At 40.0% G+C, this 144,179-nt stretch overlaps 6 protein-coding genes across 14 annotated transcripts in view; 4 read left to right on the top strand and 2 right to left on the bottom strand.

The window, feature by feature from the left end:
- LOC135464419 (uncharacterized) overlaps positions 1-3,075 on the top strand; it is an 11,740-nt gene extending 8,665 nt beyond the window's left edge. The window contains exons 6-8 of the mRNA XM_064741845.1: positions 247-368; positions 790-995; positions 1,810-3,075. Of these exons, the coding sequence (XP_064597915.1) occupies positions 247-368; positions 790-995; positions 1,810-2,015 (534 nt within the window). The 3' untranslated portion in view covers positions 2,016-3,075. The remainder of the gene's footprint in view (positions 1-246; positions 369-789; positions 996-1,809) is intronic.
- Positions 3,076-8,256: 5,181 nt separating this feature from the next.
- LOC135464762 (uncharacterized) lies at positions 8,257-27,529 on the top strand. Of its 3 annotated transcripts, none has more exons than XM_064742303.1 (9): positions 8,257-8,371; positions 10,520-10,572; positions 14,857-14,959; positions 15,915-16,026; positions 16,609-16,756; positions 18,600-18,750; positions 19,194-19,454; positions 24,049-24,224; positions 24,563-27,529. In XM_064742303.1, the coding sequence occupies exons 1-9, from the start codon at positions 8,311-8,313 to the stop codon at positions 24,767-24,769; spliced, it is 1,272 nt and encodes a 423-aa protein (XP_064598373.1). In that variant the 5' UTR covers positions 8,257-8,310; the 3' UTR covers positions 24,770-27,529. The 3 variants fall into 3 exon arrangements, with proteins under 3 accessions (XP_064598373.1, XP_064598375.1, XP_064598374.1); XM_064742305.1 differs by lacking the exon at positions 8,257-8,371 and adding an exon at positions 9,743-9,813; XM_064742304.1 differs by lacking the exon at positions 8,257-8,371 and adding an exon at positions 9,751-9,849.
- A 3,044-nt stretch (positions 27,530-30,573) lies between these two features.
- On the top strand, positions 30,574-49,368 carry LOC135464744 (uncharacterized). 2 transcript variants are annotated; one of them, XM_064742273.1, is made up of 8 exons: positions 30,574-30,685; positions 36,498-36,603; positions 39,589-39,700; positions 41,156-41,303; positions 42,628-42,778; positions 43,217-43,477; positions 46,601-46,776; positions 47,444-49,368. In XM_064742273.1, exons 1-8 carry the CDS (start codon positions 30,650-30,652, stop codon positions 47,957-47,959), a joined length of 1,506 nt encoding a protein of 501 aa, XP_064598343.1. In that variant the 5' UTR covers positions 30,574-30,649; the 3' UTR covers positions 47,960-49,368. The 2 variants fall into 2 exon arrangements, with proteins under 2 accessions (XP_064598343.1, XP_064598344.1); XM_064742274.1 differs by having other exon boundaries at positions 30,601-30,702.
- Positions 49,369-53,395: 4,027 nt separating this feature from the next.
- LOC135464418 (uncharacterized) lies at positions 53,396-59,828 on the top strand. Its single transcript, XM_064741844.1, has 8 exons — positions 53,396-53,416; positions 55,253-55,379; positions 55,596-55,707; positions 56,666-56,813; positions 57,723-57,873; positions 58,612-58,872; positions 59,207-59,382; positions 59,739-59,828. The coding sequence occupies exons 1-8, from the start codon at positions 53,396-53,398 to the stop codon at positions 59,826-59,828; spliced, it is 1,086 nt and encodes a 361-aa protein (XP_064597914.1).
- A 4,230-nt stretch (positions 59,829-64,058) lies between these two features.
- Positions 64,059-112,932, bottom strand: LOC135464575 (innexin unc-9-like). Of its 4 annotated transcripts, XM_064742006.1 has the most exons (6): positions 112,842-112,932; positions 111,604-111,806; positions 84,327-84,489; positions 81,659-81,777; positions 80,934-81,054; positions 64,059-68,283 (listed from the first exon to the last, which is right to left on the bottom strand). In XM_064742006.1, the coding sequence occupies exon 6, from the start codon at positions 68,280-68,282 to the stop codon at positions 67,083-67,085; it is 1,200 nt and encodes a 399-aa protein (XP_064598076.1). In that variant the 5' UTR covers position 68,283; positions 80,934-81,054; positions 81,659-81,777; positions 84,327-84,489; positions 111,604-111,806; positions 112,842-112,932; the 3' UTR covers positions 64,059-67,082. The 4 variants fall into 4 exon arrangements, with proteins under 4 accessions (XP_064598076.1, XP_064598075.1, XP_064598077.1 ...); XM_064742005.1 differs by lacking the exon at positions 84,327-84,489; XM_064742007.1 differs by lacking the exons at positions 84,327-84,489; positions 111,604-111,806; positions 112,842-112,932 and adding an exon at positions 90,793-90,925.
- Positions 112,933-120,681: 7,749 nt separating this feature from the next.
- Positions 120,682-143,152, bottom strand: LOC135464348 (innexin unc-9-like). Of its 3 annotated transcripts, none has more exons than XM_064741773.1 (2): positions 143,047-143,152; positions 120,682-124,732 (listed from the first exon to the last, which is right to left on the bottom strand). In XM_064741773.1, coding segments are annotated over exons 1-2 (1,233 nt in total). In that variant the 5' UTR covers positions 143,049-143,152; the 3' UTR covers positions 120,682-123,501. The 3 variants fall into 3 exon arrangements, with proteins under 3 accessions (XP_064597843.1, XP_064597842.1, XP_064597845.1); XM_064741772.1 differs by lacking the exon at positions 143,047-143,152 and adding an exon at positions 132,774-133,740; XM_064741775.1 differs by lacking the exon at positions 143,047-143,152 and adding an exon at positions 125,086-126,368.
- Positions 143,153-144,179: the final 1,027 nt, after the last annotated feature.

The following is a 144,179-nucleotide window of genomic DNA, read 5'->3' as shown; positions in this document are numbered from 1 at the left end:
TAGGACAATAGTACGGTAATGGTGACGTACAAGACATCGTAGAGCAAATGTACGATAATAAATGTCGTACGCCGCTTTGTGAAACTAGACCCTGGCCCCTTCTTGTCATGATAAAACCTCAAGCATATAAATATACGTCTAGTCATGGCCGAAAAGATGTTTTAGGCAATGTTTAACCCCAAGTAGCAAAAACACAAATTATTGGTAGTTATACATTTTTGTTAATTGATTATTCTGTCGTCACAGGGTCGTGTGGCTCAGTACAATCACGCTCAGGACTACGAGAGGAAATTTATCTTTACCTATGATGAGCCTAACAGGCGGATTGTCGTCTTCGAGGAGGATCTCGTGGTCATTCCCGGGAAAAAGTAAGGACCGGAAACCACTTTGTAGACAACAGGTTAAATAAGGTTGAAAGTAATGCCTTGGCTTCCCGTTAAAATAAAAACGAAGCGGCTTTGGATCATTATGCAAATATCTCTGATGAGAATGAAGGAATTAAAATTCTCTCTTGGTTAAGTCTCATAAAAGAAGAATTGTTAAATACAACTTAAAAGCCCAAGCATACATATACATGCTTGGTTTTTGCAACTCAAAGGTCTGTCGGTGTTTCCCAAGATTCTGTCAGGTTTCTTACCATTATACGGCGTAAAGGATCAATGATATAAATAAATCAAAGGTCTGTAAGGCTTGAACATGTCGGTATTTATAAATAAACTAGAGTAAAAAAAACTAGAGAAACGAATTAATTATCATATAACCACTGCAGAAATCACTTGACATTCGTAGATTTTACGAGTACCTGATCCTGAACAACGAGAACGTGTTGTACACGATCAACATTAAGACGCGTGAGTGCACGAGATCCACACCGCAGCCATGGCGCTCCTGGGGAATCCCCCAGAACGCCACCTTCGAGGACGAATACACCGTGGGGGGTCCTGGGGAGGAAATCTTCGTGACGGAGTGGTCTGATAGAATTCCCCTGAGGAGAAGTAAGTCCACGCTGACTATTAATTTTTTTGAGTTGACTGATGGCAAAGCATCGTTGAGTAAATATTTTATCAATCTTGACAATTATATTGTATGCAGATGGCTTTTAAATCAACAAAGAACATGGAATGATACAAATTTTCCTTCGTGGATTTGTTCACTACTTGATTTGGTTAATTTAATGCACATGTTCCTCGTCTTTGTCCTTATTCCCACATTCCCTTGTTCTCTGAAAAAAAAAATATGCCACATTAGCCTTTATAGAGAGTGGGAGTAACCTATGAATGAAAATAACAATTAGATTCAGAAGCAAATCTGTTTAATAACTCCAGACCATAATCGCAAAATAAAAAAACTTATGACAACAGTATAAATTTGAAAATGGTGTGTTTCAGTTTTATTATAAAACAAATTTAGAAGTTTTTAGACAATGCTATCGATCTCACCAAATCACCAGTGAAACCGACATAAGTTTTGGAAACACTTTCATCATTGATGTAAAAACTACTATCTCAGCATTTGTTATATATCTCTGCTATGAAAAGAGATTTATTGCTTAAATAAGGAATATAATTGTAGCGAATGAAGACCCCTTGACATTGTAATCATTGGTCAAACTATTGCTTATTTGAAATTTGAATATGTCTTTTTTCAACAGTTCCTTGGTTACCATTATGTTTGTTTTTTTTAGCAATAATCCATGCAACAGCCCTAAAATGACTGTGCACGAGAACAGTTGTATGTTTCCGTTACATCTCACTAAAGCCACCATATTCTATTATATACATAACATGTGTTTTGTTATTCAAATTTCAGGGGAGTTTTGGATTGGTTCTTTCAGCAACAAGAATTGTTATCCAATCAGAACCGTTGTTATTGCCAATGCCAACATTACCGACACGGTTACCACCAACTATTATGACATCATCGAGGGAATTCCCAACCCTAACGACTTCGTGCCACCGCCGGAGTGTAACCAGGCCAAGTTTGTGGAGAATGCTTATATTGCCTTCCATCACTAGCTTCATAGCTTCATAGAATGACGTGCATGGGAATTACTAAACGCCAGATACTTTGAAATTCGTTGTAGCCATCTTGGTAATGTAAATACAAATTAGATGGGAAGGACATGAAGATATAACCCTTTACAGTATGTCAAGCTAAACTGTGATGTATACGTATACGAAGTTATGTTTGTTGTCGTTAGCTTCGCCAGTATCCTGTAAGACATTTAAATATCCACCACTGACAGCGCTTACGTCTTCAACGGAAGGTTTCTTACGTAGTAGCACGCAAATAAGAACAGACATCATCCTATCTAACCTTAACTGTCCTTGAATTAAATTTTATATAGTACATTTCCTTTCGACACAGTTATGCACTCGAAAAATTTTTATGTAATTGATGTATGTATATATGAGATCGGTCAACATATAATAGTTTATATAGATAGTATAGATTATTTTGTAGCATAAATCTATTTAATGATTTCACGGGACAAAACGTTAGTGTCCTTAAAATGAACCTAAAGTAGAGAGAGAAAAGAAACTCCACTCTTTGTAATCTTTTATGTGTATAAAACAATATGTTTGCTTTCACGCTTGCTTATGTAGCACCACAAGATATGTGGATTATCTTTTATTATCTCGCTTTTTCCCCTATTTTCTATTTTTGACCATTACCCTGGTTTATCTACCAATATTCCGTGTGCCAAATTTGTAGATATTCGCTTTTCATTTCAACTAACCCCACGCTTAAATATGCACTTAACGCGGTACGAACAAATTCTACAATACTGCAGGCTATACTCCAAAATCTTTTCTCATGAAATTTATTCGAAAATGAGTATTTATTTATTTATGATGTTATACTAATCATCTCCACTACGATGAACTTTCAACTGCGAGCACAAATTGCTTTTCATGTTCGCTTATATAGCTTTTATTTTCGATCGTAGCATATTCGATAAGAGCGCTCCTCCTTATTGGGGAGCTCTTCTGGGTGGGTGGGTACAAATCGGTTATGTACCAGTCTAGTCCTGGCATGATGGTGCGCTTTGTAAATAAGCTTCGTTTTATTATCTGGCTTTAAAATAACCTATATAGATGTACATGTAGTACTGCAATAGTGTGTGTGTGTGTGTGTGTGTGTGTGTGTGTGTGTGTGTGTGTGTGAATATCATTTAGACTTACTTACAAATTTATCCTACTTGTCTTTGTCGTTTGCTTTATTTACATAATAGAGGTCCCCTATAATGTACTTACCTCCCTTGGTCGGTAGTTCCAGAAGGAGCCCACAAAATGTCGGACAATTAAGGGTATATCTTCAGAATAGTTTTCATGATAAGTCTTTCACTCTGAAACGAAATACAAACACATTAATCTATAAATGAATAACGACTATAAATGAGTTATTGTACAATATCTTTTGGTGCACAAATGAATCCTCCCTAACCACGGCATGTTTTTTTTTTCTCACTTGTTAACCTTTACTCCGATATTCAATTACCCACAGTTACCCTGCATTGGTGGTGGTCACACACAGCTTACGCTTTTATGCAATAAAGCGGAGAAAAATAACGTCAGGTGAATTACTTACTAAACTCTAAATTAAGTTTATAATCGAGTTTTGAAAGAGGTTTACATACATAAAGCATAGCAGTTCAACGATTGATTGCTTAAGAGATGAACTTTTACCATCTGTGATATAGGAAATAACTAATCGTGTGCCATGGAAATTTCACTTTTCTTTCTATCAATACCCTTTAAACAAACTCGGTTGTTCTAGCTTTATAGTCGAATGCGTACCTGTAATACTCAGAAAGCAGCATCTAGTTCTGACGTTGGAAAAACAGACGAGCAATGCAGCTTTAATAGCGAAGAAAATAAAGAATGGTTCTAAACTCACGAAACAGTTGTTTTGTCTACCGATAGGACTCGGCTTGCTTTGCTTACAATATTTTTGTGTGTTTTCTATCGTCTTGAAGAAAATTGTTTTACCCCATGAAGTGAAACAAGTGTGTCAATGATAAATCCAAAATTGATTTACAATATTTCTGTTTCTTCTGTAACGTCATGTTGTCTTTATTACGTCATTGTAATAAGCCGGGAAAGAGAGGTTTGACGATAACAGACTGGCGTCAAAATCCTGCCGTAGAGCGTTTGCCCGTTGTGTTCTCGGAACCCAAGAAGTCATTCATCCCCTCTTCCGCTTTCGGGTGAGGCAGCTGTTATAATCAATCCAAGCGTTTGTCTTAAGAGTACAACACACAACAACGATTTCGAAACAATACATGACCGAAGAAATGTGCTGAGACATTTCATAAATTACAAAGGTGGTTAAGCAGCGAAGCAAAAATGATCTGTTGGCATTTTGAACTTGGTTATGCAGCGAAGCGAAAAAGAACCGCAGACATTTTGAAGGTGCTTAAGCAGCGAAGCAAAGAAGAACCGTTGACATTTTGAAGGTGCTTAAGCATCGAAGTAAAAAAAGAATCGGTGATATACACAAAGTTAGCTTGTTTTAAACTAAATTAGAGACTTTCGAACAGTTTGGAAAATTTGTGTTGCAAATTTAATGAAAACCACAGGGAAAACACAGGGGAAAACAAAGCGCGGAAAGAAACTCAGCCGCCTAAAATACACCAGAATACGCCAAGTTATACCAAAATTGAAAAGTTTTTGTAAAGTTATATTTTTAGATCAATGGCAAACTTTAAAAGTTGTGCACCAATTTCAATGCCTTCCTCAAACTTTATGAACCTGATGTCACTCAACAAGAATATACAATTTTAGCACAATCAGCTTATTACCTGTTGAGAAAAAGATTTTTTACAAAATTTCTAATGTTCAAGTAATGCAAATTTTAAAGTGTTTTCATTTAAATCCAATATGACCGCCAAGTCATGTGACATAGGTCAACACATGTTCGATACATACTTCTTCAGACCAAATGCAAGCACCGTGTACAGTTTCAACAGGTGGTTTTCTGTGTAGCCGGTGCACAGAATTCTGTTTAATACACCCTGTCAGTTTCAACAGGGTATCGCCCTGGGGCTGCTTTCACAAATGAGTGAGTGCTTAGGGTTTAACGTCGTACTCAACAATTTTTCCGTCATATGACGAAGGAGTTCTGAGAGTGCATGTCTGGGTAATGTGCCTCTTTGTTGAAGGGCGGGCTTCCACCGCTCTTTTACCTAGTGCTGCTTCACTGAGACGCCTTACCGAAGGCAAGTAAGCCGCACCGTCTGAGCCATTATACTGATACAGGTCAACCAGTCGTTGCACTGTCCCCTTAATGCTGAGCATCAGGGTCGGTCGCTTTCACAAAGAGATCATAAGCTTAAGTTGATTCTAAAGCACTCGTAGCCTGAACTAATAATCAACACTCTCTTGCACGGAAAAATTGTAAGATATAATTGCGATCAGGGTCGACCAAGTCGTAATTATTTACAATACAAATTAACGTTCAGTACGAACAGGCGTCATAAGTATACTGTTAGATAGTAATTTTGGACTCGGTTTGCAAATACATGCAATGCAATTGCCCCAGAAAGATGTTACGGGTATTTTTTCACTCCTTGTTGTTAACGGAAGAATCATTAGAGGTCACATACCCCTATTAATTTTCCATAAGCGACAATCTTAACGATTTGTGCTGTAAAGTTCTAAGGTCAAGCAAGCCGTTGCCAATAAGCATCGCTGAATGCCTTGTCCATCCTGTGGAAAAGCAGCCATGCCGCTCGCGGCCTTTTCATGACCTGTCTTCTTGTGTCCTCTCGCCCAGAATTTCATACCTTCATCATTAAAACTCATACCTGTCCAAAGTCAGACATTTCCCATCAAGCCTGTATTTGTACACCAATAATGGCAGCTTGGCAACGAAAAACACCTTTACACCCTAAAACACGCAGAATTACATTCGTACTGTATAAGGTACTGGTTCCATATGATGTAGAACTCTTTTGAAAATGAAGGCAAGAAAAGGTATTTGACCATTACATAGTCCATTCACGCAGGCCACTTGTATGTACGAATCAAATCTGTACGATCATGATTGTAACTTAACAAATCGCCCTATAATTCATTTGTGCACGCGACGCAACTTATTTTTAAAATCAAGTGTAAACTAAGTTGTGGGATCTACAATCGATTGTAGTTCCAATGTCTTTGTGCATACAGTCCCAGTGGACCAATCCCTTAATAAACAGAAGGCAGCTCTGACAGCTCAAACTTCCTCGGGCACTATTGTCTGTCTTTTCACTCATTACTGAAGAATCGTTGAAAACATCCCTGGTTCACTACAAAAATATAAGAAAGTCCAATCATCTGTGTGTCCTAGGGACTGAATAACATTTAGGTTTATTGGGAGCACATGTAGATGTATTACAGATGGGATTTCATTTATTTGATTGATTTTACGCCGTATTCAAGAATATTTAATCTACACGACGGCGGCCAGCATTAGGATGAGAGGAAACCGGGCACAGCCCGGAGGAATCCCACGACGATCTGCAGTTTGCTGGACACCTACCCATGGAATATTTAAAACAAATCGACCCAAGGGATACGCATGTAGATTAGATAGGCGATGTACATGATGATAATATAATGAAGAAGTAACCAGCCATTCCATCCAAGAATAAGTCTTTATGGCAAATAAGAGTTAACCTTTCCTCACGGAATATTTAGGCAGGATGTACCTCTGTAAAGGGGGTTAACTCTAATCAGCATTAATATTGTGATGATAAGCTCTGGTCATTCGACATATGTTAACGCACTAGCACACTGTAGTTGTTAACAGACTGGACATAACAGACACTTCGCCGAATATTTTTTCATTTGAGTTTCTTATTTTCAGTTTTGGGGAACATTTACAAATGAAAAAAACTTCGTTTAGGCCAAATAGTCTGCATTTTCTCGCTCCAAAGCGACTGACCAAGTAACTCTTGTAATACATGAGCACGATGTCAGCAAGCTTTGCCCTCAGACCTTCATGGCAAAAAACGGAATGAACTACAGACAATGACAACTTTGTCCACAAGAATGAACAGATTGCACGTTAACCTATAACAAGGCAATCGCACCGACTGCACAATTTATCACAACAACGGTGGTAAGGTGTCCCTGCAGGGTACTTTATCTCGGTATAAGGTTAATAAGACGTTCCAGTGGGAAACAATTTATAACATCATCGTGCTAAGGTGTCCCTGTAGGGTACTTTATCTCCCTATAAGCGTGGTAAGACGTTCCAGTGGGAAACAATGTATAACAATCACCGTGGTAAGGTGTCCTTCAGGGTACTGTATCTCACTAAAAAACATGGTGAGATGATCTGTTGGATATTTTATCTTTGTATAATACACATGGTAAGATGTCCCTGCAGGATACATTATCTCGCCATAAGTATTGGTAAGATCCCCTGTGGAATACATTATCTCGAAATTAGCGTGGAGAGATGTCCATGTAAGCGAAATAAGATGTTCCTATGGGACCACATTATTACGCTGTGAGCGTGATGACATGTTCCTGTGGAACACACTATTACGCTGTGAGCGTGATGACATGTTCCTGTGGGACACATTATTACGCTGTGAAGCGTGATGACGTGTTCAGGCTAGACTGATTTTTTGATATGTTCTGGGAGAAAATTGCAAGCTGCATGTGGTGGTATGGCATTGTATCTCGGAAAAGTTAGGAGGTATATATTTTTGAGGTTGAAGTTGACAATTTACTATATAAATAGGAAAATCAATGCGCTCGTGCATCCGACAGTATTCACCGGGTCCCACTTACACGAAAACTCTCATAACGTTAAGAGCACGTAATGCCTACAGTGCCGGTTGTCAAGGTAGTTACGTGCTCTTAACAGTTAAGAGGGCTTCGTGCAAGTGGGCCTTGGGCCTATGTTCTCCAGTAATATAACGCACCAAACTAGCTTGCGGACTGTCCTCCTGAACAGGAGGAATACTTCGGCTTCAGGACCGATGCGCATGAGTACTTCTGCGAAGTTAACTTCACGGGCTATATAATTTACATGGGCTATATTCGTCCTGCTGTTCGAAAACTATATCCCCTTTTGCTCATGTCAAATGTAATACGGTACACACAGTGTACATAGTAACTCGGGTCTAGCCCGAATATGTGTATTAAGATAACGGTTTTCACTTGATCAAAGTTCGTGTATCCCCATATAAAAGGGCCTGAAGTAAAGGTATAGGCTGGTATGTGCAAGATATAGAATGTGAACAGGACGACCCTTTACACAGTGTGAGCCTCGTGAATGACTGACCATTATAAGTGGAAGTAAAAACCCGGCATGTCAGCTAGCAGTGATGTTCATCGTCGCCAGAGGGCGCCTCGTGTCCATGGCTCACTGGGTAAGGATAGAGAAACGTTTAACTGAAGTTATAGGCCTGTATTCAAGACTAGTCTATAGGAATACACGAATATACGAATATACGAGATGGCTAATGTTTATAGATAGGTCTTAGGCACATATGATGTGAAATGAAACTGACCAGTGTACAGACTAGCTGTATTGTACCATAATGGTAAGAACAGACCGTAAAGATATACTGTTACTAAAAACATGCTACTCCCACTATAATGCAGGCCGCCGTCGTATAAGTGAAATATTCTTAAGTACGGCGTAAAACACTAATCAAATATATAAATAAATAAAAATATCATAACTGCGTATCAGTGTCATCCCGGGACAAACCTTTCAGCTAAAGGATCATAACTTCAGTGTTAAATATTTTTTCAATGCTGAAAACATCGTACATGTAAATAGTAGGCAATGTGGTGACCTGGATTCCTTATACGATTCAAACTACCCAGTGGAGGTCAAATTTCTAAGGGGAGTTCCGCCCTCCCCTCATCTCCCCTCCAAGACTTTCATAATTTTCTAACTTTTAAACATAAGTTGATAAGTTGGTCATAAGTAGTGGCCATTGTAAAAGTTAATCATTAAAGCTAAATTAACGCATACATGAACATATCACAAACCTATGTATAGTAATTAGTGCATCCCTCATTAGAGGCCTTCACTAGCTCGACCCTATTCCAAATACAGAGGCATAACTGTATTTTTCAAAATATTTTCTTTTATTTCGTTTACCAGTGTATAACATTTCATTCAACATTTCTCCTCTCCGCACAGTAGGTATATATAGAAACAAAATCTATTTTGTAAATAATATATTAAACTCACATACAGTTAAAAGGAAAAATCCATATAGCATATCATGGAGTTTGGGGCTATCTTGGGAATTTTCCAAAGCTTTGCAATATAAATAATTCGTACATGTACTTTTTAGACTTGCATACAGTGTAGGGTAAATCATAATCCTATATTGTATAGGATCCTATATCCTATATATTGTATATACCGCTTGCCTAGAACATTTTGAAAGATGGGGAGTTGTTTACAGGTTCGGTATATAGGCCTAAGCCCCACTTGTAAGATGAGGTTCGCGTAAAACACACAGGCTGTATGAATTTAGAACAACACGGAAGAATCTTCCACTGGGCTTTTATCATAATAAACCTGAGGTATATGGGAGTGGACTTTAAAGAAGAAAGCGAAAATAAGCGCTGAACAGGTGATTAGAAAGTAAGTCTGCATATCGTCAAGAGATATAGCCTAGAGGCTAAGGCCCTACATGTAGACTACATTTGCATCGAGTCCTGGCAACAGTTTACATTAGCCGCCGCATGCACTTACACGCATGCGCAAGACGGCCAGGGCGACGAAGCGATTTTGTCATCGCGACGCTGTACGGATTTGTCTTTGTAGCAAAAAAAGATGGACTTTCAGGTGGGCGATGCAAATTTAAAGTTAACCTAAGATTGGGTAAGTTTTTTTAAACATTCAACCTCAGCGATGGTATCTACCCTAAAACTGGAAGGTCTCCACTCAAAATCTTCATTGACGACAGTCATTGCTGCTACAACAACAACGCCATAAATAGAGCAGTCGTTCCAGCCGAGTATGTTGATTTAAAAGATAGCTTAGGTCTACACGTAAACCATATCGCGTCTGGCCAAATTAACCCATAGCTTCCAAGTCCGTGGGAAAACGAGCACGGACTATTATTCCGTTGTGAAACACAGTAATATCATGCATTATATATATGACTTAGGAGAATCGCTCACAGAATAAGTAGCCTACTGGAACATAACTAGTGCAAGTCCAATGGACGGAGGGCAAACAGAGTAACGGCTTGGAACTCAAGTGCTGTCGAGTGTTTCCATTTGTCCATATATAATAGCGGGCTGGCAACCTGCCAATAGGTTTCTGGCCTCTTGCTGTGGTACAGACCGTGTGATGGTTTTGTATGGCGTGGTAGGCACATAAGCTTAGCTCTGGTCTACATGTACAGCAAACGTGTGTATCATCAACAGTGACAGGTATTTGTACACATATTCTGGCTGGTTGGACAGTATTTATACCTGTTTACCCCTAGCACTACACCTGAAATGGTTTGACACTGGAAACATCGTTTTCTTGATTTCTGTTACAGCCGCGAGCAGCTCTAAAATGAATACACCAGATTCGACCGAAGACGAAAGCAAGGTCAGTACCAGCTGTATGTACAACCTCTGATAACACTTGCTGCACGTGGTAAATCAATATGCCTGAAATTTGACCATGACTGAAGGCGGACAAGTTAAGGCACCGTAAATCAGCTGTAATTTCATGTACTACGTGTATGCTGTACTACATGTATGCTGTACTACGTGCATGCTGTACTACATGTATGCTGTACTACGTGCATGCTGTACTACATGTATGTTGGTGAGAAATTATCTGAAATCAAAGATGATTTAGAGTATTATAAAATGTTTATTTGTATGCTTTTTTTTTCTCGCCAGCAAATATCGCCCCTCTGTACATGCTACCCCGGTCCCTACAGCTTAGCGATTTGTTGACAAAACATGTCATGAGATTAAGGGTGATTTACCGTACTCGCAGTCACTGGGGGATTTGTTAACGTGAGGTTGCTGGCGCATAGTAGAGTGATGTCAGTTTATTGAAGAATCTATTTTTCACAATGGACATCTGAGAAGGGGACCAGCAACAACAAAGGCAGCAACCATGTCTTTACAACAGCCATTTATTTGTTATTTATTTATTCTATTTTTATTTATTTATTTATATAAATGGATATTTACCATGTACCCCACTGAGAACATTTCATTTACACAACGACGGTCAGAATTATGGTGAAGTACCAACTACACTGTGTCCAGCTTCCGATGAAGATGGTTTCCATGATGGCAAACTTGTGTAGTTTATGGCATGGAAAATCAGCAGTGCGATTAGCTTTCGTAGTTTTAAGGCACATTGGAGGCAGTGTAATTAAGAGGGAGTTGTAGTAAAGACCAGGTTGATGTTTTCGCTAGTCAGTGAGCCCTTCTAAGATGTTCATTCTGAAAATCTGGTTCCTCATTGAGTAGAAAGTATTCTCTGTACGGAGTAGAAAATACCTATCACGTGACAGCTGACAAAAACCTCGTGACGTAATATGTAGAGCTTCAGCGGCACCAGTGCACGTGTTTTGAATCCAGGCGCGAGAGGCAAAACCCTAATAAAAAAAAATAAAAATAGCAAATCAACAAGTAATAAATGAGTTAGCCAGTTTGCTAGCCGTAATATGTATGTAGGTCACTCACGTGCATATGCGAACGTGCGTGTCTGTTGACATCAAAAAAACGTTCGTGTCAACTACCCAACAGTGCAACAGACATGGTTGATTGCCAGGGCGCTTTTGTAGTTTGTACATGCAATTGTAGGCTATGTAGCAAACGAAGCTTTTCACAGTGGCAAGAATGGAAAGTGTTGACAGCCTCAAATAAATCATTGCCATGATCTGAAGTGGATGTAGTAGTTTGTGTACTTACGCACATTCTGGGCTCACACAAGCCATGTGGGTTAGCACACCCTGATGTTCAGGTCACTTTGTGGAACGATCTCACAAGTCGCCGTATACATGTTATGTATGTATAAATTCTCCCTACATAAGCAAGCTATGAATAAACTGTTGGCCTGTATACCACGTTCGAGTGTGTAAGCTTCGCTTATTCACATGAGAATAATACAACTCCCTCAATACAACGATATAACCATATAGCTGATTCCCAGCCATTTTAATGCCCCGATTTATGGTATAGTAAAATGAGCTGATCTATATATAGGGCACACACTACATGTACCTATATGTGGGACGCCACGAAGACCATGTAGACTACCCTCAACGTGTATAATGTATGTGATGGTCCATGGGTGCTGTTCTGCGGTGGGGCAATATGGTCAACTAATCAGAATAAACAGCAACCTAGAAACTAACACAAAAATGACCTAAAATAGATCTGAAACGTATTTTTTGAAGGGAACTTTAATTTAGTAAATCTGAAAAAACACGAATGATTGATAGTCTATGAAATATTAAAATGGCATTTTTCTTTCTTTATTTATTAATTCATATATGTATTTATTCATACATGTATTTATTTATTTATCTATTTATTTATTAATTTATTTATTTATGTAGTCAGTTATTTTGAAAGTTCTTTTTTTCCACCTTGGCAGGAACATAAACTACCACCACAGATGGGCAGTACATTTATATCTTAATTACAAATTGCAATAATCAGATACCAAGTATAATTATATGAGCAAATGCTCTTAATATAGATATGCACATGAAGGTCGTGGCTAAAAAAAGACAAGGCGTATTGCCATGGCAACGAAAGTTTGCCGTCCGTGACGGTGTTGATTGAGCATACAACGCTATACGTTTTCACGGTGACATCTATAGGGCTAGAATTCGTTCACGAGAACGTCGTTAGGGAACAGATTGGTCAAGAACTGGCAATGTGACTAATTTTATTCTGTTTAGTGGAAATCAATCGGCATGGTAAGTAATAACCTGTATAGTGATATGACGTTTTCGTGGGTCATATTTAGCTATCTGTGGGTACATTCACCCATGCTTATACATGCATCATTATGTGTGTTTTTGTTTTTTTTTTTTGGTTTGTTTGTTTGTTTTTGTTTTTTTGTTGCTCTGTGTGTGTGTGTGTGTGGTGGGGGGGGGGGGGGGTAATTAACTTACAGTTTACTACAGATCGTCCGTTATTTGAGGCTAACTTGCGCTTATATGCGGAACGTAAAAAGACGCCACGGTTAAAACTCGGACCCTATCCTGTAGCTAAAGACAATAGCATATTTTATCAATCAACTGGGAATATGTTATTTTTGTAATACAATCAATACGCCCTACATTACATACACATGTGCAGAGCAAGGCTGTATTGATCGAGTCGTATTAGCAGGGTTTCAAGTCGTACTGGCCGAGCATAAGTCGTATTGGCAGTTTACAAAGTCAAATTGGCTTAGTTGAATGTCTTATTGACTGTGTTTAAAGTCATAATGGCCGAGTGAAAGTCATAACGGGCGTGTTTAAAGTCGCATTGGCCGAGTGAAAACCGAATTAGCCGAGGTCACAAACTACACAGCGGAGAACACTCATGATAAATGAGGACAGCTGCTTTTGGCTGGAAAATGCAGACTTCGGAGTATGTTGTTCAGGACTTTACGAAGCCATATCGACTCTCGGTCTCCGACCTTATGTCAATACAGCAATCCGAGGCAATAAAATATCGCTTTAATTTGTACTCACACCATACATAACAGTACGGATTTACCGTGGATCTCGCCATCCATAGAAATGTAGCCTACATAGCTCTGTACTAAGTTTTGATCGGTCCTGTAGCCTTGTATATGAATCATTTATCCATTACGCTGCACAGTGTTTCTGGTGTATGAGTCTGCAGATCTTAATTGGAACTCATATGCCATAGCTACAACAGTCACGAAAGAAACTTGGCTGAATTTACGTAAAAGAACCAACACCAAGGTTCCGTTGAACGGATATAACTGATTTATTTATTTGATTGGTGTTTCACGCCGTACTCAAGAATATTTCACTTATGCGACGGCGACCAACATTATGGTGAGAGGAAACCGGGCAGGGCCCGGGGAAACACACAATCCTCCGCAGGTTGCTGGAGACCGGATATAATTGAAGTGTCCTCCAAAATAAAATCTTCGGTAGTTTCCGTACTATTTGCCTGAAAGTGACGTTTATGCAAGGCGGAAGGACGTAAAGTAAAGTACCACATGAGGCCGGTTTTTCAAATATACATTTGAAGCCAGGCTTAAATATTTAATGCCAGCCTTGGCCAGATACAAAACTAATGGTTAATACTGGGTTTAGCTGCTAGTACACTTATGAAAAACTAGGCCCGGCTATTATTTATTTATTTATTTATTTATTTGATTGGCGTTTTACGCGTACTCAAGAATATTTCACTTATACGACGGCGGCCAACATTATGGTGGGTGGAAACTCACGACCATCCGCAGGTTGCTGCCAGACCTTCCCACGTACGACTGGAGAGGAAGCCAGAATGAGCTAGACTTGAACTCACAGCGACCGCATTGGTGAAAGGCTCTTGGGTCATTATTTTGCGCTAGGGCGCTAACCAATTGAGCCGAACTATTAGAATGAGGTTAGATATGTTTGAGGATACTGTGTTTGTTATGGTGTTAAGTTCAGCGATGGTGACGTCATGTATTGTTGTGTGACGTAACATCGGGCAAATTTAATAGAAAAGACAGATAATTGAGTTTTTGTACGATTCTCCGCAGCTTGTAAAAGAAGTACTAATCATACCCAGTAAATTGGTTTATATTTAGGAAGGCAATCTTGCCTTTACCTTAATTTACCACTCTGGGTGAATTGTACCACGTTTGCTTTCTAAAGTACAATTACTGTGTTTGTTGTTTGTACAGGAAACTGTGACGTCACAGTCTTGTTTCAGACGACATGACGTCATACTATGGATATGTGGCGTGTTGTTCATGGTTGCGCTCGGGGGCACTATCTTCGGCATCGGTAAGTTGCAATTTTTCACGATGAACCCAGTCTTACAAAAAGGCGGAAGGGGGATATTAAGTTACATTTGCCCTCAGACATTTTCAAATTTTGTACAAACGTAAATGTTAACGTTAAGTGATTTAACTTAGCCCGGGCATTCCCTGGCCAATAAGCATTGGTGAGAATGTTGGCTAACCTTTGACAAAGCAGACAAACTGAAAATCTTGACACTGAGTTGACGGTCAAAATCTGGATCCTTCCTTTGGCAACAGCAGGGAAGGTTGCCTAGTAACGGCAATCGGACGTCACTCAATGCCTCGTCGCAGTGTACCCTTTCTCCGAGAGTTTCAATCTTTCATCTATACAACACAAACCTGCCCGCAGGTTAGACATCTCCCATTATATTCATACCATGCATACATGCACTCTTGGTGACTGTTCACATCAATCTGACGATTCGTGCTGGGTGTTTTTTTTTATACACCTGCGCTTAAATACGGTGCCAGCTTATCATGTCCTCACGACTCTAAGCTTTAGAGCTTGCTCTTTGCTCACGGTTTTTGCCATTTACCGTGAAATATCGGTTCTCTGAATTAGCTTGTTTTGTTTGTAGATTTGGTCTCAAGTTTCCCGTACAACATTTAGTGTGTTATACGACTGTGTGTTATGCAACTGTGTGTTGCGTGACTGTGTGTTATACGACTGCGTGTGATAACTATGGTACGGTGTTATATGTCGCCCGATGTTGGATACGGCGGTCCATGTACACGAAATGTTACTTTAATTTAACGTCTGATATATTCAAGACTTTTTCCATATGAAACAGACTCCATGTTTTTTTAGGTGGGGGTAATGGAAATGCCCGGATCAAACCATCGCCAATTGCTATAGGTGTACAAATTGTGGCTCTTTAATCTCTACAGCTGTTTATGACATTAGATCCTATGTTTTTCACATAATTGATCTTCTGTAGGAGGCTCTAGAGGATGGGACGCTAACTCGGGTTTCTCGCACAACGTCAGCGCGACGTCATCCATTCGGTTTTTACCAGAACCTGATGTCGAGGAGCCCGGAGTGAAAGGAAGGTTGGTTTGACAAAGACATTTAGATTGATATACACTATACAGTATAAAAGACTTCAGCACAGAGGGTAAACAAGGTATGGGCTATTCTCTTAACTTCTCTTCGAGACCTTTTATCTCTTTTATCTGCTTAAATATTTTAAAATTGTGACCTCTTTGCTTCGGGTCGTTCTTATGAGCAAAGCAAAAACAAATGTGCACAGGCATGATTAAGTAAGTTCCTCAATATAATTATTGTTGTGATATTTAAAGTTTTATTTATATATATATATATATATATATATATATATATATATATATATATATATATATATATGTATGTTCCGAGAAATGGGAGCGACTCACAATACACCATATACAGCAGACAAACTCGTTATGATCTTCCGATTTATCGATTAGGAATTCACTGAATATCCGGTTAATCTAACGATTAAGAATTAACTGAATATCGTGTTAATGACCTCGTCTATAATACTTTGGTGAGTTTCGATCTATCCACATATCAGTGTAATAACCGATCAGTCGTTCTGTAATCGATCAGTCGTTCCATGAATCAATCAGTGAGTCCAACCATCACTGTTCCAGGCATGGCACAGACGCCTCAGCACGTTGGTATTACTGGAAGCTGCCACCAGACCAGGTCACGTGGTACAGCCGCTTATTCGTCTGGGTCTGTTACATTTCCCATCAGCTCTTCGTCTGGATCGTCATTTATAATTTACAGCAGGAAAAGGTGAGACGCAGCTTGTCACAGTCCTCAGCTAATTTTCCATTTACTTATATATTAAATGAAAAAGACGACAATAGACCAAATGTAATATGCGTGCCTATGAATTATCCGATACAAATTTTTGAAATCTTACACCTTTATATTTTTGTGATGTTTTGTAACGGAGATATCTCCAAAATAAACAGAAACGTGTTTTGGTTTATTTAATATAGCATAATCTATGAATACTGAAATATCCCTGATTGAAAGTGGATTTATGAAGTCACCAATCACGTTAGTCCAAAACAGCTGTGACAACTTATGCTTATTAATCGTTTGATCTAACTAGATTTAAGTTTATAGTAGCATTTTCTTTTTAACGTTTGATCTGTACCTAAATCTGCGAACCCCGAGCACCCCAGGTCTGATAATCCTCCAACACTGGGACAACTGGATTCAAATTAAGGACTTAACTATCAGCAGATTGGGTCTAAAATTACCCAGTGAGAGTTAGGCCAGTAAACCTATTACTGATGTCTTTGTCTGGTGTGGCATCAAATACATAAATTTATACCTGAAATGAAACTTTGAATGTTGTCCTACAAAACCATATATAACATACAACAAGCACAAAAAAGTTCCCAAAAAAGAAAAAGTTTATTAAAAAAGCAGTGGATCACATCCGGGAGCGTCAGTTGTGGACCTTGGCAGCTTACTTGTTAGCGTTTGGACCTTGGCACCTTACTTGTTAGCGTTTAGACCTTGGCACCTTACTTGTTAGCGTTTGAACCTTGGCACCTTACTTGTTAGCGTTTAGACCTTGGCACCTTAATTGTTAGCGTTTAGACCTTGGCACCTTACTTGTTAGCGTTTAGACCTTGGCAACTTACTTGTTAGCGTTTAGACCTTGGCACCTTACTTGTTAGCGTTTAGACCTTGGCAACTTACTTGTTAGCGTTTAGACCTTGACACCTTACTTGTTAGCGTTTAGACCTTGGCATCTTACTTGTTAGCGTTTAGACCTTGACATCTTACTTGTTAGCGTTTGATAACATAGGTCGGTCAAGTATCGCCCGACGGTTTTAATAGGTGAATGAAGGTAGAGTTATTACAAGAATTCTGTGATCACAAAATATACAGTGTTTACTTTCGGCCGGAATGCAACATCCATGTCTTGATCACTATCTCACACCTAAATTCTTAATTATCCGATAATTTCCCATGCAAAACAAAAAACAGGCAGCTATATGAAACGTGATCTCGTCAATGACCGCTCTGGTCGAATCGATTTCATCCGCTATTTTCCAACTAAAGACTTCACTTAGTCACCCTTGTCTGCTAACACGTTTCCATCCATCGTTTGAACTGGGTGGGAAGGTCTCTCAGCAACCTGTGGATGGTCGTGGGTATCCCCCGGGCTCTGCCCGGTTATCACCAACCATAATGCTGGCCGCCGTCGTATAAGTGAAATATTCTTGAGTAGGGCGTAAAACACAAATCAATAAGAAAAAGAAAAAAAATCGTTTAAACTGGTGTGAAATTATCCTGGGACGCATGTCTTTCTTGGATTCGTGACTTACAACGCCCTGTTTTGTAGAACTAGTCGCATACAGGGCCGTTTACCATGGCTATACTGTGTTTGTTGACTGGTGCAATCTTTACATGTTAATTTTTACCGACCGTAAAATCAGCCAATCGTGATAGTTGGCGATACCTTAAAATCTACACGCCCCGACCCCCATAACCTGGTATTCTTCACCCCAAAATTTGATCGCCAGTCAAAGAGGATTACTTTGGATGTTTTTCCTGAGGTGTGTATCAAATTATAACAACCACTATAAACCATTGGCTTTTTTCTCACTTCCAGGCAAAACAAGGGATGGAATACACACCTTCGCTCAACAAATACAACTATTACTTCTTCGGGATCAATGTGTTTTTCCATCTTCTTCATTTGTTGCAAACACACACGACTTATGACGCCACAGCTCAGGATGTAAGCATCGCCAGCTCGCAGTGTAAGTAAGAGCAGATTCCATTGGTGGAGCCGTTCTTAGAATATAGGCTAAGTGTAAGTAACACCAGATTTCATTGGTCCAATCGCACTGTAGAATATGGGCTAAGTGTAGGTAAGAGCAGATTCCATTGGTCCAATCGTACTGTAGAATAGGGGCTAACAGATTTCCTTGGACTTGTTGTCGTTAGAATATGACTAAGTAGTTATAGTTCAGTTACCAAGTAAATTTGACCTTGAAGTGATATAAAATTCGCGTTTACAAAGTTCACTATACTGGAGATTAAATTTGGCAGTCCTCCGCCTTCACGGTTTGTGATACCTTTTTAACAATAAGCGGTCGTAATTATGTTCATAAAGTAATTTGCAACATGTTTTTTTCTCAACTTAAGTTGCTGGTCTCGGTTGAGCATATCTGTATGTCGTTTCGTTTCCTCATGCTTCCAGGCTCGGTGATTATAATGCTGACGTTCATTATGCTGATGGAGTACAGGCACAGAGGCATGGTTTTCGGTTGGCCGACACTAGCACACAAGGACAAGGTTAGCAACTTTTTGCGCCTCAACTTTCAACCAATCAACATACTGAAGCGTTACCATGGTTACCTATGTTCGTGGGCCTGTGTCTACACGTTTTGGTACCACCCAATGGAAAACACGTGGGGTCACGTGCTGGGATTTGCGCACACCTGGATTGTACTATTACAAGGTAAGCGCAAGAAACACTGCCGTCGCATCAACATAATTCTAACCTAACCTTCTTTCAAGAGAAAATGGTATTTGAAAATATTTTGTATAGTGGGTATTGGGGATCGTCTCTTGGCATGTATCGTCTTTACATTATTACGCTCTAAGAGGGGATGTCCAGGTCGAGTGGTTAACAGTGCTTGCCTTTCAGTCACTGGGACACACGAGGCGGTTCAAAACCGGCCTGGGACAGGGAATCTGCAGATTTCCTCACTCTCACTGCTTGAGGAGCCTTAATGACAATAAGCCGTCGACTACCCTCGTGTGTTCGTTTGTGCAGCCAAGCGTTCGCTAAGGAACACTTGTCTTCAACCAATCTGATGTACAAATCTGCATTTTACACGTGAACAAGTTAGGCAGTATGTTGTCTACGGTCGGTGGTTTATCCCGGACAGGCCGATTTTCTCCACCCATGAAAATGACCGCCATGGAATAAGTAACAAAATTCCGTAACAACGTAAACAACATTCAGATAAATAAACAAATAAATAAATAAAAATACCAAATGTCAAAGTGACTAAAATTAACATTAACGGTTGGTTAGCTGTCCTAAGAGGGTATGTCTAAATTGATTTGATCAACGACTCAGACATTGAGATTGTATTGCCCCCCTCGTGTGAAAACTGTCCATGTTCCAGAAACACTGGTGTGATGGAGCAGTAGAAACGGAGAAAAAAATTCACGAAAGCTGCATACGGGCAAACAACAGACAACAGCAAACTTAGACCTCGCTGATACGTTACAGGAGGCGAACCTGTAGTAGTGTAGTTTTAGGCATCATTTTTTTCCTATAACGATACATTCTCGTTATCAAAGGAGACTTCAACAGATATTTTCCTGACACAAAAAGATCTTAATTGCGCTCTATTTGGAATAGAAACTAGATAAATAATTAATTTAAGTCCTTAGTTGGCATATGCCTGTCAGTGTGAGGACATCGGATCCGTTTATAACAAGATATCCTCAAAAGTCCGTAGTTTTATATAACAGTCGCTTCCTCTGAATAAGACTTAACTGATTCTGGCAAGGGCAAGACTTATGCCCACGTGTCCAATACGCAGTAAGTATTTACCATGAACAAAGTAAAGGAACAAAACTTATTTTACAATCTAAATGTAAAATTTTATTACACATTTAAGCAACATACATGTACATAAATACATAATGTATGTTTAAAAAATGTCTTAATAGTTTTGGGTTCAAAGTATTATTAAATCGTCCATAAAAGTCCATGATATACATGAAGTCCATTATAAGTGGTAAAATACAATGACTTGATGAAAATCGGTGAGATGATAGAAACAGTGCCGAGATACTGTAGTTCAACCCCAGTTATCTCGGAGATCCTCGTTGTCACCGAGATATCCGTCGATGTCAGCTGCACTTTGGGTTCTAAGTGGGATTGTCTCCCTTCTTCGCCGTCTACGCTTAGGTGGCGCTTTTTCCTGGTCTTCAAGGCAATCACTAGACGATGATGAATCGCAGAGTGGAAACAGTTTTGTAGCGGACTTTGATGTCCGGTCCAGAGCTGAGATAACCCGCAGTAATGGGGACTGTGTCGGTCGACGCTCAAACCACTCTAGTTCGGCGAACAGTTCATGAGACACGACTGCAGAAGCCCCTCGATGGTAGCCCAGACGTTGGGCGGGGGACAGGTCGAATTCAATAGTCAAAAAGCTGCAGGCAGCAGAAGATAATCCGTCACAATCAGGTGCAACACCCAGTGAAATCTTCAGCTCAGTTTCCGACACAGACTTACCCAGGAAAGGTGACCTCCCCTTGACGATTTCATAAAAGCAACAGGCTGTCGCCCACAGGTCGGCCATCTTGTTTGCTCGTCTTCCCTTTAGTAGTTCAGGTGACGTGTAGGCAGACGTTAGAGCGTTGTTGTCCCCCGGTCTCTGACATTCGTGAAGGCGCCTAGCGTTCCCAAAATCAGCAAGAATCGGGTATCCCTTTTCGTCAATGAGGATATTGGTCGGCTTGATGTCCAAATGTAAAATACCACGTCGTTCAATAAAATCTACGGCACTGTATATATTAGCGGCAATCCAAACAGCCGTCTTCTCATCGAACCTGTCTCTAAGCTTATCTTTTTCCAGCCACTGGCCGAGGTCACCCAGTTGATAGTGTTTCAAGAACATCAGCCGCTCATCAAACCGCACAAACGAACCACATAACGCTGACACAAACTTTCCTTGACAATCGGCAAGGATGGAGAACTCTCGCTCACTCCTAGCGAGGTCGCAAGTTTTCAGCACATACCTCTGGTCACTGTTATCGTCTTCTACGATGTCAACATATCCAAACCTTCCTCTGGATAAATTCTTTTCAACACTCCACCCTAAGGGAAAGTTGCCGTATCTGGAATCACCGCCCGAATATTCAAATCCAAAGTTTGTTTGCTTCACGGGGGTGTTTAAATCAGCGTTGCCTTCCGGAGTGAGCGATTTAGATGTCACCTCGTCATTGTGTGTACGGAGATTTCCCCTGGTCAGCTGAAAGTTTTTCAGTGCTTTTTGACCATTTACATTTTCGTCCGAAGAGTATGCATCACAGTTTCTCATCAAACTGTTGTTATCTTGGTTTGTTATGGTTGTGTAGCTTTTCAAAATTTCCTCTGAAGTGCTTGAACTAAGGTTTGTCTTCATTTGAGTAACATAACTATTTCCAAGTGTGTTTTGTCCTAGGGTGCACGAGTCAGAGTTTATGGATGATATACTAAGACTTTCCAATTTTCCTTCCATTTCCTGCCTATATGAAGGACATACCTCAATCTGGAGACAAGAGCTTGTTCTTACTTCAGAAAAGTTGAGCTTGCCTGGCGATGAACAGCGTTGGTCAAGCATTGTAGGGGAAACATGTTGCATTCTACTGTTTTCGATTTGTCTTGGACTACCTGAAGGTAAATTCAGGCAAGGAACTTCGTCACCAGATCGCTTATCAGACAACAGATTGGGCGGCTTCTCTAGGCAGTCTTTGGAGGTTCTCTGTTCGCAGTTGAGAGCTGTACAGCTCATTCGTCTGTGGTCACAGTCGGGGCTGATGAAGCTAAGCGCTCCCAAGGGCTTGTCGCTGGTCAGAATCTTTCTCACGGGTACAACTTCACTCCTGTACTCCTCTTGAAATGTTCCACAGAAGAAACAAATCTTAAACAGCCGTCTGGTGATTCTGACCACTTGTTGGCGTAAACGATGTAGTCGACGAAATCGATGGCCCATTATTATGACAAAGTTGTAGTCTTGCAAAAAGGAAGACGTCGTTCGTTTGTCGTTCTTCGACTTATGATGCCAGAAAGGCGTTACCAATAGCGACGTCAGTAACGTAGAGAGGTCAAGGGTATTCGACGTCAGCATCTAGATTGTGACGTCAGAAGTTTGGTGCAACAGAGACTATCATTTCAGCATCAATGACGTAAAGCCTTAAGACGTCACAATAATGTTTGAAGTTTGCGCTACAGAAACAAAGACCTCCCACGGTAAATGTGACGTCATTCACCGTTGTGGGATAAAATAAGCCACCCCAAAGTTGAGAAAGTATAGTGTGATTTCAGCACTGGGTGAAAGATGTTAACTATTGTGGTTGAAGGTTAATATTTTCTACATAAGGTTCATGTACACTTCTTTGCACAAGAAAAACATTTTTGCATAAAGTTTCCACTATGTTCAGATGAAATAACAACAACCCATTGCCATGTACATATGATTATACCGTGGCGTACGTGGTAAACCTAAAGTGGGGGTCACCGTGGGTAACACGCCAACGCGGCGCAATGACCGCGGAGCCTCTCACCAATACGGTCGCTCTGAATTCAAGTTCAACTCATGGTGATTTCCTCTCCGACCCGTACAAATAGGCCCCTATAGTAATAAAGAATGACTATTTGTGTAGGGACAATGTTACAGTTAATACTTGCATGCGACACCGGGAAGATTCTATTTTTTCTTTTCAGGACCCTCGTTGGCCCAGAAATTTAAAATGCTGGCTCGTTGCCAATCTCAGACTCGTTGTCAGTGTGGTCGTGTGCTCGAATCAAGCTCTCGCTGATTTGGTTGCGACTTCATGTCAGGCCGTTTGCCAGGTATCTGACAATTGGGGTCGTGTTAAATGCATAAATATTTGCTTTCAAGTTTAATCTAATTTAGTGCCTTGCTTGAATATACGTACGTGGGAAGGTCTGACAACAACCTGCGGATGGTCGTCGGGTTGCCCCGGGCTCTACCCGGTTTCCTCCACCAATAATACTGGCCGCGGTCAAATAAGTGAAATATTCTTGAGTACGGCGCAAAACATCAATCAAATAAATAAATAAAGAAAGAAATATTTGAATATAACGATGTGAAATATTCTGAATTCTTTCTTTCATTACCTTTCGTGAATGCCAAAGCCAAAGCCTGGAATATTATGTCAAAAGACTACGTTGATTTTAAGGAATGTTAAGAAAACCTCATTTTTGATTCATCATAGAGATTATGGCTACAGTGCCGTCACAACTAACAAGGATGGAGAAAATAAAACTGCTCAGCTAATAATTTCTCATCCTTTCATTGTTGTAGGAAGCCTTATGATGACACAATTCCATCTTAACCGCTATTGGCGGTTGCTATTGGAGACGTGGCTTTGTCTTCACGCAGGCGTAGTGGCCGCTCAAACTGGAGGTCCGGAACAACTGGGGACCAAACTATGGCCGATGTTTGTGTTCGGGACGTTGTTGTTGTACACTGTGACGCATGTACGTTTCTATGTCCGTAATCAACCTTTTAGCGTCATTATTGAGTGTAGTGACGGTGAACCTTTTTTAAAAGACAGGAATATGCCAACTTGTCAACATAGGATGGAAATTCAAATAGGACAGAGGCCGTTCGAACTTTGAATAAAGTCGAAGAGAAATTTCTGAGGCAGTTCTCTTGCAAACCCCATTGACAGTAAAATAAAGATAAATTGTCACCTCCCTCTACAGAAGGAGAATGAAGAGAACTCTAAGATTATCGATGGCATGTGTGATTCATTATGACCTACAGCTTGACTCTTAAGTAAGGTAATGACATATTTACAATACTTTTGTTGCAGATTTTCAGCCTGCCGTTTTGGACAAAGATTCACTTCGCCTTTCGCTTTGCACCGGTGACCGTGCTCCTGGCGATCTGTATCTACATGTACAGCTGGATACCGGATGCCAATGGCCGACCTTGGTGCGCATGCGCGAGCTTATCAATATTCCCGCCATCTACTACGTCGACGTTCTCCTTGCTTGGTGGCTGCTTTACGTGTTTTTGAAGATCGAAGGTTGGATTATGGGACGCCAGGAACAAAAATCCCCACCGATGGGAGTGAAATTCGTTTATCTGCTTGTTTCATTTTCCATGTACGGAATATACACTGGTATTTCCTTAGGCCTACAGTTGTATGACGTCAAAATGATGCTGTTGATATTTACCTTCATCCTAACCGCAGTGCAGACAGTACTCGGAACTGTATCATTCATGTTCTTAAGGCGGGCTTTCGGTGAGCCGCCAGGAGTTGCCTCCCCTCCTAGTTCTACTGTCCGTGTACCCAAAACTGTTGAACCGGTCTCGTGATTTTAAATTGATTTTGGGGGGATTATGTTTTTAACATACATTTACTGTAATCCATAAATTGTGTCTGATGCATTCATTTGAATGCAGTTTCAAAAGAACTATTCAGTTTCAGACGAAAATGTATTATACACCAAGCTAATGAATTTGTTGCTCTGTAAGAAGTGTTAAATTGCTTGATTATAAAATGTCAAGATTTTATGTTTTTAAATGTAATGATCGCACAAAGTACTCACTCATTACAATAATTACATGTAACTCTTCCGGTTAGACTTCAGTAGGGAGGAATTGAAGTTGAACACTTTTCATGCTAACGGTGAAAAAGGTTCTAATCGAAAGATGTCTCGGGAACTCGGCGACAGGTGTCTGGGTACTCAGTGATGGGTGTGTGCGGAACAAGGTGACAGGTGTCTCGGGAACTCGGCGACAGGTGTCTGGGTACTCGGTGACGGGTGTTTCGGAAACTCGGTGACAGGTGTGTCGGGAACTCGGTGGCAGGTGTCTGGGTACTCGGTGACGGGTGTTTCGGGAACTCGGTGACAGGTGTGTCGGGAACTCGGTGACAGGTGTTGTCGGGAACTCGGCCACAGGTGTCTGGGTACTTGGTGATGGGTGTGGGCGGAACAAGGTGACAGGTGTGTCGTGGGAACTCGGTAGGACAGGTGATCGGGAAATTACAAAAGGTGGTCACAAAAGTTGCCGAACATTTTTGACGAGTCACATGGTGCAGCAATATACGTTTTTTTTTTTTTTTTACCTTTAGCAACAAAAGAGTTAGAACTATTGACTTAATGTGGCAAGCACAACGTTTCCATGAAATCTGTATCAATTTCACAGCCGATTTTGTCTGCACCTTACAAAGCTAGATTACAGACAACCGGCGTATGAGGTAATTAAGTTTAATGAAACTGTTTTGACAGCGTCCAGGTTGACTTTGTCTGGCTTAGTATTGTTTTAATGTCATTTATATAAGAAAGCTTGTGAAAACACTGGCTGAGAATTGTAGCCTGTTTATATTTTACGTTTATATTTTATGTGCATGATTAGGCCCTGCATATTGTTTACATGTACCTACATCAAAAGGATTTTGACAGGTGCAAGAATTAAACATAGTTGTTTTTCAACATACCTCAGTAAACTGCCATTGTTCTGTGTTTTGAAAACATTCCATGGTTTCCATATATCGAGTCTACCTCTTCCATCACTTCGTACCATACATTTGGACATACCGTACATCATACATTCGGACAAAGTTACCGTTCATTTCTTACAGTGTACCTCACATTTAACTTCTTGGAAATGCAACCAAGGCTCTATGCCAGAAAGCGGTCGAATTTTAGAACTTTCCTTTCCCGCCCCAAAGTCGCCGTAGTTCCAAAGGCATCAAAGTCCAAACAAGATTGTGGCTCACAATGTGGACGGTTGTATAGTAGAGTTGATTGTTTTCAACACTTCGCACTTCGGTTTTAATTCCAAATCAAGAACGTACATGACTTTGAAAACAAGCGGACGCTGCAATGTTTAATTAGCTACTGCTGTATTTATAAGTCTGTTGGAATTTCTATTAAAAAACCATGGCATATCCGAAATAGCGGTTGTTATTGTAATTAATATTTCACAATGTATTATCATTTTCACAAGGCCTAGTTTTCGCATTACTTTTATCTCGAACAATCTCTGTGACGCATATTTAAGAAAAAATGCATGTACATTTGTGGATATAAGGTATATAAGATCAGTAATTAATGGGTTTATTGTGGGTATGATATGCTGGATTGAATATACGATTTTAGTTTGTATAGTATCCTTTTCAGACCAGTTACGATGTTAACTTCGTTTTTTCCCATTATATCACTGGCTCCAGGATCACAAGGTTGTCTTAGACTTAAGTCAGACTTAATATCAACTTGGCATATTATCCCTGAGTTTATACTCGAACTTAGACGCAGTAAACTCATTTAAAATTAAGACTAAGTTTGAATTAAGTCTAATACAGCTACGTGATCCTGAGACATGACCGCCGTCGTGCGAGTGAAATATACGTCGGTAGGGCGCGAAACACCAATCAAATAAACAAATATTAACGTTAATTTCATTCTGGTGAGGATTCCGTTGTGGAGATGTTTCCATGGTTACAGACGGATATATAATATTTGTCTGACGTGATAGTGTATATGAGACAAACTGGTACTTCCCAGGACAGAAATCATTTTTATTACTTTTATATCCGACAATTGCCATTTGAGTGGTATGCAAATTCACTCTTATATAATGGTTGTGTTTTAAACATTTAAATTTAGCATCATTTTGAGCGTGTCACATAACGGCATTATTATTACTGTCACAAACGTCAATTGCTGTTTGTTTGGTTTAAATGTATATTCCCATGTTGCAATTGTTTATTAAATATTTATGATTAAGAATTATGTTGTGTTGATATTACCTGAATATATGTTGATAAAAAGAGATTAATCGGTGTTGTGTGGCTAAAGATAGAAGAGGCACTACTGTATCATTTGACCTGTCAAATATGGCAATTATTATTCATGACATTTACTGTAACATGAGCAGGGTAGACGAACGATGGTTAAAATTGCCAAGCTGAACGCTTGTAAACTGCCAATGTTTTTAAGGAAAGAGGTGTCGTATTATGTCTGGGGAACGCCGCGAGATAAACAATCGGTAAATTAACGCCTATCATTTTTCATAAGTCACGGGACAGAGTAGGGCTGTTTTTACCTTTAACGACAATACAGTTCGAACTCGAAACTCCGGTATTATACTGTGCTGTTTATACAGATTGAAATTAAGCACCTATAAGGGTCGTTTGGGGGCGGGCTGTGGCCATGTGGTAGGGTGCTTGTCTTCCAATCGCTAGGACACACGAAGTGCGGGTTTAAACCGCGGCTTGGTCAGGGAATTGTTGATTTCCCCGCTCTTACGTTTTATAGGATGATGGTGACTATTCAGGGAGGGATTATTTTAAAAAAAAAAAAGAGCAATCGCAAGAATTCACAGTCACTCTGGAGGGAGCAACTGTAAGGGCAAACCGACAATTATCCACAGTGGGAAACTCCGCGTCGAACTAGCATGCGGACTGTACTGTGGACAGGGTCAGTGTTTTGGCTTTAGATGCGCATGAGTAATTCTGTGAAGATGTCTTCATGGGTTATAGCCTACATACATGCAGACAATTTACATGATTATATTCGCCGGCTGTTCGAAAAATATATCATCTTTTTACTCATGCCAAAATATATAGTACACACGAAGACCTCAGTAGTAACTCGGCCTGGTTCGACTATGTTGTTTACGAACAGGTTTCACTCGATCACATTTCGTACATCGTCATGCAAACGGCTTTCAGTAGTTCTTATCATAAAGCTATATGCCGGTAAGTACAAGGTGTAGAATATGTGCAAAACAATCCCTTAAACAGTGATAACTTTATTTAGACCACGCTTTCTATGTACAAGTAAAAACCCGGCATGTCAGCCCAGTAGTTCCCACGGCTCGTTGGGTAAGGATTGAGGCACTAACGTTATACAAGGATAGCTTACAGGAACATTCGCTTGCGCCAGATGGCTGATGTGTACAGATAAGTCATATGCATAAAGGATGTGCAGTGAAACAAGCCCATGTACAGAGTTGTATAACAGTTTTTTAACAGGCCCATAGATATATGTTAAAAATATGATGACAGCCTGTCAGTGTCACCCCAGGGCAAATTGTTCAGCTAAAAGATCATAACTTTGGTCTAAAACTTTATTTCAAAGCTCTAAATAACATAAATGGTTCGCAACCTGGTGACCTGGATTGGTATGTGGTAGGTAATAAATTACCACGTCGAGGGACGTAACATTTGATATGCATGGTAGTTGCTAACAGTGGTTAGGCGAGTTCTATACTTGGCTCCTATACCTCTTCGCGAATTCTAATCCAGATGTCGATGTGTAGTGGTTCCAACCTCCTCCCCTACTCCCTACTCCCAGATATTCCTAATCTTTTCCCCTTATTAACATTAATTACCATCGCCTTAAAAGCTAATCGTTAAGCTAAATTAACGCATACGTAAACATATTTCAAATCTATTAGTAATTAGTGCAACCCTCACTAGGGGCCTTGGCTAACTCCAGTGTGAGGGGCCTCAGTGGTTCAGTCGGTTAGCGCGCTAGCACAGCCCAATGACCCAGGAGCCTCTCATCAATGCGGTCGCTCTGAGTTTAAGCCCAGCTCATGCTGGCTTCCTCTCCGGCCGTACGTGAAGGAAGGTCCTTCAGCAACCTGGTCGTGGGTTTCCGCCGTTCTCTGCCCGGTTTCCTCCCACCATAATACTGGCCGCCGTCGTATAAGTGAAATATTCTTGAGTACGGCGTAAAACACAAATCAAATCAAATAACTCCATTGTATTTCAGAGGCATGACTGTACGTCTCAAATTGTTTTCTTTCCTTTCGTTTACCAATGCATAAGAAGTGGCAATGCATTCAACCTTTTTCCACATTCTGCAGAACGTATATAGCCTACAGAAAGAAAATAACCTACCCTCACGCTATGTTTGATTTAAAATATTTCTCCATTGCGTTTTGCATATCATTGAGTTAGTAGTTATATTGGTAATTTCCCATATTTTTAAAATGTGTTCGTAATTTAAAGATTCACATACGTGATAAAAAACAATAATGCGTTACGACGTTTGCATATAAGTTTTTGAGAGTCGAAAATTTGTTTACAGCTTCGGAAACCCGCGCTGGTAAAATTAGGACTGCGTAAAGCAGGATGTTATCCTACTGGTCTTACGTTTGAATATAATACTGTATCGATGAATCTTCCACTAGGCATCAGAATAATTAGGATTAAGCGAAAATAAGCTATGAACTAGCGACCTAGAAGGTAAGGCTATATATTGGCCTACAGCATGATATAAAGGCCTATAGGTGTTAGCCCTGTACGTATATCGAGTGCTGTTTACATTTGCCGCCATAGGCCACTTACACGCATGTACAAGAAGGCAAGTGATACCGAAGCTTTTCTATCATCTCGATGAATAAAGGATTTGGATTTTAGCTAGGCAGAGCAGATTTAAAGTTAATGTCGGAAAGGGTAAGTTGTTCGAATAAGCTGGACGTCTTCTGGGTCATTCTTGCTACAACAGCAGGGCCATAAAGATACCAGTCGTCCTAGTTGAGTATGCTGACTTAAACGATAGGTTACATGTAGTCATGTCGCGTCTGGAAAGATAAACTCAGAGCTTCTATGCCCGTTAAAAAAAGAGCACGAACTATTATTCCGCTGTTGAAACGCAGTAGTCCATACAATAGCTGACTGGCAAAATGCTGACAGTTTTGTGCAATAGTGTACAGGGATGAATAATGATATATTACAAGCGTGCTGCTTATGTACGCCTATGTGTATGGTGTAAATGTACACCACACCCGTGTGTATACAGCAGTAAAAGATAATGGTACACATAGATTGGTTGGGTAGATAGTATTAGACGGCTTACCCGTAACACTCTACAGTTGGGGTGGTTTGACATAGGAAACATCATTTGAACTGATTCCTATTAAGGGCAGCTCTAAAATGAATACACCAGAGGCGACCATGGACGAAAGCAAGGTCAGTGCCAGTCGTAGGTAAATCCTATGTTAGTATACATGTCCTGATTCATATTAGATAAATCGACGTGGTTGTATTTTTGATCATGAGTAAAGTTACTCTCCCACTGGCCACGACTGTCTTCCCGACTGCTTCACCTCAAAGTCGGCTTTAAGACACGATACTCTACTCCCTAATGCTGTTTTTTTAATTGTCCTGGTTGTGTCATGACATGTCGGCGTCGTTCTTGTTGAGTTTTATATGGCCGACAAACGTTCACGACACTTTTGAACATGTTAAAAACTGTCGTGAAACTCGGCCACAACTTGACAATCGTGAGTTTGCTTGTCGTAATTTTTATCGTGCAATTATCTGGATTCGGTCGCATAGATCGGCATTTGGTCCCTTGTTTGTGGTCAGTAAGGTCGTGTGATGTGGAGACCCTTTTTTGTCTCCAAAGAGTGTCTGTAATTGATTACCGCTCGCTCAATCCTGGGCCCAGTGCGATGTGGAGGTCATGGGACAAGTCGGGTTCCATGCGCTGGAAGTTCAGGAAGCCTTGTCCTGTCCTCTAGGGCAAGCTCTGCCAACAACTTTTCGTACTGAACATACTGTGGGCGTCTCGGAACCTAGGCTGCCTCCCTAGCCCCCGTTGCTGTTCCACAACGGAGACAGCAGCAGCACTGCAGATAACTAGAACCTTCACATCCATAGAGACACCTTCAAATTCCATGCCAACCTGCTGATGGTAGTGGGTTTCCCCCAGCCTCTCCCGGATTTCCTCCCACCATGTTGCTGGGCGCCGTCGTAGTAGTGAAATATTCTTGAGTACGTCGTAAAACATCAATCAAATAAATGAAAAAATCAAATTCCATGTTGTCCAACTAACCGTTGGTGAGGAACGTAAATGTCTTAAAACAGTCTTGAACATTCGTCTTCAGTCATGGAATTCCGCTTACTGAGTGACCGTAATGAGTTATAGGTCAACTGGATCGAGAACAACAAAGGTGACAACCTTGTAACAACCTTGTCTTTACAACAGACATTTATAGTGTATACTTTATTTATTTATTTATTTATTTATTTATTTATTTATTTATTTATTTATTTATTTATTGATTTATTTATTTATTTATTTATTTGTATTTGTATGAGTGGGCGTCACTTTGTTCCCAAGAATATTTCATTAACAAATGCAGCTTTGGATGAAGAATCCGGGTTTTTGTCCACTTAGAGCCCCAAGATTGCAGACTTTTGTCTGTGGCTATGTCATTACGTCAGGTTCAAGGTAGTTCATGGAATGAAAAAACAGACATATCCGAGGCGTCGGTACTAGGTGACCGCGCAGCATGTATAGCTCATGCTGGCTTCTTCGTATAGTCTAATTAGAGTGTATGTAGTCACCATGAGTTCAGTAAGTCTATTCTCTGTATGGAGTAAAAATGTCAGTCACGTTACAACTGACAAAACCTCCTGGCGTAAAGCTCCGGTCGTACCAGTACACGTGAAGTCACTAGAAGTGGTAGGCTGATCGGCAGCTACTTTAAGATAGGTTTGTCTGCAAGTGCCTGTTGGTTGGCGGTGGTGATCTGGCTGTGTCTGGTAGGTTTGTTTCCCTCGTAACATGACGACGTCGTATGTACGTGAGTGAAACATTCAGGAGGACGGCCGTCCGTCTCAAAACAAATAAATAAATAAATAGCAAATGAGTTATTCAGTTTGTTAGCTGCATGCGCAAATAGGTCGCTCAAGTGAATATCTCAGATATGCCCATGTGCGTGTCTGTTGACATCGAAGTCCTGCAGGTCAACTGCCCCATGGTGCAAAAGACATGGTCGATTCCCAGAGCAAAACATGTGATTCTGGTGAAAATGAAAAGATTTCAAGGCCTTAGAAGATCATAGCTATGATCGAAAACTGGTATAATGATTTACACACGTTTTCTGGAGCCGGGATCACTAGGTAAGCGATCTTAGACTTAAGTCAAAACTTCAATCATAAATTTGATATGTTCCGTTCGTTATTTTAGCTGAAATTGTGCTAAAAAAATACCCCGAATTTATGTTAAGCAATATTTTGACCTTGTTATTTAAAAATAGGAATTTTTGAAGTGATTTGAAATTTTGACTTAAGTTCGCTTCGTGGTCTCGTGACAAGCTCATATAAGCCATACAAATTAACACTGTGGTGTTCAACCCAGTTTATGGGGACGGTCTACTGGTCACTGTATACATACATTTTCTCTAAAGATAAGCAAGGTATGACCAAACGGGGAGATAGGCGTGTATACAGCATTCCAGCGAGAAAGCTTCTCTGTATCCTCATGAAAGGCCCTATATAATGCATTATAGAACCCAATCTCAAATGCATATTGCGTGTCTCTCAATACAACCTATTTTATCACCCCGATATATAATATAGTAACATTAGCTGGTTTACGTGGTGGAGCACTTCGTACATATATCTTTATGTGGGACGCCACAAAGACCATGTGAACCAGCCGCCAACACGCCCGGTCCTATATGTATGAATCTAAATGCATGCCCACCCTGCGGGATCGGCATTGGTTTCCTCTCGGGCTCTCTCCGTTTCCCTGAAACCAATGCTATATGCAAAACGTATAAGTGAGATATCCTGCAGCACGGCGTAATCCATCAATCAAATAAATAAATAAATAAATAAATAAATATGTGTTATTCCACGATCAGTGTTCTGTCGACGGCCAGTAAGTTAAATAACCCAACCTATACAGCAAAGCAGAAACCAACACCAAAAATGATCTTAAATAAATTTGAAGAGCCTTTTTTATGGGAGAAGTCTGAAAGTCTGGAAAATAAAAACGAATGGCTGACAGTCTATCAAAGAATAAAATGCAATTTATTTGGAAGCAACGAATATATACGGAACCGTGGAAGGGACATGCGAAATATAATTTTGACTCCAAAAAAAAGACAATTTAATAAATATTTATAATTAAAAGCAGATTCAAAAAAAACGAACTTTTTTTACTCACCATTGTCACAGTGAAGTTGAAAATATTGTTTTTTGAAGGAGCGCAGAAACATTTTTTTTTCTCCCTAACTATAAAAAATTAGAAATAAAACAATGCATCTTTAAAAAGACAATTTTCTTCATCTTTACTGTGACAATGATGAGCAAAAGAAATCCGCCCGTCCCTTCCACGGTTCCGTATATATAACATCTGAGACGTGTAGAATATTCATGTCTTAATTCCACAGACATAAAGAAATCATATACCGGATATTATATGAGCAATTGAATCGGTTTATGTAGAGGCACAGAAAGGGCCGTGACTAGAGAAGAACATGTGTATAGCCGTGACAACAAAAGTTTATCGTCCGTGACGGTGTTGATTACGCATGCTGTGCTAGGTTTTTCAAGTCGAAGTAGTTGAGAATCCAGTCACTAGAACGACATCGGGGAATAGATTAGGGCAAAGGTTTGCCAATGTGACTAACATAACACTGCTCTCTGAGTTGAAATCAGAATTATAAGTAATATTCTGCAAGCCCAAGTGTGGCTTCCATGAGTTTGTTTTCTCAACGTCCCGTGAGTGTACAATCATTTTAAAAATCAGGCTTTAAAGTAAATTCGTGGGTCATGTTTCTCGGTTGTTCTCGGTTGCGAGCACCTGTTTTTATGTATACATATGGCAAATTTATGTGTGTGAAATTTCTCACGCGCATGTTTCTTTTTGTGTGTTATTTATATTCAGTTTATTTAAGGTTTAACTCCAGGAATGATCTTCATTTGAGGCTAACTTTAAAGTCCTTTGATCGAATTCAAAGTCAAAATGGCTGACATCACAGATTTCAGCGACGAAGTCTCCTCAAATATGAAGGATATCTGTCTTCTGGCAGCAAAATTGAGACTCCGGGAGCCTGTTGTTTAGTAATAGCCGACATATATAGCCTTCAGTTATTAAAAATGTTATAAATCGAGTGTATTCTATGGAAGCCAGATGCTTGCCATGCTTGTCTCTCCCGGTTTTGCCCAAAACCAGTAACAGTGACATCTGAAATCTCGCAGTGTCCTTCAAATGTCGCTGTTTCTGGTTTGGGGCAAAACGGGAGAGACAACATGCCCGCATCCGGTTTCCATAGTTTCCGCTTCACGTCGTCGTATTGACTCTCGGTCGGCGTTTTTCAGGCCAATACGGCAGCCAATACGGCAGGCTATATGTTAGACGAGCCCATTGATTTTTCTTACTATTTATGTGGTGAATTTGTCAACTTCAACCTCAAAAATACATATATCCCAAACTTTGCATGGTACCATGCTATACAACCCACATGCAGCTTACACCTTTCTTTATAACGCATCAAAAAATCAATCTAACAGGACAGCCATTTTTGAGATGTGGTTGCTAGAAATAAATTCATAGCATTTTGTTACCTTGATAACCTGAAAGAGAATGGGTAGTAACACTGCGCAAAAAAAATTTCAGTTCTTTCCAAAGCAGACAAAACTCTGACATATTTTAATTAGGTGCAAAATAGCAGTGCAGACATTTATAGTGTATCAACAACCTGAATGTCTGTGTGGCAGCATTATCCAATTAGTAAACCACCACCAGCACCAGCACCACCACCCCGCTCTTTCGTTCCAAGGAAAATCTTGCACTTAATTGCCCGAATTGCGGTTTTGTAAACAATACATAGATTAATGTAATTGCACATTTACGCACACCGTGAAGTGAGGTCATATCATTTTGTTACCTTGGTAACCTCAAGAGAAGTGGGTAGTAACACTGTGTAAAAAAGTTGTCAGGCTCTTTCCAAAACAGTAGACCGCTTCGTTGGCCAACTGAATATTTATTTATTTATTTGACTGATGTTATACACCGTACTCAAGAATATTCCACTTATTATGGCAGTGGAGGAAAACGGGCAGAGCCCCGGGGCAAACCTAATGACCAACCATAGGTGGCTGCAAGACTTTCCCAATTAAACATGAGTTGGGCTTGAACTTACAGCGGACCGCATTGGTGGGAGGATCATGGGTCATTGCGCTGTGCCTAATGGTTAGAGTCCGCTGTTGGGAAACCTGGAATCAAACCCAGGTCGGGCCATATGATATTAGTTGCTGCCTCGCTTGGAGCTCAGCACTGAGAGGTTAAAGCAAGGAAACAGGTCTGATTAGTCCGACGTCAGTATGTCTGATGTCTGGATGTCATAGGACGGATCTGTCAGCTATGGACATGTATACGACTTTGTACTACATGCGGCACGGTCTTGTGTATACTTGCATTAGGAATAATTTACCACTATAAGCTGCACCGTGTTTCTGGTACGTAAGTCTACAGATCTGAAATCGGAAACATATCCCAAGGCAACAACACTTCCGTTAGAAACTAAACTGGAATTTAAGGTAATGAACCAACATCATGGTTTCCGTTGGAAGGGATATCACTGAGGTGTCCTCTAAAACAAAATTTTGGGTAGGTTCCGTATTCTATTTGCCTGAAAGTAACCGTTTATGCGAGGAGGTATGACCGTCCTTTTCCCGCATCATACAATGTACTCCGCTTTCAATTGGACAGCATCAGTGACGTGGGTGACATGTATCATCCCGTATCCTGCAGCCGACGTCAAGTGTTTTGCTGATTTGGTTATACCCTTTGTTTAGAAAACAATGAGTGATTTACCCGTACTTGTTTTTTTTTTAGGGGAGGGAGGAGGAGAGGGGGGATTGGTGGGTCTTTCTGCGAGATAAATACGTTACATAGTTAGTCAGTGATGACATACGGAGATATATGGCGTCAGTAACCCTCATGTTGGGCTCGGCTGAACTGTATTTGTTGTTTATACAGGAGATTACTGTGACGTCACTGCCATGGTTCAGGCGACATGACGTCATACTATGGATATGTGGAGTGTTGTTTATGGTGGCGCTGGGGGGCGCCATCTTCGGCATCGGTAAGTTGTTGTAGCTCAGTTTACAGTATTCAATGCTATTCATTGCTCCCACAAAAGTAGAAGGAGGGATATTAATTAAAGCCTTCAAGTGTGTTATATTTAAATATAGACCAATCCAAACACACACAACGGATATCATAGCCTTGCATTTAATAGTATTTTGGTGGGTTTTATTGGCTTTGAGATTTTTTCATCTCAGGTAATGTGACTGTGCGACAAAAAATCAGTGGCAGCCAAAGAAAACTTTATATCTTATGCTACACAGGATTATACACTGGTGATAATATTAATGATGGGGTGCCTGATATACCACCCGTCCGTTCAATCGAGAGTTCAAACCCGGCCTTGGACAGGGAATTTGTAGATTCCCGCTCTCATTGTTTGTGAGGCGACTTGAAAACTAATTGTCTTGAAACACAATACCAGAATACGGTGGGCAAAGATTAGGTGCATGTCAAATGTGGGAAAGTTCGTCAGTAATTTTGCAAAGATCGGTTGTTTACGACGAGTACTCACGTACAGGTCATGTAAGTACCGCCGGTTATCTGTCGCGATTTGAATTCTGCTCGATTTCTCCAATTTTTATTCGATAGTCATAAAATTTGATGTGCAGGTTCATTTCGTTGCACATCAGAGTAAGCTTTAAAACAAGCCTGATCCGCCGATATATACTGGATATTTACCGATTTCCTTGTTTTCGATTGGTAATTTGTTTCCGTGCAGTGACTGCTTTAAGTATTAAAAATATTCAATGTGTACAGATTTATATTATGTCTCCTTATAGTCCACGTTTTAAACTAAGCTAGCTCTGGAACCTTGGTGATTCGTCCTGCACTTTTTTTCCCTCATAGCTGCGCTTGAGTAAGGCTCAAGCTTATCGTCTCCTCACGACTAAAAGTTTTAGAGCTAAATACAGCTTGCTTGTGTTCAAGTTTTTCATATATAGAGTGGAATATCAAAGGAATTTGAATTTGATTGTTTTGATATACATAAATGTAGATATTAAACATACATCCCATTTGGTCTCCGTGCCATGATGTGTTTGCAGATGTTAGACATACATTCCATTCGACCTCCGTGCTATGATGTGTTTGCACATATTTGACATACATTCCATTTGGCCTCCATGACATGATGTGTTTTCAGTTTTATTAGACATACTCTCCATTTGGTCTCCATGACATGATGTGTTTGCAGATGTTAGACATACACTCCATTTGGTCTCCATGACATGATATGTTTGCAGATATTAGACATACACTCCATTTGGTCTCCATGACATGATGTGTTTGCAGATGTTAGACATACACTCCATTTGGTCTCCATGACATGATGCGTTTGCAGATGTTAGACATACACTCCATTTGGTTTCCATGACATGATGTGTTTGCAGATGTTAGACATACACTCCATTTGGTCTCCATGACATGATGTGTTTGCAGATGTTAGACATACACTCCATTTGGTCTCCATGACATGATGTGTTTGCAGATGTTAGACATACACTCCATTTGGTCTCCATGACATGATGTGTTTGCACATGTTAGATTGGTCTCCATGACATGATGTGTTTGCAGATGTTAGACATACACTCCATTTGGTCTCCATGGCATGATGCGCTTGCAGATTTTAGACATACACTCCATTTAGTCTCCATGACATGATGTGTTTGCAGATGTTAGACATACACTCAATTTGGTTTCCATGGCATGATGTGTTTGCAGATGTTAGACATACTCTCCATTTAGTCTCCATGACATAATGCGTTTGCAGATGTTAGACATACACTCCATTTGGTCTCCATGAAATGATGTGTTTGTAGATGTTAGACATACACTCCATTTAGTCTCCATGACATGATGTGTTTGCAGATGTTAGACATACACTCCATTTGGTCTCCATGACATGATGTGTTTGCAGATGTTAGACATACACTCCATTTGGTCTCCATGGCATGATGTGTTTGCACATGTTAGATATGCATTCCATTTGGTCTCCATGGCATGATGTGTTTGGAGATGTTAGACATACACTCCATTTGGTCTCCATGGCATGATGTGTTTGCAGATGTTAGACATACATTCCATTCGGTCTCCATGACATGATGAGTAGGCAGTTAGTAGACATACATTCCATTTGGTCTCCATGACATGATGCGTTTGCAGATGTTAGACATACACTCCATTTGGTCTCCATGACATGATGTGTTTTGCATCTCTGCAACAGCCAGTGTGCTGTACGGCTACGAGTTATACCTATACAGCACGGTATACACTACAAGTCATGCGACCTTGGATTAGGTATCTGTGTTCTAACAATGTTACTTTGGTTTAGTTTGTTTCATTAAATGGCTTTTTATTTATTTATTTATTTCATTGGTCTTTTACGCGGTACTCAAGAATATTTCACTTATACGACGGTGGCCAGCATTAAGAAACCTGGCAAAGCCCGGGGGAAACCCACGACCATCCGCAGGTTGCTGGCAGACCTTCCCACATACGACTGGAGAGGAAGCCAGCATGAGCTGGACCAGAACTTACAGCGACCGCATTGTTGAGAGGCTCCTGGGTAATTACCCTACGCTATCGCACTAACCGGCTGAGCCACGTAGGCCCCTGAATGGTTTTATTTATTTGATTTACTCAAGAATATTTCACTCATACGACATTATACGGCATTATGGTGGGAGGAAACCGGGCAGAGCCCGGGAGGAAACCGGGGAAACCCACAGCCATCCACAGGTTGCTGGCAGACCGAATGGTTTTAGAAAGTCATATTCAAGACTTTATCACTTATACAGCATACACCATATTTATGGGTGGGGCTAACCGGGATGCCCAAAGTGAATCATCGCCCTTTGATAAAGGCGTACGCGACAAACTTCTTTACTTAAATCCGTTGCTGAACCAGCGACTCCAAATTCCGCCCTTTAATCGTTACAAACGATTTTAACATGTATGTTTTTGCTACATTGATCTCCTTTAGGAAGCTGTAGAGGATGGGACGCTCAATCGGGCTTCTCACACAACGTCAGTGCGACGTCATCGATCCGGTTTTTACCAGAACCTGATATCGACGAGCCAGGGGTGAAAGGAAGGTCAGTGCGACCAAATAATCCAAACACTAAGAACGAACGAATGATTACGGTTTAAGGTATTACTTAGCAATTTTTCAGTCATAGAACGAAGAGGAATCATTAGGTGTGTGTACATGTCATGTGCCTTCTTTTGGCAGGGCGAGCCACTGAAGTATTATGCTGGTGACACCAGAAATGACACCCCACCCAGCCATATTATACTTATACCGGGCCAACCAGTCCTGTTTCCGTCTAACCTTTCAGTGATGAGCGTCAAGCGAGTTAACCATTTGGTACGACCCCACCTGGGTTTGATCCCGGGTCTCCCGACTACGAGGCGGAGACATTAAGAATAACATACTGTGATTTCTAGCGGCAGGGCGAGTCCATGCTGAAAAAGAGCCATGCCAAATACCCCAGACGCGCTACCCAGTCAAATTACACTTACACCTGGCCAACTATTGTCTGTTTCTTTTAGAAAGTCGCCTGTTTTCAGCTGCCTGTAAAATAAGTCACCAAAATTGCCTTTAGTCAGTGACACGTAACAACATAACTTTATGTAACAGCATAAACGCTGATATTTTTGAGGTTCACATCATTGTCATGGAAAATGAAAGTAGAACACTTTTTCTAATTTATAATGTTGAAGTCCAAAAGCCCCGTCTCGACGGCAAGAACCCATTGCCTCAAGTGACGGCATAATTATTAAAAAAAAACCAGTGGTATGCTGGATACTGGGCGGAGTTCGGCATGTTTTGACGGAGAACGACACCAGTTTCCTTATCTGCTAGCGATCCTACTGTAAACCCTGTTTCTGCCGCTGCCATATTTGAAATTGTTTACAGGGCACTAATGTAATATAGTCTTAATCTATGAATATAATTTTATCTGTTGTAGTATATTATCTCAGGGCAGTTTAACGCTGGATGTTAGGAAATTTTGTTATAAAAAAGCAATGTAGTCTATTCGTTGAGAGTGTCGTGTAGGATGTGTTACCGGGTGGAGTTAACGCATGTTGGTGCACCTATTCCCCAGCATGCCTCTGGTTTTTTTAATAATTATGACGTCATCCGAAGAAATTAGTTCTTGGTGTTGAAACTAAGTTTATGGAGTTTAACATTATGAATTAGAAAAAAGTGTTCTTATTTGATTTTCTTTGCAAGAATATGAACTTCCCACGTATCCATTTGTAGAGCTGGTGTCGTTACTTGTCACTAACTAAAAGAAGTTTTGGTAGCGAGTATGACTGAAACAGACTATGGTCCTGTTTCCTTGCTTTAAACTCTCAGTTCTGAGCGCCAAACAAGGCAGCATCAAGTACCGTTTTTAAAGTCTTTGGTATGACTCGACCTTGGTGTGGTCCCGGGTTTACCACCTGATAATGATTTCATCAATAAAATTTTCATAATACTCGGTCTGTCGATCCATCCGTCTAACAACCGACCAGTCGTTATATTCTCTCCTTTACTGTTCCAGGCATGGTGCAGACGCGTCATCGCGATGGTATTACTGGAAGCTGCCACCAGATCAGGTCACGTGGTACAGCCGCTTATTCGTCTGGGTCTGTTACATTTCCCATCAACTCTTCGTCTGGATCGTCATCTATAATTTACAGCAGGAAAAGGTGAGACGCAGCTTGTCACAGTCCTCAGCTAATTTTCCATTTGCTTTTATGTTCATTTATTATGTTAAAAGAAAACACTAAACACAATGATACATCACTACCACTAAATGTTTATGTGTACTGATAACGTATCCCACCCCAAGTTATAAAATCTTACACCTTTTTATTTTTGTGATGTGTAAAATTAAAATATCTTAGTTCAAAGTAAGTGAAAACGTGTCCCGGTTTCCCTAATATGGGGCACCCAAGTACCAGGTAAGAATTCCAGATTAGAAGTGGCTCAGTGGAAACTACGTCATACAGAAACAGTTGTTTTCACCTCTCCTTCGATATAACTAATTGCAAGGTTATACGTAATCGTTTCTTTTTAACTTCTTATCTTACAGCATTGCTTCTAGCTCTGCAACGCTCAAACGCACCGGCTTTGACAACTCCACTCAAATTACCGATAGTCATTGACCGATGAACTGTTTAGGCTGAATTGACAGTCGCCTAATGGTGTCAACACTACCGAATAGGAGGGCAATAAACATATGGCTTATCGCTATCTTTGTCTCGAGTCCATCGCCGGCAATATCCCCGAAAAGCACACATTTATACTTCAAATGAGGTTTTCAATTATGGCCCTCAGACGACAGCACTCTACACGCAGAAAGATAGTGCAGTCACAAAAGGCAGTGAAAAATAAAATTAGAAATCGCAGGTGATTACATCTGGATTTCTTATTTGTGGACTGTAGTCACTTACTTTTTAACATTTGATGCTATAGGTCGGTCCTTAAAAGTAACGATTTTCATTGGTTAAAGTTGGTAGAGCTAATGCCTGATTGCAAAATAATCAATTTTGTGTATGTTTTAGGCCGCAATTAATCGTCCATATATTGACCACTAACTCACCCATCCTATAGTAAACGATACAAAACACACGCACGCGCACACACACGTCTGAAACGTCGGCTTATGAATGAGCACTCTGGATGATTCTGTTTTACACCCAATTTTGTACCTAAGCACCACTTAGCCCACCCATGCTTACTCACAAATTTCCATCCATCTTTCAAACTGGTCCATTAAGCTAACCGTCCTTGGATCAGTTGCTCACGACTGAGTAACGGCAACTTTTGATCGACCTTAAAATCAGCCAGTCATGATGGTTTGCGATATGTTTTAAACTTCAAGCCTCGAACGCTCATAGGCTTGTAATCCTCAGCTCGAAATTTGGTCTCCAGTCAGAGCCTGACATTTTAGTTTGGTTTTTTTTTTAGCATTTTTTCATCAGAATAGAACAACCATGCACTATCAGTCGGCTTTTTAACTTCTTCCAGGCCAAACGAGGAATGGACTACACACCTTCGCTCAACAAATACAACTATTATTTCTTCGGCATCAATGTGTTTTTCCATCTTCTTCATTTGTTGCAAACACACACCACTTATGACTCCACAGCTCAGGATGTAAGCATCGCCAGCTCGCAGTGTAAGTAAGAGCAGATCCCATTGGCGCAGCCGTTCTTAGAATATGGGCTAAGTGAATGTAATACCAGATTCCATTAGTCCAGCGGTGGTTAGAATATGAGTAAGTAGTAAGTTCAATAGTCAAGCCAGTTTTACATAGAAGTGATATAAAATTCATGGTCTCTAAGGTCACTACATTTCACTGTTTGTGGAGCCTTGTTAACAATGAGATGTCGACATGTTAACATGTCAGGTGTAGGAAAATTCATCAGTAATTTGCCAAAGGTCGGTGGTTTACCCCAGGCTCCCTTATCCCTTTTCCCTTAAATAAATATTTACTTGACTATTTATTTGACTTGCCTTTTGACTTTATTTCTCACTTACATGACGGCGGTCAGGTTTGCTTCTGAAGGAAATTGTGTTTTTATTTCTCATTTGTCGTTTCACTTACGTTTTATAGGCTCGGTGATTATAATGTTGACGTTTATTATGCTGATGGAGTACAGAAACAGAGGCATGGTATTCGGTTGGCCGACGCTTGCACACAAGGACAAGGTTAGCAACTTTTTGCGCCTCAACTACGGACCCATCAACATACTGAAGCGATACCATGGTTACCTATGCGCCTGGGCCTGTGTCTACACGTTTTGGTACCATCCAATGGAAAACACGTGGGGTCACGTGCTGGGGTTTGCACACACCTGGATTTTACTCTTACAAGGTAAGCAAAAGAAGTACTGCCCTCACACCAACACAACTCCAACCTGGCTCAAGAATAAACCAGAGATTGGTTGCACGCTCAGCAAGGATCTTCATCGCTTAATCCAATGGCTAAAGACGGGGACACACTAGATGGATTTTTCTATACATGACCAGGCCTATTTCTTAAAATTCTAAAATCCGAAAAATGTGTCCGAGCTGGCAACGGCGTATTTCGCAGACGATTTTGTCCGCTCCGAAATTCGCAGACACATCAAAAAAAGGTACGCTGGCGATTCCACTTTGTCTGTGAAGTTTGTCCGCTCCAGCAAATTTCGGCGACGAAGACGACCGAGGTGACCAACCAAACAGCACTGAGCTATGTAGATATTTGCCATTTTATCGCATGATTTCTTATTTATTTATTTGATTTGTGTTTTGCACCGTACTCAAGAATATTTTGGCTATACGACGACAGTCATCTTTATGGTGGGGGAACAAACAATCATCCGCAGGCTGCTGACAGACGTATCCACGTTCAAGAGGACTCACAGCGACGGGATTAGTAAGAGTCTTCTGGGTTGCTGGGCCCAGCTGGAACGCCAACTACCTCGGCGTAAGCACAAGCAAGAGACAACAGGAGTCCTAGATCTCTGTCCTGCGGTATTTGAGGCGAGCGTGGAATGCTGTTCCTTGAGGAGTCATCCTTTTCCCTAAAGAGATCGTCATCAAAGGAGACCTCAAGAGATACTTTCTGGAAACAAGATACTTTATTGCACTTTCTGTTCGGTAAAGACAGTAGATAAATCACCATTTGTGTGCATCATATACTTGCCAATGTGGAGACAAGCGTTAATGGTAAGAAATCGTCAAAAGTCCGAAGTCGCTTTCTCTGAATAAGGTTGAACTGGGTCTGGCAAGGAAATAAGACTTATCTGTCCCCGTGTCCAGTACGCGGTAAGCATTTAACATAATCAATGTACGGGAACAAAGCTTATGTTACAGTCCAAATAAACATAATTTAAACAACATACATAAATATCAAATAACAGTTTTAAAAATGTCTTAAAATAGTCAGGTTGATATATTACTAAATCGTACATAATAATACAGCAGATACAGCTGGTAAAATATAATGACTTGATGAAAATCGGTGAGATGACAGATATAGTGCTGATAGAGATACTACAGCTCAACCCCAGTTATCCAAGAAATCCTCGGTGTCACCGAGATATCCATCAATGTAACCAGATCTTTGGGCCATAAGTGGGGTTATCTCCCTTCTTCGTCAACTCCTCTGCTGTCTGTGTCAAGGTGGCGCTTTTTCCTGGCCGTCAAGACAATCGCTAGACGATGATGTATCACAGAGTAGGAAGAGTTTCGTAGCGGACATTGATGTGCGGTCCAGGGCTGAGATAACCCGCAGTAATGGAGACTGGGTGGGGCGACACTCAAACCACTCTAGTTGGGCGAACAATTCATGAGACACGACTGTGGAAGCACCTCGATAGTAGCCAAGGCTTTGTGCATGGGATAGATCAAATTCACTGGCCAGAAAGCTTCAGGCAGCAGAAGACAAGCCATCATAATCAAAAACGACACCCAGAGAAATCTTCAGCTCATTTTCCGACACAGTCCTACCCAGGAAAGGTGACCTCCCCTTGACGATTTTATAAAACCAGTAGGCTGTCGCACACAGGTCGGCCATCTTGTTTGCTCATCTTCCCTTTAGTAGTTCAGGTGACGTGTAGGCAGACGTTAGAACGTTGTTGTCACCCGGTCTCTGACATTCGTGAAGGCGCCTAGCGTTCCCAAAAGTCAGCAAGAATTGGATACAGCTTGTCGTCAGTGAGGATGTTGTTCGGTTTGATGTCCAAATGTAGGATACCACGTCGTTCAATAAAGTCTACGGCACTGTAGTTATTAGCGGCAATCCAAACAGCCGTCTTCTCATCAAACATGTCTCTCAGCTTATCTGGGGCCTCCGTGGCTCAGTTAGTTTTCGCACTAGGAGTCTCTCATCAGAGCGGTCGCTGTGAGTTCAAGTCCGTCTCATGCTGGCTTGCACCCCGGCCGTACGTGGGAAGGTCAAGAAACCTGCGGGTGATCGTGGGTTTCCCCCGGGCTCTGCCCGGTTTCCACCCACCATAATGTGGCCGCGTCGTAAAATTGAAATATTCTTGAGTACGGCGTGAAACACCAATCAAAAAAATAAATAAATCTAAACTTAGGACTAATGAAGCTAAGCGCTTCCAAGGGCTTCAACAGAAGAAACAAATCTTAAACAACCGCGTGGTGATTCAGACCACTTGTTGGCTTAAATGATGTAGCCGACGGAATCGCTGACCTATAGCAAGGTTTTTGCCTCGCAAATAGTAATATTGCTTGGTGATCAATTGACCAGTTTTTTGTGTGGTTTGTGTGTTTGTCTGTGTGTGTGTGTTTTGTTGTTTGGATTTTTTTGTTTACCCTAACCACCCATATTAGTTTACAACCAAAATTGACGACATAAGTTACAAGCATTTTTACAATGACGTCAAAATAAGCCTTGCTGTAAGGCACGCAAAACTTTTACAACAGAGGGTTTTAAATTATTTATACCTCCCAAAGTGGCTTTTTACCTTGCTTGAGGTGTGATTCGAACTGGTAACACGAACAGTGTACATCGTTATTTGACTGCGGCTTCAAGTCCGGTCGTTTGTTCTGTACCTGGCAAGTTTCGTCCAACCGTTATTCTGACCGACGTAAAATGAGATTAAAATGTCAATCAAAAAAATAATTCTGTTTTTCAAGTTCACTCTAAAATAATGATGCATTTCTTTAATATAACGGCTGCTTTGAAACGACTGTGATTTTCATTTCGACTGGTCACTTAATTCCTTAACCGATCTGGTATCGCTTTATGGCAGTGAAATAATCAAAGTTAGTCTCACCTATACGAAATGTCCTGAATTTTTTTTTTATTTGTTTGTTTACTTTCGGAAAAGACATTACCTGGAAATTGTGTCAGAAGACGATGTCAGTTTTGGGGAATGTTAACCTGCTTTACGATTTATCTTGGTGATTTTGGCGCTGTCACAAGTGACAAGAGTGCAGAAAATAAAAATGCTCAGGTGATCATTTCTCATTCCTTCCATTATTTCAGGAAGTCTTATGATGACACAAGTCCACCTTAACCGCTATTGGCGGTTGCTATTGGAGACGTGGTTCTGCCTTCACGCAGGCGTAGTGGCAGCTCAAAACTCAGGTCCGGAACAACTAGGGACCAAGTTATGGCCAATGTTTGTTTTCGGGACGTTGTTGTTGTACACCGTGACGCATGTAAGTTTCCCCGTCCGTAGTTACTTGTTAGTGTGATATTTGAGTGTAGGGGCGTAGTGACAAGATGAACTGCTTTTTAAAACATAGGCATATGCCAAGTTGTCAGTATAAGAGGGAAATTCAAATACAACAGATCATGTTGTTTGTTTGTCCGTCTTTCATTGTCAAACAACAGATCATTAATTTATTTATAAAGTCGAAGAGAAATTTCTAAAGCAATCTTTGCAAGGCCACATAAGAAATGAAATAAAGGTAAATGATCATGCCTTTTGCAAAAGAGAACCTTCTAAGAGCCATCAGATTATAATTGGCGTGTGTGATTCGTATACAGTTAGATACATAGATTTATTCATTTATTTATTTGATTGGTGTTTTACGCCGTACTCAAGAATATTTCACTTATACGACGGCGGCCAGCATTATGGTGGGAGGAAACCGGGTAGAGCCCGGGGGAAACCTACGACCATCCGCAGGTTGCTGCCAGACCTTCCCACGTACGGCCGGAATGCAAGCCAGCATGAGCTGGACTTGAACTCACAGCGACCGCATTGGTGAGAGAATCCTGGGTCATTACGCTGCGCTAGCGCGCCAAGCAACTGAGCCACGGAGGCCCCAATACATTAGATTTAAACTACGATATTGAAATATTTACAATATTTTGTTGCAGATTTTCAGCCTGCCGTTTTGGACAAAGATTCACTTCGCCTTTCGCTTTGCACCGGTGACCGTGCTTCTGGCGGTCTGTATCTACATGTACAGCTGGATTCCAGATGCAAATGGTCGACCGTGGGTGCGCATGCGCGAGATTATCAACATTCCCGCCATCTACTACGTCGACGTTCTCCTTGCTTGGTGGCTGCTTTACGTGTTTTTGAAGATCGAAGGTTGGATTATGGGACGCCAGGAACAAAAATCCCCACCGATGGGAGTGAAATTTGTTTACCTGTTATTAGCTTTTTGCATGTACGGAATATTCACTGCTATTTCCTTAGGCTTGCAGTTGTATGACGTCACTATGATGCTGTTGCTTACTAGCCTCATACTGACCGCAGTGCTCACAGTGCTCGCGAGTGTCAAGTTCATGTTTTTAAGACGGGCTTTCGGGGAGCCGCCAGGAGTTGCCTCCCCTCCAAATTCTTATGTACCGGATGTTGAACTTAAAACAGTTAAACCTGTCGTGTGATTTTGAATTGATATTTGGGGAATTGTGTTTTGACGGAAATTTATCTGTGACTTGAAACATAAATATGCCTCATTCCTTCCAGTGAGGTCTTACAAATATTCTATTTGAGAAAAAATAAATTGAAAGATACATGAAAAGGCTTTATAAACTAAGAGTGTGGTTTTAAGGAAGATTTGCCAAAAAAATCATTTTCAGCTATATTTTATACCTCTTGATAACTCCCCTGTGTTATGCATATTTTCCGTCGGTGGTTTTGATATTTCGAAAATGACGTCATCGTTGAACGTACGCGGGACCAGCTGGCCGCCGCAATCCCCCCGCCCCCTAGAAGTGCACAGATGTTTTGACAGCTGTCATCCATGACGTCACCACGGCAGACTACTTAATTTCCTGGCCTGGGTAAAAAATGTACATTAAAGCCATTTTTACGTCCCAAGTTGAGCAGCTTTTTTGAACTTCTGTATTTTCTGCATTAAGAAATAAAAGCAAGAGTTACATGTGTCCTTTAAGCTGCTTGATAATGATGTTTTAATATTTTTTTGTTTTTAAATGTAATGATCGCTCAAAGCACTTACATATTACTGTTGCTCACATGCAACTCTTTGTTAGACTTCAATAGAGGAAAATGAAGTTCGAACTCTTTTATTGCTAAAAAAAGGTAGAAAAAAAGTCCTACTGTATCATGTGACCCGCCATCTTTTTTATTACATTTGTCTCTAACATTAACGACTGAGAAAAAGTTCACAAAAAGGCTACATGTTGGAAGAATAAAGTAGTTTTTTTTAAAAGTACCTCAATGCTAATTTCCCGTAATTTCGAGACGGACATTCCATGATTTCCTCATTTCCTGTCTGCCTTTCAAGTCATGTCATACGGCCCACATCACACATTCGACAAATTTACTCGCCATTTTCGTCAAATCGCAGAAAAATCTCTATGCCACAAAGGTAGATGTTATTTTTTTGGTTTCCACCCGTAAGTCGCTTGTTTCAAATGGACATAACGTACACGACTTTGACGCTAACAGGCGTTGTAACGTTTAACGAATCATTAAATAACCATTACTATTATCATTATTATATCAAAATGTATAACCATTACTGTTATCATTATTATATCAAAATGTATAAGCATTACTATTATCATTATTATATCAAAATGTATCATTATTTTCACAAGACTCAGATTTGGCTTGACTTTCATCTCGAACAGATTCTATGACAATTTTTTAAAGAAAATACATTGAGTTAATATATTCATTTGTGGGTGTAGAGTACACAATAGTAATTGACAGACTTATGGGAGTTTCAATGAAAATACAAATCTAATGGGGTTTTTTTATTATTATTCTTGTTAATTTCGTCCCACCATAATTCTGACTTCAGTACTAAATGTGGAATATTCTTGAGTCAAACAGACAAATAAATGTTAATTTCGGCATAATTATTCCAGTGTGATGATGTTTCCATGGTAACAAACTGAATTATTATACCTGCTTAATGTGACAGTATGTATGATACATATTGGTATTCAGATGACAGAAATCATTTTTATTACATTTATATACGGCAGTTGCTATTTAAATAGTATGTTCACTCTGATGTATAATGACTGTGTTTTAAATATCTAAATTTAATATGATTTTTATCATAATATGATTATTAGTTGAATGTGTGAATTACTGTCCGTATGGTATCTACGCTCCAATGTTACATTTGTTTATTAAATATTTAAAATTCAGAATTCTGTTGCGTTGATAATATCTATATACATGTTGATATAAACAGATGACTTGCATTTACGTGACAACGGAGTTATATCCTGCATTGATTATACTGATTAAAATCAAGCACCTGTAATGTCGCTTGGGATCGGGCTGTGGCCGGGTGGTAAGGTGATTGCCTTTCAATCGCCAGGACACGCGAGGTGTGGGTTCAAACCTGTCTTGGACACGGAATTTGTAAGTTTTCCGGCTCTCACTTTCCGTGAGGCCATGATGACAATTGAAAGCGGTCGACGACGCTGGTGTGACCGTTTGCATAATCTTACAACCATTGAGAATCATCCCCTCCCACAAATATGGTGTCAATGCGGAAAGCCAATCGGTAACGTGCTTGAGGGACTGTGGTTTGTCCCGGGCACTCCGATTTCCTACACCCATGAAACTGACGGCCATTGTATAAGTGAAAACTTCTCCTTGTCAAACAACAATCAAACAAAAAAAATAAATCAATGACACAAAATGTCGCTTTAGAATAACATTGCTCCTGTTTTGAAAATCTATCATGTAATACCCAGAAAGAACAGCATCTGTTTTTCATTTTATATGATTAGTGTTTGATGCGCACAGACGGACAGACGGACAGGCGGACGAGCGGACAGGCGGACAGGCAGACCGACAGACAGGTGGACAGGCGGACGCGCCGACAGATGGACAGACGTGCGAGCTGAGGTCAGAAAGTCTTACATACTATTTGGGGTATCATTACACTCCCATACAGAAAAGCGGCATATAATAGGGACACAAGAGGGTGAGATGAGCATCTACTTCTGATGCCATTGGTTTTGTATCATGCTAAGACTGGTATTTAAGCGTTTAATCCACTTTTGAACAATTGGCCCCTGTTTTTTGTATTACACTTACTCACGTTCTCTATGTGTAGCTTGGCTGACACGATATTAAATTAACTATCCTACTTTGAACTACAGGGACCGATCGTTCAAACTGCCCTAAGACTTAATACCAGTCTACGGTCTTGTGCTCTGCCTAAAAATTATTGCGTGACAGTACATAAAACATGAACTAAATCAACTCTGTTCCATTGGCCTGCATTGAATGCTGAGTTTTGTTAAAATCGTAAATATGTAATATGGTTTAGTACTGGTTATAGCTAACGCACTTTTAAACTACTCGGCCATGCAGATTTGTGATGTGAAATTTCCTCTATGCATTTCTTTTTTGGGCACTTTTGCTACCGAAATGAGAGAAACATCCCATTCAACCTGAAAAGCTTTAGAAACGGTTCTTCTCAGATCTTTTCATAATATTCAGTGCACAACAAAATTGTCTGAAAGTGTATAATTAAAGAATGAATGATGCTTCTCCAAGAGCGAAAGACAACGGACTGCGGGGTTTCTCCTGGGTTCTGTCCAGTTTCCTTTCACCATAATGCTCAACACCGTGGCGCATTGCAAAAGTGAAATTTCTTGATTACGGCGTAAAACATCAAGAAAATAAATAAAAGCCGTGATGACTATTCTGTTGAGAATTAATAATGATTTTACCGGAAAGATGCATGTAAAAATATACAGTACTTTATTCAATATCTAATTTCTTTCTATTTAATTTATTTATTTATTTATTCATTATTATTATTGTTACTGTCATTTTTAGGGATAGAGGAAACAAACAATGAGGTCGGCGACCTTGGTAACCTTCAATGCTTTGTTAAGGGGCTCTAGTTGAAAGGAGTTTCTGAACGCATATATGTATTGTTTCATTAAAACAGCTTTCCAGGATTACTATAATTTATTTATTTATTTACTTATTTCATTGGTGTTTTACGCCGTACTCAAGAACATTTCACTTATGCGACAGCGGCCAGCATTATGGTGGGTGGAAACCGGGCACAGCCCGGGGGAAACCCACGACTATACTATACTATATTATTATTAGTAGTAGTAGTGTTAGTATTATTAGTATTATTAATATTATCCGCATTGAGTCCCAAGACCACAGCTATACCATGTGCAATGTACAAGGCTACAGGATGGAGAGTAATACCAAAACTGCTATGATGTGACAGTTGATGTGACAGTGACAACACTTAACAAGTTAAATCCGATCTCTTGTCAACCTCAGTTAGGGTTTTATTCTAACTGTTTCTGTAAATGCTTAAAAAGAAGCAACTTATATGCCCCTAATCAACACGGTTTAAGCGGAATTATCAATGAAAATAATTACAGTGTTATTTATCGCATTATATTTCATTGGTCTAGAATTACTCAAAGTGCTGTGTTATCATTACAGTTAATCAACAATGACATGAAAACAATGCGAAGGGACGACAGCTACATCGAATCCAACGGAAACTGGATCTTTACGCGTGAACTCGTGGGTCAAGTGACTGTCGTCACTGATACACGTAGCGCGTGACACTGTTTACAACTTAGCCAGGGAGTGCGTGAGATATCACCAAAATACTGGCGAGCAGAGGCCCACAAAGATAGGTCAAACACTAAAGATAAGAGACCTAATTCACGACCTTTTCACATTAACAGGATAACTGTAAGTCGGCCCCGCAGGAGCTGATAAAAACAATGGGCTTTGGTTTAAGTGATAGTCATTTTCAACAGTTTCACGTGTTATAATGCATAGTGTCGTTGTGGCCCCTGGGCAAAAATGGCGTCTAGTAAGAGCAGCGGTGATAGCTTACGCGCGAAAGATCAACGGGGCGATCCCGGAGTTCAGCAAAAGTTGATGGTTGTATAATCCAGTTGGTGTTGTTGTTGTCAGCATATTCGTCTGGTTTCCACTCTCTGAAGGTGAGCTTTCCCTTGTAATTCATGAATTGACGGAATCATTGATTTCATTGAATTAAGGCGCCTAAACACTCAAAAGCAGGGGAAACCCTGGCATGGCTGGGAAAGCTATTTTCTTGCTGATTTCATCAAAACAGATTGCTAACTGCATGATTTAATCGCTAACTGTATAATTTGATAGTTGAACTTATATGTGTTGTATATGAAAATACGTGTGGTTCTTTGGATCAGTTTTCAGTTTGAGTTTGTTCAGTCAGTTTCGACCTAAATTATCTTAAGAGTTCAGAATTGTCTCTTGTTTTCGCACATAACGCTCTTATAAACACCATTGCGGCATACTATGCATTCTCTGTTGCAGTTTACTCGTTTGCTTCTTTAGTGTGGTTTTCTTCTGTACTTTACTATACAACGTTCTCTTCTTCGTCCACCTGCCCGTAAATCTTACCGCCGCAATGAAATATTCTTGAGTGAGGCGTTAAACACCTAATAAAACACTTTATGGCGTTGAATACACCACTGTTAGATTCAGTATGCATTGCACCGAGCTGCTAGACAGCTTTATAACAAATAACATATCGCAATAACACACACCTCCACTGTATAGTTGCTATTGAATACTTTGGAACCGCCGTGTACACGCCGTGGAACCTTATCATGAACATGAATATGGCTTTATATATCTGTCTTAACTGTCTTAACCGCCTTGCTACAAAAGAACACCGTCATGACTCAGTGATAGAAACAATGCTAAATGCGACGCAGATCTTCAAGCAAAATAAACAGATAATGCAAGTAAACAAAAATCTAAATTAAATTTGTATATGTTTTACTCTCAGTAGCACATTTTGCTGTGTACATGTCCGTTTTCTGTATCAGTTGTAGGATCAAACTAAGATGGAACAAGACGAAGAAACAGTAAGTGTTCTGAGACCGGTTGTACAAAGTAGTCGTAAATTGCGCCTGGCGTAACGCCCACGACAACATCCTGGTAAATGCGCATAGCGCAACGTTACGACAGTTTTGTAAAACAGGCAAAATTTTGTCAATTTGCGTGCTTCAGCTAATATACTTGCATTTATCTTTTTTTCCTCATCGCGTTGTACTTAACTAAAACGAGTGTTGCCACCCATGTTAAAGATGTGTCCGCAACCTGGATCCGTTCTAGAACCGTTTCTTTTCTGATTATTTTAAATTACATAAATGTGAACATTGAATATAATATAAATATTTTTGCTGATGATACATCTTTGTCCGAAGAGATGACTCTTGAGTTTATTACATCTGAAAATAAAATAAATCGAGATCTAGGTCGCTTGTCACAATGGGCCAAACAGTGCTTGATAACATTTAATGCACAGAAAACTGTATACTTACTTGTTTCCTTAAAAAAGAACCCGATGTACCCACAACTGTATTTAGATGATATTGAAGTGAAGAGCGTTCAGTACGATAAACACCTTGGTATCATTCTACAGCACGATGGTAAATGGGACGAACACATAAGATCCCTCGTAAATAAATGTAATAAGAAATTAGGTATTATAAATAGAGTGAAGAGGATATTAACAAGAAAGCGTTTAATAACTTTATACAATAGCCTCATTACATCTACAATAGAGTATGGCGACATATTATATGATAACTGTAGTATTGCGCTTTCCCAAAAACTGGAAAATGTTGAACGGCGCGCAGCTTTGCTTTGTACTAGTGGAATGCGTCGTACATCAGATATGTGTTCGGCGTAGACAACATAGTATTCTGCTATTTTTAAAAATTGTAAATGGACTTTCCCCGCCTTACCTGCAGTCCCTATTTCCAAGACGATCAACAGAGTATAATACATATAACTTAAGGTATAATGAAAATTTACGTATATTTACATGCAACCTCAGTATATACAAATCTTCCTTCTTCCCGAAAACAAACTAAGGACTGGAAAAATTTACCTAAACATATCCGGCATTCTTCAATTAAAGAACTTCAAAGTTTCTATCTCCGCCAATTATTACTACGTCTAGTGATTTTATATCGTTATATAATGACTTTAGCAACTCTTCGTCTGCCCAGCACTGCAGAATGAGAATGGGACTCAGCACTCTTCGGGCAGACCTTTTTAAGTATAACATTATTGAAGATACTACTTGCCATTACTGTAATTATACATGTGAAGATACCTTTAGTTATTTTTTTATTTGCTCTCAATTTGCCACCCATAAAAAGCACATGCTGCATACTCTCACACAAATTATTTCACCCGGTGTAAATTATTCTGTTTTCATTCCGCAGTGTTCACGATATATATGTAATATACTTTTGTTTGGCCCTAAAGATCTAAATTACGAGATAATAAACTTGTTTTTCAATGTGTACATAAATTTATCAGTGATACAGAAAGGATTTATGACCATGGTAATGGTAATAACGATGTTAACATTGTATATAATAATTAATTTATTTCAACTTATATTCCGTTATCTGAAACACGTATTCCCGTATTTATATGTATTTACTGCGTTAGCTATTATGTTGTTAATTGATGCTTTGAGGAGATCTCCGTAGTAGCCATTAGGCTGTGAGAAAACCTCGTTAAATAAATAAAGAATTAAGTTAAATTAAAACCTGCTCATGGTCGGGAGTTTTTATGCCGCCACCATAATTCTGGTCCTCGTCGTATTGTTGAGTGCTGTGTAAATCACCAAATAAGTAAATAATGATCAAATAAATACATAAGAAAACATTTGCTCGTTATAGCAAAAACGGGAGAGCTTTGACCCTGACGAAGGAACTGTACCCGGCTGGCTCAGAAGGCATGACGTCAGACTCTGGGCGAGCGGTATACTCTTCATGTTGGCAGTCATCGGTGCCATGTTTGGAATAGGTAATACATTCCAGGGGTTTATTTTTAATTCCGTGATCATATCTGTAAATGATGAGGCCTTCACACAAAATACCTCATATGCAAATGAGCCAAACGCAAACAGCGACAGTATAATTTTCGCCATCAGCGTGCCATGATATTTTTTTTTACCTTAATTTTAATTCATTTGTGTTAAACTGTGCTTTTAATTTTTCGTGTGTACTAATTCCTTAAAAGGCGCTGCCCGAGGGTGGGACGCCAACTCCGGGTATTCGTACAACACTAGTGAGTCCACCAGGGAGCGCTTTCTACCGGAACCATTTGTGGAGGAACCAGGCGTCAAGGGGAGGTAATTGCGCATTTTGATTTTCTGTTGGTTTAGACCAAGGTTCTGTGCGGTTTGCCATCACAAGGGGCTATATCACTTTGGTATATATCACAATGGACTACTTGTATATCGCATTGGGCTATATCACATTGGGCTATATCACAATGGACTATATCACATTGTGCTATATCACAATGGGCTATATCACAATGGACTATATCACATTGTGCTATATCACAATGGGCTATGTCACAATGGGCTATATCACATTGTGGTATGTCACAATAGGCTATATCACAATGGTTAATATCACAATGGACTATATAATATTGGGCTATATCACATTGGGCTATGTCACAATGGGCTATATCACAATGGTTAATATCACAATGGGCTATATCAAAATGGACTATATCATATTGGGCTATATCACATTGGGCTCTATCACAATGGGCTATCTCACCATGGGGTAGCTATTTCCTGAATCCTTTAGAGATTGGACTATATATTACGGTAGGTATTACGTAATATTTTAAAGACTGAAATGTATTGTATTCGAGTATGGACTCGTTAGAAAAACTTGATAGAAAGTCAAAATAAGTCTCAAGATCTGTAAAGATTTCTTTAATGTGCCAAAATATGCACTATGTATTTGGTCGATTTTATTGTTAATGATTTAGAGCATACAGAATTCCCACATAACAATAACAGGGGTCAATTTAGAAAAAATATTAAGACTTGCTAATTGACTGCACAGGTAAAGTGAAATTCGTAAACTATATTTTTTGGAGAGCCCGGTGCCACAAAAGGATTTCACAAAAAAGATCAGAGTAATAAAATTCACATGTAGAATGTTAACATGTAGAATGTATGCTAGAGCATGCGCAGTTTTGATTTGAATGTGACTTTAATACATAACCTTTAATCTCTATTAACGACTCAAGCAAACTATAAGCAACTCCTTTTCCACATTTTACAGATATGGTCCGGACGCTGCAGGACGATGGTACTTTTGGAAACTCCCGCCTGACGAAGTCACGTGGTACACTCGCATGTTTGTCTGGACGTGTTACTGCTGTCATCAAATATTTGTGTGGATTGTCCAGTACAAATTCCACACAGAAAAGGTCAACTAGTCCGTGAATGTGTTCATTAATAAATATTAAGTATAATATAGAATAGATCTGAATATGTGAATGAGTTATTTTCCCAACATTTTATTTCATTGATTTACCTTCTAGATGTTTCCAGTCCATCAACCAAATGCAGATGTCGAAAATTTAGAGTGCGTTATAGAACCTTAACATTTGACCCCTTCGAATGAATGAATGAATAAATGACTGGTTATGGCTTAACGCCTCTTCGGTACACTGACGTCTGAAGCAGTAGGGCCGGTACATGGCCATACTACTTTTCACCCCAAAAACACGAAAACATTTTTAAAAAATAAAAAGCCAAGTCGAACTAGTTTAATGGCGACCAACAAAATGAAGGCCCATCCACACATAAATGCACTGTAGACCGTTAAGCACATAAAACTGCAACGGATCTATGTGAAGAATAAAAACGCTGTAAAACGACTTCAGGACATCTCCAGTAATCTAGCATCCCAAAGCTTCCGGGGCATACGCCTCCCCTGGACCCTCGCCTTTTGTGCTGGGATAGCGGACCGAGGGCCGTACCACTTTCAAATTGCTTCGGACGCACCTGTGGCGTTATTGTAGCTATATGGTGGCCATTCACACCATCGATTTGACATGTTTCACTAAAAACACTTATACATTATAACACAGAACCGTTGAACCGCTTCCAATTTTGAGTTCCAAAGATTAAGCGATGTTCATTTCGGTGAAGTTTAAACTTTTGACAAAAATATATCGGCAAATTTCTTCAAACATTGCGCAGCTTTTCATTCGAGCCAATAAAAGTAGCTCTTACTAAAAAAAAGTACAACTTCACTTGAAATATATCAGCCAAAACAAAACATTAGAAAGCGGACTAGATCTACATTTTCAATAATCACATTGTTGTTGTAGGTGCAGGGTAACAAGACTTACAGCACATCTCTTGGGAAATGGAACTACTTTTATTTCGGGATCAACGCTTTTTTTCATCTCCTCCACCTTTTACAGACTCATCTTACGTATGACGCCACTGCCCAGGACGTCTCTGTGGTATCTTCGCAATGTACGTAGGCCTACGTCATTAGTCCATTCCACCAGATATTGTAGGTTATACCAGCATGCTGCATGGATATACGGCCTGATATTTTGTTGAGAAAATTTTCACAAGCCTGAAGGGCGAGTGTCAATATTCAACAGGGCTTTTTCTGCCCCTCAATGATCGTTCATTATAAGTGTGTCAAAATGACCGTCCCCTCGACAACCCTTATCTCGTCTAGTGTAAAATAAATTTATTCCATACACAGCATACTTCTCACTACAGCCACATAACATGTTGTTTTGAACTGTTAGTGTCAATAACTAAGGCGGAATCTGACTGGACCATGAATCATACATATTTATGAAGGAAAGTTCACAGATTTGAAGAGTTAATATGGCTCAGTAAATCAAGGGAGTTGCTGTCTGACATCACCAGCTTGATAAATGAAGATGGTGTTCGGTGAATGCGGCAGCTTATCCAAAGCGGACTGGAAAGCCTAGACTTTTCTCTGAATTGTGATAAAGGCCTTTTTAGGATGGCTACTTCGGTGCTGTGTAAGGGAAGATAACTCATTGGGCCAATGGGCTCGAAACGAACGAAATATGTTTTACTCTCATTTAGTAAATTTGATTGTACAAGATCACTTCTTCTAGACCCTTTGTTTAATCGGCTGGGGCGATGAGGCAATGCACATTTATGCGAACAAACTATTTAACCTGCAAGAATATAGATATATGATCATACTTTTTTGTCCCCTTTCAGGCTCGGTTATCCTGGTATTGACGTTCATCACTCTCTTAGAATACCGTGACAGGGGTCTGTTTTTCGGCTGGCCCACTAGAGCTCACACCGACAAATGGAGTTCAAGACTTCGCCTCAACTACGCACCGATATACATCATCAGACGTTACCATGGTTACCTGTGCGCGTGGGGCTCCGTGTACACGTTGTGGTATCATCCAATGGAAAACACATGGGGTCACGCGCTCGGGTTCTTCCACACATGGATGATTCTACTTCAAGGTAAACTGAAAACGCGGACATCATCGTTTCCAGTTAATATGATCAGGACACTCACTCCATATCATACTGTCTCGGCGGTAAGTTTATGTCAGGATGTTTGGCCGGTACGTGGTGAGGTAAGATGGTTTCACATGACTTAACATTACATACCTAGCCAATCAGGCACGTGGAAAGGTTGTCTATATACTCAAATATCTCGATGACAATATGATAGAGAGCAAAGTCACAAAGCACAGCTTGTTTTAAACGTCTTATTCAGCCTGCTTTCTCTTCATCAGGCAAATATGTTAACCATTTTTCTTTTTTCCTTTTTTTTTAATGCTTACATATACAGGTAGCCTGATGTTCTCAAAGTTCCACTTGAATCCATACTGGCGGCTTCTACAGGAAGTGTGGGTCGGCCTCCACGCAGGCGTAGTTGCCTCTCAGACTGGCGGACCGGAACTAGACGGGACGAAGCTATGGCCGATGTTTGTGTTTGGATTTGTCACCTTGTTCTCCCTAACACATGTAAGTGAAACTATGTCGCACAGTTCCATTAAAATGTAAATAGATTTGGTTGTGGCTTTGCATGAGATGATTTGTATCAGGTTCCTGACGCAAGACGGTTGATAACACCGAGTTGTAAACATCGAGTTGTAAACACCAAGCTGTAAACACCGAGTTGTAAACACCAAGTTGTAAACACCGAGTTGTAAACATCAAGTTGTAAACACTGAATTGTAAACACCGAGTTGTAAACACTGAATTGTAAACACCAATTTCTAAACACCGAGTTGTAAACACCAATAAACCTTTGCCTAGTTTCGCAAAACTTCGTAAATCATGTTTCTCGTAATTTCTTTTTCATAAAAGACGTTGTCTAGGTTATAGTGCCCCAAAGCGATGTCATTTACGAGGAAAGTGGTGAAAAATATATCTTAGATGTGGGTAATCCCTTGACCACAGTCAAATGAAACATAAAATGTATTAAGGGAGAGTTTCAGACAACAAGATTAAAAGCGTTAATGAATAAGCATTATGGTCGGGTATAAGAAGCATAAAAAAAATTTTAAGAAATCAATTTTTTAAGAACACGATAGGGCTGAGAACAAGATTATTTATTGGGGGCTAAAACTTTATCAAGCCGTCACAACTGACAACAGTGAGCACTTAACTGTACACAATCTATGCCGGAGTGCTAAAATAGCACACACTGTTCAAACGTTCGTGATAAAGTTAAAAAAAAAAGAAGATTTTTGCAGTATTCTTGACCCGAAGAAAACCACACTTATTTGTAAACAATGGTTACGCAACATTCGTAATGAGCAAGACGATTCACGTGGTGACGGCATCAAGTCGTTTTGGCCATAATGGTGTCCTACGGACGTGAATAAGTAGACTCCTCAGGCGGATTGCAATCGTTTTTATTTTCTGATATACACAAACCTTAACATAACGTTATGGTTTCATACGAATCATTTTTGTAATAGCATTCTGCAAATTACAGCAGAATTCTATTCTGGAGTTTTCCTTTAACATGTTATATTGTTACATTATATAAGTTTATTTAGACTTTCCAGATAAGGGATATAATCACCAGTCACGTCGTCTTTTAGAAGCATTTCAAATAGAAAGGATGAGAACAACATAAAAGAGTGTTGTAATTATTTTACAAAAAGATATTAACATGTGGATCTTATTAAGATAGTTGTAATCGAATTTAAATTGAATAAAATCTTGAAGCGACCCTAAAACAATTACGCGGCCGTTAATTTATCCTTTCATAGAATGGAAGGCTCTTAAAATGAAAGCTTGCTTTAGTGGTGCTAGCTACCATGGTTCATCCAGCAATGGGGAAAATCTTGAGTACGATGTGTAAATAAATATCCCCTGACGTTGCCAAATATTTTCTTCTGAAATAAAAGATTGCAACTATGTTCCATGAAAATTACGCGCGCTTTTTTTTTTAAACATATATTTTATGAAGTCTCGTATTTGATCTTTCAGTTGTTCGGTTTACCTTTCTGGAAAAAAATTCACTTCCTCTTCCGGTTGGTTCCTCTGGTAGTGGTCCTTTCAGTTTCGATCTACATGTATAGCCAGTTTCCGGTAGCTGACGGAGCCAACCGGTGGGCGCGCCTGCGCGAATTGATTCAGATTCCGGTGATGTACTACGTAGACATTGTCATCGCATGGTTTTTATTGTACCTCTTCTTGGCATGTGAGCGGAGAATGCAGTTTGGAAAGGTGATGAATGAACCCCATTCATCTACTGTTGCCGTGATGTACTTAGCTGCAGCTTTTTCTATGTACGGCGTCTTCATTGTCTTGGCTGCGCTAATCATCGTTTTTGACTTGAGAATGGCGATGTTATTTATGACATTTATTATGCTTTTCATCTTAACAGTCACCACAACGATATCGTTTATGTTTACTAAACAAGCCATAGGGCCAACGTCTAAAAAGATCAGTCCAAATTAAAGGTTGTTGGCGAGCAATATTTGTTATACCGGTACGAACAAACCAGTTTTGTCACAGCATATTGTCTATATATGAGCGACGTCACAGGTTCCTTGTTAAAGAAAATCTAAGTGCAAATCCCCTTAAAGGAGAAGAAAACTTAAAATAATGACACTATAGGCTGAAAAGAGCACATTGTTTCTACCTGGTGGTGCCAGCTGCATAATTTTGCGATTTTTCCTCGCCATACACGTAAAGTCTGAAAACGGCAAAGCTGGCATAAATCACTGAGTTCATCGCGTCCTCTATCTTTAACAACCTGTAATTCATGCTGGGGGGTGTGTTGCCTCTCAGCCAGTGAGAGTCGTTAAAACTGCCGACTTGTTCGTGTAAAGTCGGAACCTACGTCCAACATTCCAGTTTACCGATCGTCAAGCGGAAAACGAACTGTACTGTTCGCTACCTTCTGGGGAGAAGAGGCCTACCGGAAATGTACGTACTGCACTTCTCCTGCTAACACAGAAGACTTCAGGACAAGGTCTTAGGCAAAATGGAGTCGCCCACAACGGATTTTGGCGCTGACTTTATTTATAATTTATCCACATGAGTTACATATTAGAATGCTTTTTATGCCATGCACCTGCGAGGAAATGCATGCCCTTTTCAATGGTATTTATTTGATACTTATGTTTTCTTCTCCTTTAAGTATTATATATGTGTAAATGCATACATGTTCTTTGGATGGTTTTTCAAGGGTTTTATGTTAAATTGTGTATGCAAAAGATGCTGGGTGATATTACATGGTATATGACGTAAAATCCCAAGCAAACAAACATATATTACATGGTATATGACGTAAAACCCCAAGCATACAGACATATATTATATGGTATACGTCGTAAAATCCCAAAGCAAATAGACATATATTTTATGGTACACGACGTAAAACCCGAAGCATATATATATATACATACATATATTACAAGGTGACCTCCCTTTAATATTCATGTAAAGTATACCTCTATAACTGAAATATATATAAGATATAAACATACATTTATTTACACCTGATATCATTCTTTATATTTTGTTTTTGAATTAAAGAATTCCAGTCCCGCACAAAATACAGATTTTGTCATACAATAGATATCCTAGTTGTTTGACTGACTGTCAAAGATCTAATTTTTTGCGACTACCCTGCAAAAGTCATCGATATGATACGTTGATCACATATTGTTACTACTTCAATATTTAGGTCTTTAGACTTTCTTAAATGAGCTAGACAACAAGATGAGAACACGGGCGAGCAAGGTCGGCTACTCTGCGTGGAAGTAAGTTATTTGAGAGTGATCTCCCTTTGACTGCATGTCTGAATAGAGAGTGCCTATAAATGATCAGCAAAAAGTATTATTTATTGGAGCTTATAAGCCTCGCGCCTGTGTTCACTGTATTATTAATTACAGCCGGTGAACTAGCCGGTAAAGCTAGTCGCCACATTATATGTTCACAAAATGCCCCAAATAAAAGTTTCAAAAACCAAGAAATGTTGCTGCTGTTTTGATTTCAATATATTTATTTTCTTGCTATGCGGTTACAGTCACCTTCAATATAAAGGCACATCGGATCCTAAATCCATGTGGTCAAGAGTTCGAACCCAGTTTCCGCTGATTCAGCTGCGACCTAACGCGAGGTGGTGTTGCAGATACCACACCACAAGCGGTGGTTAATTTTTTGGAGCTGTTCCGCTTTGCATGGTCTTAAACATACAATATTTGGATCATTTTTATGGAGACGTATATCACAAACGATACAACTGTACTATCCGTGTGGTTATTATGTGTACTAAATCATCTGCGATAGGAGATGATTGATTGATTGATTGATTGATTGACTGTCAAGGCTACTACACTCATACAGTGGTGGTAAATTTGTTGTTTGGCTGAAACCAGAGTTGGCCGAGAGTTTTCAGAGAAAAACATTGCAATTTAAATTCAATTTATGTTTCATATATCCGTGAGACATAATTATTCATTTATTTGAATACGCCGTACTCAAGAATGTTTCACTTTTACTATTACAATGTCCGCATTGTTGTGGGAGGCAACCGGGCAGAGCCCGCAGAACATAATTATGGCGCCATCGAAAAAGGATTGATTATAATAGACGGTGATCAACGCCTTCTCAAGGCAATTGTCGAGTTCCTGGAGAAAACCACCAGCCTTTGGATCGATCCTGATGTCACTCGCAGGTTCGCACTCTTACAGCGAAACCACCTGAACAGCGCTACAATGGTTTTCTATCGTTTATTTCCACTATTAAAGCCCCAGACAGCAACAGAGAAGCAAATCTTCACAATTCCCTGTCCAAGGAGGATTAAACCAGTATCTCATGTGTCCGATGATTCGAACACAGGTATCTTCAAAGAGCCAAATTCGCTGTCCTAAGCCTCTTGGTTGATGACTGATGGTTTAACGCCTTGCTCAACGTTTCATTAATGAAAGACGGTTAAAAGACAAGTATCCTGTGTGTTCCTGGAGAGGGATTTAAATAGATGAGTGAGTGAAGTGTCACACTGACAAAGTGACAAGGTTTTCGGCCGCATCTTGACAAGAAGCTCATTGAAATGGATGAAACTGCCAATGCATGAGTATACAGAATGTTACGTTGTAGAAGTCGTTTCTCCGTATAAGATTAGAACAGAGCTCTGTGACAGGTAAATGAAAATAACGACATTACTTAATAAGTTTAGTTTCAAAGCAACATTTTATTAAAATAAAATTCTCCAAATACATATCTTCAAGTTGGATAACGTGCATAGTTTATGTCTTCCCCGCAAACCATAAATGCACGCATGCGCTACAAGTTATCGGAGATGAACGATGAGATGATTGATGGAGGCCACTATGTATATATATTACTAGTATACTCAGCAGTTTTTTCCACTTTTCTGCAAGACAAGGCCGTTGTAACACAAAATCCACAAATTTTAACAAATGCCTGACCGCTTTTGTCACTCTCTAGACCTGCGCCACGTCGTTCAAATCTTGTTTGATCCCATGGGGTTAACGAAAGTATTATTCATAAACACCTTGACTAATAAACTCATCCAAACTCCTCATGTATTCCTCATTTGATTGGTTTATACTTCATATGTTACACATCGTTTCATTGCATAAAAGAATTAAACTGGAAATCACATGATTAATAATTTTCGATGACGTAATCTCATCCCCGATCAACCATTCACGCGATTTCTGAGACGCATTTCTTACAACAATTTAAACTTATAAGCTAACGCATGCAATAATGTCAGAATATAAAATGAAACATGAACATTTATAACAAATACAAAAAAAAAATGTTCAAACACTTAAATGAACTGTCCATATGAAAAAATAACAATTAACAACGTTAACCCTTTTATCTCGTCTTTCTACCTTACACTAATACATACAGACGACTGCTTGAGTCGTTGGACAATTTACAATTGTTCATTGTTACTCCTTTTATTTTCAAGACATAACGCACCAAAAACTCGAAAGATGTGTCCAATTTACAAGATGTAACATGTACCTATTCTCCACCAGCAAAAGTTGACGAAGCTCTATTGTAGACATTAGTAACCAATTCTGGTTGATCGACTGATAATCAACCTGCGTAAGTACACGCCAAAGCAAAAATTTGTTTGTCTTTTGGCTTTCCTATATATATATATATATATAGTTGATTGTCGGAAACAGACACACAGCCATTGCATATAAGAGGCAATTTATAATAAGTTATCCTACGTCCGTTATTTTTGGCCTTTATTTACAAAGCGATAATATCACCAGATTTCGGTTTAGCAGGTAAATCTTGTCTTGTTGGAAGGCCACAGCTGCGGATTAAATCCGGACATTTTATCTGACAGTGCACATCCCATAACTATGTCCAGTTTTCATTACGATAAAGGAACGTCATCATCGGGGAAAAAAATGAGTACCCACGCCAAGCATTCGAATCTAACATCATCAAATATCTTGTGCACTTCATTTCAACGGAAGACTTCAAAATCTAAATATCTCGGGTAATGACAGGAATGAATGTTACAACAACAACAACGTCACCAATTGCATAATAGTTGGTATATCACATGGCTTTGCAGATAATAGCGGAAGAAATCTTCTCACCCGCCGTGAAATTTATAAGTGTATACAAAATATATATGCTCATCAACACTCTTATCAAATGCTCTCACACCAGAAGGCAATGTTCTAGTTTAAAAAAAAAAAATTGCTTACATTTTTTACACGTCTAATACAAGCAGGAATAAGTAAACAATAACCAAACATGTGTCGTACTGAATGCATTTCAAGGAAAACCAGAGTATCAAGTACAAGGCAAATTTCATGGCAAATCACTGACAGAAAAATATGTAATTCTAGCAATATTAATTGTACCATAAGATAAATTCATAACCTGCAACAACCTAGCGGCGATTCTTTAACTAACTGATCAGTTGATTGTCTATCAAGAACCCGGTCATAGGGAATTATTAACTAAGGTCAAAATTTTTGCAATATTTCATTTAGACATATTTAGAAGGTAAAGTATATTTAAATAAAAACAGTAATACATAAGCTGTAGAATGCACTTCCTGGAAGGTTTGGAATCAACGAAACTTAAGTCATTGCAGAAACAAACAATGCTACTGCAAGTACGCGAGACGTCATGATTCCAAGATAATATTGCATAAGTCCATGGACTGAATTTAAGCCAAAAAATCAGGGCATTTAAAACACTAAAAACATAACACATGGAAGAGAGGGCACGGTATTAGATCTTTACAACAAGAACAGGCCCAAAATGCCTCAGACATAAAACGGAATCGAACCTTTGCAACAACAAAGATGCCCAAAATGCCCCACAGTATATATCCCAACTGCAGATGCTAACAACTTATTAAGTGCAGTGTCATAGCTGTATGGACATGAAAAGAACTATGCTCATGGGAACTTTATAGCAAAACAAACATAAAAAATCATAAACAACCCTTGCATCCAATTCAAATATCAAAAAATGCTTACATGTTATACCATACATTCCGACAAACAAATTTGGTTTCAATATGAATAAATGCAATGACTTAATTCCCATTCCGTAAAGGTTTGACGAAAAACCTGAAATATATCTGGCTATAAATAAAGCTGATTTCTTTCGATTTTTCTCAAAACTGTTCTAATGCAAAGTCATCAACAAGAAATGCAATTGTTCAGCAAAAATAACCTCATTTCATGTATGTAATTCAAAAGTTCTGTTGCTACCAGAGAGAGCACCAACCAAAAGTTAATTTATTACAAACCCTGTTTGTTGCTCTCAAAGTCACATCAAGAACTGCTTAGCAAATATAGAGATCAAGAACTTTAAGGAAATTTACAGTTTTCAGGAAGTCTGGGGAAATTCAGGGAGATATTGGGAATGATTTGCTGACTGGCTGACTGGCTGGTTGACCGACTTCTGAGCTGGATGTTGATGAACGCAATCTGTCATAGGAATGGCATCTGTAAGTCTCTTTCACCAGTCTGGAATGAACATTTCTGAACGACTACGAAGTCCAGTGAGTAAACATGAATCATCGATGGGATAATGTATAAATCAAAGCAGCCCCCAAAGTTAATCTTAACTGAAGCAAGGTCATATGGAAGCCACACCAGAAGTATTGCCGTCCACACAGGCCTGATTGTTTGATTGACAGATTGACAGCTTGACTAGGCGTGGGAATGTCAACGTTAAGCCTGTGACTCATCATAATCTTCAGAATTTTTCCTAACCAACGGCTTGGCACAGAATATTTTCCAGAGTTCCCGGATGAGATCGCCCAAAAGCATCTCATTGGAGTTCTTTCTAACCAATCGCAGCACGAAGAGGCCGTCGTCACGGAGATACTGATCCGCAAATTTCTGGCAGATCTTCTTGTCTTCTGTGGTGTGAATCTGATCCATGACTTTCAGGTACTTCTTCACGTACTGGTTTCGGTTTCTCTTGAAAAGAACACGCCACAACCAGAACAGGAAGTTGCCGGTCGTGATGGCGGCCACGAAAGCGAACCAAAACCAAATGAAGATGAAGATTTTCTCGTTGAACAGGTTGATGGGAAGGACACACTGGACAGTATAACGCTGAATGTTCTGAAGCTGACGAATCTCAAAATCACACAGAGTGACTCTCGGGAAACGGTATGACTCCTTCCAGTTGTAGTTGTTCATCAGGCCGTGGATAACCTCGAAACCGTATACGCTGTAAAATCCACCCATGAAACCATTCAGCAGGAAAAATTGGGAGATGACGTTGGCAACGAAGAGGGCTTTGATGACCAGGTAGAAGCCGGTTAGGTAGGTTCCCTCACGTTTTCCACAGAAGAAACAGCAAACTCGCGACAGTCTCTGGCGCATCCTGACGTACATGTTGTAGCGGTACTCTCGGTGGGTCTCCAGCCAGCGATCCAGGTAGATGGCGATGTGTCGGATGGTCTCCTCGCGTTTTTCCGGCGAGCCAAGTTGACTGGCGACCGTGAGATCGACGACCTTCTCCAGATTTACGCCAGAACCGCTGCTGAAGATACGCCAGAATACGCAGGGCATTTTGAAGAGCAATGCCATGAAGAGCAGGATTACCGGCACCCACTGGTAATAGGTCAACTCGCGGTCCTCACGGGTGGGTATCTCCACGGGTATGGGTTTCTCCATTGGGAGGTAGTAAGTGTTCGACACCCAGCAGATCCACTTGGTATAGGCCACGTAGGAACCTGTGAATTGCGCAGGGCACCAGCATTGTATAGGGTCGCCCACATACGTCCCTGTGCTGACGAACACAGCGAAAATGGCCAACAAGACCACAGTATAGATGTGATTCAGACGATCAACCCAGTCGTCATCGTTGCTACCCTTGAGTTTGTTGTAGGAGGCAAGGCTTCCGAAAACGCCAATCATACTGTCGAGAGAAAGTAAGAAGGGAAGAGCGTGAGTTCAAGTATTCGTAGACAGTAACGACAAAGGCAAGGGGAAAACAAATAAATCCGCTTATGTCCAACATAAGAAATGGCCAAAAAAAGCAAAAATACTAAGTATTTACGGGCATACTGTAGCTCTAAATAAAATACCGTCAGTTATTTGTCATCTGCGATGTCCCCCCATTCAGATCCGTTACACGCAGGTCGTATTACAACAGCTTTGCTTTAAAGTCTTAAATATCTGTGCATATTCAAAGCAGGAGAGTACCATGCATTTCTCTAGTACCCAAAAACTCACGTGTACGTTAAGGGCAGGCGATTCAATGAAGTTTCTTCAACAGAGAATTTCCTCGATAAGTTACTAATTGGGCATTTAAAGCCTTAAGCTTGAAAAGCCCGGAGACTGTACCTGTCAGTTTACATTGATAAAAAAATATGAGAGCAATCTGGCTAGACTTTCTTTTTATATCACTTATGTAGATTTAGTTTAGCGATCAAGACCGAGTAAAAAAAAGACGACCATAAATTTAGCCTGCCACGCTATGTAGCCATTTTTGATCATTATTTTGTGGGTCAAAAACTAGACCCGAAAAAAGGACTCTAATTAAAGACGAATCGTCGGTCATGGGGCCGAAGCTTTCCGGGTGACTAAGTTTTCTGGTACTGTTAGCATGTTGCCGCCACGCATCAAGAGATCGTAATGCCCTACACAGTGTAGAAAATCCGTGAGTGCGCGTCACTCCATGACACATAGGAAGAAGTGATATTGGAGATAAGCACATCGGCTCATTGTATAGCGGCGGCGACACCTTGCGGCTATGGTCTGGTGATGATGTCGTTTTTGTCGGGAATACCTCCCCCTCCTTCGACATCCCCCTCCAGATAACACGTGAAATCGAGACAAGATGGCATTGTTGTATCAACAAAGAAGACTTCCACGCCCGCGTTAACCGGACTAACCACTTGACTTGTACAACGTCACACGCAAATCTGGACAAAAATAAACTGAGACGGAATCTTCAAGATTTCGATTAATCCACCTATTTTTATTATTATTACTATTATTATTTTATTTTTTTATCATTCCATCTATTTTTTGGTCCAATCGATAATGTTGTGACCTGAATGTCTTACACTTACAGCGTAATTTTGGCCTACGATGTCTCAACTTGTACGACCTACAATACACTGGCATAAAATACCTCGCTTTGTACACAAGGCCTCAAGATCGGTGTACAGTTTCAAATGCCAAGAATGGAGAGACCCATTCTTTCTTATGATCACTTAACACAAAAAGATGACTGACAATGTGACGTACTCTTCAAGGGTAATGGAGTCTGAACTTTGGTCGAGTATGATTTATAAAGTTAAAGAACGACATGTTTTGTAAGGTGCATGAGAACGATACATTTCACGTGTTAACAGTGAGGCATAGTATAATCATTAGTATATTAGTTCCTGGTTCTGGTACCCAATTCTGATACCCAGGACTGCTTGATGGACTTTACACTCATTATTCATATAAGCAGCACAAGGTTTAAAAGCTCGTATTGCTATTAATTATCGTAATTGCACTGCCATCAGCCAACTGAGCAATGTACGAGACAGACGTGTGGTTTGGTAACCTTCAACTCCCTTTGTGCCGTGTTCCCATTTGTAGACATCTCGTCCGCAGAACGTGAGCTCCTTAGCGACCACACGGTTACGTAACGCTACAAATGTCAGGAGGTCGCTCTGTACATAAAGGAATTACGTAAGCTTCTACACGCCTAGAATGCAAAGCAAAATCTACATGAATAATGCAATTCAAGCCTTCCCGGACAGGGTTTCGAGTTTTAATCGTGTATAGCTATGACAATTGCCTCTTGAAGACCATTAAAATAGCCATTACTGTTGCATGTGCCTGTCTAGCTGAGAAGACACGAGCCTCTCATTTGTAGTGTTTGCTAAGTGCCTGGTGTGTACAGGTTTGTAATCAACGATAATGGCAAGTAACAGACGGGACAGTTGTGTCCTACATTTAAATACCTAGTGGAATGTATACAAAAGAAAATACCATACGATATGTGTATTTTCTGCGTGACAAAAAGTAGCGGGGGAGGGGGTGGAAATACGCAGATTGGAAACACATGAGCTGAGGAATTAAGATGACTTATCCATGTTCGATCATCCAGTGCTAATAAAATATATTAATCAGCTATTAATTCTTCTCCAGATAAACGGGAGCAGGCAAAACGAGCACACCAGATATGACGATATCCTTCAGAGTTTTAAAAAAAAAGTTAGAACAAACACAAACCTTATCCATTTTGTCGGTTTGATCAATAGACAAAAAGTAAACTGGCATATTAATAAAGGCACAAAGGTTGTTTTATCGTCGGAAGCCGGGTGAAGGCAGACAAGACAACAGTCGTCTCTGTCGATTTAATCATGTGATAAAGAATTCGCGGCATCGAATTAATCAAGGAACAAAAAAAAAGGAAGAAAAAAAAAGGAAAAAAAAAAGGTAGGTATTGGTTTACCTCTAGCGACCAGTAGTGGGATTGGAATATTGACAGATTTACCAGTTAAGTACACGTCCTGAAGACGCTTTCAGATTAAATTTTTCTGAGCATATACAGATAGGTCATTTGCAGGTTAGATTTATTTCTCTAGGGCCAAAAACTCTGCTATCGATCAATCTTAATTAAAATTCAACAGTATAACCTGTCATTTTTAAAAGATGGCTTTCCATCAGATAACAAGCTGTATATGTTACACAACCAGCATATTCAATGTCTGCGGGAAGTGCAGCACACCTGGGGGCTGATTCTAAGCAGTTTTTGATTTTAAGTCCAAATTTGCAATCTGATTTTAAGGTTTATTTTTGGACCATGTAGTTGTTGAGATTGGGTATATTCATCTTCCTGCCAGCAAGGTTGATACTTGCTACAGGCTTCGTAATAGATGATATCGGACAACGATAGCTTGATTAAATGAAGATCGTTACACCAAGCTTATGTTAACCAAGCGCTGTTGTGATTTTCAACTTGCTGGGTCATACGCTAGCCATTATAATGAAATTTAAAATTTTGATTAATTAAAAAAAAACCCATTTGGTTAACACTTTGGTTAAGCAAACTTAGCCATTCGAAACCCAAAACTAATCCAAAACCATATAAACCTTACATTTGAAGGTTCTAAATCGAAGCACCCTTAGCTGCCCAGGCGCATGCGTGCGGTCAGTTCAAACGGATGCGCCATATTTAAACGTACTCTGGCATTTTGTAAGACATACTTTCAACTGAGCTTCCTGCTTTTCACACTCCTCTGAGACCAACACTCTGACCAACAGTCCACGTTCACAAATTTCAATATCAAAATACCAGAAATATCTCGGCTACAAGGCCCAGTCTGGCGCACAAGTGAGATGTATATGTCACCGTCATTTAGTTTTACGTGTCTAAACGAATCTTCCGCCATAATGCGTATCTGTGTTTCGCGGTAATGAAAAGTTCTGTATCCAATTCGGCTGATAGATGGTCTTTAAGAGCGACATATAACCAGTTGCGCATATGCAGTAAGGTTATGAAGAACAAACATTAGCTGATGTCGTTATGGTGAGATCACAATATGGGCGAATCGTTGCAGCTACAGGCAGAGAGGGTTTGGAAATCTGGTAACTGAGCTTGTGCGCATGTGCAACGATTAGGGTAGTTCACAACTGCGCAATCTAACTAGTGGTCGCTTTTATTTTGAACATTTTAAAGTAACAGACAGCTAAAATATGAAGTACGGTTCATCATTAAGACAAATGAAAACTATGCGGAAAAATACCTATCTAGGAACTCGGACGTCACATCACCTGTTTTTCCTGATGTTCACCAGAAGGAAGGAATTTTTGGGTACATTATTTCAGTAATCTTTTACTCATGGGTAAATAGAGTTATTCCAACATTCAATGTCGTGGTTAGAGTTGAAAAAACTTCCTGTGACTTCCTAACCTCTAACAGTATGGTCCATAAAACCCACCCTAGAATTCAAATGTCTGATCGCCTTTAACCCTTTTTCACAAAATTCTAAAACAATAAATGAAAGTATATTTATGTATAGTTTTAAGTGGTCTATTTTGTGATGCCCACCTCGATTTTTAGAGTCTTTTCCTTTAAGACTATAACAAGTTGAATCTGTACAACCATTTATGATTGACGTGTGTGTCTTCAGAAATTGTAGTTGACCTGTATGTGGGTACATTGTGTCATTATGGCATTTTAGATCCCAGAGCCTTCAGATCAAATAGGAATATACATCTGTTTGCTTTACATGCTTAATTCGCTACATGTGGTGTCGACAGAAAATCCAAACGGAGCGAAAGTAAACCACAAACGTGTAAATACGAAGATATTTATCTCCAGTAACTAACTGGGCTATATAAACAGCCGCACGTTTTGATCTCCCGAAAGTTCCCGAGAATTTACAACCGCAACCCACTGCTGTTTTCATATATATATATGCAGTCAGCGATGTCCATTTGCAATAACGATATGATAATTTTTCTAACCGTCTCAAATCTATATTTAAAAACTCAGTAGACAGGCAAACAGACAAAGGTGAGAAAAAGAAGGTGGCGCAGAGGCTTGTGTTAATCCGCGGAGGATGGTACGGCTCCACCGACATCTCAATCACAGCTGACTCTTTTTCCCGTTAACTCTGTTGCGTGACATTTCCCGTTCTTCATTGTATACCTGGACGAAAAGCCGGTGTCATCCGGTGCAGATGCTAGATATGCCCAGCTTTCGCTTTGTTTGTCAGCGGCTGGGTGTTGTCTAAGTCGTCCTCTGCCAGCCGACCCTGAGCGGAGACCGTTTGTATTCCATGTCTACATGCTTTAGCTGTCTAGCCCCAATCTCCTGTCCGCGCAGGTTATACGCTCTGCTTGAATCGGTCGTCATTTTGAAAATACGTTAGCTACGGGGCCACCCACCTGACAGAGTAAAATGGCTGCTAGATGACGGCTGCTTTAGCAAATTTTACATAGATAAGAAGGAATTTACTGCTTGCCGGATGATTTAGGGTAAGGGAAAATAGGTCGTGTTGGAAAACGCGATAAATGCTTTGAAACTTCCCGCGGATACTGACGCAAAGCGTAGGGATATTTGAGAACGAGACTATAATGGCAGGAAATTAAAATCAAGGTTGGACTTCATAAGCTTATAAAATAAAGTAGCGAGGGAGATATAATCGGAGAACTGCTAACCTAGAATATAGAGGAAAATGTCGAAAATTTAAAACAACTATGTGCACAAGTTAATTCTGAGGTTGGAAAGCCACACATAGCTGTCATTCCAGACTGTGTTAATGAACCTTAGAATATAACACTTGTGCTGGAAATTCATTTCAAAGTTAATAAGCAAGAATAAATTTCTGTATAATAAATAGAAATGAAACGCATAAAGTGAGGCAAAAGCAATGCTACATTGCCTCATGTACTTATTTGCGCAGCTAAGTCTTAATCACTTCGCGATGTACCGATTCTTGGACAGTTGTATCACTTGCATCTGATCATTCAACTGATGTAAGACAATAACGGCAGACACATGCGCAGTGGTCAGCATTAGGCTCACGTGATGACGTTAGACACATTGTACTATTATTTTATCGTTGTGCTTATGAATGTGCCATCCTTATGTCTGTCATAACCGTGTCGTTGTCCATGGGCAGTCTTCCTGAAATCACATTAGGCGACCGTGATGGTGAGGTAGAGTACCTCAAAACAGTCTGGTAAGAGCGAGACTACGCTCCCTCTGCTTAACACATTGAGCACGCCAGACTGTAAGCCGCGCAGGTTTAGCCTATGATGTGTTTTCAAAGCAACTCCATATTTACACACCTGTTGAATCTACCTGCAGCCTCGATTAGTGTTTACTTGAGCTCAAAAGATTGTTAAAGTCGTTAGATCCCTCCTTTTTGACCTAACCTTTTAACATTAGTGTACCCGACTGCCCTTATCCCCGTAACGTTGACAACCTTCCCATTTGGCTGTCTGTAGAGTGTAGTCTCTAATCTCCAGACATACAGGCCCACACTTGTCGAAGGCCGAGTACTATGGGATTACGACATTACTAGCTGTGAGCTTAGGCCTGAACACCTGCTCTAAATGCTGCCTTCTGCAGATCAGAATGCCTGCCTGCAACACGTACGTGCACCAAACGTCTTAAAACTGGAGAAATTTTCAATGTTTGTGTCATTTATACATTTGTTAATACTAACATGTTAGAAAGAGCACAGTTAAACAACTAATATCCATCGAATAATCTCTTTCAAAATTAAAGATTAATTATGCATGTAAACATTAAAATTTGTGTAAACTTAAAGACTTTGAAACATTCAGACTGTTTTAAACGTTAAGGTTAATATGCCTCCCGTAAAGATGAATATGCCTCCTTTTAAGGTGAATATGCCTCCCTTTAAGGTGAATATGCCTCCCATAAAGATGTAAGGTACACACTTGTGTATGGCACGCGATCCGTAACCTTCGGAATGATGTCCGATGTAAGCACTTTCACGTCACAGGGGAGAGAGTCCAATCAGGCGAAAATGCACACTGACTCCAAACCACTAGTTTTTTTTTTTTATTATTTTAATTTGATTTAACTAAACTTGTTGTTGTGAATGGTGATCTACTTTTCGGCATGCTGTACTTTATAAGATTGCTTTTGCATGAAATGTTTATAACAAAAGTAAAGCCGGTGCTGATGTCCCCCCATAAAAGATTTATGTACCAAGTTTAAGGATAGCGCTTAGCTAAAGGTGTAAAACAGTCACCATTTGTCCTCATGTAATGCTCCCAGTCAGTCCTACCCCACATAAAGGCCGGTGCGCTTCATAATTACCCTGTTGGACAGCTATCAAATTCCAGCGTATACCAAATAAAAACTTGAACCCGTAAACTCTTAAAATCTTACCCACTTTTCGCAGCTAAAACAGGATCGGGTTTTGAATAGACTATTTAACGGTCGTGACAGTGACACGGTATTGTGAGTGTACGTATCAGACTCAAAGCACATCGCAGTTCGAATTAAAGTTCGTTATACAGGTATTTTCTTAAGGTTTTATAGGTATAATAAGGGTGAAGAATGTTAAAGCTGTTGCACGAAATGACAGCGAAGGTAGTAGTTTCTCCATGTTCATTATTGCTTTTTTTTTAATGAATGTAATGGGCCTAATATTTACTCGTTCATTACAGAGCAGACTGTGTTACTTACAAGGTTTAGTTGTTCTCTTAGCACTTCAGAATGTGTTCCCCACTAAGCAATCAATGTGCATGCCACAGCTGGGGATTTACAGCTACGTTATCTTATCTATTATCGGCACTGTGGACAGGGATTATTCTTATATCATCCAAACCTTTTTAACATTCCCTAATTAATATTAAACCAAGAAGATAGCATCCCTGTGTACAATATACCCATTATGACATGTTGAATTAACATGCGTGGCTTGTATAAATAGGCCCACCCTTATGAACCGCCCTTTTTTTCAAATTAGGGACGTGAGCTATCGGCTTAAACCTATATCACGATGGCGGGCAAGTGAGAATTGTCTACAACACCGAAAGATACATTTTGACAATTTGGGTAAACAGTATCTCCTGAAATACTATCATTGCAGCCAACCTACTTCAGTATGGCAGCCATACTGGAGAACTGAGGTTATACCAGTTCATATTATCAGTACTTCAATATGGCTGCCTGACTATTGTGCTGCCAGGGTGATGGTGTCATGTGCAACCCTTTGAAAACAAGCAGGACCTGACTGAATCCTGTCCTCTTTTAAATTACTTCACTTAAGCCTTCGAGATGAAACAAGTTTTCGTCTTCCTTCTTTTACATAACAGCTCACAAGCACAATTTAACCACTGTACACGGCCATTCGATTTACAGTTATAAAGAATCCACAACTGACCTTGTCAAGCGTTACTTTGATATGAGTAATCGTCTTCGAGAAACAAAGAGAAAACAAAAACACACAGCTTGCTTGTCATTTCCCTGTAGCTGTCAAGGAGAACACTGCAGCTTTGTTCAATGGCGGACAGTTTTAAACCGGTCAACAGCTAACCAGGCCGTAGATGACATCAAAGTTTTTCCGACATTATTCAATGATTCAATCACAGAAGACTTGCTGAGTGTCAGCATAAAAAGTGTAACGTCGTAACCTTTTTGACATGCGAGAAATTCATAATGAAGTCTTGTTTGCTCTCTCTCTCTTTGATCTTTAAAAATTATCAAAGCGTGGGATAAGGTTACATCAGACAGAAATTACCCCGAAACACAGACAAACTGTTCGTGAGATTCGCATATTTAAAACTTGAGCCCATATATATATACCACTTATCTGATTCCTTTTCGCTCTACCAAAGTAAAAAGCGAACGTCCCTGCTTTCGAACCCTGGTAGAGCACGAACCTCAATGAATATAGACCGTACATGGGATGTACCTAGGCTTTGAGCGAGTCTTATTGTGCAGAGTGAATCTTCAGAAAATGACGCTTATTAAATATTATTTCTATAATTTTGTATAAAACCAAAACAAGCAAATATTCCCCTTTTTTTAGTCGACTGGAAAAAATATGTTTGCAAAAAGAAGGGCTGGGGTGACGAATCCTTGACGTATGCCAACAAACGCCTGCACTAAACCAGGTTTACAGATTTAGTCTTATCGATTGTATCCGTGTGCGTTAAAATCCGGAGAACAAGTGCAATCGACCTGAGTGACCCCAGAGCAATCCCAAAAACTGAATTCATCCCTGAAGGCGGAACATATTTTTAACCACAAAGCGAAATTCAGTAATCCCCTGTGATTATCGTAGTCCTTTGCAGACCTTATACTGGAATAAATTAGTATATATTTAGGCAAAAAAAGGCATTAGCCATACAAATATTCATGTATTACTGGCGCCATCCCGGTACAATCCATACTCAACTTTCTGTGCTAACATGCATACACGTAGTTGTAATCAGTGCGGAATCGAACAAAGAAATGTTGGTGCTTCTCAAAACATCATAAAGAATTGAACGGTCGGCCACGTTATGAACCCGATTAAATATTTAGAATTTCGATGAAAAGCTACTGTAAATATCTGAGTTTTCTTTAAACATCGCAGCGTTTCTTACATTTATTTTCAGTTCGGTAACAAAAATCACGACGTGATGAGCCATCTCCACACATGTGTGTTTTTCAATCCTAGATCATTAAGAAGAAAAAAACGCGCCACTAGCTGTGGACACCTGTGGGTTGAGTCCTGTAATGGCTTGCGTTACCCTTATCTCCAACAGCAAACGATCCTTCGCTTAAATATTTGAGAATTACCTCACATCCGGGTACCTAATTTGTCTAGCACATATTTGGATAGCATTTTTATGTCAGGATAAGTTACGTAAATAATTGGCTATGAATTTAGGGTGTGTATGTTACACAAACATTACCAATAAATTTTTTTTTATTTCTTTGTACTCTTCACTCATTTATCATACCGCATTACTCTTTTTTTTTTTTTGATCAATAATTATATCATATAGCGTTAAACGTTACTCATACATGTACCACAGCAGCCACGGATTGCTGAGATCACGAGCAATATTTCTGTCCATCAGTAAAATACAAGCGGTGACAAGGTGTGTTTGGAAAAATAGGATTGTACGATCACCTTGGTTATTTTAACAAACTTTCTCGCATATCTTCCGCACACTAAAACACAAACTGGGGGACAATTGTGTCCCCGTGTCTGAGTCGGTGCTGCTTGTAACCGGATATTGAATACTTAACAATACGCACTTCATATCTCATTCTTTTCCCCAGGGAATGACACGGGATGAAGGGTGTCGAATTGCTGGCCGACAGTAGTAATGATGATAACAATAACTTCATTTAGACTCGTACATTTCTCAGAGCATGGTCAGCATGTGCAACCGACGTGAGCAATCAACAAATGCATTTTGAGCTACTACGGTTGTGTAAGCGCTCCCAAAAGATAAGGCAAAAATAAACTTGGTCGTAAAAAGAAAAAGACAGGTTACTTGGTGAGTTAAAATATAAATGTCCTTTAGAGAAAAGCAATCATAGATTAAATAGTATTTGTTGTTAATGTATGCAATGCATAAACGTATAATATATATGCTATATGCATTATTACACTGCTTGCTCAGAGAATGTCCCGAGATCCCCGTTCCTGACACGCTGTACTTGATGTGGGTGGGGGCACATGTAGTGGGGTGTTTACACAGCATAGGGGAGAGCAAACTAACCCTGGTGATCACCTGTATCTAGTGTTTGCTAAGGTCCTGAACACGTCAAGCTACCACCTGTACTCGCTCACGTGATTGGTTCCTACTCGCTAAGCGTGAGTTCAACTGAAATTGCACCAGTAGGTACAGGTAAAACCACAAGTGACAGACTGGTTGATAGATTGATATATTGACAGTCAGTCTGGGTAAGTGAGTGAATGAGTTTACCATTGGTTAGCTGGTTATTTGATCAAATCACTTAAGAGTTGTTTAAAAGACGCACTCGGCCTTCACTTAATATTTTCACACCAGTGATTGGCAATGGTCACATGGCAGGTTGTTCTTGAATGGATGAGTGAATGAATGTGTAAATGGATGGTTATAGTTTAACGCTATTTGGGTAATACTGGGGCCATTTTGGTTGAATGTGGTTTTGACACGTTGACAGATTAATCTGTCCTGTACCCCCAATTTCGGTATACTGATGGTTTCGTCTCTCGATATCAGCTCTTCAATCTCGAACGTCCATAAATAACGGCGGAATATCGCGTCAGTGAAATCTTTGATACATTTCAGATAAAATAAAATTACAATACTACGTGAAAGACTTGTCCTATTTTCAAAAGATTCAAAGCTTTCAAAAATATCACCACATGCATACAGGTAAGCCCATGTGACTATCGTCTACGAATATGCTAAGTCATACATGAGTAACACTGACTGCACCGGCTAATCCATGCAAACTAGCTGCAGCTATCTCGCTCACTGCATGAAAGTGTCAGAGATTGTGTTGTGTGCAAAAGGCCTTCATCTGGGGCATTTCGAGGTCACCAGGTGGCCATATCTTCGATCTACTTTCTGCACATGCGCCTACATGTGAAATAACACATGACCGTGCTCTGAACGATATGTGTATTCTTGGGGAAAAGTGCAATATTGCTGTATGCATGCATATTGTGTCTGCCTCAGTCCGTAGCCTGTAGCAAGTATACAGCATTTCTGACTACTTGAAATGGTAGAACGCGTATTTGTATGAGAAGTAATGCTATAAGATAATGCAGCGAAATACAGAGTGTGAGAAAGCTTTTCTATGCAAGGTTCATAAAACTAGTCAGCTCTTTTATTCTTTAATTAACTAAGCTGACAAACTAATTACGTTTTGAATTCTGGACCTACTTTAACTAAACTTTAAAACTTTATGAACCCGTTTCATGTCATTCCATTTTTCACGAAAAAAAAAGTTATCATGAGTTTTGGGAAAGTTCACGGTATTGTTCTTCATGTCTTGGATTGCTCTGCCCAGTATAGGTCTAAAATCCAGTATGTCTCAGCCAGGTCCCTAATAAGATATGCTCCCTCTTAAAACGGTCACCCATAAATATACCCTGACATGAGCTGTTACAGCACGGCTGTTTATTCTCGTGATACAACAGCCTAGGACCCCTGGTAAGGTGAATCCGCTGCCATAAATGTGACAAGAGTACGTGACAAGCTCCGTCATAACCCAGACTGGGCCAGTTACGTCAGCGTGCACAACCGTTCGTTGACAAATAACTTGGACATAGTGCTAGCCAGGCTTACACACAACACCCAACCTTTGAGCAATGTTTGACTTCCGTAAATAAAAAATAGTGGAAGCGGAAAATTACCTGCCGTTTTGTGAATGTTTTGCTTTGGAATGTCCTCCTTAACAAGGATAATAGGGAAACTACCTCGTACCTCGGAGATCACGGTTCAGGATGTTAAGCCCGGTTAAAAATGACACATGAGAAACAAAATCAAATGAAACAATCCCGAAATACCAGTAGAAATAAACTGAGTCATAATGTAACAATAATTGCGAAAAGGCGGTCAGATTTCCTAGAACCGAAGAAAGATGGTCGAGGACAAAAGTAAGCGTTTCAGCTTCATCGTGTCCTACCGGAAGTGCTTCCGGCCCTTCTGAGAGTAGCAAAATCAGAGATCTATGTGTCCTAGCTGTGCTTGTCAATCTGTCACTCAGTCAGTCACGCTGTCTGAATGAACACCGTGTAACGACAACAAACAATTCAAAGTAAAACTTTAAAAAAAATCAAATAAACGAATACATGAGTATTGCTTAAGAATATACACACTGTTAACACAGCAACGAGTGCGCGCGTGCTTAAGCATGTAACGTATACATGGCGCTCTGCTATCTGTCTGCAAAGCAGCAATGAATAAAACCACAGTGCCATTTTGTCAAGTTCGTTATAAATTACCACCCCTTGGCATTAAGTGGTATGTAAGTGTACCAAAGTGCTCACAGTAACGTTCTGGCGCATGCTAACACCAGGATTTTACGTATCGGATTTGTAACTATAGAATACTGCCATTACATACTAAACTTACCTTATAACTTACGGCGTCCGATCTGTTAAAATTGAATTTTAGTCATGCGTAGCGATTTTCTCCAGACACCGTCGCTTTCGTAACGAATATGCCAAGGAACTACAGTCCTGTTTAGCTGGGTCTGAAAAGTTAACAGAAACTCTTTAGTGGGGAAAAGGTCTAAACACGCAGGCATAAATATCAGCAAAGTCAAGTGATGAAACAGTAAGTCTGGAGAAAGAGAAAAAAAGTCTTTCACTGAAGTTTCAAAGAAAATGTCGTCAGATTTTTCAGAGCTGCCTGTAAGCATGTCGCCACAGGGTGTAAAGAAGCCGGAGGCAGTCCAGTAAAGCTAGCATGCGATTAGGACAAAATCCACATCCTGAGTGGCATGTATGCACAGTAGAGCTTCAAAATTTACAAACATGCCTTAAAATATTATATTCTGCATGACGAGAGATGGTCACATTTGCCTGTACTCTCTATAGTTGAAACAGGCTTGTTACAGCGTGTGAGTACCGATAAGTAGATCAAACTTTCAATTGACTTACAGAGATTAGGTTCTGAAAGTCATCCAAAGCAGCCACTCTGATGTGGTATGAAAAGTCAACCACTCTAGTTGTTTAACTTGTAGGTCACAATCGCAGCTGTAGGACGACGGGTCTGCTTCCTTTCTGACTACCCTCACTCCCTCTCTATAGAGTTAAGTTTACGGATGACAGCACGGTGACTGTCACATCGCTTACCCAGTTAAAAGTTGACAGCCAGCAAACTGCAGTGAGCTGTCAATCAAATCAACCGTCCGTCCAATCGGATGTTTCGCCACTCCCAGTCTCGTTCAACAGCAATCGGTGCGCCCGGGAATCTGTATTAAAACAGAAACAAGACTCAATGCAAATATGCAACTCACAGCCCATATTGATTCAGACGGATATCTATGCATTCCTTTGTACTGACCTGCTTCTCGTGATAAAGCCCGCTTGGGGCTGTCCAAAAATAAATATACCTGACCCTTCTCATACATTCTTCCATCGATAACAAGTAAAATCTGGAGAGTTAAAACAGAACAAAACTGGACAGCACTGACCTCGCAATGTCCATACAACTCTTGATTGACAGTGAAAAGACAGACAGCCATTTTATAAAACTTGTCAGACACCTTCAGTTACGCGACAATCTAACAACCATATTCCGACAAAGTTTCCATAAACTTTTTCAAAACCCAGAAATACAAAAGACATAATTTTTGCACATAAACCATGTTTAAATACATACTTTTTACACGAGTAGGGTGATTACATGCTATTTATAACTTAAACTAGACATGTACCTCATCGACCTGAAAATGTTATGACTGGTCACTGGATACGTCAGTTCAGAACAAGACAGATAACATTACAACAGCTTTCACGGTATTCGCTGTGCTTTCATGCACACTGTCATCAGGCATATCGACGGTATACTGACGCATACTGCAGCTAAACTTTCATCACACACGTTACTGCTAAACTTTCATCACGCATGTAGCAGCTAAATTTTCATCAGGAAAGTTGTAGTTAGTAATTTCACCATATACACTTTAGCCAAACTTTCAGCATATCTTAACTTTCTCTACGCATTTTGTGGCTTAAATAACATTCGCCAAGTTAGCTCATCAAAAATCACAACTGTGAATCGATGTTTCGTTAGATGTAAATATGGTAATGCCCAGCACTGTCTGTTTCAAAGACGTACACTGTAAAGACGACTGTTTCTTAAAAGGGTATCTAACATGTGACGTTACAGAAAACATGTATGTAGGGAGACGTCTTCGACAATTACATCAGCCGTTGGTGCGCCATTAAATATACATGGCGGAGTTGCCCTAGATGTAAAACCAGTACCTGGGATAAGACGTGTATAAATAGCCCGGTAAAAACTATCCAGACGATCTGGTACATGATTGTACACCTACATGTAAATACACACCAGTTTATAAGCCATGTAGCCGGCTTTTCAAGTCAAATGCCACGTATACCCTTCAGCAACTAATCGCTTAGCGTTAACAAACTGGCCTCAGTTACAGGTTTGACATTTTAATAAGAATGTGAGATGAGCATGGACAACCTGGCTAACTGAATTGTTAAGATTTATAATGAACTGCAATGAATACATGACAAGAGAATGCATAATACATTGTATTACTACCTTTATGCATGTAGTGCAGGGTAATCCAAACCATGCACATATTATGTATTTAGGTTAGCTGGATTATTATGATGTCCTAAGTGATGTTGCCCAACAGTTCAAAGTTGCTAATTATTTATTTATTTATTTGATTGGTGTTTTACGCCGTACTAAAGAATATTTCACTTATACGACGGCGCCCAGCATTATGGTGGGTGGAAAACCGGCAGAGCCCGGGGGAAACCCATGACCATCCGCAGGTTGCTGGCAGACCTTCCCACTTACGGCCGGAGAAGAAGCCAGCATGAGCTGGACTTGATCAAAGTTGCTACGTGATGCATTTAACCTAAGAAACAGGGGGGCGTCACTTCAGCAATTCCAATAACATTCCCATTTTTGACAGAAATGCTTGTCGATGGCGTAACTTTTCCTGCTCAATGGCGGCTCGGGTCCAAGCTGAACTGACCACTCATCCCTTGTTAAATACATGCGTACTACGCTACATATTACTACACAAATCGTCGTGGCAAAGAATGTGATAAACAAGAGGCCGCGCAACTTGGACCCCAGTTACTTCAGGCGGGAAAGGTTCCTTATTTTGACGTTTGATGGCGCACATAAACATTTGATGTGTGTAAACAACCTTCTTGTCAACGTTAAATGGCAGCTATGAGTAAGTCAAGCATAGACATATCTCGTTGAAATTAAACGTTGACAAGCAAATACTAACAATCAAACAGAAATTAAATAAACAAACAACCACTAACTAACAAACAACCACTAACCAACAAACAAGCACTACAATAAACAAACCAGAACCCAAACACTGACAGTCATGAAGACAACGTATTCTTCGTTACAGTCAAAACTTTAAACAGTACGCACTAAAACTTTGTGACTAAAACCCGAGACACCAACAGACTTTTATTTACAGTTCCTTTACATGCACATGCGTGTTAGGCATCCCCAAAAATGCAATTGTAACGCATGACGTCATAACCAACACTGATCGTCTGCACGCCGGATTTCATAAAAACAGTGCTATAAACATTTTCGGGGATAACACTTTTTTATCTGCACACATTATTCACAGATAGTTGACAAATTTTCTCTAGCTGTGACATATGTGCAGCCTCATATTTGTCCATTATAACTAATTTGTATAATGAAACATTAATTATGTCTCATATATTGCTTCTCTTTCTCTTAACGGCAAACTCAAGGGAAAAACACATACACAAAACTTACGTCTGTTTTCATAGGCCACGTCAAATGATGAGCCATATGTTTAAAATGGCAGTTCTGAATTCTCGTCTCTCTTAAACCTTCATAGAGATCTCCGCGTCTTTATATAGAATGATGTAGGTTTGCAAACAGCGTGACGCCTCAAACCATTCAGAATGACACTGTCCTACAAAATGTTCAATGAAAAAAGTAGGGTGGGAGTAAGCCTAATGATAGGAGAAAGATTATCTCTACACGACTTAAAGTCAGCATTTAAGCTGGTTATATCCCCGTGGGTGGGCCGGCAAAGCCAGAGTTAAAAGTTAAGATACTACAACAACAACAAGATGGACAAGCGGACAGACGGATCACTGACACACGGGCTGATTACAAAACAAGCCATGTTGCCAAAAACCACAAAACGAAGCAAGCCACAAGTTGGCATACCCTACGTGCTTTGTTTGTTTAGCCAGGACAACAACAAGGGATGTAAAAATAAACACCCAAAGACGACGAACAAGAAAAATGACAAAAAAAGTACAGTCTGCAGTCTGGGTTGTGTGTTGTTTATGTCACGGATCAGACTGATGAAGTCTGTGTTACACAACAGTCAGCCGTCTCTAACGAAATTTTCACTTTCCTGTTCTCTTTACAATTAAGACCGTCCACGCCTGTCTCTTAAAGGCCTCTCGACAATCCCATAATTAACAAATGCATAATGACCCTAAAACAGGGCTATATAGGTATGCATGTACACAAGTATACACAAGCATCCACAAAGTGTACGGTGTTCTAGAGTTGAACACTACCTTCACCATTGTAGCGTATTTCATATTCTTCATAACGCTATATAAGTTACACGAACGTTGATTTCTATGTGTTATGACTCCACGGAGTGTACAATGACAAAAGTAACACACGTTAAACACACACGTATCATGGTCCAAAAAAGACATAAGTTAATTTTCTTCAAAGTCCTACATTAGAACATTTTACACATACCTTAACGGTCAGGTTTACGAAAGGAAACAAACTAGACAGAACCCAGGGCAAACTAGACAGAACCCAGGGCAAACTGGACAGAACCCAGAGCAACCTAGACAGAACCAACAACCTGGACAGAACCCAGGGCAACCTGGACAGAGCCCAGTGCAAACCTCGCGCGGTAAAATCGCGGCATTTCTCCAGAAACAAAACAAATCACCAGATAAAATTACAGCCCAGTTAGCGACAGTCGGATTTGAACATGCGACCCTCAAGAGAATCGGCCAGGGGCGGTTTCAAACAACGTACATTTTACCTCGGCACACAGTTCTGGTATGTATCTTTTGGTTCAAATGATTTTATGTACTTTATTTAGCTATTAATTTGTTCTTCAACTGCTCGGTTTTCCACATAGCATATAGGCGGATAGTATAAATAGTCATTGTGTTAGCAAGTACAGCATAAACATACAGCGTAAGCGAACGGTGAATCTCTCATCACAATCTTCCTTTGACAACCGTGGCGCGCCAAATTGATATTGACATAACTTGGCAGTCTGCCAACGTCTCAGAGGTGACCGCATAACAGATTACACAAGAAGTCCGACCTTAGGCTCGACCCAGTGTTGGGGTGAGTAGGTCAGGTGTGGCTTGACCCATGGGGGACGGAGACGTCCTCTAAAACAAAGTGTTAACAGAGTTCATTCTGTCACCGTTTGGGGTCACGCTGTCCGCAGAGGAGGGGTTGATGATCGGTTAATTTTGTTTGAAAAAATCTACCGCCGGGAAAGACACAAACGGCGATCTTGATTTAACAATGTATATTGATGACTTTCCATTTATATTATTTACACAGAATCAGAATCATGAAACTAAAGTCCCAACAAGTCTCCTTTTCATTCAAAGAATAAATCTAACATATCGGACGACAGTCCCGTCACATTCCCAAAGATCTCACATGGCTTTTTGCTTTTCAGTCGACTCCAAGACTAAATTTCTATACTGGTTAATAGTTAATACACTTGATCACAAGGTAACACATAGGCCTTTAGCCTGAGACAAGAGTCTTTCAATAGAACATCACTCCATAAACGGCTCGGTTACTTTGCACTAAATTTTGTCATGTTCACTTTCTTGATTAAGACAAAGCAAAATGCCCACATATCGATTCATACTACAGGTCTCTCTTTTGTATGTATGTATGCTTGGGGTCATTTGACGACAAGGGGTCCTATGACGACAAGGGGTCCTATGACGACAAGGGGTCATATGACGACAAGGGGTCACGAGGTGCGCATACATATACTCTGTCTCTCTTTTGTGTTTGAAGTTTAAGAAGCCAACTATATGAAGGAATTAGCGCATCTACGCATGTTTGGGCCATATTTGAAGTCGGCTGTATGTTTTAGGTTTTCAGCATATATGCACCCAACCCATTTGATTTACACGAGGTGTTGTAGCGTTCATTGATAACCCCGTCACATAATGGCCTCGCCTGTATAGAAACTCTCCAAGACCTAGAATTTGATTATGCTCATCTGGCTTGTGGCATATGTGCTTTGCGGGTTGTGGGGGGGGGGGGGGGGTAACGATTGTTTTCTATTCCTTTAAGTTGTTTGTTACAAGCTTTTATGTACACCGATGGCAATAAAGCGATTTGTAGTAATTCTACCATCTGGTGTTACGTTATCATCAGTGGTACACATGGATCCAAATCGCTGTGTCAGCGTAAGGAAAGGAAATCGGACTTAAAGTTACAATTCTACAATCTATGCGACAGGTCAAACTCAGTGCAGTTTTCATGCAGTCCAATGGAACCCAGCACTGTAATCTCCGTAACGGGGAATATAGACTGTGGCGGTACATAATATAAACAAGCATTATGTATTCTAGAAGGATGTACTCAAGCCACTTATATCCGTCTACAATTTAGTACACAAGACGTATTAACGTCCTCGTTGTGCAGTATATAATTTCTATTATCGAGATATTCATACACAGTATTAAATAATTACGTCATATAAGTGACATGGGGCATTGTGTACAGAGCAGATCGTGAAAGAGCTAATAAAGTGCCACATGTTTAACCACATGCATCCGTGAAAGGATCTAGCTGGGAGCGTTTTCGAGCTAAACCGGAACAAGACCACGTCGTACAAAGTCGGCATGTAGGCCTACCACGGCATCGGAGACGGCGAATCTGTTAAATCCTGAACGCATGTCCGCAGTCACCGCCACAGGATTTCTAACACCATTTATATACTTTCAATAGATTTATATTCATAAAAGAAGACGATGAATATCTCGATAATAGAAATTATATACTGCACAACGAGGACGTTAATACGTCTTCGAAAATGTAGGAATCAATACTTTGAGCCATCCTTGTGAGGAGGAAATCGGAAACCAGAGTAAAACACCACCCTTCGCAAGACATACCTGACACCCCCCGCCCTGACTTAAATCCGCACTCGAACGAACAACATCCGTGTTTTAAACCTCATATTGTTTAAAGTAATTAAACGAAATAAGCTATCTATCGATTGGCTTAAATACAATTGTATATCGCTCGTTTTGCTGACTGGAAAACTTTTCATATTGTCTGATACAGGTTATACGCCTAGGCCAAACCAAGAGATCATGGGACAAAGAGGTACATATAGTGTTAAGCAGGCTTTCATATACAAGCGAGTTTCATAACATAAAGGAAGTTTATACAGAAATAGCTACACGTCTTCTTATGTGAGTTTATTTGACTGATGTGAAAAGGAAATAGCCAAAAAACGACTCTGCCGACCTTTCATTGTAAGGAGTTGTCTACGAAACATAAACTTGTTAAATGTTCCCGAAAACAGGATCGTAATTACATCGTGTTTCAGTACCATGTTGATTTTCGGTCGGTTTACTAAAGGTTTAACGCTCACCTGTTACTTGACGCGAGAAACCGCGTGAAAAACAATTTATCTGCTGCTTTGTTCTCGGAGTATTCAGGAAACGTCACGTTTTGCAAACAAAGTTGCCGAACAACCTAATTCCTAATTATAGTGCTAACCTAACAACTAAGGATACGAGTCTCACTGCGTGCCTTATTAAGCTCAACAACAAAATAATTTTAACGACAAGCACATGGAACATTTGTAATATAAAAAAATCCTGAACCTGTATATATATATATATATATATATATATATATATATATATATATATATATATATATATATATATATATATATATATATATATAATATATATATATATATGGAGAAATTCATGTTCATCTCATTATTAGCTACATGATATTGTGGAAAACGAACTGACAATGCCCGGAATTGAACCTTTATCAATGGAGAGATCTGAGGATGTTTCATATCCAACGAGATCGAGTCGGGTGCCACATTGGAGAAATCCTGGCCTACAACAGTTGCATATATAGAACATAACATGCGCCCTCTTAAATGCACAATGCCATTTATTTGCATGATCAACACGAACTCTAAGTTACCATTCTATTACTTCATGACGTGTGTTGAATTTGAAATCATGGAGTATTTATTTTATTTATTTATTTGATTGGTGTTTTACGCCGTACTCAAGAATATTGAAATCATGGAGTAAGATGAAGACCAAAACTGCATTAGCTCTACATCTGTACACGTGTTAACTCATACACTTCGTCACGCAGAACAGGCGGATGTCCTTCATACTATCACCATTAATCCCATTACATCCAGTCTGTTTATCTATTTCACTCATTCCAAGAATTGCCAGATCACCAAAAAATCAGAGCTGGTATTATATTTTTTTACACTGTCTGTCGCGATGGACAACCAGCCCCGCCCCCATAAGAATAGTTACGCCCTCATATAGTCCTACCCGGATCTGATGTTGTTTAACGTGACTGCCGTCACCTAACAAGGACATGACGTCACCGAGTTTAGCCCCTCCCTGTCTCTCTGACCGGAACTATATGCGGTTGTGTTTCCTGTATGCATACACGTACCTATACGTGCACAACAAGTACACAAGAAGTGTTTTGATGTGAAAATGTGACCATTTTTTCACACTGAACTGATAACAGATTCAACTTGCACTATGAGCTTTTCAAGCAAACCAGGATCTTCAGATGTTTTCTTAGAACTGAATGTAATTCGTACAGCTGAAGTATTGTTAAATCTACAATGTGTTAAAAATAAAACACAATTCAAGTTAGTTTCCCTAAACCTTCACTTCACGACAATAATTTTATATGCCCTTTCGCATGCCTGCCTCTCAAAGAACCCGGATATTTGGAGACCCTACACGCTAACATTCTTGCCAATCATTAGTTATACTCTACTGGATGAATAAGCCACAATAATTTTTTTCTCTAAAACGCAGTATACATACTGTTCTGTGAGGTAAAATCTCGCACACATGCATCCTGCATGATAGCCTACCATCCGGAATTTCATCCCTGGCCCTGGTACATAAATAACTTTCCAACAACAACGGTAGTGTTTATTCGCAAACCCAAGGCCCCTTTGCGGGTTGTTAGGCGATTGGTTATTTGTTGAATGTCTTAACCTACAGGTTATCTGGAGAATTTATTTGACGAATATGTATTGGTTATCCGGAAAAGCATGTCAGTTATCATGTCTGAATATCATTGGATTGTTTGTTTGTTCTTTGGAAAAATTGTTAACTGACTGCTTCGTGACTGGACAATGATGTCCGTTGCCTGAAGAATATTGTTATCGTGAATGTATTGGTTGTCTGGAAAATCATGTCAGTTTATGGCTGTCTAGAAAATTGTTAACTGCCGGGTTCATGACTAGAGAATGTTGTTGACTGACTGGTTGTCTACAGAATACTGTCAACTGACGGGTTGACTAGAGAAAATAATTGTCAGAATAATTGACTTGTGGTCTGTTGAGAATGTTAGATAGGTATAGATGTCAATGTTGAGAATGTTGTCAATTGAGTGGTTGTTTAGAGAATGATGTCAGTTGACTGTTGTCTAGAGAATGTGGTTAACTGACCGGCTGTCTAGAGAATGTGGTTAACTGACTGTCGATTGAGAATTTTGTTAACTGAGTGGTTGTCTAATGCGATGGTGTTAACTGACTGGGTGTATAGAAAATGTTGTTGACCACACAATGGTGTTAATTTGGGCCTAGGAAAGCAATATCTGAGAAGAAATGTGTGATACTGGCTGAAATTTATTTTGTTCATTCTTATGGCCAGAGACTCACAAGGCGTAAGTATTTTATGACTACTTGCATTTGTTGTCTTAGTAAGCCATGGAAACAATGTCAAAAATAAATACGGTAATTTTTCTTGTTCAGGTCGAGGACAGATTGACACACTATCACACTGTCGGCTCTCCTGTGGCTGTTCTCTCTATGCTGTACGTCTTAATTATATTTCTAGTGTTTAACTATTCCATGTGAATAGCCTCTACAGTCATAACACAACATGGCGTAACGACACGAATCCATCCAGTGACATGCAACTTATCCACAACTTACCCGTATCGAACAAGGCTTCAGTTGGAAGTTAATCCAGACAAACACACTATGCCTTTGTTCTGCTTCACGTTCAAAGAAATCCAGTGTTATCATGAATCATATTCCGTCTGAAGTCTTCACATGTCCCCTATATACAACCGCTTCACCTACTTTTGAAGTCCACACATCTGTGTGAAGCTCATATATACGCTGAATGTATACTTCAAGATCGTACTCATGTCCGCTACACTGAACACGTGGCGCTGTTTTTCAACCAGCAGGGTTGTGTGTATGGTCGTCTCCAATTTACACATGAATGAGGTTCATAATATTTGGTCGCCAGTTTAAATTTAATGCGCATGTTAATAATTGAATCGGACATGACACCCATACCCATATGCAATAACGGATTCAACACAACATAACACGCCACGGTTTTACCTTAAAGGTGCTTTACTATAAAGTGGATTAAGGAACCTTGCAAAAGCGCGGGCATACCTTTACAAAAAGACTTTAGAGAAAGTTTCAATAAAACTTAAATAACGCCTATCGGAGCTTTGTGACTCTTATTCAAGCCGTATACCCACTAGCTTAAAAGCGGGGTTAAATTTATCATAGGAAGCGATATACATATCATGCATGGTATTGGCAAAGCCGATCTCAAAGGGCGAGTACGACGCACGTTTAAACCGCTTAGACATAGGTTTTGGAAGGGGGTGGGGGGGGGGGGGGGGGATTTGGAGAGGATAGGGGGCTTTTGAGAATTGTCGGAGACGTCGCCGAATGATTCATAAAAACAAAGTGTAACATTTATATTAAGCCAATCAACCATTACATACACCTGCCACCAAAAAACTACCGGGGCGGGTCATTACCAAAGACTTTAAAAATGGTACTTCTTGCTGTCTCGCTTGGCGCTCAGCACTAAGACGTAAGAGCGAAGAAACAGGGCTGGATAAACCTAGTGTAATCTGATAGGTGGGGTGTTATATCTGGTGTCTCGGCATGATACATCAGTAGCGGCAGTACTTTGGCAGCATGGACTCCCCCCAATGTATGTCCCACACACCTAATGTCTCCTCGTCGTCATTTGACTGATAAATTGCTAAGAAAGACGTTAAACCTCAAACATTCATTCACTCATTTAAACAACTACCCTGTAGCCTATTAGTAAAACAAACGTGTAAATTCTTGCAATATCCCGCAAAAAATCTAGGCTGTCTTGTCTAACTAGGTGAATGAGCCTCGTTCGAAGTTAAAATACCAAAAATTTAACTGATCGATAAAGAGACATACCGACAGACCTGCGCACTATAGGTTGTTGTCGCCTGCAGCTACATCGGGGAGAGGCCTGTGACAAAAGCATGCGAAAAATGCTTATATCAGCAGATTTATTTCCAGGTTTAGTTTTTCATATCGCTATAAATTCAATAACGTTTAACAGAACCCTTTTTTTTTTGGCTCGAACGTCCGAAATTTGTATATCCTTCAGATGTTCTTCACATTGTTACCATGCTACGTCAACAACAGTAAAAATACCCTTCAATTACATGAAAGCATATCTATTATGACAAGCCCATGCGCGCTTGGAAGTTGTTTACGCACTTGTTACAATTGATTAGGCAAGCGGTTTGGCGTCTCTCTGACCTCGCCTATAATTCAAATCGCTAATTACAGGTGTGTACCCCACACCTGGACTGGAATCTATGGTAGCTTAGAACAACCATGATGAAGTCCAGCAGATTTTGGCGTTTCATCAATATATGTCTCAGAAGACAGAGACCCCACTCAGACTCACGCAGTCATGCAGTGTGTGATTTTAAAAAATGTGATTTTAATAAACAAAATAAAAAAATATCTTCACACACAACCAGGGATATTTGGAGACTCAGATTTTCTTCAAACAAGAAAAACACGATTTCACCAGTTTCTAAATACAGACACGTTTACAGAGTTTATACAGTTAAGCAATTAAGGCCTGGTACTGGCAATTCGAACAAGCTTAATGGCCAGAGACGGCACAAAGAAAGAGTGACAGATATCTTTATCTGCTAGGGTAGAGAAAGGGATTAAAGCACGATGAAACCGACTCGGTGATTTACACAGGCTCTGTTGCATTCTTTGTAGGAATGCTCCAACGTCTCCTCTGCGTAGGTTTCCAAGCTAAACATCTACGTGCAGAAGAAAGTCTACACCAGAAATCAATACCACATGTTGGGAGAGTGCCAAAGAACGGTGAGAAAACAAATGCAAAATACAAGACAAAGGCAATCAGATTAAAGAGTACGGTCTTCAAACCATTATTTTGCGGGTGAAGATCATTTTGTAAGGGGCAGTCTTATGTTCTCAAGTAATTAGGTGTTGTTACAAAGTTGTTAAGGGTGGTGTTATGGTTTAATTGGATTTGCAAACACGGTTGTTAACCCATCGGGGTAAATGAGTACAACAGTATGTATTCTAAGGTGAGTACACTGGTGCATTACCTCTACGGAACCAATGGTCCATCTTCAAGGCTTCCACAGTCACGTGATTCGCTCCTTTGCACGAGACGTGAACGGTGTCACAAATGAAGGCTTTTCCCGTTTCTTTTCGGTTAAGTACTTGGCGATTTTTTGCAGAGTGTATTTAAAATTGACGTTTCATTATTCGGTGTGCTGGTCACAACGGTCGGATGGGTATAGTTGGTAGCAAGGGGGATGTTTGATCCGGTACATGGTGCCGCTTACATCGTGTTAGGCGCAATTCAAGTACTGGTATGTATGTACGTATGCTTGGGTTTCTACGTCGGACCAAGCCAGGCAGCAACGAGTACCATGTTTAAAGTATTTGGTATGACCCTACCAGGCTTAAATCTCAGGTCTCCCGACGCGCCTGAAATGTCGCGGATTTAGAGAATTAAGTTGCATGCTAAGTATGACAAGTTAGACACTACCGCGAAAAGTCAAAACATGGTGACTAGAGTAAAATTGACAACACTGAAGACGACGGTGTGGGTAGGGGTGCTTCAGTGGCAATTATTACATGTTCTCAATGTATCTGTAGAAATCAATCTGCGACAGAAGTTCCGGTCTGATGAGAAACTCAGACCACTAATCTAACCCGAAATGGTCAGAGAAACAACCATGAAATAAGCCCAGAAAGATCAGAGAAACAACCATGAAATAAGCCCAGAAAGATCAGAATAACGACCATGAAATAAGCCTAGAAAGATCAAAGAAAAACGCAAGGAAAGCCCAAAAACATTAGATAAACAACCATGAAATAAACCCAGAAATATCAGAGAAACACCCATGAAATAAGCCCAGAAAGATCAGAGAAACAACCATGAAATAAGCCCAGAAAGATCAGAGAAACAACCATGAAATAAGCCCAGAAAGATCAGAATAACGACCATGAAATAAGCCTAGAAAGATCAAAGAAAAACGCAAGGAAAGCCCAAAAACATTAGATAAACAACCATGAAATAAGCCCAGAAAGATCAGAGTAACGACCATGAAATAAGCCCAGAAAGATCAGAGAAACAACCACGAAATAAGCCCAGAAAGATCAGAGTAACGACCATGAAATAAGCCTAGAAAGATCAAAGAAAAAACAACGAAAGCCCCAAAGCATTAGATAAACAACCATGAAATAAGCCCAGAAATATCAGAGAAACAACCATAAAATAAGCCAAGAAAGATGAGAAAAACAACCATGACATAAGACCAGAAAAATCAGCGAAACAGCCATGAAATAAGCCAAGAAAGATGAGAAAAACAACCCTGACATAAGACCAGAAAAATCAGAGAAACAGCCATGAAATAAGCCAAGAAAGATGAGAAAAACAACCCTGACATAAGACCAGAAAAATCAGCGAAACAGCCGTGAAATAAGCCAAGAAAGATGAGAAAAACAACCCTGACATAAGACCAGAAAAATCAGCGAAACAGCCATGAAATAAGCCAAGAAAGATGAGAAAAACAACCCTGACATAAGACCAGAAAAATCAGCGAAACAGCCATGAAATAAGCCAAGAAAGATGAGAAAAACAACCCTGACATAAGACCAGAAAAATCAGCGAAACAGCCATGAAATAAGCAAAGAAAGATGAGAAAAATAACCCTGACATAAGACCAGAAAAATCAGAGGGACAACCACAAAACAAACCCAGAAAATGGTGGGAGTCGAGCTTGTCACAGTCATATAGGAGCAATTCTTGTCCATTCCTTTTATGCAAAACCTGAACAAGGCAGAACACTAACTTTCCCACAGCAAGCCTTAAGGCCCTTAAAAGCCTTAACGGCCTTTACAATGATATCACAAAACCGCTTTCTAATAATCTCCTTAAACTCTAACCTTAGCTAAGTACCTAGGTTCTAATGCGTGCCTTGAAAACAACATTGAGTGCTAAACTCCAGTTGCGCAATGGATTTATCTTAAGTTTGGGAAGGGTCACGTGACACAAACGCCTGTCGTCTGCTTTCTTATAGTAAGCTGGGTAAACGGTTAACCGATAAGATAGCTTTGGGAAGGAGACCGACTGTCGTGTGTGTGTGTGTGAGTGTGTTTGGAACAAGATACGAAACACGAATTCATAATGGAACTTTGTTTACATACAACAAATTCGTACAATACACCTGTTCTGTTTTTGGCCCCCGTTTAGTTTCGCCACAATATCAGAAGAGGAAAGCAATACTGCATAAGCCACAGGAATTTTGATTAACAGAAAACACTTATGAGAATCCGTAACTTTGACTTTGACATTTTCATTCTCTTGAGCCTCTCGCACAGAATCACAACATCTGAAAGATAAGCCGTACGACATAAAGCCTATTATTGTTTTTATTTTGCAAGGTCTTCAAAGTTAGAAGCAATCGATTGCTACCGTGAGAACTAGGAAGAAAGCCATACAAAAATATTACGATAACAGATTCAGGCTGATATGATTATGTAGGTTACAGATGATATGAATTTCGAATGCGTGCAAAAAAATTATATAGAAGGCATGAATATTTATAAGTTAAAAGACATGTCGTATCATGTTGACAATAAATCTCAAGCCATTGACGATTTTAATGTATTTCTTGCACGGGTGTTTCCCTTTTTATCACGGGACACATGTCTAGAGAAATCACTCCACTTAACCTTACGATAAGCCTGAACCAAAGTACCCTTGTACGGGGTTCGAACCCCGTGACCTCGTTGGCCAAGAGCTGTCAAAAGCTGTCTAGTGAAAATCTCACTAGATGTCACTTGTCCACGTATCAAGAACTGTGCTGCAGACACTAGACGTGTATTATATGGAAGGTATCAGTGGATCTGCTGGACCACAGCACCAAGGGCATAACTGTATACGCTGAGCCATTCTACAAAGTCAAAGTCAATATCTTATACCATGTGCAAGCCAGGACATGAAGACAGCTCCGTTCACATGTAAAATACAAGCAGTCCGCAAAGAGGTGCCTGAGGCCGACAATTTACTCCGTGTCTTAAGTCCGAACACAGTTTCTGAATATGGAATATAAATCACATTTCTTTCCCATCTCACAGGGGGTTAATTTATCAACACAGATCTGATGTGAAGTAGGTTGAAGGCCAACCCCAGCACAAGCAGTAACCTACATACTAAAGGGAGATAACTACGTCCATCGAACCTGTTGATCTTGTCTGTAGATTACGTATCGTGGCAACAAGTGCTGATGTATTAAGCATTGTAACCAGGTTTCAGAAGTAGACTTCAAATCCGACAATGCTTTGTTTTCTCTAATGTTAAGACCCCTCAACTTGGGGATTTCAAAATTAAGAATAATAAATAGGACACAGACTGTACTGTATCCAAATTATTATGTAAAATAATGGTCTTTTTGCTTCTGCCTGCACGTCATATGTAAGTAAGTGAGCGAGTCCTTGGGGTTTAACGTCGTGCTCAACAATTTTTTAGTCATATGACGACGAAGGAATCCTTAAGGTGCATGTAATGTAGGACGGATTTGCAGGCTATACAACATTACATATGTGCCCATCATTTTCGTTTATTTATGTTGTGCTATACGATTAAAATGCTCAAGATCGAGATTTACTAACCCTGCTGAAGCGATCGAACAACACAAGTTGTTTAGTGTTCAAAATGCCATTTATGACACAATACTAATAATAGTAATAAGGCAACAACAACTTTTGAGTGAGCGAGTGAGTGCTTGGGGTTTAACGTTGTACTTAACAATTTTTCACTCATATGACAACGAAGGAATCCTTAAGGAAGCATGTAATGTGCCTCCTTGTTGTAGGACGGATTTCCACCGCTCTTTTATCTAGCGCTGCTTCACCGAGCCTTACCGAAGGCAAGTAAGCCGTCCCGCCCGAGCCTTTTTACTGATACGGGTCAACGAGTCGTTGCACTATCCCCTTCATGCTGAACCCCAAGCGTAACTTCTTCGCTTTAAAAGTCTTAGGTGTGACTCGATCCAGTATTGATCCCGGATCTACCGGAAGCGGACGCTCTACCAACTGTGCTATCCGGGCCGGTTCAGGTCATATGTACGCTGAGAAGGTATATTTATCAAAGTTAACACATATGTCCTATCCATCGTCTAGAATATCTTACCTGGCGTTGGCTACCTTATAACTGAATATTTACATACATAAAATGTGCAGGCTAAAGACGTAGCCTTTAGTATACACGTTATTATTATGACCATATACTGTGTCATACATGATGAATATCTAGGAAGAATGAAAGAAAGGGGAATCTACATGTAGTCTAGATAGTAATTATTTATTTATTTATTTGATTGGTGTTTTACGCCGTGCTTGAGAATATTGCACTTATACGACGGCGGCCAGCATTATGGTGGGTGGAAACCGGGCACAGCCCGGGGAAAACCCACGACCATCCGCAGGTTGCTGCAGACCTTCCCACGTACGGCCGGAGAGGAAGCCAGAATGAGTATGACTCCACTGTACATCATTGTCCCGGGGTATTGCTTTTCCATCAGTTTTTCACGGGGGGAAAAAGGGTTAAATATTCAATTTCCCTTCTACTGATTCAGTTTACCTGCTGTTTGCGCTTTTTCTTGGGAAGTCTGAAACTAGGGAATCATGATGGTGTACAGGAAATAGACCGTGTATTTAGTTCGAGACAATTATAGGCATAAATCGCCTTCACAACTTTTTAAAAATCTTTTACATGGTGTGGAGGCATTACAGCGCATGCATACACTTGCGTTGTACACAACATCTATAGCTGACTATCTTTCGCCAGCCCGGGGTAAATCTTATCCATGTTGTAAGCCGTGACGTTTGTCAATTATTCAGTTTTATAAAGTGTTCTTTTATCTCCCTAGTTACGCAGGAATGTATATTATCTCTGAAAACCGGTCTAAAAACCGTTCTGTCCAGAATGTATATATAGTCACAGGAAAGGCTTTATACAGCTTCAGGTTAATTACGTGTGTGTAGGGAAACAATGGCAGTCCTTCACAGTAAATTAACTAGATGGTTAATTTGTACGTGGTGGTAGATCAAACGATACAACACCTGAGTGCTCATTAAACCCCGTTACAAAAAGGGTATATATATATATATATACATATATACATACATACTCCTATTATCTAATTACTATCTGTTGGTTAGCGCGCTAGCGCAGCGTAATGACCCAGGAGTCTCTCGCCAAAGCGGGCGCCCTAGTTCAAGTCCAGCTCAACTGACTGTCACATTACGATAGCCTTATTCTTAGTATTGAGCGTATTTAGCAAATAAGACGTAGTGGTTTTATATTGAATTCTGTTTACTTAGGCACATACTGTCTGTATGGTGTGAAGCATGTGAATTACATCCGGGTCTTGGACTGATCATTCACTAATATTATTAAACAAGCCAAGTGGCGTCCTACAGTTTATAAATACATGGACCTGTGACGTGAACTATGGTAAGATAGACCTAGATTCGAACACGCGACCCTTGGACATGAGTGGTGTGCAGCTAGCAGGAGCCGACCAGTTTAGCAGAGTTGTCAACGTTTTGTGGGGTGGAGTTGTCACGCTATTTGACGAAACTTCAAAAATAGCCGATCGCGATTCATTTACAAAAACAAAGATGAAAAAAGAAAACAGAATTTAAAAGGGCAGACGCAGTATGACGAAACTATGGATACAGACAACAGGAACCGGGTTGCAATGTATATTTAAAAAAAGTTGTTGTTTTTTTTCTGGCGAGCGAGGTTGCTTATTGGCCAAGCCGAGGATGACTTTTGATCTTTGACCTTGACCCTCGAATAAGGGCAATTCCCATGGTTATAACACGTGCTAGAGCTTCAATACCCCGGGACAAATAAATATTTTCTTCTGCTATATAGAATTTCACCAGAAATAATCAGGGTCATTGCGAGTTGTCTCAGGAAGAATTGGTTGGCATGGAGATTTACTGGGTGAGTGCGTGAATGGTGGGGTGGGGGATTCACGGGTCGAGGTAGGGGTGACGCAGTAGTCACCCGCATCAAGATTTGCTTGAAGCTTTTTTTAATGAATTTTTGCCAGAAAAAGTTCTGTTTCCCAGAGAACCATATGGAATCAATTACTCAATTTCGGGTCACACTTTCATCGTGGGGACCCAGCTTGTAACTAATGGGTTCTACACATAGTTACAAACACTGAATTTCATGAGCAACTCACATATCGCCCCATAACAGTTAAAAAAAATTCTATCCTTATTTAGTAAAAGATCTGATAAATAACGATATGTTTTGTTTTAGACTTTAGGGGTAAGTGTGTTCAATGACATGTGATGAAGCACTAAAGATGTCTTTTAAAATGTATTTGGAGATACATTATCTGTTCTTTTTCATTATTGTCTTAAATGACGTTCATATCTACTTTGTAGTATTCAGAATAAGGTCAGCATAAATCCACATTGCTAGAAAGGGGCATTTTTTTTACATCAAGAGTAATTTTGAGGGATTCATACGTTTTACTTTTCCTCGTAAGGCACAGGATGTGATAGGCAATATGAAGCTAAATGGGCGAAATTCTGATTTTTGCTGATTCCTCAAGTTCAAAGTACTACAGCACACTGAAACTATGACATCTAAAGGCTAGATATAGTCTGATTACTTTTCAAGATAGAATTTCGTACCTAAAAGCTATACTTTTCATGTCATGCTAAAATCGTCTTCATTGCCTATTTCACCCAGGTTAAATTCATTTTGTTTTCACTTCCAGTACTCTGGTCATGTGACCAAAGAGTGTGCTGATGATTGGTAGATCAGTTATGCGCGAGAAATTCCACATTCCACAAGTTCCACATTAAATCCCAGCTTTTTATCAGAGTAGGATCTAAAGTTCATCAAGCGAACGTATTGAAGGCAAAGACCTCTAAATAGCGACGTAAGCACCACTAAACAGACTACCTAAACCTATACATAAATATATTTTCATTTAATTTTTTTTAGATGTTTGTGAAAAGAGTTAAAGGAGCTCAAATATTTGAATTCTAAGGTGGACTTTATCGACCATACTATCAGAGGAAGTTTATCCAATTACTACACTACACTGAATGTTGTAATAACTTTTCATCCATGAGTGATGGTTACTGAAATAATGTTCCCAAAAATTCCTTTCTGCTAGTGAACATGAAGAAAAATAGGTGATGTGACGTCAGAGTTCCTAGATACCATCAGTATGGCTCACAGAGCCCACCATAGTTTTGAAATATTTGAATGCCTTTTAACACTCTTTCAGAAACCTGAAAAAATAAATGAAAATAAATTAACGCTTCGTTGCCTGTACCAAGAGCTTTACTTCATATATATTCTATCTTTCTTTTACTTTAACTAAAACTTTGCTTTCTGTCTGAATATGTAAGTATATTAGTTGTAACAAAACCTCCCAACATGCCACTTTATCTCAGTAACACAAACAACTAACTATTGTAAATTAAGAACATTTGTCAGGGTGAGAATTTCAAATCCTAGAACATGAATACTGACGTACAGCTTGCACGGTCGCTTGTTGATTTCTTTGCGGGTCACATCAACATATATATTCTGCTGACAAATTGATTGTTAATCGTCTCGATAAGCTTAAAGTATTTGAAACGTCCCAAATTTCAAGTGGGTAACTTCACTCTTCCTCAACAACACATGTGAGTGTAAAATTACACACCACTGACATGCAGAGTGCATGACGTGTGTGTAAATATTCCGGAGGTACTCTTTTATACCCAGATAAGTCAGTTTACTAGGTAGTAATAGTGCGTAATTTACACCCAGATGTCTTCCTGCATGAGGGGTCAAGTGGTTTACTTTTTGCAGTCAATACACGTACGCAGTTAAAATTTCGTGTTCGACGTCCGGAAAGACAACCAGGATGACAGTATCTGCTTTCCAACCGAGGGGACAGAACTGTTCAGTTCAGGATGCTGATACTGGCTGAGTTTACTCAGCCTAAGCTGAACACCATATCCCCCTGGGAAATGAAACCCCACCGCTTAACGCGGTTGACGCTGGCCTGCATGGGCGAGAGTAGTGGCAGTACATCAAACAATGGACAACGGTCAAAAATGGACACGTCAGCAAAATTAAGCGGGTTAGCTTGCAACTGTAGAAAAGCATATAAAGCTTACAATGCTGGGCTCATTCATCACATAGGAAGTCAAAAATATTGCGCAACTCACCAGTTCTGGAGGTTTGGGCTTGTGGATATATAGGCCGCTCTTTAAAATGTGTCGCCAGAAGTTAAGTGAAGTCAACTTTTAAGGGATGCTGCAGCTCGCTGGTTCTAGCTAGGGAGTGATATGGTTGTAAGCTTTAAGGCCGTGGGTCGCTCGGGATACAGGGTGTCTGTCTCACTATACCATCTGGGGAACTCGCTTCACACACATGTAGCCTGCTAACCAAGCACGGGGAGTGATGGGGAACCACCGGTAAGAGAGCTGTGTCAACAATGTCGCCGGATGGCGCAGACGTCTACAGAGGAACAATGCCGAAACCGTAAACCCAGAGCCGGTCACTCGAACTGACCGCTCTATCGGTCAGTGGGACAAAGAAAATGGGCAGTCACTTGGTCATGCTTACGGTTGGGCATGCGCTCCTTCCCGCGCACCCGGTTGCCCTAACGACAAGCATTTCCGCGCGCTCCGAGGGAGACAAAAAAAAAAAAAAAGTATACCCAACTTGCGCAGTATAACAGCGTATGCCGGCCTGGATCAGAGTATAGGGGATGAACTGTCTCTGTGTTCGTAGATTGGCTATTAAAGTTCACTCCTATAATCCCTTGAATGGTGGGTGAATGGATGGGTGCATGTGAATACAAGCTTGGGCAAAGTGCGAGACAAAGGACAGGGGCACACAAAGGGCAAGTGTGGCTCCACTGGGGTGATTAGGTTGGAGAAATGTGATCCTTAACTAGATCGACAGAATTCCAATAACTTTTAGTTCAACCTTACTGATACAGGAAGAGAAGACGACGAAACATAGTCAGCTGTGAATACACAGGCTGTGTGTTGAGTACAAGAGTCTTGATAAGGCCACATGAAAGTGTGAGAAAACTGTTAGACTGGCGGACTGCTTGTATAATGTTCCCCAAGACTGAAATCCCTATTACACCCCCTTTTAAGCCGTTCCGCTTCATCGCATTCCCAAAGCGACTTTGTTAAGATGGACATTGTGTCTATCACGTAAGGAATGCAATAAGACTCTGACGTCTTTGTCCATGTGTAAAACTCTTTGTCAACAGCCCTTCGTGGTGATAAACGCCACCAGGTGTCAAATGCACCGCGCGACATGGGAACCAAACCTTATAAACTCTTGGTTATTTTCTTAACGCTAATAAAGCACCCTTAAGAAGGATTTCTCCTTAAAACTGTCACTCGGGATAAAAGAGCTAATTTGCAATCCTGTTACGTAATCATTTACACAGTGGTATTAATTACACATGCATGTAGAAGACAATTACACAACCTCAGTGTTGTATCTGATTTTATCGTTCATCGTTTATTTAATTTTTTAACATATTGATTTATTTCATTGGTGTTTTACGCCGTACTCAAGAATATTTCACTCGGTGGGAGGAAACCAAGCAGAGACAGGGAGAAACGACCGTGGTGCGCAGTGCCCGCGGTAACCCACCGCCATTCCGCACGTTCTCGACAATTTAACTCAAGATGAAGAGTCGCAGCTGAAGTATGGTGAGAGTGGAATTGATGGCTCCTCGATTCTTACTGACCAGAAACCGATCATGTAGGTCTTACGAGGACAACGCTTTATACCACTAAGTCACCAAGGGGGTTCAGTCGCCATATATATTGATGCAGTAACAATCCCAACCGACATATATAAATAACACATCATACACTAATATATTTAGATCTACTTCCCACAACTTCATAGTAATGCTGCTTACCTGGGCCATTCAAGATGATATAACCATTTAAAAGCTAGTATAGACAAGCTGGCGCACAATCATCGCCTAGGAGCCATGGTGTTTGATGGAAACACTTACTAACCCCCACATTTTTTTTATTATCGTTTAAGCTTATTGAGAGGTACAACAGACAAACACTGTACACATAGATGTTGGTGGCGGATCGAGTCAAGTCAAGCTCTCAATTCGATTTAAGTATATCGCATCAACAGCATGAATAGTTGAAAGCCAGAAGAATAAAAGTTGTAATGACAGACGGCAGCCATTTGGGGTCACGGAACAATAGTCTATAAAGCATGCTATGTCAACCATCTAGTCAATGACAAGACACTATACCCAAGGTTAAAAGCAATTCTGAATTTGATTTCAATATATCGAGTTTACATCAACATGAATATGTCATACAGACAAATGAAAAGTTAAGATGGCCTACAGCAGACATAATGGATAACGGAGTTGAACAATGACAAGCAATATACAAACAATGTTTGATTTCAACATTTCAATATATATCACGTTCACGACATGGATAACGGATAGACAAATTAAAAGAAATTAAGATGGCATGAAGCAAACCATTTTGGAGGAAGGGGTGCAACTGTGTCAATTAAGCAACTATATACCCACGTTTAAAATTTTGTTGCAGTTGGTTGGTTTGATTTTAACATTTCAACATATATCGCGTTCACGACACTGATAAGCCATAGAAAAATGAAAAGAAGGATAATCTACAGCAGCCATTGGATGAGGTGAGGAATCTTCCCTGTCAAATGAAAACCCGCGACTGAACTCTGTAGTCTGTTGTAAGCACATTTGCAGGTGAAAGTGGGAATGGAGCAAGATGGAAGACAAGGTTTGGTAATGACACCGTAATGATACGAAATATGAACTACACAAGAAATATGCAGAAAAGGAGGAAAAATTCCCTCATTTGTCAACATTATAATTAAACCCGAGTTGACACAGACTCACGCAGTAAAGCATGCATTGCATGCGAGTGTATGTACTGCCCAATAGACAGACACACACACAAACGGACGGCAAATCAAAAACATACTGGGTGTGTGGCATTTCACATGTTTCCATCATTATTTATTTATTAATTTATTTGATTGGTGTTTTACGCCGTACTCAAGAATATTTCACTTATACGACCGCGGCCAGCATTATGGTGGAAGAAAAGCGGACAGAGCCCGGTGGGAAACCCACGACCATCCACAGGTTGCTGGAAGACCTTCCAACGTACGAAAGGAGAGGAAGCCAGGATGAACTGGGCTTGAACTCACAGCGACCGCAATGGTGGGGTTTCCAGCGTTATGAGGCTAAGTGTAAATGGGTTAAGCTATATGGGTGCAGTGCCATTTGTACATGTGTATAAACAGTCAGAGGTGCGTCTATGCATTGTAAGGTCAATATGCACGCCTTAATGCAGATATTATTATCCATAAATGTTAATGCATATGGAAGTATAATAGTGATATAGATGTATAATGTCAACCTACGGGGCAACAGCTGTAACTACGGGACCATTTACCGCCACCTGTGATACTTATGTGCGGTTCATTGCCTAATCACAGAAATAGATGTTCATTAGTAAACCAGGGCAATGAGGACTTCTGAATTATTCACAGTGCCCCGGATTCGGCGACAAATTGACCATTCAATAACTGCCATAATGGATCAGCATACATGGCACGTAAAGTCAAGAGGCCATTGTTTAGAACAACGGTTATGGGAAGTCTAACAGTACCGGCATGGCGTAGTGAACAACTGGCTGACACCAGGATCATCAAACAGGTCTTAGACTTAAATTCAGGCATAGTCTTAGCTTTAAAACAGTTCTCTTATGCGACGACGATCGGAATTATAGTGGGAAGCAACCTGGGAGAGCTCGGGCAAACCCATGATCATCGGCAAACCCATGATCATCGGCAAACCCATTATCATCGGCAAACCCGTGATCATCGGCAAACCTATGATCAATGGCAAATTGCAGCAACACTAAACCTGATGCACATAGCGTAGGAATATATATATATTTTTTAATTCTTCAAGTTGTCTCAGGCTTGAAAATTAGCATTTAAGTTCAAAGCGAAGTTCAAAAGTGAAGTTCATGGATAAAATCGCAAGTTAAGACTACATTAGTCTGAGCTTTGACTTCGGTGGGTTGTAGCCACGCGGTTAAAGCTCACCCTACAACTTAACTCGACTGTTGTGTCCGGTCCTGTAAGTGCCCCTCTATGACATAGACATAACGATGCGACTAAGTGAAGTTCTACTCCAGTCGTTACGTGTATGCCGGTCCCATACACAGTCATATCACCACCAACGACTGCGATCAGCTGAATTGAGCTCTCGTTCAACCATCCCTGGTTTAACCATGGCCGACACGACCGCACCGCCAGTACGCAGTTGATGGGGTATGTACATTGGTTATGAGAAACCAGACAGCTTCCTCACTGGTTTTCAGTTTAAATAGACGTCTATGCTGACTGGATGTCTGATACAAACAGGAGAGGTCAAAAAGACCAAAATCTGAAATATGTGCCCAAAGTGTTCAACTTCAAAGTGTGCTCTCATTTAAGCTTAAGAAATTCTAAAGAAAGTCTGAAAATACCTCACCCTAACTCAGAAACCGTAATTTCTCAGACGTACTTTACATCTGACAGATTAGGTCCTCATATATAAAGAGTCAAACTAAAACATAGCCTCCGCTATCTACGCACTTCGTAACAAACCTCCCTTCCACAGCTACAAAACACAGAAATCGTTTATTATGTAACACTTATGCAACCATTTAAATGGGTGTACATTCCTGAATAACAAAGTTTAGGAATGTACAGTAACTCTGACTTTCTCTACACCATCAGTCTTATGAAATCTTACAATTGAGAGCTTTACATCTTCACAGCATTACGACTGCAGGGAATCCCAGTATAAGTCAAAGCCTATAGCTACACATGCAGTGTGTACTTACATTCACCAATGTGTCAGTAGAATTAACACATTTCCGTCACGACCCAACATCGGAACTTCTTCATCACTTCCTGATCTGTACACGGAAACGTAACTACATCACTACACAGTGTGAAGTCATTTCCATTGTGACAGTCTCGTGTTGTGATTTTGGTATGACGTCATCACGTTTGATATGCGCGGTGAATTGTTCAAACCATGTAAAAAGGGGATGACTTCACAAATGCCGTAAACTTCCTCGACAGACTACAGAACCCAGACAATCGTATGTTGATAAAAATGTACTAAACTACAGGATGTAATCCAGTACTATAACCATGTCCTTCCTTTGTAGCCTAGTGCACCACTGGTAAAGATGCGATTTAAGTCTACCGTCAGTCTGAAATTTAAACAGATCAAACAACACATACCTGTACCTTTGTAAGACAAACTAGAAAACAATTAGAGGCCATGTCAATAATAAAGGGAGACAACCATGTGAGGTTTTCGATTGGGCAGTTAATTCCGGATGTAAGAACGTGCAAATTGTCCATGTGGTTTAATGCAGAATAGTGTGGCTTCACAAAGTCCTGGTCAAAAAAATTGTCATATGATGTTAACACAAGTTCCAGTTCATATCCTCTTAAAAATTATACTTTTAAGATTAAAACATTTTGCACTACATTTGTCCGCGAACTTCTTCCGTTCGCAAGAAGTCCGTGGCGGTATTACTACACTGCATCTGGCCCTCAGACCAGCTTTCAACGACATGAATAATGCAGGTCTCGTGAGAACAGACAAGCGTTAATCGCGGATCACGCAGCTGTTGCATGTCACACCTTGGCCTGTGGCACAATGCCATGAATAACGATAGCAAATATAAAGAATTATGCGTGGAAATATTACCAAAGCGACATTATCTCCACCACACTTGACGACCTATAGTAGTAATCACATTTAACTCGCCCATATGGCGCGCAATTTTCCCTTAATACAGTCATCTTAACGACTAGGTAAGAGTTACGTCCCTTGATTTAATATGGTGACGCCTTAAACCTGCGGGGAGGTTTTCACGGAGTTTTTACTGAGCTACCTACGAGTGAAGGGTCACAGGAAAAAGGGCCTTAAAGCTCTGTTGTCAACACGGGTATATATAGTGGTATATTTTATATTTACTAAAGGATCTTTCAATCAATTGATTAGGATATTCTGGTAATGATTATCGAAGAGGTTCATCTAAAACGTTTCCTTGGATAAACCTATAAAATTTATGAATACACTATTCATTTGATTGGTGTTTAGTGTTCGCCCTACACGATGCAAGTGACCACATCTGCATCTTCGATAAAACCACCCGCATTTGACAACTTACTGGCAAACTTTCCCACGTTTGTCATATTGATGGAATACAAGTGGTCTTCAAAAGAACAAGCAATGGCAGAGTCTAGAAATTCTGGGCTGGGATTCAACCACTGAACCATCACACGTCGCGATCTTCACTGCTGGAGTCGTGAGCCTATAAAGGTTCTTCACTCGATAATTATTCTTTTGTTTTGGGACACCATCCTGCAAAAGAATGTCCGTCGTGTTTATGAAAGCGACAGACTGGGAGAATCCTTTATAGGATGCATGCAGGAGTGAGTGAGTGAGTGCTTGGGGGTTTAACGTCGTACTCAACAATTTTTCAGTCATATGACGACGAAGGGATCCTTAGGGTGCATGTACGTGTAATGTGCCTCCTTGTTGCAGGATGGATTTCCACCGCTCTTTTATTTAGTGCTGCCTCACTGAGACCGAAGGCAAGTAAGCCGGCCCGCCCGAGCCATTATACTGATACGGGTCAACCAGTCGTTGCACTATCCCCTTCATGCTGAGTGCCAATCTACCAACTGTGCTATCCGGGCCGGCCCATGCATACAGGAAACAACTTATAATTTACTTTATTTAACTATGACATAATTAAGGTTAAACCACGATTGTGTGCTTTTCTTGGTACACATGTACCTGTTGATTATGGAAGTCGATAGAGGGCCTTTGAATGCCACCTCACTGCCTCGTTAGCTCGGTTGGGTATATACCTTTCTGTACCTTAGTGATAATACATTCATGCTCTGTGAATTACAAGTATAGGTATATTTATGTATTTATTTATTTGATTGGTGATTTATGCCGTACTCAAGAATACTTCACTTATACGACGACAGCCAGCATTATGGTGGACGGGAACGGGGCAGAGCCCGGGGGAAACCCACGACTATCCGCAGGTTGGTATTGATATAGCTCACTTGGATGTCGAACTTTCATGAAAATGTCTTCAAAATTACCGACTACATTAGACGTCAGGTAGGATTTGACCTTTTAATTTATAGATCAACCGGGTGTGCATGAGGTCTGAACCCCATATATATTGCCTACAAACGGTGATGTATATGTACACATTGTCCCAGTATACAATGACAGTGCTTGTCTATATCGATCCAGAATCAATAGTTAGTTGTTCAAGTTCCGTTTGTAGACGTCAGGTTTATTAAAAACTGACCGACTACAAAATCGACCAGTATTTAGAGTGTACTTCAGTACATATAACCTACAGTTATGATCCAAGTGGCTGCATATGTCATCCGATAAAGTCTGTAAACTATGCAGACATTCACACGAGTATGTTAGCTATATCGAGGAAACAACGGAATGGAAGATAACAAGCATTCTGGGAATGTTGCAAAAGCAATACATGTCCCCTTCCGGTTTGAGTCGCCAGAATAGCACACTTTCTGACAAAGTCTACAACACGTAAAACACCAATTAAGAAGTCCACAACATAAAAAATACAGTCATACTTTTCTGTACCCTGTCTCGGTGAAAAGAAGGAACAAGTTTCAATTCAGAAAAACAACCATGTACTATAATTTTTTTCAACTATACACCTTCAATTCAACGTATAACGAATTGCTCTGTATAGTGCTCTTACATTTCGATTTATTTATTTATTTATTTATTTGATTGGTGCTTTGCGTATACAACGGCCGCCACCATTACGGTGGGAGGACTGTTACATTTTCTTCACAGTAACCATTGTACTTTGGTATTAACTTAGCTCAAATTTCACTCTGGCTTACAACAGCATAACACACACATGATCTCAATTACATCTTGTCTACACATCGCAAACTACATACACTAAGTACACATGTGTACATTGAAAACATTGTACACAAATTTGGTAAAAACATGCATGTTAAACAATTATTCTGGGCGTTTTTACGAGAGTAATATATGTTCCCTATATGGTTTTGAGTCATCAGAGTGTCAAAGTCAACAAGAAAACGGAAAAAAAATAGACAAAACGGCTCAAAACTCGAACTTGATCTGTTACACTATTTGTATAGAGCTATATCAAAGTTTCAGTTGACTACAATTAGAGTTTCAATTGTTCAAAAAAAAACTGTCAGAGTTCAAATAGATGAGAACAGTGTATCTAATTTTGTCGAAAACAGACTAAATAGCTCGAAAACTCGAACTTGATCTGTAACGTGTCACGGTTAAATCAGGTCAAATTTAAATTGATTTGCTGAACCATGATGATGTACCGTTTTGAAAAATAAATGCTCGGAAAACGCATTCATCACGTACTGATACACTGACATACTGACGGAGTGACAGACTGACAGTAGGAAAGACTGCTGTGGTAGTAGAATAGTGAACTAATAAAATGAGGAGATAAAATATTGATGATTATTTGCTCAATTAGGTGGAATCCTATAGGCATGACTGTACGGGCGACAGAAAACTTTGCCAACTGTGAATTAATCATTATATATATACATATATATATATATACAATACTCTTATATAATCTACTAGGCAGTCTGACTGAGCTGGACCGATATAATATACTACACATGGCGTCAGTAATCGTTGCAATGCATGTAGTTGTGTAATTCGTAATACACTTATACACATACATACGAGCATGCAGTAACATTGATGGTCGTTGACAGATTGGGTATAGCTAAATAATTCAGTAATGAGACCAGTCACAGACTATATATAGTATGCTGTACATTGTAAACAATGTTACCGCACTGCACCAAAACAATTGCATATGCGATTAACATATTCCACTATCTGCAAGTGCTTACAGGCCTGCACAAGTGTTGAAGGATTTACTACATGTGTTTGTATACCCCTATATATACCCAGTTTTAAATGTGACCCTCCATAAATGCATGATGCACGCATGCATACACAGTAATTGTTGTGGTTTGGATAACATCAATGAAATAAACAATGAAATAAACAACAATGAAATGAACATCAATGACGCATACATTGTGTATCTCACTCTTCAAGCTGTTTGCCCGTTTAATTCAACAATTAACATAGCCTAAATAGTAATTTATTTATTTGATACACAACTGACGATTCAGTAAAGCAACCCCAACAATTAATCTCCACTCCAACACCAAGACCACCATGCTCCCCCGGATCTTGCAAACTTTTGCCAGCCGTTGATGACCACACTCACTAGTGGAGCCTGATGACGTCATCCTCGCGTGGTCCATTTACATCATAGTAGTGAAATGGACATGTGACAGATGCTCGAGTGACACTTTATACAAACATTTCCATGCAACAAGCACGCATAACTAGTTGCTGTAGAGTTACGTAACGACTGGTTGTTAGTTTACGCTGTGCAGTCAGGTGATACCACACTCAGGCAGTGCTAGGAACGCTAGCCAGCATGGCCTACTTTGGAATATTTTATTATTTATACCGGAAAAAGTAGCAGTTAAAAAATGCACGAAACTAATTAAGCACAACGTACAGTGTACCCATTAAAAAATTCTCCCTTTTTAGATTCCATATTCCTAGATACATCACATGAAAAATAAAAATAAAACAACTGTCATTTTTTTTCCAACCCACTCTGAGCTCCAAGGGCACTGAAAACATTAACTATTGTCCTAAATTAACCTTTCAGTTACGATTTTGTTGGAAAATTGATTGCGTAGAATGCCATTAATTGACATTTATTTTTTAAGTGTAACAGAAAGGAAAACAGGGTAAAGGTTAGGACGAAATTTGCACCCGATATAACCCATTCATAATCCCTTGGTGCAAAGGACTGATTTCTTCAAGCTTTTATGACTTTCAAATATTTTCCGTTAGGAAGTGAGTTAGGAAGTACAAACATATGAAAGTACAACACACAATGTGTTGTTTGAACATCGGTGACATGCCATTTTCAGTCAAATCGATCTCATACAATGTCATTCAAAGCTAGTGACCTGTGCTGAAAGCAATGTACAACTTTCTGTACATTTCATCTGTGCTGAAAGCAATGTACAAGTCTCCAAGCATGCGTTGCTTGGCAAAATAAGCATGACACAGACATTTGGCAAAAAATAATCATTTTAAGTGCAAATATTACACAAAATAATGACTGTCATATATGCAATAAGTAGTAAGTATGTCATACCTGGCAAACTTCTTTCAGATATTTCCCCAAAATCGGTAAAATTTCCCGTTTTGATTGCAGCAATCGTGTTGACTGGCCACTTCAGCGTGCATGTGTTCCCGGCCTCTCGATCACTGCAGTGCAACTCAGCCCACGGGGGCAGTAGGGGTCGTATCAAAATATCAACACCTGTTGCTAAACAACTCGGATATTTCCCTCATGCACTATGGAGGAAACAAAATAAAACTATACCTGGTCGGCAAAGAAATCCTAAATTAGTGTCAGTGATACAATAAATTATTTCGTCTACATTCATATTGTCCACATTGTAAATTGTGGGGAAATATATGTATTATGCACGTATAATTATTTGCGCTTTCAACAGCTTTTTAAATTGATTTATGTATAACGAAAATTACTCATAAATTCTGCGCCAAGAATACAATTATTCTTGTCTTTTTTTTATATATATATAATGTGGACCAGAATGGAGATAATTTCATTTCAGTGATAACGGATGTATTAAGCTTTGTAGACAAACATGGATGACTGGTTATACATTTTACATTCCAATAAAAAATATAGGTGACTGACCAAATAAAGACTTGGTTGCTGATTTCAATAATTTTAATTATTTGTCATGCTGGCTTCCTCTCCTGCCGTAAGTTGGAAGGTCTGTCAGCAACCTGCGGATGGTCGTGGGTTTCCCCCGGGCTTTGCTTGGTTTCCACCCACTATAATGCTGTCCGCCGTCGTATGAGTGAAATATTCTTGAGTACGGCGTAAAACACCAATCAAATAAATAAATCAATCAATTTAATTATTTGTTTTTTTGTCTTAAGGTATTTATCTAGCGTTTTCTCTTGAGTTCTTGCCTTAAAAACAGCAGTAGAGCGATATATCATAAGCTGCAGTTAACTGTGCCACTTCTGCTGCTTGAATGACTACGTGCAGATCTGTATAAGGGCTCCGTTAAGCTATGTATTACATATACATTGTGTAAATGTATATTCATATCGGATATAATCCAGCTTATGCACACTAAGGACTGTTAAACCTGTTTACTTCGGTCTGACACGATGGTTTCTTCTATTCAGAAAAGAAATTCTTTAGTATATACCGAGATAAACACCATGCAACAATTCAATCAATTAATCAGTCAATCAATAAACGAATTTTTATATGCAGGTCACTTGTAAAGTTATTTCATTCTTCAAGGTTTAAAGAAAAATATACATTCAGTTGCTGTACATACTTACCTGTGGTAATGCTTTCTTTATCAGTCTCACTAACAAATACCATCTGGTGCACCATTACCACTTGTAGTGTTCACATTTATACGCTGCATCTAAAACAAAAGGAGTGAGGAATAGATGCTGTACGTGATGGAGCACAGAATGAAGGCCACAGTCCGTGAGATAAGATCGACATTTTTATGGCCTTTTTACTCACAGCTTACCTTTTCTCTGGAGACCAAAGCGGTAAAACAATCGGTATATCGATCAACATCCATACGGAACACCTGTACGCCATAACACTCGCCAGCCTAGTATTACATAACGTTATCTCTGCAGCGATAAGCCGCCATTTTCATGACCGCGACATAAAAGATACTGTTTTTTGCTACATCGAATAGTGCATTTAGATTAATAGTCACAAAAATAATCTTTCTTATCCGCTGTGTGTTTTTATAAGCGGTGACTCTGTAGTGGGCCTGTTGGTCTATACGCGTAATCAGGACCGCATTATTATTTCCGTATGTAATTCTATGTATTATAGTCTTTATTTGTTGCCAGTCAGTATTTTTTAGTACATGTATATACTACAGGGGCATGCCTGGTATGAAAATGGCAATTGTAGTATAGTGCTATCCATTTCTGCTTAAGCACTACATGTATTTCAAGTTCCTTTATCACGTTTAGTTCATTCAAATTGATTAAATGACACAATATATTCTACAAAATCTGTAACGTTTATCAGACCTATAAATTTATAGTTTTGAAGGCATGGCTGGTCAAAAGATTATCAACAACCTTCCAATCGCTGCTATATGGGCTTCCAAAAGAAGCAATTGTATAACGTGTGGTTTCTCTGTGTACGTTGATTTACATCTAAATTTAATTTAAAGACTCGTATTAAGTTTATTTAAGGATAAATACTAAATGTTTTTTTACAGTGATAATGCTATCTGAATTTTGATTCAAGGACCATATCATGTTACGTATATGTATGTATTTTACCTGTTTTTTTATGGAGGTATGAAAGGTAGAGATCATACGCGAAACGTTCACGGAAATCGCCGACTTCGACCGAAGTGACATGTGATGATATTACGCAACCATTGAGTGCGACGTCTCAGACGAAAATGTGAAATCGATTAAGCCAAAGAGAATCTCTGCCAATTTCAACAAAGCTCACTTGTTGTTATTGTGTTAATATCAGTGTGTTAAAACAGTGAGGGGATGAGATCCACGCAGTGACATTATATCCTGAGAAACGCGAAAGCAGGTAGGCGAGGTATCGGTACTGGAGAACGAAATTAATGACGGACTCGATGTTACAGGCTTAGTAAGACATAGGCAAGTTGGGACTGTGTATGTGTTGATTGACTGGCGGTCGAGTGATTGATTGATTGGTTGATTGATCGAATAAACCATTTATTCATCCCCATACTGGCTAATTCACCTATCCACCTGATTTATACGCAATAACATATTTCACCAGATCCAAACTTGTTCACAACTGTAAATATATTCATCATTACAATGTATATGTAAGACTCCACCCAACCATAGCTATACTGTACATGTTTTCCATTATTGTTACCAGATGGCGCTGCACCGTCGAGTACATTTCTTTCGCCGCGGGATTCGATAAACAGTAATTCTGGGCTCTAATAACCGACCAAGTCCGTGGACGTGCGCTTTTGTATCTCTCAAAGCTCATCAAAAATCCAAGTAAAAGCTCCACATATTGCATTGATTTCCCCTAGATCCGAAGGCAGGCAAAGCGCTGTTTGTTTTGGTCTCGTGACCATCCCTTGAGCCACCGATTCCGCACCCCTTTGGAATTTCAAGATGGCGATCGGGATCAAGAAAGAACGAGCTTCGGAATTCGCGCTGGCATTTCAGACTATCTCGAAGGGGTTACAGTGGAGCAGTTAGATTGGTGCCAGATTTTTTCCGAGCGCCCAGCAAACGCTTTGTAAATTACACAACAGGTACGGGACACCTTGTTTGTGTACACAAAGATTGCGAAACGAGCTGACGATGTGAAATTGGTGTGCATATGCAACACGTATTAGACCTTTCCCGGCGTGTCATAACCCACAATTTTCACTAGGCTTCTGGCAGTAATGTAATAGGCCAGTAAGTCTGCCAGTAACTTGCCTAAAGGTCAGTGGTTTGTTCTAAGTTCATGTATATATATATATATATATATATATATATATATATATATATATATATATATATATATATATATATATATCCACCCGATGTACGGAAAAAGACAAAGCCGCAAGCTTTGAAATTTTTAGAAATTTTTTTTTACTGTCAAAGTCATAACGTACTTTATACTTACAGAAAAATACAAAAGAGACTGAGTTTTTATGGAATTTGTCGGCCAGTCTGCACTAGGTTTATTGTCTCCCTAATCGGTCATGCACATAGCTATTTTAATTTGACGATTGCAAGAAGCTGATCAGAAACGTTATCTGACAAAAAATGCATCAGTCTTTCTTTCATAATCAGGACGTTTCGATGTCGGTGTCGGCTGAGTCGTCATACGTGTAGGGGGCTTTTGGGATGGTGTAGTCTTTTTTGCAATGGAATATAGTGTCTTCCTCAATGCTATGCTAAAGTGTATTTTCCAGTGCTATAGTGTATTTTACAAAGGAAAGGTGCCTTAGACGGTGGTATAGTGTAGTGCACAGGTATACATGTAGACTCGATGAGACCACAGAACTAGTCTCGGTGGACCACAGAACTAGTCTCAATCTAGCACAGACCTAGCCTTGATGGAGCACAGATCTAGCTCGATGGAGCTCAGACCTAGTCTCGATGGAGCACAGATTTAGTCTCGATGGAGCACAGATCTAGTCTCGATGAAGCACAGACCTAGACTGGATGGAGCACAGACCAAGTCTTGATGGAGCACGGATCTGGTCTCGGAGCACAGAACTAGTCTCGATGTAGCACAGATCTAGCCTCGATGGAGCTCAGATATAGTCTCGATGAAGCTCAGAGCTAGACTGGATGGAGCACAGACCTAGCCTCGATGGAGGACAGATCTAGCTCGATGAACCACAGACCTAATCTCGATGGAGCACAGATCTAGCCTCGATGGAGCACAGATCTAGCCTCCATGGAGCTCAGATATAGTCTTGATGGACCACAGATCTAGTCTAAATGGAGTAAACATCTAGTCTCGATGGAGCTCAGAGCTAGACTGGATGGAGCACAGACCTAGTCTTGATGGAGCACAGATCTAGTCTCGATGGAGCACAGATCTAGTCTCGATAGAGCACAAACCTAGCCTCAATGGAGCACAAACCTAGTCTAAATGGAGTAAACATCTAGTCTTGATGGAGTACAGATATAGTTTTGACGGAGCACAGATTTAGCCTCGATGGAGCTCAGGTATATGACAGCATGTGTTAAAGCTTTAGAGAAGCACAGCCGGGACCGTAGACATTGTCCTGACATTTTCCTGCAGGTTTATGTCCCTATTATAATAAGTTTGTCAAATTTTGGCTCTTACAGATCCTGCGTTACCATACAAGTACAGTGATTTATCGCACTTATCGGCTTTTGAAGTTACAGCCGTCAAATCGTTCGATATCTTACAACGGAGATTTTCAGTATCTCTTGAGTTCTAGGTCAAGTTGTTTTAATTTATGGCACTTTTCCATCCCGACCACATTTCATCATGAGATGATGTATGATATACCGGTATTATATCTAACACACTATATCCGAGGTCAAGTGAATGTTACTCCAGTGGGGTGCGTGATGAGTTAAGGTGAATGTCATTCTAGCGATGTGCGTGATGAGTTAAGGTGTGGATTACTCAACTCGATCCTACAGTCAAGCCTCTGTTTGATTTTACATGAGAAACAAATAATACTCTAACCCCACTGAACTACCAGAAGCCACGTGCAAACTAAGATTTTGAAAAGTTTATTGAATGTCATTCCAGCGATGTGCGTGATGAGCTAAGGTGGATGTAATTCTAGCGATGTGCGTGATGAGTTAAGGTGTGGATTATTCAACCCGATCCTACAATCAAGCCTCTGTTTGATTTTACATGAGAAACAAATAATACTCTAACCCCACTGAACTACCAGAAGCCACGTGCAAACTAAGATTTTGAAAAGTTTATTGAATGTCATTCCAGCGATGTGCGTGATGAGTTAAGGTGGATGTAATTCTAGCGATGTGTGTGATGAGTTAAGGTGTGGATTACTCAACCCGATCCTACAATCAAGCCTCTGTTTGATTTTACATGAGAAACAAATAATACTCTAACCCCACTGAACTACCAGAAGCCACGTGCAAACTAAGATTTTGAAAAGTTTATTGAATGTCATTCCAGCGATGTGCGTGATGAGCGAAGGTGGATGTAATTCTAGCGATGTGCGTGATGAGTTAAGGTGTGGATTATTCAACCCGATCCTACAGTCAAGCCTCTGTTTGATTTTACACGAGAAACAAATAATACTCTAACCCCACTGAACTACCAGAAGCCACGTGCAAACTAAGATTTTGAAAAGTTTATTGAATGTCATTCCAGCGATGTGCGTGATGAGTTAAGGTGGATGTAATTCTAGCGATGTGCGTGATGAGTTAAGGTGTGGATTACTCAACCCGATCCTACAGTCAAGCCTCTGTTTGATTTTACATGAGAAACAAATAATACTCTAACCCCACTGAACTGCCAGAAGCCACGTGCAAACTAAGATTTTGAAAAGTTTGTTGACATATATCTACATATATATACATATACGTAGGATTGGCCCCAGCAACCGATGAGTCGTCAACAACAACAGCAGTTTAAATGGCCCATTTGTCTCTGAATGCGGCAATCATTTCCCACAAAAAATAAAATTCATTCATTCATTTATTTATTTGATTGGTGTTTTACGCGGTGCTCAAAAATATTTCACTTATACGACGGCACCCGGCATTATGGCGGGCAAAAAGTGGGCTAGCCAACGACCATTGCCAGTGTCGGCAAACCTTCTCAAGTACGACCGGAGAGGAAGCCAGAACGAGCTCGGTTCGAACTCACAGCGGCCGCATTGGATAGAGGTTCCTGAGTCATTCCGCCATGTTAGAAAGCTAACCACTCTTCTACGGAGGCCACGACGGTGAACAAAACTGGGCAACACTTCATATTTATTTAACTAGTAATTGCTTCCGTATAGCTTTGGTTAACGCCATGTCTTCATTTATACAGTGGTAAAGGAAGCAAGATTGCCCGATTTAAACCACAGGCCTTGAGCGAGCAAATGACGAACTTCCCCTCGTGTGGCGCACGTATCTGAACCCGTATTAGTGGAAGAATGCGAGGGCGGATGTCGTCGATCATTTAATGTCAACATATGCATTGGTAGCCGGTGAATGTAGAAATTCCTTGAATACGGTCAGGGCATATCGTACCATCACAGGAATACCACCACATAATAAGAAAAAGTCAGACTTAAGTTTGAGTCAGTTTCGTGATCCTGATGCCCAGGCCACCCTGCCACAGACACCCCATATATAATAAAATATAATCATTAAAATGTCAGTTACTTTTATTGTGATTTTTGTTCTTAAATTAAGAATATATGCATTATATATATATATATATATATATATATATATATATATATATATATATATATATATATATATATATATATGCATTCATGTAGGCTATAGATGTAAAACACGTTTAAAATTTGTGTATATTCATGATTTATGAGCTCCAGATTAGAGATGCAGTAAACTGACTTTTATGTGTGAAATTGGTGATCACCATGTATTTTAATTTCTCTGTATGAACAACCCTCCGAACCCGAAATGCCAACGACCCATAAGGCCTAAACCCCGCCCTGACCAGCACAATCCAAACCACCGCTCTAGTTTGAAGTGCATACATCATATAAGTCTACTTGAACAAACCCATGTTCAGAGCGCATGTCCTTACATACACTCCGACTGTTTTCTTCACAAAGTAAAGTATGGCGTGGGCTTCACTGCTTGCTTAATCCTTGTCCCATAGTTTTAAAGCTTGAACCAAGGTGAGCCGCAACCAGAGCATGTGTCGGGCAAGTTAAAACTTGCAGTGAGCCTGTATATCCTTTCGTCATATCTAAACCCGCCCACGGTCGCCCCGCATGCATTCCGGTGGTTTAGACGTGATGTCTCACCCCACCCGTCAAAATATACCTGCTCTAAGATCCAGGCTGTTACTCGCGTTGACATTTACCGTGTGGAGAAAATAAAAATGTCAAAGACATTAGAGATGAAATATATAGTAACTCTGATTGGAGTAGATATATTATATCAGCCGTTGTACGAGTTTCGTGGCAGCTGTCGGGAGTTTATGCACGTGATAGGGTGATATGCGTTAAGTGAAAATGTGAACATGTGTGTTATATTGGTCTTTTTGGGCACAGATTCGCCATGTTGCTCCACAGGTCTCATATTACGATATGCTGAATGTAGCAGTCGTGTCTGGGGAACAGGTCATGCAAACACAGAGCTATGAAGGTGTGTGAATAGAAAAATACAGACGAGCACATAAATCGAGAAGGAATCAAAGGCGAGAATATATTAATTAAAATATGGGCATACTTCTTAAGTGAGCCTTTATAAATTTTTATTCGTGAAAAGTTGCACAAAACATAATCTCTCTGCAGGAAAAAACAACGGGTCACTTAGGCCTAAAGGGGCGTGGGCGAATAGTTAATGCGCTTACATTTCAATTTTCCACCAATATGGTGTGTATATATCTGTCACACGTTGAAAATTTCGCCTATAACTTGCCATAGGTCAGTGGTTTATACTCAAGCTATTCCGGGTTTTGTTCATTCACAATTATACTCAACGCCATCGTACAAGTGAAACATTATTCATTGCGACATTAAATCGATTTATTTATTTATTTATTTGGTGTTTTACGCCGAACTTTTTTTAATTTTTCATTTATACGACGGCGACCAGTATTATGGTGGGAGGAAAGCGAGCAGAGCCTCTTGGACTCAAGAGTGTATTAAAGCCTTTCTCAACCGCAGCTGTGGCATTGGTCTTGTGAAATACCGTTACTATCCATGAGGATTTACCACCACCCTCCAGCAACTTCTAGACCTGATTAGAGGAAAAAAGGAGTGGGCTAGGATTCGAACCCTCACAGTTATTAGTTAATGGTTACACTAGTTAAGTTGTGAACATATTACGATCATTCTAGTTTGTTTGCTTTGGGTTTAGCGTCGCTTGCACCAGTATTTCAATCAATTCTTGAAAAACACCTGTCCCAAAAAGATCTGTCCAAATGGCATGCAGCACATTTACAGTTCTGCCTCAAAGAAATAGTGCATAGTAACTGTGGTATCTGACTCACCAAGTAAACATTACTGTAATGATAATGGTACAATAATGATACAATCCACTGCTCTAGTTTTAAACACACCAGTCCTCATTCCCCATGTTTGAAAAATCCATTTATGTCTTTGTCTCAGCATTCATGATTGAGTGAGTGAGCGAGTGCTTGGGGTTTAACGTCGTACTTAACAATTTTTCAGTCATATGACGACGAAGGAATCCTTAGGGTGTATGTAATGAGCCTCCTTGTCGCAGGACGGATTTCCACCGCTCTTTTATCTAGTGCTGCTTCACTGAGACGACTTACCGAAGGCAAGTTAGCCGGCCCGCCCGAGCTATTATACTGATACAGGTCAACCAGTCGTTGCCCTATCCCCTTCATGCTGAACGCCAAGCGAGGAAGTTACAACTTCCTTTTTAAAGTCTTAGGCGTGACTCGCTCCAGGAGCGGACGCTCTACCAACTGTGCTATCCGTGCCCGTCATTCATGATTGAAAACACTCGTGTGTTGTCTATAAAATAACTTTATTCGTAACAACTTGCCCAACTATACACTTTGTATAATGATTTAACAAAAACATCGTGTAAGAAAATATAAATGGGTACACTTCATTTACTGAAAAGATGGAGTTAACTGTAGTATTGAAGTGTACTAAAGTGTAACAGGCCATGTACACGTATATATGCATTATATAATACCCACTTTCCGCTACGTCAATCATAGAGTATACATATCCAGCTCACATCATGGCACGTGCCACAAAAAATACATTGAATGATAAGGCATATATAGTCGTTACACATTTGGAACAAGCTTCGTGAAACTTTGTACAAATATTGCATAGAATAAGTGATCTAGAAATTATAAAATAGTAATAAACGTGTAATAATGCGCGCGATTATAAAAAGTTGCAATAATGCCATTTAAAACATTATTATCATTATTAATATTTCTTCACTTTCTTACGGACTCTCACATCCAAATACTTCATTCACATGCATTCACACAGTCCCGTATTCAAATGACGTCACTTAATAGCTTCACACACAATCAGCTGACATCACTGAAAGTGTGGAAACGAAGACATCCGCTGTACAACGCTGCGCGGTGAAGAATTCGTCACGGTGCCCACGCTGTTGCGCATAGTCCTGAGAAGCTTTCTGTTATTAGCCGCGGATGAATGACTTGATCCTAACGTTAGAGTCCTAATAACCACAAACACTACAATTACACAACATATATACATACAATGAATTCATAACGTCAACATATAACAGCAGGTAATGTACATGTACATGAAATTCCCGATAAATGGCGATAAATGACTTCCCGTGAATATTTGGTATGTGATTTGCATAAAGTAGAAGTGCATTTCATGACATTCGTTCATCCACTCCGGACAAAGAAATGTATACTTCCAGTTCATCCGCCAAGGAATGCCTGTCTAAAATTTAAAATTCAGTTGATTGAAACATAGTTGTAACATATCATGAACATAAGACCGGTAATCTGAGTAAACTTGAGGGCTTCAGGTGATACCCACTCAATAGATATACATGGTGGGTAGTAAGTAGAATCGGTGGAATATTTGTATGTCATGTTACATGACGTTCTAAAGACGAAACAGCGCCACCTATATTAGGATATCCAGAAAGAGAGACAACTCCCTTCTATCCATCCAAAGAATTCAAAGTTAACATCGCAATGTTTTCACTTAAGTACAAAATAATCTTTGCACAGAGATTTTCCACAGCATATGTAAAGATAGAATATTAAACCCGAATTTCATTAAAAAGCTGATATACAAAAAGCGGATTAATTAAGTAACTGGCAAATATCATTATTCTGGAAAGATTTGTTTACAATATCATAATTCACATGTTATAAAGGTTATGTATAGCAACCTATCACAATGCGCTAAAATATCGTCTAGATAAGGTGTATACATGGAAGACGTCGTTGTTGTTGTTGCTGTCGACTGAAGACAGAACATTATTTATGGGATGTATATATCATTAATAGGTGACAATTTAAAAAAAAATACAGTCGGAAGCCAATCCTGGGTCGATCTCTACCTAATGGCAGTGCATGAGACGGGATTCCGGCTGTTAAGATGAAATGTTAGTGCCTTAACAAGGGGAACCATAAGATTTGTCCTTTAATCAATACACACAATGCCGCGGAGAAAAAAAATGCAGGAGCTGACAAAAAGTGCAAAATGCCACAAAAGTCGTGTTGTACATTTAATACAAATGTGGATAACATGTTGTACATTTAATACAAATGTGGATGACGCGGAAACTGTTGTACCATTTGGTCGCTTTGCTCTTTCATACTTTCGATGGCAACTGCGTAAAACTATGTTTTTGGTAATAACTGTGATGACTTTCGTTACTAACATCACTGGATTCGATGTGGTGTTTGCTGGCTCATCCCAAAAAAAACAGATAGTAACAGGTTCAAAACACAAGTTATTACTGGCACAAAGCCCTATTTCATGTTCTCCATCATGCTCTTCATCACCATGTATAAAAACGTAACAGCATACGTGTTCGTTGGAATGTTATTCCAGGGAATAGCCACCCATCTCCTGTGGTGTAGAAACTAGGGCAATAAATACTCAAAATACAAAAACTGTGGTCCCATCCTACATTATTTATGCAACAGAAACACAATGAAACTATTTTTGCCGAATTAACCTATAGCTCCTATATTAAAAATATAAATTTCGAAATATTTCCTTATCGCGATATACAATACGCAATGTTCTGTTCTCATATAACTTATGACCATATTGCTTTTTTTTTTTGAATTTCGCGCCGTGCGAAACTACTATTGCAACAAGAATTATTGCTTTCGTCGAAGCACCGATTGAATGACATCAGCACAGTTCCTAGCCTGACAATAACCTCTTGGGTAAAGAATTCGCCCGCGCTCCCCCTCAGATTAAGCAACAAGAAACCCTTTCCAAAATAGTATAAACATTTTGCTTACATAGTATTCAGCAAGCTTTTGCATGATTACCATGGCAGATGATGTTACACGTCTTTTTTTTCTTAAACAGCTAAGCTCAAAGACCGCTCACGGTATGTGATGAGAACGGCATAGGACATAATATAGCACTGCTGTCATGCCCTTGTATAATTCCTGCACTTTAGTTAACTAAAATTTAATTTCGTCTGGTTTTTCTTTTCTTTTTTTTGACAAAAATTCTGAACTCGTGTCGTGTGTGGTTCTTTTACACATATACCCCAGAATTTACTGACATTTCAAAGGCTTTTATAGAAGGCTTGATGTCTAAATTACGTGCTAAAATGCCTTGTTTCTTTACGCCAATGAATCTTTCTCGTTGGCGTTTTCGTGATCAGAGAGTGTGTCGGCGATCGATTTCCTGTTGTATGGCTTATCCTTAAAAATTCTCCACAGTTTCAGAATCAAATCGGCGACAACCAAATTCGTGGAATTCTTGGCGACGACCCGCAGCACGAAGATACCATCATCCCGGAGGTACTGGTCGGCGAATTTCTTACACAGAGGTTTGTCCGAGGCACCAGCGGCGATTTCGTCTAGAAGGCGCAGGTATTTTTTCACGTATCGAGCACGATTCTGCCTGAAGATGATTCGGTAGATCCAGAAGATGAAGTTGGCGCAGGTGACCACGGACACGAACACAATCCAAAACCAGATAAATATGAAGATTTTCTCGTTAAACAGATTGATTGGAAGAACACATTGCACCGTAAACCGCTGGAGATTCTGCAGCTGGCGAATCTCGAAATCACAAAGAGTAACTCTTGGGAAACGTGGAGATCCTTCCAGGTTTCCTTTGTGGTTCAGCTGGGAAATCACCTCGAACCCATACAGATTGTACTCCATCGCTAAGAAAGCGTTTAGGAGGAACATCTGACCGATGGCATTGATCACGTACAGAACCTTGATAAACATATAGTAGCCAGTCAGGTAGGTGCCGTCTTTCTTGGCGCAGACGAAAAACAGGTACCTGGACATCTTTTGGCGTAGTCGCACTAGCCTATTCCAACGAATTTCTCTGTGCGTTTCTAGCCAGCGGTCCATGTACAACGCTATGTATTTGATGGTCGAGTCCCGATCTTCTGGAGATCCCAGCTGTGTGCCTTCGGACATAGTGATCAGTTTGTCAAGGTTGATACCCGAGCCGTCATTGCCCATGCGCCACATGAGGTTTGGGAACTTAAACATGAGGGCCATGAAGAGCAGGATCAGTGGGATCCACTGGTAGTAATTGATCTCCGCGTCACGTCGCTCGTTTATATCCACAGGGATAGTGTCTTTCAGCGGTATATAGTACGTATTGCTAATCCAGCAGACGGATTTGGTATAGGCAGCCCAGTCTCCTGAGAACTCCGCCGGCACCCAGCAGTGGATCGGCTCGCCAGCAAACTGGCTTGTCGTCACGAAAATGGCGAAAAGGACCAGCAGTAGCACGGTCCATAAATGGTTCAGTCTGTCCACCCAGTCATCGTTTTTACTTCCCGTTAACCTCTTAAAGGAGAACGAGCCTCCCAAAATGGCCCCCAACCTAAAAGCATAGAATACAGAGATTAGATAACGTATACTTGATCAAAGGGCAATGAAGGCCACTGGACAATACTAAAATTGTTACATATACACGACAGACAAACAGCTTAACGAACGAATATTTCAACGCGTGACAAGTCGAAGTTTCGTCAGATGTTTCACATCAGAATACTGCAGTAACAAAACAAGACAGGTGACGTTACGTTTGAAGTCTTGAATGAAAATACTGCAGTATCAACATAAGACGGGTGACGTTACGTTTGAAGTCCTGAATCAAAATACTGCAGTAACAACACAAGACTAAACGATGTGACGCTTAAAGTCTCGGATAAAAATACTGCAGAAACGACTCACATAATGGAGCAGAAATCAGTGCGGCTATGTCAGCGTCTTGTCTGGTATTGGTACAGTGTCCACAAGCAGTAGAAGTTAACGACTACCACTCGACATGTCTACGGGTCTTCTGGTGTAATGGAGTTTTCACATACAGGGCTGGAACTTTTGTATTAAAACACTCTTCTGCCTAAGGCGCTCAACGAGAGCAATATAAATTCAAGTTGTCAAGACGACAACTACCATTTGGTAAAGAAAAAAACAGGAAAGCAGGTCAACTAGTAAAAGTCACGGAATAAATATATACTACAACTGACACACAGGACATTTCTTTCTTATGTGCCTTCGTCTGCTGACAGAAGTTCAAATGGTTTGTAACTACACGGCTGTGCACACAACAATGAACACTTTCTCTCACGCAAACTTTTTGTTGTGATAATAATTTCGGTCACAGTTGAGAAGATACAGTCAGTAGTAACGACCGTGACACGAAAACAAAATGGCGGGCGACAACTATCATGGCTATATATATCATTACGTAGTTATGAGTTTTGTTTGCGTTTGAAATGTGAGGTCCTTTCAAGTGGTACCATTACTATTTACCGTATCTCCAAACAATCCCTATATGTATTTGCTTGACTAAAACTTTTCGTCACGAAGAAAAAGATTTGCCCTAAAGTTGTTGAAAATGAAGATTGTTGTGACTACGCCTGCGTAGTATAATCCCTGAATTAAATTTTCTTTCCCATGCTACAAACGTCTCTGGAGATCTACTTGTTAAACTCTGGAACCGATCCTTTCATAAATACAAACTGTACCAGAATTACTAGTTTATTAACTCTTTACTTCACAATGCTCATAATGTTGGGGCCGTGTTCCACAACAATAATGCCTGAGCTATGCAATAGACGTTGCAAAATGCAGGCCACTCCTTGATAAGCGATAATTGTAGGCCGGTCAAAAAACGGTGCGAGGATAATTCGTATTTATAATAACATGGGATTTGGGGAGTCTAGCTCTCCACTAACTCATACTTTACATTCCATCCAACGAACCTGCTAATTTACGGTTCTGCATGTCAGACATTTTCTAGAGGTCCTAAAGGCGTCGGGGGTTGAGTGAGAGGGGTAGGGTTATGGGCGGAATTGATAGGTAAGCCAGGCAATGAAGCATTACACATTGTAATTTTAATTTAATTCATTGACCACTGACGTAAAACAATGAGTGGCGTTTATATCCACAGCAGGAATGTCTGTAAGTCTTCAAACCCTCTCCCTCCCATTAACAACCCCACGAGCCACAAGTCGCTGAATTCACATAAAACACGGAGATTTTCATTTTTATAGTTACCTATTACAGTACAGGGCTTTAAGCCGTACTCACAGATATTTTAACTCATGCCACGTTCTTCGGGGATAATGAAATAAAATTTTTAAAAGATCGGAAAACAAAACAAAAAAAATTTACAAACATGTAAAAATGCACACCAGGTTTATTCTAACACCAGGTGTAATGATATCGTGGCAGGTTGTGTGTGAATTTCCAAGACATCCACGGGAAACAAGAAAACAACTTAATGGGCCCCTCCACCAGGCTATCCAGGTTACTTTCTCAGTGTCAAACTATTTACCGCGAACAGTTCAAAATCGTTGCCTTTCATTAATTATTAGAACTGTAGTCTCCAGTTAGAACGGTAAAAAGAACACGGGTCAGGCTGGTACTATGTGAATGATAACTATTTGGGCTATTGAAAAGTACCGTTTACTGGATTTGCGCTGGTCGATGTTCTCTAGTATTAGTCAAACAATTCAAAGTAACTTGCCTATCAGTTCGTCGGCCAGACAGGGCTACAAAGGGGACAAAGGGAGGCGGTAGGGTTGGGGTGGAGATGAGGGCAGTATTACAGTTTAGTATGTTCTTCTTTGTCAATTGCTTGAGACGCTTGAACCATCCTTATTTGGGTCCCATGTAGATCAGGTAAATAACCCTATACAGATGTACAGTAAACATGCATAAGCTAATAGCCAAATGTACACCAGTGCTCGTGCTCAAATCAAGGCATATCATATTAAACTGGTTTGGCAGGTTACCACATCATACCAGTGGAGTCTTTTTTTAAACACAAATAAAGGTGTTAGGACAGGTTTTCACGTTCCAACAAACGATGAAACCGATGTCTTTGTTATACCAGATAATTGAGTGCAAACACGGCCCGATACATGTACCATGGTGCAAAGAAAGATGGGGAATTCCTTTACTGATTATAACACGACTATTGCGAGCGAGCGAGATCACGTTCAAAAGATCGTATTCATCTGAATGAAGAAAACTAAATATACACTGGGAATCAGAAAAAGGTGTGTGTTAGAAAAGGCCGCTAAATTCATCTTAAAATTTCGAGGAAGTTTTTGTATGAAGCCAATAGCAATTTAAGATTTAATCCACAACGTTAAAAAAAGAAAAACTGAGCTCTCAACATTCCAGGTCACGCAGATGATAAATACGGGCTAAACTACTGAAAGGGCTTCGTGAATTTATCGCACAGACATCGATCGGTTAATAATAAACTTGAAAAGATAAATGTGCATGATCATCAGCTGTTTAATCTTGATCTGACGTCACGGAGTAGTTTCTACCATATATGGCTCGTCGGAATGCAGAGACATCCGGGTCAGCGGGGTTCGTCCATCGCGTCACAGCATACACGTCACACTTGGCTGCTTTGTCGTATGAAAATAGACATGTGGCTAAATATCCGCAAAAAAAAATGTGTTTGATGGGCCGCGTCCGAAATTTGCAACTCACAGAAAATTCGGCTAGAGAGTCAACAAATTTTGACCTCACAACATAATATCAGGCTATCTCTGTATCTCAGGCTACCAGCTCGTGTGAATGCAGGTATTCAGCGTGGCCATCCACACTTCCTGGATATCCCCACTATGTGTCTGTGAAGAACAATGCCTTATTGTGCATGTCTGCGGTGAGGCACTTAGTGTAGGCTAACAAATTTAAACTTTAATTTACATGGTCGATGCTCAAAACCTACAAACGTTAATGTCAAACTGTTTTCTGCTTTCTAATGACATACAACAATACAATGAACGATGTAAGTATTGCTATATCCGTCTAACACAGAGTAAGGGGGTCCACCATCTTAAAAGGGACCATTTAACGCCATTAATATTTTCAGAAGAAGGCGGACGTGTATTTCTCAGTACATTAATCCACTAATCATCGTTGTGACCGGAAATTGCTGTTTTTGCTTCACAAGAAAGATACTGTTCGTTGTACCATGAATTTCATTAGAACAAACACTGCGTGCATATGTTACGTGAAGTGTTTCCCGCCGATGCGAGTTAAGTGTAGAGAGATACGACGCATAATTCCAAACACGATACGAAGTAAAACAATTAACTATAATCTTCTTATATTGCAAAACCCGCCTATGTGACAGAACAAAGAAGGTAAAGTTTTTGACACATCCCGTGAAATTTCTCAAGGTTTGTTCATATCCCGATAAACCACTGTTAGAAGAATGAAGAAGTCAGCTGGTCTGTCATTTTTCCAGTGTGAAAAATGCCACAAGAACATATTTAACACAATTCAATGAAATGCCTTTAAAGAATGTGTAAGAAGATAGCGGCTATCTAACGAAATGTACGCCCCGGTATCGCTTATTGTGCTGAAGAAAACATTGCAAAAAGCGGGAGCAAATTCAGGGAGTGCCAAATAAACGGAAGAGGACTGTGTGGGCTAGTAAGCCTAAATCTCCACGTAAATATAAAGCATGGAACTCCCCTTAAATAAACATGTGCGGCGGTTAACGCGACTCGGGGCCTTCTTGTGTCGTCCCAGGGGGATAAATCTGGACTATCACGCGTCGTATGCCCCTACAAACAATTTCAGCAGGTCAGAAGATATGAGCCGCGAAACAGCACCGCCTATTTCATCAGGCCATAACGCATGAATCATGGAACTGTGATACTACCTGAAGATAGCCCTAATTAACAACTAGCTGAAGAATATCAATGCAGTAGTAATTAGTGTAAGTTATAATTGCGATACGTTACATGACAAAGACAGAGTGATCGAAATACAAAAACTGTAATAAAAGATAGATAGTTGGGATCAAACGTCACGTGACAGATTACTATGTGCTTATATACACAACGTTTCATTGTCAACTATAAACCCAATGTAGATTAAAAAAAAATTCCCATTAAAGCTTACTTTATCCACGGAGGTATATATACCTCTATGCTTTATATCAGAACAACTTTCTGACGAAGTAATACAACTGAAAATTTTATCAAAGATATTTGTAATATTCTTTCTAAGGTTTTCTTTATTTTTCTGAAAGTTGACCCAACGGTAAAAATATCTACGTTCTACAAAAGATTCTAAAAAGTAATGTTTTCTCTTTTAATCTTTTAAACTCGTTTAATCTGTTATTTAGGTTTTGAAACCGTTGCGCCTGGATCAACATAATTAACAAACTGTATTAATATTTCAGGAGACTTAATTTAAGGTATATGGCTGCTAATGAAGGTGCAGCACAGTCCGGTCCTGGTCGGTAGCATTACGTAACACAACATGAATTATAAATTTCTTTTTATCAAATTATTCCTTTCTGACGCAATCCGATATTTCGGAAATGTTGTTCTCGCTTACCAAAGGCGATGTTCACAAGGTCACCATGAAGCAAGTTTGGTCAATATGGTGTTCTATATGTACAGAAGGCTTAATATACAAATAACTTCAATTTGCCTGAGCATATCACGTACTATGACTGAGCCTACATCGGAATCTAAAACAAATCCGTGATGTTACATGTAATATTTTTCGTTTAGCATAGCAAGTATAAAAAAAATCAACATTGTTATTCATTGAAGTTAACACCAAAGTGACAGTCACCTTTTGTCTTCCTTGGAGATGTGGGCTTTCAGCTGAAGTTTTGTGATTTACATGTATACGTAATAAAAAACAGATGGCTAATGTCACACTTAATAATTTTAGAAGAATGGATGTAATCTTAGTGGCCGAAAGTCCAATCTCTGCCGCATTTTGTTTATTGACATTCAATGCCTGCAGTCAAAAATACCTTGGCATCAAACAGGGCAACACACAACCTGTAGATTGTTCGAAAGCATTGTTCTGTTTGTCTAAAAGCTTTTTGGATAACCAGCTAATTCGTATTTATTTTCTGAAGAATATTAACTTCCTGGTGGATATGTTAGAGAATACAACTCACCAAACGCCCCACTTATATAGTTTGAGAAAACATGTGTTAGACACTTTCCAAGAGAGCCATTTTTAAAGCAACCGGAAGTAAACCTAGAGGTATATACGGGTGGATGTGAAATTTTACACAAAATTTACGCTAAAATTAGGCCACAACAGCCCGTTCTTTTATACCCGGACACATCTGGTGATGAATACTTACGAAAATTACTTTGTACAATTACTGTTACTTGTACATCTTATAAAAAGTTGAATAACACAAGAGCCATTGAAGAAAACTGATTTTGCAAAGGGTACTGTAGGTTTTAGGTAAGGATGGAGTATAACAATTGCAAAATGATATAGCGCCATAGTGTCTTTACGCATTATCACATTTATACGCCCAAGCTACTATGACGTCTTAACCAGGCCACAAAGGAAAAAAAATTACACGTAAACTCTTTAATCAAGGCTTCTTAAAAGTTTGTCAAAATTTCGCATTCTTTCGCATGTATTCTTTCACATCCATAAAATTATATTGGACAGTTAGTATACATAGAGTCATCTAGATAACTGCCTCAGAGGAGATAAGCTGCTCGGCGTGTACAACACATGACACATATCAAAAATATCCTTATATACTAGGCAGCAGCGCAAGTTGGCAGTTCCAGTAGAGTTCCTTCAGCTTAACACATTATTGGCAAGCCTGAGACACGCTATATTCATAAGTTAAAAATTTACCCCTTTGCACATTTTAAAATTCTGGTTCAAAACAGCGTTCTGTTTTGAAAATATTTAGGACATTTACTTCACGCTGAGAGACTGTCAAAAAACCACATGCCCTAATTCGGGTCAGACGCCATTTTGGAGAGCCCCCCTTCCTGGCGTCTCATTTCCCGGCCATGTGCGGTGATATGGAGGCGTTGGTGACAAACGACATGCACCAAAGAGAAGGCAGTGAAAAAAAACCTGAATCCGGATACCTCCAAAATTTCTGCACACAAAACGAAGCCCTCAAATAAAACGACCTCGCCACTAGGCACAGTAAACAGGGGTTACATTCCTAGCACAGGAGCTGAATAAACACAGAGGACGAAATACTTGAGGGACAAACACAGGAGTTGTTTCACGCAGGAGATTTGTTAAAAGTGGGCATATATACTTTTAGGCTGGAAGTTTAGAAAACCCCACATCGACTCTTCTGAATCTGCTATATAACTTTGACTCCGCAGCTAAATGCTTTACAGGTGCGCTCATCATCCTGTTATAAAACTCGTCTTAAAAACAATTAGAAGTAAGCAATATACTTGTAAAATTATTCGTTTTTTTCATGACTTTATTTCATTCTTCAAACACCCTAACATGTGGCCAGTTTTCTGAAGATTTATCTAGTCTATGTATTTGCATACAGTTATTTTATAACGCATTTTAAAGTTACACCTGGGAAAAAATCGATCAATTTCCTTACTAATTACACCTGACATGAAATCAGGATAAAAATGATATAAGTTATTCTGCTTAAATTTATTCAGTGGATGATATTGCGGACACCAGCCAATCAGGAAGCGGCTTTTAATACACTGTAAGCTCTAAGACGGCAGGTGGCACGTTTTAATCTTTTCCTTGTCACAGTCATTCAGTCTACGGTCTTAATATTTCTTCAGGTCATAACTGTAACAAAGGTTATTTGTCGATCGGTCTGTGCGTGATATAGTCAGTCCATCGTCTCACCTGAGAGACCATGGCCAAGCAAGAAATATGCAGGTGTCTGACACGGCAGATGTAAATACACCGTATACACAGATTTATACATATACATATACTAAAATCAAAACCCATTCGCTAAGCTATCGGCAGCCCATAGTTAAAAGTAAAAATAGCAACTCATCAGCTTACATGTATGTCAGCCTTTATGAAAACTGAGGAGACTTGCGTTCATATTTGATATAACATAATGACATAATAAAAAAAAATACTGTTGCCCTCTAGATGTTTTGAGTTTAATACTATTAACTGGAATTGCTTAATCATCGTTATAACAAGAATACTTGAGCACTATTTCTCCGAAATTTTGATTTAGGAGTCACAAAACTGATGTACGACAAGGTGAGCTTTTGATCAATGTAAATATTCCCTGGGGCTCATTTAGCCGGCATACAGTTAATACACATACACCACTTTATCTGATCTGTAATATTGAATTAAAACGAGCTATACTAACTTCGCTGTGGAATTTAATGTCTTACACACACTTAAATGAATCGTACGACAAAGCTTACTTTCGTACATCTACAGAAGAGACAGTCCAACTGTACTCGTGCTGTTTAAATTCAAAATGGGAGTACGACAAGGTATAGTATTCCTTCATCATCTATACATACATGATGTCGATGTGACACACCGACAGACCAGGGTTTACCCAGGCAGTGTGGGGAATTGTACGCTATCTATAGTAGAAAAACATATACGAATTCACGAACACTACTTACAATCCGTCACCCATATTCCCACGGTGGTTGTGTCCTAAGTCTCAACTGTGCGCTCTCACACAATATTCCAGCTCACTACCATCGTAATATATAAAATCCGTGTCACTGTTGAGCTATTTTTGAGCCCCCTTCACTTTAGTTAGGCCTGTGGTCAGTTGTGTGGATCAGAATGGTCCAGTTGAACTGTTTGCCCTGGAGGGTTAATGCTGACCACGTTGACTTTGGTAATGGTATACCTGCTCTCCACAGAACACTGGCTGTGACTGTCCCCTGCCTTCCCTCGCTCTATGTATGAGAATGAACTCCAGGCGCATAGCTATCTGGCCTACTCACAGAGACCGATGACCCCAATGACTCGTTGAGGAGAGTGGGAAGCCGGTCTTCATACAACGATGTACTCGGGATGACTGGCGCACATGCGTCCGAACAGTCAAGATTCCCCCTACCACCAATTCCAGCTAGCCCAGTAACCACACGAACTATTGACATGTCTTGTAACCACATGGACTATTGGCATGTCCTGAAACTACCTTAAACAGGTTGAACACCTTCCCTTTTTACTCCCCCACCCAACTGAAAAAATGACATTTCTTCAGACACTTTTAAATGCAACTCTGCCCATGTAACACACCTGGTTGTTTAATTACACGCTAATTATGAAATACATAATGAGCTTTCTGCACACCTGAATAAAAAGTTGATTTGCACAGCAGGTCAAAGTGTTTCTTCCTTTATTTTCTGGAGATTGCTCCATTATAAAAATGGCTGTTCTCATGAGCTGTATAGCCACATCCATTGTTCTTCTGTTTTCATATGCTGCTTTTCATTTCCGTAGCTGTGGTTTTAAGCCATAATCATTCACTCAATACCGTCGCATATTTTTTCCACGTTCCATTATATTCCGCCATGTAGCTACCAATATAAAGGTGGTAATGAGTGCTGAAAGGAATCTAAACTTAACATCCTGGTTTTTCGTCGTCTTCTCCAGAGTTACACATTTTGTATATTTGTATACATGACTGCTTTGGTGTTTACTTCCTATAAGTTACTACATTCACTTTTTGTTTTCGTTTCTTCATTGTCATGATTCATGGAATGGGATCGTAACAGACATTGTTTGTACTGACAGTCATTGTGGTATTACATCACAGTCGACGTAACCAGTATTACTCTGCTCTTTCATTGCCACATGCACTTTATTACACGCGTTCGTTTTTAACATGCGCTTTGAGCTACATCAAGCTACACAACCGGATCCACAACGTTGGTAATATCACAAGTGGATCTTGGTCAATACTTCCACACTTCCTGACAAAACTTACTAGCACTGTAAAACGTAATAAAAGAGCTAGATATTTTCCATGCCCATTTTGTGCCCACGTTTCTTATGACCAAATCAAGGCAGGATAACATTTCCTAATACTGTAAAATCTTCAATCCGACATATAGGGCGTGGGCCAATGGATATCCACAGTTCCCTGACCTGGAACGCCAGGACACGCCTCAAACAGAACTAAATTAAGGCTACGTAACATGCCCAATATTGTATAGATAAAGAGGCTCGTGTATTCCGTGCCACACGAGAATAATATATCAAGTAAGAGGATATTGTGCCCTCAAATAAAAAAACCCGGTCCAAGAATACATCCTAGTTACCTCCAAACACGCCAGATGTATGGCGGATACGTATCCTACATATAAAACTTGTCATGCAATAAGAACAATTTGTCAGAAGTTATTAAAGGCTGTTTTCTATACGCAGCAGGAATGAAAACCATCTGTGGATATAAAATATGAGCATACGAGAGCTTAGTTGGCTAACAATGTTGTGGCAGCTGGCAACCGTTAACAGGGAAATTATAGTCAGTGCCTGAATGCACTGCCGATTACATCATACAAATCCTGCAATACTGCAAAGGTATGAATTTTGCATGCATTACATGTGGTATGTTTAATGTTATCTGGATATATATATATATTTGTGTTACGTCACATGCATATTCTATTTTGTATTTGGAGGTATGAGAACGGAAATAGATGGGATTAAGAGGGATATAAATGAAGTATACCAGTCAACACTACACAGACTAATACAGCACACACACACAGGTTTCTATCGATTTATTTCACAAGGATTTCCATTTTACAAGTGAATCGGTGATTTGGTGGGTAATGCCATAGCGAGTCGATTGAACAGGGCGACGTGTAGGCTGTGACGGTATTGATTGATTGAATGATTTGTTGTCGTATATACAAATATTCCTTTCCAAAATAATGCTATTTCCAAAACCCCGCATTCCAAAACATTCCCTTACCCAAGATCCGCCCCACACCACCCGCAACCCAACCCCCAACACCCCACCAGAGAAAAAAATCTTGACAACCATTGGCAGAAGTCATCATCAAATCAGGGCAAACTTTCTCGTTTAAAAGTAATTCGGGGCGAAACAGTGTAGTGTATTGTTTATTCTTGTCTTTACGGTTACGATTTGTGCACTGGTCAAACTGGTAACGCAGTACCCATGTACTAAAAGAAAACAATGACCGACAATCCAGCTTGGACCCGACTCGCCATGGCTTGGGAAACATAACGCCATTGCGGTGATTGGAGACAGTTGTATCTGAATGAACCGTTCAGAAACCAAAACACGTGTCTTTAGTTCGATTATCCAACGGCAGTCACCCTGATCGTGTCACGCGATAAAAGGCACTCTTGTCTGTGAACGCCACAGAAACTATCGCTACACGTCAATAATAGCTATACATATAGTGCGTCACTGAGCAATTGTAGCAAGTTACATAACCCGGCGACACCCTGTTTGGGTATCCGTCAAAGATAAATGTCAGATAGCGCATACAGCTTAGTCCTCTATCATCCTGTCAACTAGGTAAACGGGTGAACAGTGCCCTATATGCTATATGTCAGCCATTATGTGCGTATTGCATAGAACACAATTTTGAAGTTAGGTGAAAGTGACACTGAGCTATGAGTATTATTATCGGTATTGGTTGTTCATGATGTAATGTTATAGAGTACATGTACTACCCTTTTTGCAAAAACATGGCGGGGTCAAGTTACGTTGTATATATAAAATAAAGAGACAATGGCCTCACAGTCTCGCGAAATTCTTAGATTTTGGTGCGTTCGTGAACCTGTGCCTTTGAACAGACTTTTAGCACACAAGCATGCGGCAAGGTTTTCCCATCTTTCTGCAGCTATTTTCAGTTAATTATTGATATTGATCGATATAGCGTGATAGGGAACATATAGCCTTGAATGTATACCTATATTTATTTTACTTATTTGATTGGTGTTTCACTCCACACCCAAGAATATTTCAGTTACACAAAGGCGACCAGCATCATGAAAGAAGGAAACCGGGCAGAGACACGGTGAATCCCACGACCATCGACCATCGACCAGGTTGCTGAGAGACCTTCCCACGTACGGCCACCGGAGAGGAAGCCAGCATGAGCTGGACAAGAACTCATAGCAACCGTATTTAGTGGGAGGCCCATGTATACTTATAGATCTCTGGCAGAAAGGCTACAGAGTGAGTAGAAGGACTCCGGCCAATCATCGGAAGGCAAATCACGTAAGATTTATTTATTTATTTGATTGGTGTTTTACGCCGTACTCAAGAAAATTTCACTTATACGACGGCGGCCAGCATTATGGTGGGAGGAAACCGAGCTGAGCCCGGGGGAAACCCACGACCATCCGCAGGTTGCTGTAAGACCTTCCCACTTACGGCGGGAGAGGAAGCCAGCATGAGCTGGACTTGAACTCACAGCGACCGCATTGGCGAGAGACTCCTGGGGCATTACGCTGTGCTAGCGAGCTAACCAACTGAGCCACGGAGGCCCCCAAATCACGTAAGAAGGCAACCTATCTATCGATGTTGTAAAGAAACCACAATTACACACAGGAAAGCACGATGACCTTAATTCGGGATAAGTTAATTAATGGAGGTTAACAAAGACAGAGGTGTTACCTGAACTAGATTATTCCGGTAATATTAAACATATGCAAATGAGGAAGAGGTGGTCCCATTAGAAGTATCAACACAGTGTCCTTATTATACATACGATTTCATATTAATTTATACTACAAAATTATGCGTTTTATGCAAATTCAACAAGGGACTGTGGTACACTATACGGTATAAGATCTAAAGGCCTACGGTTCACATAACTTATATAGCGCTGGCATATGGATTCTAGTAGGCCTACAACTTATTTACGGTTGAATATGATCTACTAACATTTCACCCCAGACAGAGAGGTTGATAGCTTGGCCATCAAAAGTGTGGATAAGAGAACGATTATATGGGACAATCATATACCGTGTAGTCATAATCTGGTTTATGTACACAAATAACCATAATGCTGCAAAAACTGGCTGACTGCACGGTTGACTGGCGAACTGACTGACTGACTGTCTGACTGAAACACGAAAGATTGTTTGGAATATTAAGGGATTATTTTCTTTGGGAGGGTCCGAGACAGAACAAGCACAGCCAAGGACGGCCATGCCCGACTCTCCAGGTTGTCAACCCCTAGTTTTCGTTAACAATCATCTTTAGGGAACGAAGACCTACTTTAAGGTTAAGCTAGTTAAACTCTCTGACAAAGTTTGACTATACTTGAAAAAGCACCGGAAGGCATGAATAGTTGTTTGGGTGCATTTTTCTGTCTCGGCTGTTTTTTCAGCGTCCTTAGAACTCCGACAGAACTGCTAAGTGGGGTTCGCATGTTGTAAACAGATGTGACGAGCTCCTTTTGGCCATTCAAACAAAAAAAGCATCGCCCACGTAATCAACAATCCCAGAGACTTGCTTCATGACGTAATAACAAGTTACAAATCACATATAACAAAGAAGTTTAGTTTTACGCATGCTGTTTATTTGTCGAACTGGTTTTGCATCCTCAATTTGTTTGTATATATTTCATTAGGGTTTTACACCGCAATCAGTTTGCCCATGAATTCGACAGAGGTTTTAGTTTGGTCGGGATTTAATGCCATCTTCAATTTATGTACGTAATTTACTGGGATTGTACACCGTCACCAATTTTATTGGGGTTTAGCGCCATCTTCAATATATTTATGTATTTCATTGAAGTTTCAAGTCGCCTTCAATATATTTATGTATTGGATGGGATTTGGTCCCATATTGAATTCATTTATGTATTTGACTAGGTGTTTAGCGATTTGTTCAATTTATTTGTGTATTTAACTGGGGTTTGACACCACCATCAGATGTATTTCACTTCTAAGATGGCGATCAGAATGAAGGAAACGGACAGAGGTAGGTATAAACATCATAACCTTTGCCCATGCGCCTGAACAACAGTGTGACGTAAAGTGATAGACCCAGAGATCGGAACTAATTTAAAACATGCGACGAATGAGAGTGATGAAGTTGGTCTGTCGGCCAAATATTCTTTAAATCATACCATATGACAAAGGAAACGCCGCAGCAAACAAATGTAAACTGAAGAAAGTAATACAGTGTGTGACAAAGACTTACAGATAGAAAGTTTTAAATGATATCGTTCATGTCTGGCGTTATGCACTGCGACTCTCGGATCTGAACAAGCGGATGTTATATTTGAAGGATTCTTTCCAGAAAATGATGATGGATCATCATGGAAGTCAAATCAACGAGCAGGATCCGCATGTACTGATCAACATTGATGACGTCCTTTTTTGTGACAAAGTTACCTCCCTTCGTTGCCGTTGCCAAACAGGTGTAATCCAGATGCTGTCCTTTCCCACTTGGTTTAATTCTCATCCGGCTACAATTAGTATTGTGTGGTCTGTAGCGTGTGAAATGAAGTGACGTGTGTTACAAAAAAAAAACGTTTTTTTTTCCTTTACAACTGGTGCTCAAACTTAATTAGAAGCCTGCTGTAAAATTTATTAGAGGCATGCTCTCGTATATATAGAAACATACGATAATTAATGTACAGACTTCACACATTCCTCATTGTCTATGTCTTGAGCTTTGCACTCACAGAGTTTAAAAGTAACTTTATTTTAATATTCAATATTTAAAAAACGTGTTCATTCTGGTGCTCTTCATGACATTCACATTATAACTGTCGTTTTCAAAGAAATACGTATAGGCATACTGACTGAGAGGCAAGTGAAAACTGTTTGAGAATCACAAAAATATTCCCTGCTGGTTTTGACCCCATGACTGAGCACGATGTTTCGTGTCGGACTGCCATGCAGAGCTCCTTTGAACAACAGTTCATACCATGCAGCTGCAGTGGGCAAAAGGTCAACTCTAGAGTTTTGACAATAATCGAGGTCGCACCTTTGACAATTATCTTATTATAAGAATCAGTCCTGTTTATAGGTCACTGGGTAAATCCTGAAAATGGCATCAAGCTAAGTCTAAAATAAAGAGCACCAGCATGAACACCTTGTATTTTCGTGGGGGTTACTTTTCTATTCTACATCCTCGAACTAGTCCGATGAAGCTGTGGGCCAGATTGTTGGAAAGTGTATTAGTAAATACTGGTATTTGGTCGTGTTACTTATTTAAACGTTTAGCCAATCTCAGTAGCCGATGTAGTAAGTAGTCAAAAGTCAAAGTATCGCAGCAACAGATTTAGTCATATCGATATTACTGTTACTCAATTATTTTTGAGCTAAGTACAAAATTGAAGTCTGAAAACAGTTTTGAACAATTACCGGGCATTGAACTATACCTATGCCTATATACAGGTTACGTTGCAGGACAATGGTCCACCGCATGGTTTACAGTGTTTCAGCTCAGGTCATCATAGCACCTAAGCTAATAAGGTCATGGGTTAGAAACAATCTCCGGATGTATCGTTAGTGGATTAATTATACGTCAAGAGGTTTGTCACGTGACAGACTAGCAACATGAAGGCCCTAAGACAGCTGCCTCATTTCCATTCTGTCCTTAAAATGTATTCGGCCGTACACTCATATTCTACTGCACATGATTGGTGTGGTACACCGTACTGGGGCAAACATACATATCGACTTAATTTTGTGTACCGGTGCCAAATTGTGTAATTCGTGTAACACATCTACGATAACACAGTTTGTGTACAGCACCGCTAATACACATGTGAACGTTGATGTCTGCATGTGTTCACGGTTGTTTTCAGAACACCTGTAGAACTCATGCCTTCATTTTAAAACATATTCACAGTGTCAGACACCATGCTGTGAACCAGGTCACCATGGGCTGGTCGATATGCCTAACATGCCGTACGAGCGTCTCGAATGACTTCCGATAAGGCCGGAACCACAATGCACCTGTACCGGACGTCACCGGAGAAAAAGACCCGGTTACACAGGAACCAGCCAGGCGGAGACAGCCGAAAACATGCTGCTTTTGAAATAGTACCTAGAAAATGCGGGTGTGTCCTCGATTTGAATAAAACTGTGGTCTATTTAATGTGTGTGTCTCAACAGGAGATGACAGCAGGCCCGTTAAGTGGTCAACCAAGCGTCTGTAATCCGTCACATTAGGGGATGTATAACTTTCATAGGATTGGTTAAGAAAAGGATATTAAAAAATTACATGATTGACTCAGCTGAATTTGGAAATGAAGGAGCGGAGATGACGCGGTGCATCAGTACTGAAGCTTGTAAATCATTACCGCGATTATCTATAATGTTCACTAGAAGAAAACAACAACAACAAAAAAACATACGGCACACAACATGCTTCTGTGATTTCCACGTCCTGTTAGACAGATAACAGTGTGTAAAATAATGAGTCTATTCAAACAGAGAATACCATGATTGGTATTTCCGTAGTTATTTAATTTATATATTTATTTATTTGATTGGTGTTTAAAGCCATACTCAAGAGATTTTCACTTATCTAACAGCGGTCAAGTTATTGGGCGGAGGAAAATTTAGTGCCCGGGGAATAAATCCACCACAAAAGGGAAAATTGTAAGCTTTTTCGTTAACACACAAAACGTACTATAACATTCATTTAATATCTGTGACATTCATTTAACTGATCGTCTTTAGACAGAGCCTAATAACACCCAGGACATGCTTCAGTTAGCCCAAGATAATCGGCAGATTCTTACATTAAACTCTTTTGATGATCTTCACGCCGTCAAATCTGGCCACAACAAAACTTGCTGTCAACATTGTGCCGTTTTACAACGAGCTGCTATGTTAATTGCATGATTAGAAAATGGCTATGAAATTAATTTAATTTACACGCATTACCTGTAATTTAATCATAGACCTGTTGCAGCGAGCTTAAAACCTTATTTTGTACATCTTCTTCAGACATCTTGTCGCACATAAACGAGTTATGTTTAGGAATTTCCCTGTGTTTACAGATTGGTTGCAATTATTTGTACAAACAATTTTGTTTAAAATCACTGTTTCCTCACAAGCTGTACGACTACAAAACGCAGTGTGTTTTTGCGATCAAGTTAATTTATCTTACATTACGCACTCATATATCATAGTAATGATGTAACGAACTTAAAATGTTAAATAACACGTCTTCTTTAGACCTCTTGTCGCATATGTGAGTTATGTGGAGGTATTTTGCTTTTGTTATAAACTGATTGTCATTGTTTGTGCAATAATATTGTTTAAAATCACTGTTTACTCACCGTCTGTACGACTATAAAGTTGACGGTGTTTTGACTATTTCATCAAGTTAATTTGTCGCGCGGGGCTTCAGCTGTATTCATTGATCGAACGGATTGCGTAATTGGATTAAAATGTTACACTGTATTCTGTTTCTTCTTCGCATTCACGAGTTATGTTTAGGTATTTCCTTGTGTTTGTTGAATGGCTGCCATTGTTGGTACAACAAAGAATGAAGTCACATCAGCAATGGCGTATGTAGTGTATCTATGAAGTGGCGCAGTTTGTTTTGACTTACATCAGCTGTTGCACAAAGACATCCATGTACACTAACAATCTGCATGCTGTTTTTCGCCGTCAGACATTACTGGTTAATTGTTAGGCAGGTACTAATTATTATTAATTAAACATACGATTGATCTTTCATGTTATGTCTAATGATAAGTACAGCTGGGGCCTACACATCAGTCCATCGCTTCAAAGTGTTTCTTATCGCGGGTGGATGGGACAGATGGAAAACAACGGACTGATCCTCGGGCTATGTAGTGGATAGCAACATTTTTTGGCAGACCTGTTGATTGTAAAGCGCAAAGGCCTGCTGCATGCTAAACCTTTTGATGGGACAGGATAATAGACGTATTACTCTGTGCATTGCTAAGGTGGATAAGTGGGGAAAGATAAAATGTCAACCACAACAACGGCCTATGCCTATCTCGTAAACGTATACATAGAGTGTTAGTTCAGGTTTAAAGAGTCGTCACATGACTCTACAGAGAGATTCTAATGCTACGAAGGCGCTTCTAGCATTCCATAGACGTCCACATTTGTCGCAGTCCAGAAGCGATGACGTAACTGTGGTCAGCTGAGACCCTCAGTGGTCAAGCCGTTACGCACTGACCAGCTCTGTATGGGACATATGGCCGGAGCTAAGGCTTGACCCTTGTCCGTGTGCCTTGACCCATGGAAATGTGACCACTGAGAGTCGGCTTTTCCGGCGTGCCATTCAGATGCTGTTAGCCTTCATATGTCCGCGTCACTTATAGCCCTATTATACGAATTACCTCCACCGGCCGTTTCCTCTGGGTTTTACTTATATGCTTACATGTACAGGAACCTGCTGGATTTCATCCCTTAGTGTACGTATATATGTGTGTATATGAGCCGCTTGTAGCATACAGGCTGGAGGATTTTACACATGTATGATGACAAACCAACCGTGCAATTATATTCTATTCTCTGTTATGTGCATATTGTAGGCCCACGCCAAGGGAGTTTTAATAGTTTGTTAAGTGCCTATACATTTACTGATGAAATATGCCAGTTATGTGTATTTATTTGCGAAGCTGAGATTTAGTGGAATAAATCTAATCAAACCATACCGCCATGCGTACAGTTTGAACAAGACTGCCCAGGCAGTTTGTTGTGAAATGTAATGAATATGTAGTGATACGCAGGCAAAAGTAGCCTTACTCATGTTCATATATGTAATAAATTCTGAACACAACACCTGATAAAAATTTGTCCGCAACAAAACAAAACAAACGTTTCCAAAAGCTCAGACAGGAACACATCAAAGAGTTACACACTTTTAAAATTAGCAAAGCTAAGAAACGAAGTACGAACTCAGCGTAAAATGAGGTGAAGGCAAAAGTGTCTACTTACATTTTTCTCGGTCAGTCACTGAAGTAGTATTCTTCGCTTCTACTACACACTATGTCTTAAAGCGGGGCTTGACCTTCTCCCTCGGTACTCCACGCGCAGACTGTATAACGCCCTCTGTCGGCAGGGAACAAATGTATCCGAGTGTCGTAATGTCTTCGTCTCTCGATCCTCCAATAGCTGTCACTCGCCTTGCGACATCCGCCTTTTTTCTAGCGAACCCCAACAATTTTAGATGACGTCATCACTTAAAGACCTGCGATTAATAAAGCCAATCCTTATTTACTCATAATCGACCGTACTTACCGGAATCTCGGAAATGTTATCAAATTGGGCTACAGTTAAAAGTACAAACCGGACAACATGCTAGACATTATATATACACGATGAATTTTGTTCCTGGTTTAAAGATGGCTTTTCTGAAAATTTAAATCTGAAATTTATTAAGTCTGACTTCATTATTGTTAGACCTTTGAACAACCTGCTCTAGACTACTAAATCTCTTAGTACACATGGTCACAGCATTGAAACTATATCCGATGGCTTTTCTGGTAACTTTACACAGAGACGAGGAGTTTGTATGTTAAACTCAATACATGTATTGGTATTTGGATGGATTTTTCAGCCAGAGAGAGCAGAATTATGTGGCCAGCAGATGCCGCCAGTCAGTCAGTCAGCCAGTCAGTCAGCCAGTCAGTCATTCAGTCTGCAAACCAGCCAGCCAGCCAGTCTGCCAGTCTGCCAGTCAACCAATCAATTAGTCAGTCAGTCAGTCAGTCAGTTTATTAAGTTAATCCACAATTTGACTGATTGATTGTTGTTATGTTCAGCTAACAGGTGGGTCAAAAGTGCTTTAGATGATATGTAGCCATTATTAGCTTTCGTGTTATTTGCTACACATATTCCTACTTATTAAGAGTTGAAATTTATTAAGTCTGACTTCATTATTGTTAGACTTTTGAACAACCTGCTCCAGACTACTAAATCCCTCAGTACACATGGTCACAGCGTCGAAACTATATCAAGCAAAACTCACTGATATAGTTTTACTTATAATTTGGCTGGCTTTTGACTGAATGATTGTCTGAATTAACGATTTTATTCCGTCACTAACTCACCAGCTCGATCAGTGAGCA

This window comes from Liolophura sinensis, chromosome 4 (genome assembly GCF_032854445.1).
Source record: "Liolophura sinensis isolate JHLJ2023 chromosome 4, CUHK_Ljap_v2, whole genome shotgun sequence".
NCBI classification, from domain to species: domain Eukaryota; kingdom Metazoa; phylum Mollusca; class Polyplacophora; order Chitonida; family Chitonidae; genus Liolophura; species Liolophura sinensis.
The sequence above is the reverse complement of the archived record's forward strand: the minus strand, read 5'-3'. Positions and strand labels throughout refer to the sequence as shown.

What these genes read in the sequence shown, in the direction of transcription:
- LOC135464762 (XM_064742303.1), top strand. Translation starts at nt 8,311, where the DNA reads ATGTCAGCTAGCAGTGATGTTCATCGTCGCCAGAGGGCGCCTCGTGTC. An exon ending in GGGCACTATCTTCGGCATCG is followed by an intron (nt 14,960 to 15,914) that starts GTAAGTTGCAAT and finishes GATCTTCTGTAG; the next exon opens with GAGGCTCTAGAGGATGGGAC. An exon ending in GAGCCCGGAGTGAAAGGAAG is followed by an intron (nt 16,027 to 16,608) that starts GTTGGTTTGACA and finishes TCACTGTTCCAG; the next exon opens with GCATGGCACAGACGCCTCAG.
- LOC135464744 (XM_064742273.1), top strand. Translation starts at nt 30,650, where the DNA reads ATGAATACACCAGAGGCGACCATGGACGAAAGCAAG. An exon ending in GGGCGCCATCTTCGGCATCG is followed by an intron (nt 36,604 to 39,588) that starts GTAAGTTGTTGT and finishes GATCTCCTTTAG; the next exon opens with GAAGCTGTAGAGGATGGGAC. An exon ending in TGTTGTACACCGTGACGCAT is followed by an intron (nt 46,777 to 47,443) that starts GTAAGTTTCCCC and finishes ATTTTGTTGCAG; the next exon opens with ATTTTCAGCCTGCCGTTTTG.
- LOC135464418 (XM_064741844.1), top strand. Translation starts at nt 53,396, where the DNA reads ATGGAACAAGACGAAGAAACA. An exon ending in TGGAACAAGACGAAGAAACA is followed by an intron (nt 53,417 to 55,252) that starts GTAAGTGTTCTG and finishes TGCTCGTTATAG; the next exon opens with CAAAAACGGGAGAGCTTTGA. An exon ending in GAACCAGGCGTCAAGGGGAG is followed by an intron (nt 55,708 to 56,665) that starts GTAATTGCGCAT and finishes CACATTTTACAG; the next exon opens with ATATGGTCCGGACGCTGCAG.
- LOC135464575 (XM_064742006.1), bottom strand. Translation starts at nt 68,282, where the DNA reads ATGATTGGCGTTTTCGGAAGCCTTGCCTCCTACAACAAACTCAAGGGT.